This window comes from Phacochoerus africanus, chromosome 3 (assembly GCF_016906955.1).
Source record: "Phacochoerus africanus isolate WHEZ1 chromosome 3, ROS_Pafr_v1, whole genome shotgun sequence".
In the NCBI taxonomy this organism is placed as follows: Eukaryota; Metazoa; Chordata; class Mammalia; order Artiodactyla; family Suidae; genus Phacochoerus; species Phacochoerus africanus.
This window is the reverse complement of record NC_062546.1, coordinates 96065039-96188569: the sequence shown is the minus strand read 5'-3', so window position 1 is coordinate 96188569 and position 123531 is coordinate 96065039. Positions and strand designations below refer to the sequence as shown.

The window sequence follows — 123531 nt, the reverse complement described above, 5'->3', positions numbered from 1 at the left end:
AAAGAATGAAATAATGCCATTTGCAGCAGCATGATGGACCTAGAGATTATCATATTAAGTCAGAAAGAAAAATACCATGTGATATCACTTATACATGGAATCTAAAATATGATATCTACATATTTGAACTTATCTACAAAACACAGATAGACTCACATAGAGAACAAACTTATGGTTGCCAAAGGGGAAAGAGGCAGGTGGGAAGAAAAATTAGGAGATTGGGATTAATATATACATACCATTACACATAAAACAGGTAAACAACAAAGTCCTACAGTATAGCACAGGGAACCACACTCAAGATCTTGTAACCTAAAATGGAAAAGAATCTAAAAAAGGAATATGTATTTGTATTTATAACTCAAACGCTTTGCTGTACACCTGAAACTAACACAAGCTCATGAATCAACTATGTTTCAATAAAAACTTTTTCTAAAGTTACTCTGAGGGTGGGAGATCAAGTATTTGGTTCCAGGATAACTTGTTCTCTAAGGGTTTCATACTGATATTCTTATCACCCCATACTGATATTCTCATCACATAAGGCTAAATCCTTTAAGATATCAGAATAGGTCACCCCAAATAGTCCAATTTGGCTTAAGGATTCTTTTGAGCTAAAGGCAGTTGAGAACTGACAGACACAGGAAAAACTGCTCCCTTCTTCCTAGCTTGCCCGCCTCCCAGAACCCCCAGTCCCCTTTTCCTTTGTTTAGCCTACAATGGTGTATAAACCTCAATTGTCTGATGGCCTCCTGGATTCTCATTTCCTTGTGAAAGTCTATACATATGTAGGTAATGAAAACTGGGTTTTCTCTTGTTAATCTGTCTTTTATCATATTGATTCCCAGGCTTCAGCCACTGAAAGGGGCTGGGGTGGGGGGGTGAGGCGGTGTGAGGGGAAAGGGATGGGGGGATAAGATTTCTCATCCCCCCCACAATACAAACACCCTCCCCCAGCAATTAAATTTTAAAATTTCCCAGGGTTCCTGCGATGTAGGTCGCAGATGTAGCTCTGATCCCTTGTTGCTGCAGCTGTGGTGTAGGCTGGGAGCTGTAGCTCTGATTCAACCTAGCCTGGGAACTTCCCTGTGCCTCATCTGCAACCCTAAAAAGCAGAAATAAATTTAATTTAATTAAAAAATTTCCCTCGTGTCCAAGGGGAAAGAGATCTTTTCTTCCAGCATTTCCTTTTGAAAATTTCTAACACCCCACCACCGCTTTGAGCTGTGTGGAAAGCTTTATAAAAGCTAAATAAGCCGCTTGCCAGTTTCACATCCCAGGAATGTCTTTTTGAAGTTCTTAGAGCCTTCTCTTTGTAATGTGAACATCCAGGAGGATGGTGCCCTGTCTTCCTAATACTATGAGAGTTTAGCCCAGGCGCTTGGCTCCAAGCTGTAATTTTTGGTAAAGAAAATGAGCATATGTGTAATGGATTGTATCTGCCTGGCTATATAAAATTGTCAGATTCCTATTGGCCTTTACCATTTCTTTTGTGGATTGCCGGTGATATGCATCAGAGTCTGATTTAATGCTTACCTGCTTACTTTACAATAAAACTGATTCATTCTTGTCATCATTTGGGGGGTGGGTGGGTGGGGTGTCACCTGGTTGGCTGGAGAATTCTTTGTAACTATTTCTCCAACAAGAAATTAGGTTTTATATATACTGCATGTTTTCAATAGCAACAAACACCTGTTGGAGAACTTACTATTGAGCATCTACTCTGTTCCACATGCTGTGCCAGAATGATAGAGGCCTGGGGAAATTGCCCAAAGGAAGCCCTGGAGATCTGATTGCACCCCTCCCAGGAGGCCCAGAAAGACCACCAAGCCTGGTAGTCAAGCATTTAGGAGTTTGCACAACCACACATTTAACAAACCTATTGGTTGGCTGTAGTAAACAACTACAGAATGTACGGTGAGCATCATAAACTGATAAATTTTATGGGAGCATATACTGAGGGACGAGACTAAGCTTTGTGGGTTAATGTATGAGGCTGAGTCATATTCTTCATCATTCTTATAGGTAAATTACATTTGTATATTGATAATTTTATAAGGTTCAACCTACTAGACATCTGCAGGTTGTGTCTGGCCAGCCTCCATTCCTCCTTCTCCTGGTACAAGGAGCTCCCTTCTCCCTCCCCACTCTCAGACCTCGTGGTTTGGGCAGAGCTTTCATAACTGGCAGCCCAGAGGTGAGTATGTGACCCAGACCTGATCGAGGGGAGGCACCCCCACCAACTGACCACAGTGACTGGTTCAGGGATGAGCAGGTGACTGAACCCGGCCAGAAGGAGTGGCACCAACCAAACTTACGTGTTCATATGAAGCTCAAGCTAGAAGCAAGATGGCTGCCTTTCAATGTTCTGGACCCATCCAAGGGGCAAAAAAGCCATCCTCTGGCTCCTGCACACAGCTGTGACAAAAGATTAGATGGATAGAGGGATCGATAATTAACATTTTTTTTTAACTCTTGAATTCACACCTGTTACTTGTAACAAAAAGATCTTGTGTACACTTAAGGAAGCGTCCCGGGAAAGTGTTCTTTGAGCACCAGGGGCTGGTTTTGGGCAGGGGTAAGGAGTTGGCCATCCCTGCATGTCCAGGTCTAAGCCTTTACCCAATGACTCCACCAATGACGTGAACTTGCCTTCCTTCTTCAGCTGTTCAATAAACCAAACAAAAAGGTCTGTTCTCTTCTGCGTGTGAGCTCTTCTGGGAATCAAGCTAATGTATTATTGATGAGCCATAAATAATGGGGTGAGCATGATTTCCTATTCAGTGCTGAAGTACAAAGGTATAACACTGACATTTTAATGAGGTTTTTATGGTCCAGGTTCACTGTTTACACTGGAAATGAGGGCTGGCTTTTTTCAGGAAAGCAGTTTTTACTTTACTTTTCTTATTTTCCTATTCCATTTATCAGCATCCTTTTAAATATTTGTGTGAAATATTATCATAAAAACAGATCAAATAAGAGAGAGCAAATAAAACCATATCTGAAAGACAATGTTGCTAGTGCTCTCAAGGCATTATCTTCACTGGCTGGAGCAAAGAAAGGGCAGGTCCACCCCAGCCTCCCAGAGGCTCCCCGCATTTCTGCCTACCGAGGCACTTTGGCTTGGCATACAGAAAAAAATATTGGCAACAGACAAACTTGGATTTAAATCATAACTTAGTCATCAGTCAGCCATGTGACCTTGGGCAAGTTACTTAAGCCCTCTAAGCCTCGATTTCCTCATTTGTATAATGAGGAATATAATACCAATCTTTAAGCATTGCTATGAGGTTGAAAATAATACAGTGCAATTAAATTTTCTAGATATACCAATTAAGATGCATTCAGGAGGTCCCCCCTGTGTTGCAATGGGATCTTCAGCGTCTCTGCAGTGTCAGAATGCAAGTTTGACTTCCAGCCCAGTATGGTAGGTTAAAGGATCTGGTGTTGCTGCAGCTGTGCTGTATGTTGAAACTGTGGCTCAGATCTGATTCCTAGCTGAGGAACTCCGTATTATTCTGGGCAGCCAAAAAGAAAAAAAGAGAAAAAAAGATGCATTTGGCTGCAGGTAAACCAGGTCATACTGGCTGAAGCAACAATAAGGCTAAGTATCAGCTCCTGTAACTGAGAGGTCCTGGTAGACTAGTGCCTGGATCAGGCTCTGTATGTCTATGATTCTCTTGGCTTTGCTCTCTTCTGAGCTGTATAACCTCAGGCTGGTTGTAAGATAGCTGCAGCAGTTCTATAGTCTCATGTCTGCAATCAATTCTACGGGAGCAGAAAACATGGTTCTCTTGAGATGTCAGCACTTCTCCATGAAAGGTAGAGCCTATGTTCCCTCTTATACATGATGGACCTTGGTAATGGCCTCAGCTGATAGAGTGAAGAGGAGGTGAGGCTGCACAACTTTCAAGGTTGGGTCATAAGAGGAAATACAGTTTAAACCTTTTCTCTCCACGGACACTTCAGCTTGGAACCCAGTGGCCATCTTATGAGGAAGTCCAGGCCCCTTGTGGGTACTTTGGCCAAGAGCCTCATCTATGGTCCCAGCTTTAACATAAACTTCCAGCTGATGCCTTCCAACCACCACAACTTCCAGCTTTCAGGGATTATGGAGCAGAAACAAGCTATCTCTGCTGTGCCCTGTCTGAGCCTCTATCCCACAGAAATCCTGAAAGATAGTAAATGATTATAGTTGTTTTAGGTCACTAAATTTTAGGGCAATTTTTTATGGAGCAATGCATAATGAATAAAACTTTTTTTTTTTTTAATTCTGCAAGGTGAAAACCATGAACAGAAAAGTCAAGTGACTATTGCCAGAAAAATTTTTGCAATACTTGTCAAGGAACAAAAGACTGATTCTCTAATACATAAAGAGCTCCCACAACTCATTAAGAAAAAGATTAAGAACCCAATGGAAAAACCAGTAAGGGACATGAATTTATAGAAAAGGAAGTACAAATGTCTCTTAAACATGTGAAAATGTGGTCACCTTCATTTATCATAAGGGAAATACAAAATAAAGCTGAAGTGAACTACCATTTTTCACCCGCCAAATTGGCACAAAGATAAATGTTTTATAATATATTCTGTTAGTGAGGCTATAAAAAAAAAACAAGTGCTCTCACACATTATGTTGTGAGCCACATGGGATTTCCTCTCACACATTATAAGTAGGAGTAAAAATTAATGGAAAGCTCAGGGAGGCCACTTGACAGTATTTATCAATATTACATACACATGGACCACTTTGTTTTTTGTTTTGGTTTGGTTTGGTTTGGTTTTTAAACTTTATTTTAATTTTCTTTACAGAATAAAATACATATATTTAAACACAATTACATTCACACAGATTATTATATCATGGATCTTAAGAAACAGATTAAGCGACTCCCTCTGGAGAAGTGGAATGGAAAATATGCTGAGACAAATAGGAAGTTTATTCTATACTTTATCCCATTTTGTGTGGCTTTCATCTTTGCTATTTAGTATTATCTATTACATTTCAATTTTTCTTTAAATATTAGCATTACATTAAAATTGTGTATATTATACAACTAAAATTTATAAAGAAGAAAGCCTTATATACCATTAAATATTTTATATAGCATAATAAAAAGAATAACTTCACTGGTAAGAATAACAAAAATAATACACCCTCTGAAAATAAGTAAAATATAAAATGCATAAATTGGTTAAAAAACAGTGTAACTATATAAATATGTCCTTACATCTTATTGATTCTTCACTATAGGCATTACACCATTCTAGGTGATGTGATAAACAAGACATTATAGACCTTACATTGCACCATGGGGAGAAATGGTTATTAATAATACAATTGTAGAACTGTATTAATTGTACAGTTGCATTATTTAATTATAATTATAAATTCTTTGATGGAGAGGAAATCAGAATCAGATCTAAGGAGACTTCAGCATTCCAAGAATGATGTCAAATGACCCCCTTCATGGCGGATTATGCACTTATTTACTATGAGATATATTTCTTCTCCAGAGATTCCTTATTTGTGTATCACTTGTAGATTTTTGGTTTGCAGTTATTCTGAAGTTTTGATACATGAGTCTATATGTATATGAGATTGTTTTAAGTTGTTGTTCTCTTAATTGCAAGTTCATCTCCAGTGTTCTGCATTTGTACGCACCTCTTCTCATGATTTCTGATTTTGGTGGTATAATTGTGCACGGATGATTTCGTATCTTTACTGTATATATACCTTTACTGGTGAGCCTTGTCATTTGTGGAATTTTTGTTTCCTGTTGCTGTCTTGTCTTTTCTACCTAGAGAAGTTCCTTTAGTATTTGTTGTAAGGCTGGTTTAGTGTTGCTGAATTCTTTCAACTTTTGCTTATCTGTGAAGGTTTTGATTTCTCCTTCAAATCTGAATGAGAGCCTTGCTGGGTAGAGTAATCTTTGTTGGAGGTTTTTTCCTTTCATCATGTTAAGTATATCGTGCCACTCCCTTCTGGCCTGCAGAGGTACTGCTGAAAAATCTGCCCAGAACCTTATTGGGGTTCCTTTGTATGTTATTTGTTTCTTTTCTCTAGCTGCTTTCAAGATTTTCTCTTTGTCTTTAATTTTGGTCAGTTTGATTAATATGTGTCTCAGGGTATTCCTCCTTGGGTTTATTTTATATGGTACTCACTGTGCTTCCTGGATTTGAGTGAGTGGTTCCTTTCCCATGTTAGGGAAGTTTTTGGCTATTATCTCTTTGAGTATTTTTTCTGTCCCCTTCTCTCTCTCTTCTCCTTCTGGAACCCCTATAATACGGATGTTGGTGCGTTTCACATTGTCCCAGAGTTCTCTGAGACTCTCTCCATTTGTTTTCAATCTTTTTTCTCTTTTCTGTTCTGCATCCGTAATTTCCACTAATCTGTCCTCCACCTCACTTACTCGTTCTTCTGCCTCCTGTTTTCTGCTGTTAGCTGCCTCTAGTGAATTTTTTATCTCAGTTACTATATTTTGCATCTCTTCTTGTTGAAGTTTTATATCTTGTATCTCTTTGCTCAGTGTTTCCTGTAAGTTATCCATCTTTGCCTCCAGTTTATTTCCACTGTCTTGCATCATCTTCAGCATCAACAGTCTAAAGTCTTTTTCCTGGAAGCTGAGAATCTCCTCATCGCTTAGCTGATTTTCTGGGGTTTTTCCTTTCTCCCTCATCTGAGTCATAGTTCTCTGTCTTTTCATTTTCATAGATTTTTGGTGTGGTGACCTTTTTACACATAGTAGAGTTGTAGCCTGTCTTACTTCTGGTGTCTGCCCTCCTTGTGGCTGAAGTCAGTATGGGGGGCTTGCTGTAGGCTTTTCTGATGGGAGGGGCTGATGCCTGCCCACTGGTAGGTGGAGCTGATTCTAATCCCTCTGGTGGGTGGGGCTTAGTCTCTGGATGGGATTAGAGGCAGCTGTGTGCCTGAGGGGTCTTTGGGCAGCCTGTTTACTGATGGGTGGGGCTGTGATCCCACCTGGATTGTTATTTGGCCTGGGGCTTCTCAGCACTGATGGGTGGGGCCAGATTTTCCCAAATGCTCCAGAGAAAGGCAGCTGCTGAATATTCCCGAGAGCTTTGCCTTCAATGTCCTTCCCTCACAACAAGCCACATTCACCCCTGTTTTCCCAGGAGGTCCTCCAAGAACTGCAGTCAGGCTTGACCCAGATTCCTATGGAGACTTTGCTTTGCCACGAGACCGAGTGCACGTGAAAATCCATGTGCGACTTTTAAGAATGGGGTCTCCGTTTCCCCCAGTCCTGTGGAGCTCCTGCGCACAAGCCCCACTGGCCTTCAATGCCAGATGCTCCAGCGGCTCTTTCTCCCAGTGCCGGATCCCCGCATGTGAGGGTTTGATGTGGGGCTCAGAAGTCTCATTGCTGTAGGTGAGTCTGTGAACCAGTTAGTTTTCAGTCTGTGGAGCTTCCCACCCGGGAGGTATGGGTTTGTTTATATCATGAAATTGCCCCTCCTACCTCTTGATGTGGCCTCCTCTTTTTTCTTCTGGAGTAGGGTATCTTTTTTAAGGTTTCCAGTCCATTTGGGTGGAGATTGCTCAGCCTTTAGTTGTGAATTTTGTCGTTTTTAGGAGAGAAGTTGAGTTCCAGTCCTTCTACTCCGTCTTAATCCTCTCTCCACATGGACCACTTTGGCCTAGCATTTCTATTTGGGGGATGTTTCCTGCAAATATATGCACATGTATATGAATGAGTATATGCAAAAGCTTGCAGAAATGATATACTCATTTGAATAAATCATTACAACTTTGTTTATAACAGCAAAATATCAGGAAACACCTAAATAGCCAACCATAGGGGACCAGTCACATAAATTATTGAATATTTGCAGCCATAAAATAAGAATGAGGAGGTACTTTATATACATATGTGGAGTGACTGTTACCAAACCAGGGCCATTTGCTGGCCACACAGCAAGCCAAACACTGAGACACTGAGGTTTATAGTTGAGAAAGACTTTATTCAGGAGGCAACTAAATGAGATGGGAGAACCAGTCTCAGGTCCACCTCCCCAAATGCAAGGAACTCAGATACTCATGGGATAAGCAGGGTGGTCCTAGGCATGAGGCAAGTAGTGATTGGAGGTAGAGGAAAGCTGAGGTAATGGGTGTTCTGTGCAGGTAAGACTCAGTCACATGCTTCTGCATATTCAAAGGGGATGTACTGTGCATAATTGAAGGGTAGAATTTTCCAGTCCTCTGAGGTCAATGGGCCATTCATAGGAAAACAAGATAGACCCAGTTTTAGAGTTGGTGGTCCCAACCAGCCCCAGCCAGTTCACAGAGAGTGGGAACTGACACCAAACTCTTGTAAAATAACTGGGTTACATGAGGCTGAGAAGGCATGCGATTAAAGAGAGAGGGAGAGAGGGAGGGAGGCTGGAGTTCCCATCGTGGCTCAGTGGTTAACAAAACTGACTAGCATCGATGAGGATGGCGAGGGTTTGATCCCTGGCCTCGCTCAGTGGGTTAAGGATCCAGCGTTGCAATGAGCTGTGGTATAGGCTCGGATCTGGTGTTGCTGTGGCTGTGGTGCTGGCCAGCAGATGCAGCTCCGATTAGACCCTTAGCCTGGGAACCTCCCTATGCCATGGGTGCGGCCCTAAAAGGACAAAAGACAAAAAAAAAAAAAAGATAGAGAAGAGGGAAAGAGAAGGAAGAAAGCAAGGAAGGGAGGGAGGGAGGAAAGAAGGTAGGGAGAGAGAGAGGAAGGAAGGGAGAGGAGGAAGGGAAAGAAAGCAAGAAACTAAAGTGAACTTAATGAAGGCAGGTTACAAGCAAAGGGGTTTTAACAAGCTGTTCCCTTATCTGTTCCGTAAGACAAGTTCAAGAATTTCTGTTAGTTATCCACTTCTGTGAAAGGCATGGGGCACAGTTTCATGATCACCCAGTTATATTTTTTAGTGGGAAGAAAAAAAAGGAGACAGAAGATGAGCAATTTGAGGTTTTAAATAGGGGAGTGAACTGCTTACAAATACAAGCATACATATAAATGCTTGTGTATGCCCATCATATGCCTGGAAATATAACAAGAATCTGGTAACATGGATTACCTCTAGGAAAGGGAAACTGGCAGTTTAAGGATAGGGGTTGAAGGGAAATTTTTCTACTTTTTTTTTTTTTGATAGGAAAATAAACTGTGATGGAAGTTTATAAGATGTAGCCTGTTCACTTAAGAATCCTTACTCCCTAAACAGCAACATTTTGCATTTTGATATCAGTGCTTTACAAATACAAAGTATTCATTTCTTCATTCGTTTGGCAAGAAATTTTTGACTTTTTGAAGTTTTAAAAGTTTTTTTGAAGGATAGTTGATTCACAGGGTTGTGTTAATTTCTGCCGCATAGAAAGTGATTCAGTTATATATATATATTCTTTTTCATATTATTTTCCATTATGGTTTGTCACAAGATACTGAATATAATTCCCCATGCTGTACAGTAGGACCTTGCTGTTTATCCATCATATATACAATAGTTTGCCTCTGTTAATCTCAAACTCTCCGTCCTTCCCTCCCCCACGCCCCCTCCCCCTTGGCAACCTCAAGTCAGTTGTCTATGTCTGGGAGTCTTTCTGTTTTGTAGATAGCTTCATTTGTACTTTTTGAATTTTGAACCATATGAATATATTACCTCTATTCGAAACATATATATATATAGCGAGAATATAAATATATTCTAAATATATACATAAATTTAGAACTCTCTTGGCATAACTCATTAATGACTTAATTCTACAGATATTTTGGAAGTCCCACCATGTGCTAGGCAGTGTGGAAGGTGATGAGTATACAGCAATGAACAAGTCAAACTTCACTGAACTTATGGTCTAGGAAGACAGTCTAAGAAGTTAGACAGGTAAAGCCATCAGTCTAGAATCACACACTGCAATAAATACATGAAGGGAGGGAACCTGGGGCTGGAAGAGAGGATAATGGAGTGATACCTGATTTAGAAAAGCCAGGAAAAGTCCCTCTAAAAAAGCGGGTCCTTAGGCTAAGTAGAACTTAGCCAAGTTCCTAGGTTTTTTTACCCCCCTTTTTGTCTGCATTGAATCTCTGGGGCCAGGGATCAAATCCAGGCTGCATCTGAGGGATCATTAAGCTATTGTGGCACCATGGGAACTTGCAGTTTTCGGTTCTTTATTGATGCAACTATATCTGTCCCAGAACTTGCAGGCTTGAAACAACAACTATTTTATTATATCTATTGAATTGTGGTATCAGAAACTCAAGCAGGACTGGACTGGGCAGTTAAAGCAGTCTCAGACCCCCTCCCCCAAACAACCCCTCCCATTCAAAGGGAGGGCACAGGGTCTCCAACTGTTCATGGAGGAGTGTCAAAGAATCTTCAGCCAGCTTTAGCTCAGCACTCCAGGCTGTGGAGCTGTGGGAGGAGGGCAGTAGAGTGAGGGGAGGGGAAGGTGAAGAGAGGGACAGGCAGAGCCTTGAAGACTGTGGTAGGGATTTTTTTTTTTTTTGTCTTTTTGCTATTTCTTTGAGCCGCTCCTGCGGCATATGGAGGTTCCCAGGCTAGGGGTTGAATCGGAGCTGTAGCCACCGGCCTACACCAGAGCCACAGCAACGCGGGATCCGAGCCGCGTCTGCGACCTACACCACAGCTCACGGCAACGCCAGATCCTTAACCCACTGAGCAAGGGCAGGGACTGACCCCGCAACCTCGTGGTTCCTAGTCGGATTCGTTAACCACTGCGCCACGACCGGAACTCCTGGTAGGGATTTTGAATTTTATTTTTCTGTACAGTCTGAAGCCACTGAGAAGTTTTGAGCAAGGAAATTCACTGCTTCCACTGAGCTACCAAAGTTTATAGGTTAAATCTTCCGTGCCTGCTGTTACACCCATTTCATTGTGTTAGTTTGGCAGAGACTGGGATACCTTGTACTTGCTTATTGCAAAAGCTAAGTAAAATAAATGTGAAATATGAATTAATTAAATAATCGACCAGCTAGAACAGCTGGAATTGTAGGGCATCGGTTCAATGATTCCTAAACTTTAGCATGTCCATGAATCTCCTGGCGGGGTGGGGGGGGAGTGTCTTTTTTTCCGTATTTGCACCAGGCTAGGAATTGAACCTGCACCACAGCAGTGACAACACTTAATCCTTAACCACTAGGCTACTAGGAAAATCCTGGAGGCGGGGGTGGTCTTCTTAAAATGCAGATTCTGATTCAGGAGGTCTGAGGTGACCTGAAATTCTACATTTCTAACAAACTTCTTCCTTATTTTTTTTATTTTTTTGCTTTTTTAGGGTCTTGCTCTAAAAAAAGATGCTCCAGTGTTACTGTGGCTTATGGAAGTTGCCAGCCTAGGGGTGGAATCAGAACTGCAGCTGCCAGCCTATACCACAGCCACAGTAACACTGGATCCAAGCTGCTTCTGTGACCTACACCACAGCTCACAGCAACACCAGATCCTTAACCCACTGAGTAAGGCCACAGATAGAACCTACATCCTCATGGGTATTAGTTGGGTTCATTACCCTTGAGCCACAGTGGGAACTCCCCTAAGAAGCTTCTTGCTACAGTTTACACTTTTAGTAGTGAGTGTTTAGAAATCTTTGTATGTTCAGGAGTTCCCGTTGTGGCGCGGTGGTTAACGAATCCGACTAGGAACCATGAGATTTCGGGTTTGATCCCTGGCCTCGCTCAGTGGGTTAAGAATCCGGCGTTGCCGTGAGCTGTGGTGTGGGTCACAGACGCGGCTCGGATCTGGCGTTGCTGTGGCTGTGGCATAGGCCGGTGGCTACAGCTCCAATTCGACCCCTAGCCCGGGAACCTCCATATGCCGCGGGTGCAGCGCTAGAAAAGGCAGAAAGATTAAAAAAAAAAAAAAAGAAAAGAAAGAAAGAAAGAAAGAAATCTTTGTATGTGGGAATATTTTCAGCTGAAAGAAAGGGAGAATGGGATTTGGGTGCCAATCAGAGGTGAGATGATGTCATAGGGTGGAGTCTTCTTCCTGTCTTCCTGCTCTTACACCCTCCTTCAACTTCACCTTCACCTTCACACTAGGGGCCTCATGGCCTCTGGTGGCTGCCACAGTTCCAGGGAATCACTTCTGCACAGAACAATGTCCAGAAAGAGAAAGATACTGTATCTATGTATGTTTCTTAGGAGAAGGGAAGCCTTTTTCCCAAGTGCCCCAGAGGCCTTCCCCTAATGTCTCTGTGACCAGAGTTGAGTTACTTACTCAGTCATAAATTAATTATGGACAAGAGGATTGGGTATTCTATGATGGGTATAGACTAATCAGAATCCACTGCTGGAGGAATTCCTGCTATGGCTCAGTGGGTTAAGAACCCAACATAATGGATGCAGTTTCAATCCCTGGGCTCATCAATGAGTTAAAGCTCTATTGTTGCCACAAGCTGTGGCATAGTTTGAGATGCGGCTCAGATCTGGTGTTGCTGTGGCTGTAGCTTAGCCTTCAGCTGCAGCTCCGATTCGATCCCTAGCTGGGGAATTTCTATACGCTGCAAACAAGGCCCTAAAAAAAAAAAAAGAAAAAACAAAACAAAAAAACTTAAGAGTAAATCCAAAAATGTTCTCCAATACCTATTAAAAAGTGTATGGAAACAAGCTGGATGATTTGCGCTTGGGTGGAAAGGCCCAGGAATATGGAAAACATAATACTTGTTCTGAAATCTACAACCTTGTGGGGCAATAAAATAAAGAACTGAACAATCTGCTATATGAGCAAGTGATTTTTTTTTAACCTTTCCCCTCCTCTCACTCCACTGCCCTCCTCCCACAGCCCCACTTGGCCAACTGTTACCGGGAGATTACTATGAACAAAGAACTACGACAAGGGCTGTGGGAGATGTAATGATAAGGCACAATCCTGTCCTTCTAAGAATTCTGCAGCTTAAAACATACAAATAATGATGGATTCAGCATCTAAAAAGTGCCCAGAAAGGTGACAAAACAAACTGCATGGGAGCACAGGGGAAGGAAACAGTCCTCTGGTCTGGAGAGTTATGGGGACGGTTGAAGATACACCATCTCCAGTGATAACCTTGAAAGATGGGGAGATATTTTCATTTTTAAAAATTGTGTTGAAGTATGGTTGACTTACAATGTTGTGTTAATTTCTGCTGTGCAGTAAAGTGATTCAGTTATATGTATACATATATCCTTTAGATGGGGAGATTTTTAATCTGTGATGATGGCAGGTAGAAGGGAGGGATTGGAGAATAGGAAGATGGAAAAATGAACATCCCAATTTGGGGGGCGGTGTGGAGGGACAAAGCACATGCAGCACAAGCGATGTGGGTGTGGAAAAGGCAGGTTGATTGGGTTCCTACTGCAATCTCTTATCAACATAAAGCCATAAATAACATTAAGCAAGTGTCAAGTCATACACGGAAAGAGCAAGAAAGGGACATATCCTAGGAAGAGAGGCCTGAGCCCTTTGCGTAAAAAGTAATATCCATGGGTGAGCAGGGTAGAGTAGACAGGGCAGGAAGTCAGGGGAATTGGCCCAGCTTCATGTTTATAACCCCCAAATATAAGTATTAGGACATATGCAGTTTCTTCAATGAATAAATTGCAACAACAACAAAAAGAGATGGAGGGAGGATTTACTGATTAAAAAAGACCCAGGGGCAGTTCCCATTGTGGCTCAGCAATAGTGAGTCCAACTAGTATCCATGAGGATGAGGGTTCAATCCCTGGCCCTGCTTGTGGGATAAGGTCTGGTATTGCTGTGAGCTGTGGTGTAGGTCACAGATGTAGCTGGGATTCCCAATTGCTGTGGCTGTGATATAGACCAGCAGTTGTAGCCTGGGAACTTCCATGTGCCTAGGGTGTGGCCCTAAAAAAAGCAAAACGAACAAGCCAAAAACCAAAAAGACCTAGGAGTTCCCTTGCAGTGCAGCATTAAGGATCTGGCATTGTCACTGCTGCAGTGCGAGTTTGATCCTTGTCCTGGGAACTTTCACAAGCCTCAGGTGTAGCCAAAAGAGGGGAGATCTAAAGAACATCATAGTATTTTGTTTTTGTTTTGTCTTTTTAGGGCCACACCTGCGGCAATATAGAGGTTCCCAGGCTAGGGATCGAATCAGAGCTGTAGCCGCCGGCCTACACCACAGCCACAGCAACAGCAACCTGGGATCCCAGCCGCTTCTGCGACCTACACCACAGCTCACGGCAACATTGGATCCTTAACCCACTGAGGAAGGCCAGCAATCGAACCCACAACCTCATGGTTCCTAGTCGGATTCGTTAACCACTGAGCCACGACGGGAATTCCAGGAGTCGTAATCTTTTGGAGGTATATTATGAAATATTTATGGTTGCTATGATGTCTGGGATTTCCTTCAAAAAAATACAGTAGGGGAAAGGTGTAGATGAAATAAGACTGGCCATGATTTTATCTTTGTTGCAGGTTCATCATAATAGACTACCTGCCTTTATATATGTTTGAAATTTCTCATAATAGAAATCAGCACAGAAAGTATTACAGCAGAACGCCCAGGACTGAAAGTCAGTCGGGGAAGCCCCACCCACTGAACTTAATAGGCCCCGCCCCTTTCAGTCGAGCTCTCCCGCCAACTGTTCTCAGGGCGTCCAGTTTACATTGTCTCCCGACTTCCTCATTTCCACTCGGGAATCCGTTGGCCTCGCACCGGATAAGTCTTTGTCTCAGTTCTTCCAAGGCTCTAGAGACTACCCCGAGTCCCCAGAAGTGGCCCACAGCCTCCGGACCTCGAACCACGCCGCCCGGGTCTCCCCGTATCTCAGGGGAATTTGGTCGCGTCCTCTGCGACCCCTGGGATGGCGTCCGCGTCGTCATGGCGACGCTCCGGGCTGTAGGAGGCGGCGACACCTCAGAATCCTACCCCGGAACCTGCTCCCGAGTGAGCGGCCTGGGACCTGGGACTGGGTGGTGATGGAGGCGGGTAGACGGCCTGAACCCGGGGCGGGTGTCCAGTCCCCAGTCAGCCCTGGTTGGGTTCGGAGGAGAGGTTGGGCCTAAGAGGTTAAATGAGGATGGGGGTGGCGCATGGCTGTGGGATCAACCCTACTCCCAGCAGGGGATGGAGGATAGGAGGACCTCAAAAGCCCAAAAAAAAAAAAAAAAAAAATTCCAAACTCAGTCTACTGTGAGAGCCTTTATTTTCCCCTTCTTGTGCCCCTACTAACGGCAACAGCTCAAGAAGCATCAGGACATTTGGGGCAAAGCTTTCCAAGAGGATTAAGGACCATGGAAGTGTTTTGACCATGGAATGGGTTTGATGTGTGATGCTAGGTTAATGGGACAGATTGTGTGGGAATGGAGTGGCTGGGAGAGGGGCGGCAGGTGAGGGGGGTGGGGAGGAGCCGGAGCTGCAGGAAACCACACAGTGACAAGAGGTACCTTTGTCAAGGATTGAGAAAAAAAAAAAAAAAAAGTGCCTGGTTTCCCGTGGATGATTATACGCCTACTGTTTTCTTCCCAGGAAATGACCTTTGGCTCTAAAAAGACTCCATTTTTCACGATAAAATGGCAGCAGTGAAAACCCCCAGCAGAGAAGTAAAGAATGCGGAAGAACCATTTCAGAACATGTCACCCCTCCCTTTAAGGAGCCTAGTGGAGGAACCTAAGAAAAGAGGAGCAGTACCTAATCACCTCCTGGAATCCAGTAAGTGGTTAGAAAGCACATTTGCTTTACAACTTTTCCCAGAGGACCCAAAGTCCAGAAAGCATAATGGAATTTTGGGTGCCAATTTATCTAGATTGTTTTACAGGCTCATACTAGGACTTATTTATTTATTTTTTGCTTCTTAGGGATGCATCTTCAGCATATGAAAGTTCCCAGGCTAGGGGTCCAGCTGGAACTGCAGCTGCTGGCCTACACCACAGCCACAGCAACAGTGGATCCAAGCCATATCCAGGACCTATACTGCAGCTCACGGCAATGCTGGATCCTTAACCTACTGAGTGAGGCTAGGGATCGAACCCAAGTTCTTGTAGATACTGGTCAGGTTCTTAACTCGCTGATCCACCATGGGAACTCCAGGCTTATACCAGTTTTTAGTGTTATGAACAAAGGTTCTATTTAGATCCATCAGCTTAATTAATAGACTTTTTGTTTAGATTCATCAAAAAATTTACATTTTATTTCATCCATTGCCCCAGGAAGTTAGACAGAAATTAATGGTAATAATAGAAGATATGTATGATATATATTTAAAATTTTTTAAAGATAGGTATTTAATATATTTAAGGTATGCAGTATGATCATTTGAAAAATGAATTTTTCAGAGTAATCTATGTAATGAATATATGCTGTAGTAAAAGTTTTATAATGAAAAATAGTAAATTCCATCTCATCCTGCCCACTACTAATTCCCACTCTCTCAGGCCAATGACTTTTAACACTTTTAGTTGTTTCTTCATTATTTACCTTCATATTTTTTAATGTGCAAATGTTGCTGTTTTTTAACTTCTCAATTTTAAGTATTCTATCAACTTCCTTTCTCTCTCACCCACCACCATCATCCCACATCCCACATCCCCCATACCTCTACACTCTCAATTAAGTGGGAAGGGCTGGGAGATTGGGGTTAGTAGATGCAAACTATTACATTTAGAATGGATAAGCAATGAGGTCCTACTGTATATACAGGGAACTGTATCCAGTTTCCTGGGATAGAACATGATGGAAGACAATATGAAAGAAAAAGAATGTATGTATACATATGTATACATATACGTGTGTGTGAGACTGGGTCACTATGCTATACAGCAAAAATAGACACAACACAGTAAATCAACTATACTCTAATATAAAAATACATATGTGTATGTTTATATAGTAAGTAAAAATGTTAACTGATAGACTTTTATGGTGTAAATGAGTTGCCCAGTCCTGTTGCTTCCACTTCCTCAAGTATCTTTCCTCTCTGTCCCCACTTGGTCCTCAGCAGCAGTGCCCTCCTCCCTGGCCATACCCTCCTCCCATCTCCCTTTCCACCCCTTGCCCCCCATCTTCCTTCCCAGAATCCAGGCTGGCTCCTGTCCCTATCCTGTTTGAATACTGTCAGCGTATCCTCTTGTGTATAGAATAAAGCAGCCATTCCTCTGCTTGGCATTTGGATTCCTTTGCCACCAGTCGATCTGAACCTTCCCACCTACTTCCCCTGCCGTCTGCAGCTCCGGCCATGCCTGTTACTCCTGCTCCTTCAAGGCCACTTGCGTTTTACGCCTTCTTGCCTTTCCCCAGGCACATCCCTTAGCCTGGAAAGCCTGGTAAATCCTATAGCTATATGTAGACGGCTGATCATTTTGCTTACATTCTTCTCACTAATCCGTCATAACATCAAGACACCTTCTATTTCAGTGGTGCTGTTGGGAAAGCTGAGACTCAGAAAGGTCAAATGAATTCCCCAAGGTAGCCCAGCCAAGTGGGGAGTTGGTGTTCAGCTGTTGCTGCTCAGTGTCCAGCTCTCTGCATTGTCACACTAGCTCGCTTTCCACTTGCCGTTCAAGGCCCATTGCCAGTGCGGCATTTGGAGTGGCTCTGTTGTCACTGTAGAACATACTAGGTGCAAGTTAATATACCTGACTATTTCTGGGCATTAACAGCAAAAGGCTCATTTTACCTCTGCTTTGTAGCCCTAAAACCAAAATCTTCAGCATTGAAAAAATTTACCAAATAATGTTAATTTCAATACTTAAGAATTTACTAAATAACCTACAGAGATCGTAGTCCCCCTGAGATGCCATCCTTATCCTAATCCAACCCTTTGGTTTGGCCCAAAGCTGATGACAGTGACCTGGGAGGAACAGAAACACCAAGAGTCTCACACCCACTTCAGATGTATCCTAATCAGAGGTTAAAGGATGGGAGCATCGTGTCTGTGGCTCACAAGATTTGGATATAGCCAAAGGGGAAAGGTTACCATTTGTAAGAAATTGGACAGTGCATTATTATTGAAGGAGGCAGTGGGATGGTTGCAATCAGGCCTGGGCTTGATTTTTTTTTTTTTTTTGGCTGCACCTGCAGCATGCATAAGTTTCCAGGCCAGTGGTCGAACCCATGCCATAGCAGCAACCTGAGCCATAGCGGCAGGAACACTAGTTCCTTAACCACTAGGCCGCCAGAGAACTCCCTGGGCTTGAGTTTTAATTACCAGCTGTGAGCAGGTTTCTTAGTCTCGCTGAGTCTCAACATCATTATCTACAAAACGGAAAAAAATGTTCTGTCACAGGGTTGGAGTGAGGATGGGCCTGGCAGGAGGCGAGTAAGACAGGGAAACAACCATGACCCCATATCTTCACACATCTCAACTCCTACTAAATGAGGAGGATCTGGACATTTCTGTGGGCTCAGCTGTCTAGCCCTTGTTCTCAAAACTGGGGGAGGAAAAAAGATGTTCACGTGACAAAAGCAGTCTGAGACTTTCCTGTCCAGAGTGATAATCACTCAGAGCTTTAGGAATACTCTCTATCACACTGTAATTCAGTTCACAGGAAATCCCAATAATACCAGTTAAATACACAACAATAAAATTAAATACTTGGTGTTTGGATTCTTTGAAGTGGATATTCATTACATAATAAGCCATTGAAGTATTATTACACAGAGAAAACAAACTGTGCTCTTTATGAGCGTGTGTCTTATTATGAAGACTTATACAAAATGTGTTCAGAGCAAATTATTTTTATAGGGAATAAACAATAAATGTGGATTTGTATCATGCAGATAATATCCCCCAAGTGATGTATGAACATAGAGTGAGAAACCGTTCAGTTCATTTGGAACAGACCATTCACCTTGCTGACAGCTGTAGCCTCTGAAACTTTCATGTGCTTAAAATAGCCTAAATTAAAGGGAGCCCATGGTGTGTGTGTGTGTGTGTGTGTGTGTGTGTTTTAATTTTATTGGAGTATAGTTGACTTACAAAGTTGTGTTAGTTTCAGTTATACAGCCCAGTAAATCAATTATATATATACATATATTCATTCTTTTTCAGAATCTTGTCCCATATATGTTATTACAGAGCACTGAGTACTTTTCCCTGTGCTGTACAATATGTCCTTGTTGGATATCTACTTTATATGTAGTAGTGTGTATACATCAGTCCTAACCTCTTACCTCTTAATTTATCCCTCCCTCAACCTACATTTCCCCTTTGGTAAATATAAGATTGGTTTTGAAACCTTTGACTCGGTTTCAGTTTCATAAGTTCTTTTGTATCATGTTTTATTAGATTCCACATGTTAGTGATCTCATATGACATGTGTCTTTCTCTGTCTGACCTATGTCACTTAGTATGATAATCTCTGGGTCCATCCATGTTGCTAAATGGCATTATTTCACTCTTTTTTTATGGCTGAGTAGTATTCCATCGTATGTGTATACCACATCTTCTTTATCTATTCCTCTGTCGATGGACATTTAGGTTATTTCCTTGTCTTGCTATTATGAATAGTACTGCAGTAAATATTGGGGTGATGTATCTTTTTGAATTATGGTTTTCTCTGGATAGATGTCCAGGAGTGGGATTGCTGGATCATATGGTATTTCTATTTTTAGTTTTTTCTTTTTTTCTTGCTTTTTAGGGCCACACCTGCGGCATATGGAGGTTCCCAGGCTAGGGATGGAATTGGAGTTACAACTGCAGACCTACACCACAGCCACAGCAACGCAGGATCCAAGCTGTGTCTGTGACCTACACCACAGTTCATGGCAACACTAGATCCTTAACCCACTGAGTGAGGCCAGGGATTGAACCCGCAACTTCATGGTTCCTAGTTGGATTCGTTTCCGCTGCATCATGATAGGAACTTCTAGTTTTAGTTTTTTGAGGAACCTCTATACTGTTCTCCATAGTGGTTGCATCAGTTTATATTCCCCCAACGATGTAGGGGGATTAAAGGGAGCACATGTTAATAGGATCTTCTTTCATTTAATATATTTTTTTCATATCTCATCTTATGATTTACTTATCTACATTGTTTCTATAGAGGTTTATGCAAAACTTCTGAAAAATAAAGTTCTACAGGCAAAACCTGGCATCTTGCATTTTGGAGGCTATCAAGTAGAAAAACAACATCAACAGATACTGGTAGGTACTTTTTTTTTTCTTTTCTTTTCTTTTTAGGGCCGCACTGCGGCATATGGAGGTTCCCAGGTTAGGGGGTCGAACAGGAGCTGCAGCTGCCGGCCTACACCATAGCCATAGCAACGCCAGATCCGAGCCATGTCTGTGACCTACACCACAGCTCATGGCAACGCCCAATCCTTAACCCACTGAGCAAGGCCAGGGATTGAACCCACAACCTCTTGGTTCCTAGTTGGATTCATTTCCACTGTGCCATGATAGGAACTCCCTGGTAGGTACTTTTTAAGGGGGATAATTAATCATAATAATGAAGTGACATGAACATTCTACATTTATGCTACTCATTTATTTGTGGCGCAGCAGGTTGAGGATCTGACGTTGTCACTGCCGCAGCTCAGGTTGCTGCTGTGGCGTGAGTTTGATCCCTGGCCCAGGAACTTCTACATGCTGCAGGTGCATTCAAAAAAAAAAAAAAAGATGGCAAAATCAATAGAATCAGTAGAAGTGCGGATGTAAATTGGACCAGAAAGGTAGTTTTAGGATGAGAAATAATTTTTTAATAATTTATCTGATATTTACTTATTTAATTATTGAGGTGTAGTTGATTTACAATATTGTGTTATTTTCAGGTGTATAGCATGGTAATTCAGTTACACACACATATATATGTATATGTATATTCTTTTTCCTTATAGCTTATTACAAGATATAGAGTTCCCTGTTCTATACAGTAAGTCTTTGTTGGTTATCTATTTTATTATTTACTTATTTAATTTTTTTTTTTTTCGCTCTTTAGGGCCGAATCCACAGCATATGAAAGTTCCCAGCCTAGGAGTTGAATTGGAGCTATAGCTGCCAGCCACAGCCACAGCAATGCAGGATCCGAGCCACATCTTCGACCTACACCACAGCTCACGACAACACCAGATCCTTAACCCACTTAACGAGGCCAGGAATCGAACCCGTGTCCTCATGGATACTAGTCGGGTTTGTTACCACTGAGCCACGACAGGAACTCCTTGCTTATCTATTGTAGATACAGCAGGGTGTACCTGTTAATCCCAGCCTAGGATGAGAAATTTTAAAGCTGCGTCAGTGTCCTTGGACAAGTTTCCTCCCATGCCAAAGGCTCCTCTCAACACTCTTTCCAAATTGGTCCTGTGGCTGAATGACTGTAGGGACCAGTAACTGGGCTTTGTGTCTCACGTGACTGGTTTAGTCCCTGCACTAGCTTCATGGAGGTTGTATTATTACCCTTTTGTAGAGAGAGGAAACCACGACTGCAAAAGGTGAACTAGTTGCCTCAAGAATCCAGTGATAGAGACAGACTGACTCTCAGGCCACCTTTCTCCAAACCAGTGCATTCTTGCTCTACGACTACACCACCAGGGAAAGGAGGGTGGGTCCTTAGGAGCCCCAGCAAGGGTTCTGCTTCATCTGTTCTGGTCAGATGTCCATACCTAAATCAGTCATTCTGGCCAGAGAGATTCCAGCTGGATCTGGGATGGCAGGGGTACCACTGAATAGGATCCAGAAGGGACAGAGGAAAGGATGCACAGAGAGTGGCTGAAGCTATGGGGACAGCAGTCCATCCCAGAGCCACAGCAAGATCCTGGCCTTCTGGGTCCCCTTCATTGATCTGGATGTTCAGATTGGTGTGGCCTTGGGGTGACTACAGCTTTCCTGTCTTCCCCAGTAGAAGGGTCCTGAACATTTAGATCAGCTCTACAACCTCAGTGACCCCACCAGAATCCCCTTAAGTCACAATGAGCAGGATATCAGAACTACCGGATTCAGCTTCCATGTGTTCTTACATATCAAAGTGGAGGAAGAGAGAAGGGATCAGGAGAGGGACTGGGCAGAGGCCAAGTGCTTCCTCTCAAGGAAAAGGAGTTCCCTGGTGGCCTAGAGGTTAAGGATCTGGCATGATCACTGCTGTAGCTTGGGTCACTGCTGTGGAGCAGATTGGGTCCCTGGCCAGGATCTTCGGCATGCAAATTAATTAATTAACTAATTAATTTTTTGGGCTTTTTTTTGCCTTTTCTAGGGCCACTCACATGGCATGTGGAGGTTCCCAGGCTAGGGGTCTAATCAGAGCTGTAGCCACTGGCCTACACCAGAGCCACAGCAATGCGGGACCCAAGCCGCATCTGCGACCTACACCACAGCTCATGGCAACGCTGGATCCTTAACTCACTGAGTGAGGCCAGGGATCAAACCTGCAACCTCATGGTTCCTAGTCAGATTTGTTAACCACTGCGCCACGATGGGAACTCCTAATTAATTAAAAATAAAACTGCAGTTAGGAAATGTACCCCTCAGCCTGTAAGGACACAAAGACCGAAGTGAATCATTTGGGGACTTATGTTTCCTGGTAATTATGTTTGCTATCTAGATGATGGTAGGATAGGTCTAAAATAACTATCATTCATAGTTATTCATTGTTTATAATGAATGAACAATTCGTTACCCATCCCCAGCCCCCCTGCTCTCCTCATTCCCTTACCTACCCAGCCCCACCCTAGCCAACCACTGATCCACATTCTGTGGGTGTAGATTGGCCTGTTCTAGACATTTCCTATAAATGGAATCACACAGCATGTGGTCATTCTGCAACTGGCTTCTTTCATTCAGCGTGTTTTCCAGGGTCATTCAGTTGGTAGCATGAATGAGTACGTCATTCCTTTTTATGGCCAAATAGTATTTATTGTGTGGATAGACCACATTTTGTTTATCTATTCATCAACTGATGGACAGTTGGATTTTGTCTTGGGGCTATTAGGAGTAATGCCATCATGAACATCTGTGTCTTGGAGTTCCTGTCATGGCTCAGTGGTTAACAAACCCAACTAGTATCCATGAAGACTCAGGTTTGATCCCTAGCCTTGCTTCGTGGGTTAAGGATCCAGTGTTGCCATGAGCTATGGTGTAGGTCAAAGATGTGACTCAGGTCCCCTGATGCTGTGGCCGTGGTGTAGGCTGGCAGGTACAACTCCGATTAGACCCCTAGCCTGGGAACTTTCACATGCTGCAGGTGCAGCCCTAAAAAGCAAAAAAAAAACAAACAAAAAAAACCATCCGTGCCCATGCTTTTGTGTGTTCACATTTAAAAAAAAAAAATTTATGGCCACACCCTTGGCATGTGGAAGTTCCCAGGGCAGGGATCCAACCTGTGCCTCCACAGTTACCTGAGCTGCCACATCCAGATTCTTAACCCATTTCGTTACAGCAGGATATCCTGTGTGGACATATCTTCAGTTCTCCTGGATATACATCAAGAAGTTGAGGAGTTCCCGTCGTGGCACTGTGGTTAACGAATCCGACTAGGAACCATGAGGTTGCGGGTTCGATCCCTGCCCTTGCTCAGTGGTTTAAAGATCCGGCGTTGCCGTGAGCTGTGGTGTAGGTTGCAGACGCGGCTCAGATCCCGCGTTGCTGTGGCTCCGGCATAGGCCGGTGGCTACAGTTCCGATTAGACCCCTAGCCTGGGAACTCCACGTGCCACGAGAGCGGCCCAATAAATGGCAAAAAAGACAAAAAAAAAAAGAAGTTGAGTTGTTGGGTTGTATGGTATATTAATTTTCTGTGGCTGCCTTAATAAATGACCACAAATTTCAAGGCTTAAAGATCCAGAAACTTATTCTGGAGACCAGAGTCCAATATCCAAGTGTCAGCAGGGCCATGATCCTTCTGGTGGCCCCAGAAGGAATATCTCCTCTCTTCTTCCAGGTTATGGTGGCTCCAGGTGTTCTTTATCTCGAGGCTGCATACTGCTATACTTGGCCTCCATCCTCACAAGTCTTCTTCTCTGACTCTGTTTGTCTTCTCTTCTGTCTCTAAAAGGACACATCACTGGACTTAAGGCCCATCTAGGTAATCCAGGATGATCTTATCTCAGGGTCCTCAACTTACTAGCAACTGCAATCACTCTTTTCCCAAATAAAGTCACACTTAAGTTATTAGGGTGTGGATATATATTTTTGAGTTTACCATTCAACTCACTACTGTTCCAGTTGCCTTTCCTTAGTGAATAATGAAGTTGAGCATCTTTTCCTCAGCTTATTGGTTACATTGTACCAAAGGCTTGCAGGGGAGAAGCCTTTTGGGACAGCACAAAGCAGAGTGAGAAGCAGGGAACAGACATCTAGGGTTCAGCAGGAGACATGGTGAGGGGTTCAGCCGGGTGAGCATGTGGCCTATTTGGGGACCAGGGTACAATCTAGATTACCTGGATCATGGGATTTTTTGGAGGGAGGTAAAAACTTCATTCTGCTGAATAGAAGCCATCTCTGTCTTTTGTATAACACAATGCCTAACCCACAGAAGGCACTCAATAAATACTTGTCAAGATAATGAATTCACTTTATTGGAAGAGAGTGACTTGGCAGAGATTCACTGATTCCAAGTAAACACAGGATAAAGTCTCAATAATCACACTGTTTCTATCAGACATGAAAACAAACAGAAATAGATAAAAGTGCCGAATTAGTTCATCTCAATAACATTCGGGGAGAGCCAGCCTCCCATTTTCTATCAGCAAAAAAGCAGAAGCCTAAGGCGATTACCTTGAGATTCTTGTTAAACAAGGTGGTGGTGTTTGGGGGGGTGGGGGAAAATGGGGGAATCCACCTCTGCTTTTATCTTGGTTTTGTAACAGGAAACTGCAAATTGCCTAAGAATGGAATGATTGAATGTGTGTTTAAAACCGCAAAAAAATTGTTCATTAACCTTTGAGACTGATCTCGATCTGGTTAAAGCCTTTGACTTAGATTCGTATCACAATCAATGTTTTGATTTACTTTAAAAGTCGAAATAATGGTTGCCAGTTTTCTCAAAACAAGGATCTCTTACATTCTTTTTCTGCTCTGCAGAAAGACTTTGTCTGGGAAACTCTATTTATTAAGTAATTAATTTTCCCCTGAGACAATCGGTGTTAACTCTTGCCAGCCCAAAACCATGTTGTTAGCCTAGAGGAACTTAGGTAAAGGAACAGTCCCTTCAGGCTTTCTGAAATAATTGTGTTAGTTTTCCTCTCTGTTGCAGCCTCCAGAGACACCCTTGCCACAGGATCTCGCTTCTCAAAACTGGGGGTGTGAATCCCAAGCAGCTTCTCAGTGTGTGACGGTGGAGAGTTGAAGCCACCCATGTAAACACAGTGCTTTTTCTGGAGCATCAGTTTTACTCTCCCATTTTGGAGAAATGCACTATAGAGCAAAATCTTAGAGTAAAATACATTACCAACATGCATTTAAGATAAAAGTGTTACCGACCAGGGTTCTTGACCTCCTAAGCCAATAGACATTGATAAGAGGCCAGGCAGGAAATGCAGACAAGGCTTTATTGGGACTCAAGTGAAAGTAAGTAAGTTCCCTTGCTCCCTCCTCAGGGGGGTGAGGGGAGCTGGGTCCTTAAATGGAGTGACAGTGGGGACAGGTCCAGGGGTCTGGCTGAAGGGATGGCTTGGGTAGTCTGCCCACCCCCTTGGTGGTGCTGAGTGCAGAGATCATGCCTAATACCCTGCTTTTGCTCCCAATACCTCAGAAGGGGCAGCTGGGTTTTTGGTCTTTTTGAATCTTGTTGTTCATAATTTGCCCCAACTGCACATGGACGCGGTTATTTGTAGTGCCTTATCATTTGGAGGAGATGTTTGTCCAGGTGCAAGCACTGCAGCAAAGAGTCCCAGGCCCCAGGCTCTGCCTGTCTCAAAACACTTTAAAGACATTACACGGCTGCTTGCATTTTGCCCCCAGATCCCTGTTAGGTGTTAACCTGAGAAGCTGTGTCCTCAAGGGGAGGGATTGAAACACCCCTCCCCCCCGCCCCCGCCCCCGACCTGCCAACCTGGAGGCTGAAATAAATGTTCACTGGAGGGCTGGGTTTGCTTTGCCCTGTGGAGGGAGGAGACGGGTATCTCCTGAGGGGGTCGAGAGCTGTGAGCAATGCTTGGGAAACCCATGTGAGTGAAAGCTTTTGAACGCACAGCTGCCTGGTGTCCAGTTCCTTGTTTGCCTTGTAGGTTGGTTTGTTGTGGGTGTTACAAAATCAGGTCTGGCTCCCCGCCCGCCTCTCGAAAATCAGAAGAGGCAAATGTTGGTAGAAAGTCGAGTTGCTTTTAATCAGAATGCCAAGGGAGTTCCCTTCATGGCTCAGCGGTCAACGAACCAAACTAGGATTTATGAGGATGCAGTGGCTGTGGCGTAGGATTTGACCCCTGGCCTGGGAACCTCCATGTGCTGCGAGTGCAACCTTAAAAAGCAAAAAAGAAAGCAAAAAGTATGCCAATAGTCTGGGGAGACGGTGGACTCAGTGCCCCCCCAAAACAGTCTCTGAAGATTCTCCCTGGCTGTGAGATTTTAAAGGGAACGGGAAGTGATCTCAGTGATCTCACTGTGGGCCTGTGATCTTTCTTTAGATCCTGTTTTGTTCACACAGTGTGTTTGTGAGATCACTGAAGGGGAAGCTGGGGAAGAGATCTGGTCACCTTTTAATGACTGATTCTTCATTGCTACTTATTTGGTCTATGGGAAAAACTGACAAGTTAGATAAGTATTATGTGATGAAAAGATTAAAACAGTGTGCTTGGGCCAGAGATGAATGCCTGGCTTCAAGTTAGTAGCGGGGAATTCCCTTTGTGGCTCAGGTGGTTAAGAACCTGACTAGGAACCATGAGGTTTCGGGTTCGATCCCTGGACTTACTCAGTGGGTTAAGGATCTGGCATTGTCGTGAGCTGTGGTGTAGGTCACAGACATGGCTTGGATCTGGCGTTGCTGTGGCTGTGGTATAGGCCACAGCTCCGATTAGAGCCCTAGCTTGGGAAACTCTGTATGCTGTTAGTGCGGCCCTAAAAAGGACAAAAGACAAAAAAAAAAAAAAAAGTTAGTGACTGACATAGGGCCTCCTGCAGAGAGCTCTTTCCTGCCCAAAACTGCTTACCTGTGGGCAGTTCTGAAAAACTGAACTGGGGCCTGATTTTTCACTTAAGAGTCAATGTGGTGCCCAGTGGAGGCAGCATCAGTTGTGAGGATCAGGTCCAGGAGAAGGTCAGCTCCCAGGAAACAGATTGCTCAGAGGGGGTCAGGACATCTATTGCTCCCAGTTTGTGAGACTGTAGAATTTAGGTGATTTTTTTCTTTTCTCATCTCAAGGGCAATTCTGGGTTGCTCACATTTTCAAATAAACTTCAAATATTAATTTAAAATACACTTTCTCAACAATTCATCTCAAGGCCTTGCTTTCCCCTTGAATGATGATCCCCCCTTCCCGCCCCCAGTTTTAGTTGTAATTAAAAAGTCAGGAATACCATTTTAGCCCTGAAAGGACATTATTTTTAACAAACTGACCTGCTGACAAAGTATCAAAAGAAAGACAGGAGGTGCAATTTAGGCACTGATAGGTCCTGAGCAATGAGGCAGTAGAGGGAAGAGCCCTAAACCCCAGCTGGGGACCAGGGTTCTGGACTCAGTGCTGCCCCTTAACCCGGGTGCTGTGTCTTCGCACAGACGTCTATCATCCAAAAGACGCTTTTAGTCCTTCTTAGGCTCAGACAGCACAGATTCAATAGGACAGAGAATAAGGATTATCATAGCATGCAATGAGTATTTGCAACCAAAAATGGAGAATTGCAAAATTAATAGACTATCCAGTATTCCCAATACGTTTTGCCTTTTTTTTTTTTTTTTTTTTTTTTTTTAAGGGCCACACCAGCAGCATATGGAATTTCCCAGGCTAGTGGTTGAATTGGAGCTGCAGCTGCCAGCCTGCGCCACATCCACAGCAACACCGGATACTTAAATCGCTGAGCAAGGCCAGGGATCGAATGCAAATCCTCATGGATACTAGTTGGGTTCATTACTGCTGAGCCACAATGCAAACTCCCCCAATATGTTTTGGAAGTCAATCTCTTGGTGGTTAACTTTACTTTCCAAAATGTAGAGAGTGAGTTGTTCTTTGTGTTGTTTTAAGTTCATCAGAAAAAGTTCATTGGCAAACATGTCCTCTGGAACATGTTTGTCTTAGGCAACATTTAAATGTAACTGTCCTTGTGAAGAGGATTTTTCTCCCCAGCATCACTATGGTCTGTTTGTTGACTGTCCTCTCAGATTTCTGCAGCTGCCTGTGGGACCGTGGGCCCAGCCTCAGTCCTAAAGAGTCCCCATCTCACACCAGATCTCAAGTAAAAGCTAAACATTTTCTTACTCTTTCTACACTCTCTGTACCTAAATATCTATTTTTTTTCATTTTTTTCAAAGTTTTATTGAAGTATAGTTGATTGACAATGTTGTGATCATTTCTGCTGTACAACAGAATGACTCAGTTATACAAGTACCCATATCCATTCTTTTTCAGATTCTTTTCCCACATAGATTATCACAGAATATTAGGTAGAGTTCCCCGTGCTGTACAGCAGGTTCCTGTTGGCTGATCATTCCATATGCCTCCGTGTCCATATGCCAATCCCACACCCCAGTCCATTCCTCGCACCTTTCCCCTTTGTAAATATCTAAATTTTTGCTTGAGTCTTTTTATTATTTCTTATTTAATCTTATTTTTTTCTTTGTTAATCCAAATGTGAATAATTGTAGATCCAGAATCATACAGTGAATATGGGATCTTGCAGCCAAATAATGTATCTTTATTATCATGAATAAGGGCTATATTGTTTTATTCTATAAAAAAATCATTCAGTATTTTCTTCTTGCTATTTATTTATTTATTTATTTTGCCTTTTAGGGCTGCACCCATGACATATGGACGTTCCCAGGCTAGGGGTCTAAAATTTGGAGCAGAGAAAGGTTTATTGTAGGACCATGCAAGGAGGTGGGTGGCTTGTGCCCCCAAAATATCCCAAATTCCCTGAACCAAAATTGCAAAGCAATTTTATTTTAATTTTTATTTTTATTTTTGCTTTTTAGGGGTGCATCCATGGCATATAGAGGTTCCCAGGCTAGGGGTCCAATCAGAGCTACAGCTGCCAGCCTATACCACAGCCACAGCAATGCAGGATCCAAGCTGTGTCTGTGACCTACACCATAGTTCACGTCAACATCAGATCCTTAACACACTGAATAAGGCCAGCAATTTAACCTGAAACCTCATGGTTCCTAGTTGGATTTGTTCCCACTGCGCCATGACATGAACTCCCTGCAAAGCAATTTTAAGGGCTTTTTAGGGCTGTACCCGTAGCATATGGGGGTTCCCAGGCTAGGGGTTGAATCAGAGCTACAGCTGCCTGCCTATGCTGCAGCCATAGCAACAAGGGATCTGAGCCATGACTGCAACCTATACCACAGCTCATGGCAACACTGGATCCTTAACCCACTGAGTGAGGCAAGGGATGGAACCCTCAGCCTCATGGATCCTAGTCAGTTTCGTTAACCGCTGAGCCATGGAGGGAACTCCAGAAATCCTTTGTTCTTGCAGCTGTCCACAGAAGGCAGGTCCCAATGTTCCTGTAAACCTCCAACAAGATACATGTTATTGGAGTTCCCATTGTGGCTCAGTGGCTTAAGAGCCCAACTAGTATCCATGAGGCTGTGAGCTTGATTCCTGGCCTCACTCAGTGGGTTAAGGATCCGGCGTTGCTGTGAGCTGTGGTGTAGATCACAGATGTGGCTCGGATCTGGCATTGCTGTGGCTGTGGTGTAGGCCAGCAGCTACAACTCCGATTTGACCCCTAGCCTGGGAATGTCCACATGCCACAAGTGCGGGCCTAAAGAGACCGGGAAAAAAAAAAAAAAAAAAAGATATGCAAAACAGGGTCGTAGAAATTGTACTTGAAGAATGTTCACAGGTGACAGACAAATGAGAACTTTTTTTCTTTTTGCTTTTTAGGGCCGTCCCTGAGGCATATAGAGGTTCCTAGGCTAGGGGTCGAATCGGAGCTGCAGCTGCCAGCCTACACCACAGCTATAGATAGCAACTTGGGATCCGAGCCCCATCTTCCGCCTACACCATGGCTCGTAGCAATGCCAGATCCTTAACCCACTGAGTGAGGCCAGGAATGGAACCTGCAACCTCATGATTCCTAGTTGGATTCGTTTCCACTGCACCAGGACGGGAACTCCAAATGAGAACTTTTAACCAATGCAAATGTCTGTGTAACCTCATCAGAAGATAATGTTTAATTTAGGGCCTCAGTGAATGCGAGGCCTTGGGCAGTGGGCTGTGTGACAGGCCCAGCCTCTGGCCTTAATTTTGGAAACCAAACCACACACTTTTTCCTGATTTTTTGACTGCCTGAATGTCATTGTGTCCCCAGGACATGTGACATGTCATCAGAGAAACTGGGAGTGGGGACTGGCTGTCTTCTTAGCTCATCTACTTCACAGGACTAAGCTGAGTTCCACAAAAAGGCACCCAGGGTAGCTGACTGGGGCAAGGGTCAGGGAGCGTGAGAGGCCTGGCCTGGGGCCTCCAGGGCTGCAGCTCTAGAAAATTTTTAGGCTGGGCAGAGACAAATGGGCATATTTCTTTCTTCCTTTTTTTTTTTCCTTGTTAGGGCCACACCCATGGTACATGGAAGTTCCTCAGTCTAGGGGTCAAATTGAAGCTGCAGCTGCTGGCCTACACACAGCCACAGCAACACCAGATCTGAGCCTTTAAATGGTGTTTGCTGTGTTTATTTCCTTCTCTCTCTTTTTTTCTTTTTTTTTGGCTGTGCCCACAGTAGTGGATGTTCCCAGGCTAAGGGTCAAATCGGAGCTGTAGCTGCCAGCCTGTATCACAGCCACAGCAACGCCAGATCCGAGCTGCATCTGCAACCTACACCACAGCTCACAGCAATGCCGGATCCTTAACCAACTGAGCAAGGTCCGGGTTTGATAACCCACACCCTCATGGATACTAGTCAGGTTCATTACCGCTGAGCCATGAAGGAAACTCCTTTTTCATTTTTCTTTAAGCTGCATTTGATAGATTCTGAATCTTTTAAAAAGTTTAAAAGTGCACCGTATCTCGTCAAATCCCTTCAGCAAAGGATGAGGTATAAATGAATGAGGAAGTGAGTATGCAGACAGATAAAGCAGTGTGTTAACTGAATGCTCCTTTTCCTCTCCAGCATCTGGTCAACATTTGCAATGAAGACACACATGTTCATATTTTACCCCCACAAACCAAATACTTTCAGATCAAGTATGTAAAAAAGGTAAGTAAGTGTCCTTTGGTGGCCCTTCTCCCTCCCATGGTGTTCACGGTGGGATATGCCTGGGTGGGTGTGTAAAGCATTGTCACCCTGGTCCTGCTCCTGGTGCCCTGGGGCTAGTCCCAACAAGAGCTCCCTTATCTTCTAGGAGAACCGCCTTGTCCCTGGCTTGTCCCTCACAGTCACCGTTATATTTTCCCCAGATGAGTGGCGATACTATTATGATTGTATCCGTGTTCACTGTAAGGTAAGTTTCTTAAAATCAAGCTATTTTTTGGTGGGGTGGAGAGTGATATCAGAACTTATATCCTCAAGGGAAGAAGAAAGAGAGACAGAAGGCCGAGTATGAGGTTGTTCAGCCCAATGTCAAGGGCAGCCAGACTGAATGGCTGGAGAGTCCTTGTCCAGGGATGTCTATTGGTCTCTGTTGGGAAGCCTCCAGTTGCTGAGAGCTGGGGCAGGGCCAGAGACACTGCTTGCTTAGGTTCCCATCTGCCCAAGCCCCCAGACCTCATTCATCTTGTAATACCATGGTGTTGATGTTGCTTTTCATTAATTTCTCTTTCTGATCTTTTGTTGTTAGTGTATAGGAACTCAAAAGATTCCTGTGTATTAATTTTATATCCTGCCACTTTACCAAATCCATTGATGAGCTCTAATAGTATTCTGGTAGTATCTTTAGGCTTTCCTGTGCAAAGAAACATTTTGTCTGCAAACAATGACAGTTTTACTTCTTCTTTTCCAATTTGGATTCCTTGTATTTCTTTTCCTTCTCTGATTGCTGTGGCTAGGACTTCCAAATGTTGAGTAATAGTGGTGAGAGTGGACATCCTTGCCTTGTTCCTGATCTTAGTGGGAAAGCTTTTAGCTTTTCATCAATGAGAATGATGTTAGCTGTGGGTTTGTCATATATGGCCTTTATTATGTTGAGGTAGGGTCCCTCTATGTTCACTTTCTGGAAAGTTCAAAAAGAAAATTACAGACCAATGTCATTAATGTATGTAGACACAAAAATCCTCAACAAAATATTAGCAAACCGAATCCAACAATATATTAAAAGGATCATTATTATGATGAAGTGGGATTTATCCCAGTGATGCAAGAATTCTTTAATATCTGCAGATCTATGAGTGTGACACACCATATTAACAGATTGGAGAATGAAAACCACATGGTCAATAGATGCAGAAGGCTTTTCAAATAACTTAAACATCCTCATTTAAGTGCTGTGTTAAAAAATCACCAGCAACCCTAAGTTGTGTCTATAAACACTGAGGACTGGCAGGACATTCTACTGGAATGTCCTCTGAGGTAACCCCAGGGGTCTACAGGGAGGTGGGAACTTGTGCGGCCTGACCCCATAGGGCTGTGCTATGGGATTCTTGAGAATGCTTTCCAGGTCACCTGATTCATCCTTGGTCTCCAGCCAGAGCCAGCTTTACACTCTATCAATCCCTCTTCCAAAACTGGCAGCACCCCACTACCCCTCGTCTCCCTCTGTGCCCTGTGCCCAACTCTTAAAAGTTGAAAAGCCTTAAGATTAATGAAATATAACTTTTTTTTTCTCTTTTGCTTTTTAGGGCCACACCCATGGCATATGGAGGTTCCCAGGCTAGAGGTCTAATTGGAGCTACAGCTGCTGGCCCACACCACAGCCACAACAATGCCATATCTGAGCCATATCTGCAACCTACACCACAGCTCACGGCAATGCTGGATCCTTAACCCACTGAGCGAGGCCAGGGTTCGAACCTGCATCCTCATGCTTCCTAGTCGGATTCATTTCTGCTGTGCTACGATGGGAACTCCAGATTAATGAAATATAACTTTTCAAAACTAAAGTGGAAGAGTGTGCTTTAGTAACAAGTGAGTTTCAATTTTTAAAAAGAGGGGTGGAGTTCCCTGGTAACCTAGTGGTTAAGGATCTGACATTGCCACTGCTGTGGCTCAGGTTTAGCCACTGGCCCAGCAAACTGCGTGCTGCGGGTGTGGCCAAAGATAAATAAATAAATAAAGTAAAAATAAAATTACTTTTTAAAAAGTAAATAAATAAAAAATACAAGGAGAAAAAAAAATCTAAAAATGAAACCAAAATATTGCTGTTAGTATTCTGTACCAAGAACAGAATCCCTAGAGCAGACGTTGTGTAGAGTGCCAGGGAGTGTGTCCTGCAACTAAATTGCAATGCTAGCTAACACCTTGTAATTATCTCTTGTACTTTAAACTTTTTAAGGCCATTATCTGCTTTATTTATTTTTTTAACCTCAGATTTTTAAAAAATTCTAGTTGATTTATGGTGTTGTGACACTTTCTGCTGCATGGCAAAGTGACTCAGTTATACATATATATACATTCTTTTTTTATATTCTTTTCCATCCTTGTCTATCCCGAGAGAATGGATATAGTTCTCTGTGCAGTGCAGTAGGACCTTATTGCTTATGCATTCTATATATGGTAGTTTGCATCCACTAACCCCAAACTCCCAGTCCATCCCACTCCCTCCCCCCATCATCTGCTTTAATTCTTTTTTTTTTAAGTTTGCATTTTATTCTGTGATTGGAAGTGATCAGAGGTGGTTTTTTTTTTTTTTTTTTTTGCTATTTCTTGGGCCACTCCCGCAGCATATGGAGGTTCCCAGGCTAGGAGTCCAACTGGAGCTACAGCTGCCGGCCTATACCACAACCACAGCAACGCAGGATCTGAGCCACGTCTGTGACCTACGCCACAGCTCACGGCAATGCCAGATCCTTAACCCAATGAGCAAGGCCGAGGATCGAACCTGCAACCTCATGGTTCCTAGTCGGATTCATTAACCACTGCACCACGACGGGAACTCCTGCTTTAATTCTTAAACACCTTTAAAAAAAAGGCAGAATTGTCCCCATTTGAAAGCAAAGGAAGAAAGGCATGTGGAGAGGTCAAAGGTCTTACTCAAGGTCATGCCCCATGCAGATCTAGAAGCAGGGCTCTGGACCTTGGCCAGTTTGTCTGGATCAGCTGATTCTGTGCTGGTTTCTCTTTATCTCAGGCCCCTTAGGATTATGTTTCCCTATAATTTTCTGAAATAGAAACAGATTACTGTCTTCATCTCCTGTGACAGCATTACCTTTGGCTTTCCTGGATAATATTGACTCTCATTTCAATAAAATGTACTTAAAATTTCCTCTAGTTTGTTTATAGCTAAGAAAACTCAATATTTCAAATGTTCTATTTAAGTACTCAGGTTTTTTAAGATTTTTTTCCTTTTTTTCTATTTTTTGGGGGGTATTTTTTCATGGTAGAAAATAAGAAGTGAATTATCTATAAATCTGTCTTCAAAAATTATAGCCGTACATGTGGTAAGCTTGGGTTTTTCCCCGTTAATTTTAGGGAGACGAGACTTTGCTTGTTCCCATCCATGCCTATCCTGTCGCGAACACACTGGACTTCCCCTCATTTATAAATCTATCAAATGTTCTACTTGGTGAAAGGTAAGTGATCAAAATTAATTGCCAAAGTGGCATGTAAAAAGTTAAGAGATACATAGATAAAAACTTGGGTTTCTATTTTTTCCTAATGGGAAGTTTTCCTTATAGCTAAGTTAGACTGGACTTGTAATTGCAAAGGCAAGAGAAAGTAAAAAGAAAGGGTGAGAGGGAAGGAGGGAGGAAGGAAGGAAGGGAGGAGGAAAGAAAGCAAACAAACAAACAAAATCTCCAAATCCAGCTAAGTCAAGATATCATAAAAGGAATTCATTGGTCATTAACCTGACAGATACAGGACGCATCTTCAGGCATGGCTGGATCTAGGGGTTTAATTCAGGTTTCAGGACCCCGACGCCCCCTCATATCTGGGTTTTGCTGCCCTGTGCAGGCTTCTTTCTCAGCAGGCTCTACTTCATAGCTGTAACAACACCATATCCTTTAACCCAGTGTGCCAGGCCAGGGATTGAACCCTTGCCTCCATAGCAACCCAAGCCACTGTAGTTGGATTCTTAACCCACTGCCCCACAGTGGGAACTCCATGCAACTTGCTTTCTTTCATTCAACATTATGTATTTGTTGTCCAGCCATGTTAATCCATAAAGCTCTAGTTCATTGCCATGGGGTCCACTGTATGGACTTACCAAAGTTTTTACATCTGTATTGCAGCTAATTGAGGGTTATTGCCACTCCTTTTTCTGCTGTGACCAGCACTCCTGCTCAGTATGCTTGTACACAGCCTAGGGCGCAGGTTCCAGAGTTTCTCCAGGTTGCACACGTAGCAGGGGAATTGCAGGTCCACACGACTTCAGTGTCACTGACACCAGATTGTTTTCCAAAATGGGTGTACTCATCACACACCCACCTGTGGTGCATGAGAGTTCCTGTTTCTCTTGCATTATTGCTGACATTGGGTGTTATCAGACTTTCACATTTTGGGTGATGGATATTCTTGGCCCCTTACTCTTTTTATCTCTATTTATTTTCCCCAAAACATTCTGCCAGAACTTTTCCCCTCCCCATATCAAGCCTTTCCCTTCACCCAGTCCTTCTCAGCACTAAGTGGTCAGTATAGGGACCGCCAGGACCTAACAGAGGAGAGTCCTTCCTGGCAGGACCCACTCACTCTGTGCATTTTAGGGCCAAATATAACTATTTCCTTTAAGTGGGTAAATGAGCAATTTTTAAGCAAAATTAAAGTGGCAGGAAGCAACTAACTTCCTAGTTCAAGTCTTCCTTCCTTCCTTTTTTTCTCTCTCTTTCTTCCCTCTCCTCCACAAGGCACTCCTTGTTTGGACCGTCAGCGAGGCTGTCAAGGTTGATAGCACTGGTTTGTTCGTAGGCAAGGGGAAATGACAGGCTTTAATATCAGTCTTTGTTCTTAAAACACACATCTAGCCACTTCCCCTGGAGGCTTCTCCCAAGCTCTTTCCTACATCATGCCCTTCATTTGTACTCAGAATGAAAACTGCGGCTAAACACTTTATGAAACTGAGTTACTGTGTGTCATGTTGTGATATTTTCAAAAATCTTTCAAAAGATAGATATGCTACTTTGCTTCTCCAAACATTTGGACAGCAGGCCGTGCCTTCCTAAGACTTGATGCACTTGACTTAATGGCTTTTCCCCAACTTTTAACCGCCCAAACTGTCCTTGCAGTGTTCAGCCCACAAAGGTAGCAGCACAAAGGGTGAGTATTTGAAAGAATTTTCACCTGAAATGTCCCTTCTTAATCCTGGGCTGCTTTGGGGGTTGAAGGTATCGTTTGGGTAGGCACTTTATCTGGCATTCATTCATTCATTCAACAAAACTTTATTGAATGCCTACTATATGCCAAGCACTACTAGTTCCAGAAATGATTAAGCCCTAATCTCACGATTAAATGGACATTTCTTATTTCTAATTCAGTGTGTTCGAGCAAGGTTACCTAATCTAGCTCAGTGTGAATTGAGCCAGGCAGGTGGGACAGGGGAGCTCAGACAAGACTTTCTAGAGGAGAACTAGCTTGCACTGAGCTTTTTTCCTTTTGGCCGTGGCGTGCAGCAACTTGGTGTAACAGCTTAGTTCCCAGACCAGGGATTGAACCTGGGTCACAGAGGCAAAAGCACCTAATCCTAACACTGGACCCCCAGGGAACTCCCCTGCCCTGAGCTTTTGAAGGATGACGAGAAATCAGCCAGCAGCAGAAGGGAGCAGAATAGGAGAGAAGAGGGCTGTTTCAGGCAGTGCAAAGGCTTGGGCAGAGTCAGAGATGTGAAAGGCACAGCAGGTTTGGGCCTGTCTAGAACGTTCATGAGACTGGACCTGGGTTATAAGACTGTGGCAGGGGAAGTAGGGAGAGGGCTGAGTGAGAGGGGCCTCAGAATCTCTGCCGGGAGATGTGGGTTCTGCCCTGAGGCCCCCACCAAAAGATGTAAGTGCAGAGTCATATCTCCCTTGTTGAAACCTCACTCTGGTGGCCTGTGTGGGGAATCGCAGGGGTGGTGGGGTGGGGTGCTGGTCAGGACTGCTGTGGAGAGCCAGACCTGAGATAGGAGAGGGCCTGGAACGCCTCAAAAACATGCAATGATGGCAAATATTTCAACGTGGTAGTAGGGTCTTAGGTTCCTTAGAAGTGTGGCCAAAACTCTGCCTCTTTCCACTGGTGCTGAATAAAGACGCAGAGGCAGAATTTGGGAAGAAGGAGAAAAAGATAGCTTTTATTGCTTTTCCAGGCAAAGGGGGCCACAGCAGTCTAATGGCTTAAAGACTGTGTCCTCCACTGGGAAGAATTGTGGGGAGCTGAATGGTAAAAAGGAGAAAAACAGGTTTTCAGATAAGGATCAGGATTGGGGTAAACATGTGTTCTTTCTTTGGGGGAATCTTAGTCATCAAAGTTGGTGTCAGGAGGTATCCGCACAATCCTGGTGGTGGTCTTCTGGGTTATTGCCTAGAAAAATAGTACTTGTGAAAAGGGCATATTGATCAGAGATTAGAACAAACTAGGAAAGTTCCTGTAAAACATCATGTGCTAATAATTTTAACCCACAGCCAATTATGCTCAGGGTGACTAATCTTTAGTTTATGGGTAATTGTGTTTAGGGTGCAATTAAGCCAGGGAGAAGGACAAGGAAGGACTCTAAACTGTTCAGTTTTAAAGTACTCATTTCTAAAAGGAGCATAAGAAATATAACTTTTCTCTTAGGTGTATAAGATGCCTACATCTTTAATGTGTATCCCTTGAGAAGGAACCAAGATCCTGCCCCAAGGCTGTACTATTGTTTCTTTCTTTTTTTCTTTCTTTTTCTGTCTTTTGCCTTTTTTTAGGGCCATACCCTTGGCATATGGAAGTTCCCAGGCTAGGGGTCGAATTGGAGCTACAGCTGCCACCCTGTGCCACAGCCACAGCAACGCCAGATCCGAGCTTCGTCTGTGACCTACGCCACAGCTCACAGCAACGCCAGATCCTTAATCCACTGAGTGAGGCCAGGGATTGAACCCGCAACCTCATGGTTCCTAGTCGGATTCGTTTCCGCTGAGCCATGACAGGAACTCCTGTACTATTTCTTCTTGACTCTTCCTCCCTTGTCTCTGCATCCCCTTCCTCCCCTGAACAGCAACTGTCTGAACCTGTTCCTAGGAACTCAGGGAAGGTCCTGGAGGTTGAATGAGGCTCATTGCCTAAAAATAAGAAATGAGGGAACACAGAAAGTCTTTTGTGCCCATGAGCCCCACAGGGCAGAAGCAGAAACAAAAACTCATTGCACATGATTTATTAAGGCATAACTCATAAAGGAGCAAAGGGCAGAGAAGGGGGTGCTCAGGCCCTCAGCCAAGGGCATTTGTCTGGAGAAGGTCAAGGGGAGAGTCCTCAGCCACAGCCCTCTCAGAGCCGGCGATGGACACACCAACTGGTGAGGGAGAAGACCAGGAGCATTGCTGCAAAGCCACAGCAAGCAGACAGGCCCTGGATTTACACACCCACTTGTCACCTCTCCATCTGTCTTCCTTTTGCTCTGTGATTATACTTCTCTGGAGCGACGGGATGGCTTCCATGTGCAGTTGAGCTGGTGTGAGCTGCTGTCCGGTACAGGTGAGCACGTGGGTGGTGCCATGACTGGATAGTGTAGGGCTGATGTGTGCCAGGTGTACCATTTCTGGGCTTCCTTCCTTTCCTGGACCACTGGGTGCACGGTGTCTGCTTGCCGTGGCTTTGCAGCACTGGCATTTAAATGTCACCGTGCATCAACAATGCAAAATATTATTAGTGATAAAAAGACTCCTCCCTACAATTTCGGACATGCTCCAGCCACTGCTAGATGCAGAAGAAGCAGCGATTAGAGTCCCCTGATGGTGCAGAGGGTTAGGATCTGGTGTTGTCTGTGCTATGGCTTGGGTCACTGCTGTGGAGCAGGTTCGATCCCTGGCCTGGGAACTTTCACATGCTGCAGACAGGGCCAAAAGAAAGAAAGAAAGAAAGATTCCTATATCAGTGAATAGTTGGCAAAGGGATAGACTTACTAAATTGATATGTTCTAATCCATGTTACAGTCTAAATTATTCATGTGTCTCTGTGGGGAGGATTCCCTTCATCTTTTTTTTTGTCTTTTTTTGTTGTTGTTGTTATTGTTGTTGTTGTTGTTGTTGCTATTTCTTGGGCCGCTCCCTCAGCATATGGAGGTTCCCAGGCTAGGGGTTGAATCGGAGCTGTAGCCACCGGCCTACGCCAGAGCCACAGCAACGCGGGATCCGAGCCGCGTCTGCAACCTACACCACAGCTCACGGCAACGCCGGATCGTTAACCCACTGAGCAAGGGCAGGGACCGAACCTGCAACCTCATGGTTCCTAGTCGGATTCGTTAACCACTGCGCCACGACGGGAACTCCCTCCCTTCATCTTGATGGTGTTTCCCTTGAATTTTGTACCTGCACAATGGTTAATTTATTGTGCCATCTGAATCTAGCACCTTGTAATAAGTTAGCATTTGTCATGCTTATTATCATTTAACTTTCATTCTACAAAAAGGAGTCAAATACTACTTATGGCAAGATGGCACACTCCTTCCACTCCCTAAACACTGAGTTGGTTTTTTTTGTTTGTTTTTTGTTTTTTGCTTTTTAGGGCAGTACCCTTGGCATATGGAAGTTCCCAGGCTTAGGGGTCAAATAGGAGCTGTAGCTGCTGGCCTAGGCCAGAGCCACAGCAATTCTGGATCCAAGCATCATCTGTGACCTACACCACAGCTCACGGCAATACTGGATCCTTAACCCAATGAGCAAGGCCAGGGATTGAACCCACATCCTCATGGATGCTAGTTGGATTCGCTTCCACTGAGCCTTGGATGGGAACCCTGAGATTTTTTTAATTAGGGAGGAAATTTTATCTATAGTAATTTCACAATATCATTCTCTCAAGAAATTCTTGATTACTGCTTAGACAAACACAATGTTAGATACTTGGGTAAATGATTAAAAATAACATCAGAATAAGGTAAAAACAAATGTTACATAATTTACTAGAAATGAATGTGGTCTCTGGTCCTCTATTAACGTTTATTTAGAGATGGGACAAGAAAGAAATTTAAGTTTATATCGGGGTATTTTCTATATTTACTTTCTGTAATGCAAATTTGTATTTTTTTCTTCTAATAGGCACAGAGTTTGTACATGATCATAATATAAGTCTAACATTTAAAAGGTTTGGGTTGGATTTTATTAAAAATAAGAAATAATTTGGAATTTGCTGGTGGGTTAGTAGGTTAAAGATCCAGTATCGTCACTGCTGTGGCTCAGGTCACTGCCGTGTCTCAGGTTCGATCCCAACCTGGGAAATTCACGCTGTGAGCTTGGCCAAAAAAAAAAAAAAAAAAAAAGCAGGGGGGGGATAATTCTTTTAAAGTACTTAATATATTTTTATACATAGCCTCAGTGTATTTGATTAATGCTTAAATAATAAAGCAACAGTGATAAAAGTTGTAATTACCTCCAAAAGTACTAACTTTTATCTGCTTTAATTTTTTTTTTTTTCACTTTTTAGGGTAGCACCCGTGGAATTTGGAGGTTCCCAGGCTAGGGGTCGAACCCGAGCTACGGCTGCCAGCCTGCGCCACAGCCATAACAGCACCAGGTCTGAGCCACATTTGTGACCTACACCACAGCTGATGGCAACACCAGATCTTTAACCCACTGATCGAGGCCAGGGAACAAACCTGCAACCTCATGGTTCCTAGTCAGGTTTGTTTCTGATGTGCCACAAAGGGAGCACCTGCTTTAATAATTGGCTGCTTTCTATAAGTTATATAAGAACTGTAATTCAGGTTCTTGTTTGCATCCAAGGATTAATAAGTATAAGATGTGTATATTTATTCATGCTTATTCATTGCAAATGAGTTCAAACTGTGTTTAGCAATGGGAATTTAGTTGAGAATTTTTAAGTCCCTCCAGAATCTAAGGAGATTCTATTTCTTCACACGTGGAAAAGTTCTAAATAGGCTAAACTTCATATTTGCCAAATTTCTCTTGGCCCAAATTAATTTAGACTGCCCTTGATTTATGATGAAGGAAGCCAACTACACTAATGTGACATCCTTAATATGAACAGCAGCAATGAAAGCAAAGTTCAGTGATCCCACTGAATTTGTATTCCTTGCACTGCTGTGTCTCCTTCTAAATTGAGGCACCTGGAATTCTGTGCCCTTAAGGAATTGTTTGTTTTTCTGACTGATTAATGCATCAGGAACTTGGCTTCATGTAATCATCATTAAACAAATACTCTGACACCTTTTCTATGGGAATTATCAGAGCTTTGAAATTAGTTACAGATTGGACATATACTAAAATCCCTAGCAGGGTTTTTTGGTTTTGTTTTAGTTCAGGGAAATGCAGCGTTCAACTTTTAGCAGAAGAACCCTGAGCAGTAGACTTTGCCTTTCTGGGGCAGCTCTGAGCAGACCCCTGAGGGTACTGGCTGGAGGATCAGATGGCCCATGGGGCTTGTGAGTCAGTGGCCTACTCTTCAGAGAGCAGGTTTGGGCAGTTTAAGGCTTCACATTGACCACTATCCAAGGTTACTTATATCTTGAGGGGTGCTTGTAATTTGTAATGTTAGTTTTATCTACCCAGTGTGGTAAAGAAGCTGATACCCAGTGGGGCCTGAGTATCTGTTAGGCTGAATTGCCTTGAAAATGTAATGACTTTTATGTACCCTGTATTTCAGAATTAGAAGGCATCTCTAAAGAGAGTAAAGCTGGAGTTCCCTGATGGCTCAGAGGATTAAGGATCTGGCATCGTCACTGCTGGGGCTTGGGCTGCAGCTGTGGCATGGGATCGATCCCTGGCCTGGGAACTTCTGTATGCCGTGGGCGTGGCCAAAAAAAAAAAAAAAAGAGGAGTTCCGACTGCAGTGCAATGGGATTGGCAGCGTCTCTAGAGCATTGGGACCCAGGTTCCATCTCCAGTCCAGAACAGTGGGTTAAGGATCCAGCATTGCTGCAGCTGCAGTGTAGTTTGCAACCATGGCACAGATCTGATCCCTGGCCCAAGAACTGCATATGCCTATGGGCTGCCAAAAAATGAAAAAATGAAAAAAAAAATAAATAAAATAAATAAAATAAAATAAAAGAGAGAGAATGAAAGTAAAGATGGATGAACCTATACTTATAGTAGAGACCGATTTGGGATAAGATTTATGAGTTTGGGGAAAAAAACCTATGAAGTATTCATCTCACTTTTGGCTTAAGTGATTACTCTGATAATGACCCTTATCTAGAATTTATATCAAGGAATATCACTGTCAAAGTGAATATCTAGAATTTACAAATTAATAAGAGAACAGAACAACGCAGTAGAAAAATAGGCAAAGAATACACACAGGCAGTTCATAGGCGGGGAAAACCAAATGGACATATCTGAGCAGAAGCTCAACCTCAAAGAAATGAAAAGGAAAATACAACAAGGTGCCAATTTCACCCCATTGGGTTGGAAGAAGTTAACATGTTTGTGAAGTCTGTGTTGGTAACCACCTGGAGCCCCCAGATGCCACTCGTGAAAGGACAAATTGGTACCCATGCTTTGGAGAGCACTTTGGCCATTTCTAGTAAAGTTGGTATTTTTACTTGACCAATAACCAGTCATTCCATTTCTGTTATAACTGGAGCAGTTCTGGTACTGATGCACAGGGAGTCCCGACCACATTGCAGTGGTGAAGAGGCATAAACTACTTGAACGCCTCTCGGCAGGAGGATAGAGAACTAAGGCTGGTATAGACCCACACTGGTTAGGATGAACCAACAGGATGTCATGTGTCATCATGGATCAGTCTCAAGAGCATAGTGTTGAGCAGAATCAGCAAGTTTTAAAATGATATTGTTGAAAGCAAGCAATGGATATCATGTATTTTATGGGTACATACATAAGCGATGATGTAATAAAAATCCATGGGGATGATAGTGAATACAGGTAGGGGTCACCCCTGGGGAGGGAGGAAGAGACAAGCACCAAGGAAAAGTGTACGGGGAGCTTCAACTGTTCCACAATGTTATTTCTTTCAAAGTAAGGAGTTCCCTGGTGGCCTAGTGGTTAATGATCTGGCTTTGTCACTGCTGTGGCTCAGGTCCAGTCCCTGATTCGGAACTTCCACATGCTGCAGGCTACAGCCAAAGCAAACAAACAACAACAAAGAAATAAGACATTGACCTGCCCAAAGCAAAAGAATTAATAGCACCTGGTAGTGGATAAAGGGATCTTTATGTTGTTCTCTATATTCTTCTTTAAATTGGAATATTTCAGACATTTTAAAAAGGTAATGAATTTAAAGCCAAATAAAAATGCTTTGGCTTAAGTTTTAAAGCCACATTTGAGCTGTACTGGACTCCCCCTCAAGTTGTTACTGAAGAAGTGTTACTTTTCTCCAACAAATATTCATTGAGTTAATCTGTGCCAGAGTCTGGGATTTTGCTGAGGTTGTGCTGAGGAAGCAAGTTAGCTCGGCTTTGCCTTCAGAGAACTTGAGCCTCCCAGGTAGACAGGTGCTGGCGGGTCAAGGAGTGGCCTTGAGAGTTGGTTTGGATTCCAGCAGGGGAGTGCCCCTGCTGGTATACCCTTGACTGAAGAATGGTCCTTCTCTATTGGGGATGGTCATCCTCTTTGACCGAAGGAGGGACCTTGATGGAGTGGTGAGGGAGGAGGGGAAACCCACCTAGCTAGCCAGATCAGCCGAATCAACCCTGGCGATCAGTGGGGTGACAGGTGTCACAGCAGAGCACCCTCACATCCCAGAAGGTGGTCTTGATGGGAAAAGCCCATAGGCAGACAGGTTGGGATGAGCACTGCTTGGAAGGGAACACAAAAGCTAACCTGGCAGCTCTGCTCAGACCCATTACCATCTAGTTCTCCCAGGAGTAGGAGCCAGGAGACAAGTTTCCTACTGAGGGAATGAGGGACAAACCTGGATGGCAGGGAAGTCCTCATGGAAAAGGTCACAAGGTAGGAACCAGCCACTAAGCAGGAGGGCATGATGGGCCGGGAAGGAGCAGGAGTTAGGTGGTGGAGAAAGAAGGGAGGAGGCACAGGAGAGGCCGGGCCGGGGGCAGGGCTGAGTCCCCTGCAGCAGGAGCTGCCGAAAGGGGTCCAGATGACCTGTCTGAGCTCCACGTGGGAAGCCAAGTGCTGGCCAGAGAACCCTGCTTCTCCCCACACTCATCCCACAGACTCGGGCTGACCTGTGCTTGTCCTCATAAATGGAGTGGATATGGAGGTGCTCAGGGTTCTCTAAGAAGTGCCATCTCAGAGTTTCTGTTGTGGCTCAGCAGGTTAAGAAGCTGACTAGTATGCATGAGGATGCAGGTTTGATCCCTGGCCCCACTCAGTGGGTTAAGGATCCAGCGTTGCTCTGAGCTGAGGCGAAGTTCACAGATGCAGCTCCAATCCTGAGTTGCTATGGCTGTGGTGTAGGCTGGCAGCTTTAGCTCCAATTAGACCTCTCACCTGGGAACCTCCATATGCCGCAAGTGCAGCCCCAAGGGAAAAAAAAAAAAAAAAACTGCCACAACCGTGGCAGCTCCTGTGGTGTCGTTAGCCTCGCCTCAAGCTCATCACAAAGTTGGCCTTGCCCCTGTGGGAGCAGTTCTGAAAACATGGTCCCTCTCTGGCTCCTCTGCTGGCTGTTGAGCTTCTAACCGAATGAAGCCTCTAGCAAATTTCAGTCAAACATAGCCTGCAGTGTGGTTTCTTCAACATGGGCTAGTGCCATGCTCTGTGAAGGCCACGGCTTCCCAGGCTGTCCGTGAGGCCTGGTAATCCAAGTTCCAGGCTCCCCCAGGGCCTGCTGTGTGGTGGACATGCCCTCTCCCCATGACCATGAGCATCCGTAGGGTAAACCTGCTCAGACTCAAGAGGCAGCAAGCCTGAGGTGTTTGGGGTGGAAACTCAGGACAGTTGACCTGCTGTGAATCCTGGTTCTGCCACTAACTAGCCATGTCAGGGTGGGCAGGACGGTAACCCTCCCTGTGCCTTGGTTTCCTCCTCTGTCAGTGAGGGAATCACATTACTGCTGGGTAGGACTGGCACAGCTCACTCTCTGGGAAATGCATAGGTTGCCGTGACCCAGGAATTATTGCATGAGTATCCGGACGGTTGTCATTCTGTGGCTGCTTATTACATAATGAGTCTCTATTCCTTGATACCAAGAGAGCTGGTTCTAAAGAAAAACAATATTTTCCACATTTCTTTTCTTTCTTTGTTTTTTTTTTTTTTTTTTTGGTAGCAAAAGTTATGTGATTCCTCTGCAATGCAGTTGCCCTGTGGATTTCGAGTTTCATGTGACCTTGATTCAGTCTCATCCAGCCTTTACTGTTGAGCCATCATCAGGTAAGGAGAATTAATTCTCAAGTTTCTCATCCCCCAAGAGTTCTCAGATCAAAGAAGATTTGGAAAGTAGGTGCCAAGTTATGAAAGAGAATAAGGCAGCTTTGACTATGTTATTTTCAAAAGTGTAAGACTAACAAACTTTTATGTATCTGACATAGTGTGTAATTGGAATTGGACACCAACATGGGAATAAAGACAGTTTGGGATAATTTGCATCATGCAGATAAATTATAATAGTGTCCAGGTAAATTTCTCCCAAAATCAAAACTTGAACTTAGAAGTTAATCCATTGTTGTTTTTTTTTTTTTTTTTTTTTTGCTTTTTAGGGCCACACCTGCAGCACATGGAAATTCCCAGGCTAGGGGTCGAGTCAGAACTACAGCTGCTGGCCTACGCCACAGCCACAGCCACAGCCACAGCCACAGCCACATCAGATCTGAGCTTTGTCTGCAACCTACACCTCAGCTCATGGCAACGCCAGATCCTTAACCCATTGAGTGAGGCCAGGATTGAACCTGCAACCTCACGGTTCCTAGTCAGATTTGTTTCTGCTGTGCCATGGTGGGAACTCCCTAGAAGTTAACCCATTCTAATTCTAGTTTTGACTCTTGGTATGTCCTTGGTTTAGTAGTCACTTTTAATTGTTTCAGACACAATGGAAATATTATTTCTTTTTTGTTACATTTTAAAAATATATCCTTTCCCTTTATGGTTTATCACAGGGTATTGAATGTAGTTCCCTGTGCTGTACAGTAGGACCTTGTTGTTTATCCATTCTGGGTGTATAGCTTACATCTGCTAATCCCAACCTCTTCCCCTTTGGCAACCATAAGTCTGTTCTTTATGTCTGGGAATCTGTTTCTGTTTTGTAGGTAGGTTCATTCGTGTCATAGGTTTTTTTTAATTTTTATTTTTTAATTTTTTTTTTTAGAGGTACACTCGCAGCATATGGAGGTTCCCAAGGTAGGGGTCAAATCAGAGCTACAGCTGCCGGCCGACACTACAGCCACAGCAATGCAGGACCTGAGCCTCGTCTGCAACCTACACCACAGCTCACGGCAATGCTGGATCCTTAACCCATTGATCGAGGCCAGGGATTGAACCTGCAACCTCATGGTTACTAGTCGGATTTGTTTCCGTTGTGCTACAAAGGGAACTCCCGTGTCATAGTTTTATTTACTTTTAAAGTTTTATTGAAGTATAGTTGATCCAATTTTGTGATAATTTCTGCTGTACAACAAAGCGATTCAGTCATACATATACACACATCCATTCTTTTTCAGACTCTTTTCCCATATAGACCATCAATGGACTACTGGGTACAATTCCCTATGCTACATAACAGGTCCCCCTTGGCCAATCATTCCATATACCAGAGTGTGTATATACCAATCCCCAACCCCCAGTCCATCCCTCCCCCTATGACCTGTCCCCTTTGGTGACCATAAGTTTGTTTTCAAAGTCTGTGCATCTGTTTCTATTCTGCAGATAAATTCATTTGTATCCTTTTTTAGATTCCACATATAAATGATATCATATGATGTTTGTCTTTCACTGTCTGACTAACTTCACTTAGTATAATCATCTCTAGGTCCATTCATGTTGCTGCAAATGGCATGATTTCTTTTTTCTGGCAGAGAAGTATTCTGCTGTATATATGTACACATTTTCTTTATACAGAGAACATTGTCTCTTTCCAAGCCTTCAGAATCTTAGTGAAGGGTCTAAGGAATTTGCATCAGATATGGTGTAGGCCATCAGCTTTTTCACACCCCAAAGCACAGATCTCAAAGATGCTTAGGACCTTTGAGAGGGAAATCTCTTCCTGAACTGATTTCCTCTTCCCAGTTTCCATCTGTGAATGTGTAAGTTTGGGATTTGGATATCTGCCCACTGTGGTCTGCTGGGAATACTGAAATAGTTTTGTTTTTACTTTGCATTCTTTTAGATTTATGAGGTATAGTTGACTATAAAATTATAAGCTTTTTAAAGGGTACAATGTGATGATTTGACATAGGCATGCATTGTGAAAGGGGACCCTTACTGAATTAATTAAAATATCCATCTGCTCACATAGCATGTAGTTCTCTCTCTCTCTCTTTTTTGGTGAGAACGTTTTTTTTTTAAAGTTCTATTCTCTTAGCAAATTTCAATTCTACAGGACAGTGTTACCAACTATAGTCATCATGTTTTACATTAGATCCTCAGACTTTATTCATTCTAAAATTGAAAGTTTTTACCCTTTTACCAACCTATCCTTTTCCCCAACCCCCCAGCCCCCAGATCCCAGTAAGCACTTTTCTACTCTGTCTCTAGAAATTGGACTTTCTTTTCTTCTAGATCAGCCTATAAGCGACACCATGCGTTTTGTCTTTGTCTGGTTTATTTTACTTAGCATAATGCCCTCTAGGCTCATATGTGTTGTCACAAATGGCAGGATTTCCTTCCTTTTTAAGTCTGAATAATATTGCATCATATATATCTACATATCTGTATCTATCTATCTATCCCACAGCTTCTTTATCCAGTCACCTGTTGATGGACACAGGTTTCCACACCTTGGATACTATGAATAATGCTGCAGCTAATATGGGAGTGCAGCTATTGCTTCAAAATAATGAGGTTCATTTCCTTTTTTTTTTTTTTAAGGCTGCACCCTCAGCATATGGAGGTTCCTAGGCTGGGGGTCAAATCCGAGCTGTAGCTGCTGTCCTACACCACAGCTCTCGGCAACACTGGATCCTTAACCCACTGATGGAGGCCAGGGATCAAACCTGCATCCTCATGGACGCTAGTCAGATTCGTTTCTGCTGAGCCATGACAGGAACTCCTTCATTTCCTTTAGATCTGTATCCAGATTGGGGTTGTTGGATCATAGGATAATTCTATTTTTATGTTTTGAGGAAACTCTGTACTGTTTTCCATAGTGGCTGTACCAGTTTATATTTCCAACAGTTCACAAGGGTTCCCTTTTCTCTACATCCTTGCCAGGAAATGTTATCTCTTATCTTTTTGATAACAGCCATTCTAATAGGTATGAGGTGATATCTCATTGTGTTTTTTATTTGCATTTCCCTGATGATTAATGATGTTGAACATGTACCTGTTGGCCATTTGTATATCTTTTTTGGAAAAATGTCTATTCAGGTCCTTTGCTCATTTAAAAAAATGGGTTATTTGGGGTTTTTTGCCATTGAGTTATATGAGTTGCTTGTGTATTTTGGGTATTAATGCCTTATGGGATGTGTGGCTTGCAAATATTTTCTTCCATTGCTTTCTCATTTTGTTGCTGGTTTGCTTTGCAGAAGCTTTTGAATTTGATGTAGTCCCACTTGTTTATTTTTGCTTTTGTTGCTTTGCTTTTTGTATCAAATCCCAAAAATCATTGCCCACACCAATGCCCAGAAGCTTTTTACAGTGTTTTCTTTTAGGAGCTTTATGGTCAAGTCTTACATTCAAATCTTCAATCCACTTTGAATTCATTTTTGTGTATGGTGTAAGATAGCGGTCCCCATTTCATTTTTTTCCTATTTGTTGAAGAGACTTTTCTTTCCACTTTGTATATTCCAAGGGGCTTTTGTTCTCAATTGACCATGTATGCATGGTTTTATTCCTGGGTTTTCTATTCTTTTTCATTAATCTATCTGTCTATTTTTGTGTCAATAGTATACTCTTTTTGATTACTGTAGCTTTGTGATAGAATTTGAAACCACAAAGAGTGATGCCTCTAGCTCCTTTCTTCTATCCTAAGATTGTCTTAGCAATTCTGAGTCTTTTGTGATTCCATACAAATTTCAGGATCGTTTGCTTTATTCCTATTTTAAAAATACCATTAGAAGTCTAACAGGGATTTCATTTAATTTGTATATCTTTTGGGTAGTATGGACATTTTAATAATATTAATTCTTCCAATCCATGAACATGGGATAACTTTCCATTTCTGTCTTTCTTTTGTCTTTTTGTCTTTTCTAGGGCTGCGCCTGTGCCATATGGAGGTTCCCAGTCTAGGAGTCTAATGGGAGCTGTAGCCTTGGGACTACGCCAGAGCCACAGCAACGTGGGATCCTAGCCGGGTCTGCGACTTACACCACAGCTCACAGCAACGAAGGATCCTTAACCCACTGAGCAAGACCAGGGGTCAAACCTGAAACCTCATGGTTCCTAGTTAGATTTGTTAACCACTGAGCCATGACAGGAACTCCTTTCTTTCTTTTTTTTTTTTTTTCCCATTTATTTCTGTCTTCCTCAATTTCTTTCATCAATGTGTTACAGTTTTCAGTGTTCAGGTGTGTCACTTCCCTGGTTAAATTTATTCCCCATCACAAGAATTTTTCTTTTTCTTTTCTGCCTTTCTTTCTTTTTTCTTTCTTTTTTCTTTTTTTTTTTTTTTTTTAGGGCTGCACTGGGTCTTATGGAAGTTCCCAGGCTAGGGGTCAAATCAGAGCGGTAGCTGCCACCCTACACCAGAGTCACAGCAATGCCAGATCTGAGCCTTGTCTGCAACCTATGCCACAGCTCCTGGCAGCACCAGATCCTTAGCCCACTGAGTGTGGCTGGGGATTGGGCCTGCAACCTATGGATACTAGTCAGTTTCATTACTACTGAGCCTAGCAGGAACACCTTCTTTTCTTTTTATTATATCTATTTGAGATGAACAATGTTAATTAAACCTATCGTGGCAATCATTTCACAAATATGTAAAGAAACCATTATGCTGTTTACCTTAAGCTTATACAGAGATTTGTATATTATTTCTCAGTAAAACTGGAAAAAAATTTATTCCTAGGTATTTTATTCTTTTTGTTGCTATTGTAAATGGGATTTTTTAAAAAAATTTCACTTTCTGGGAATTCCCATAGTGGCTCAGCGGAAACAAATCCAACTAGTAACCTTAAAGTTGCAGGTTTGATCCCTGGCCTCACTCAGTGGGTTAAGGATCCAGTGCTGCTCTGAGCTGTGGTGTAGGTCGCAGACCCGATTTGGATCTTGCATTGCTGTGGCTGTGGCATAGGCCGGCAGCTGTAGCTCCTAGCCTAGGAACTTCATATGCCACAGGTGTGGCCGCCCTAAAAAATAAAATAAAATAAAAACAAATAAATAAAAATAATAAAATTTCACTTTCTGGTAATTTATTGTTGGTGTATAGATACAAAGCTGATTTTTCTATATTGATTTTATATCTTGCAACTTTACTGAATTTTTATTAATTCTAGCAGATTTTTTTGGTGAGTCTTTGGGGTTGGCTGTAGTTTTCTGAAGCACCATGCTCGGGATCTGGGAAGATAAAAAAGCTCTGAGCCTGATGTCTGCCTTAGGGAGTTGCAGTCTAGTTGGGAGACTTGAAACCTTGAAGTGTAACCATCCAGGTGGTAGCAGAACACCCTCGGGGGCCAAGAGTGCGGGGAGAGGAGTCTCCTGTCAGTGGAGCATCAGGAGGCATTTCCTGTAACACGCACACTGATGAAGCCTTTTAAGTTTGGGTTCATTCGGCTTCAACAAGTGTTTATTGAGCTGGGAACACAGTAATGAGCAGGCACCTGCTTTTTTAAGACTTAGCAGGGAAGGCAGACAATAAAGAGGTAATTTCAGAGGGTGGGAGTCAAGAACTAAAAGAACATCTGGAGGGAGTGCCCATTGTGGTTCAGCAGTAATGAACCTGACAGCTACCCTTGAGGATGTGGGTTCGATCCCTGGCCCTGCTCAGTGGGTTAAGAATCTGGCGTTGCCACAAGCTGCATTGTAGATTGCAGATGCAGCTTGGATCTGGCGTTGCTGTGGCTGTGGCATAGGCCAGGAGCTACAGCTCTGATTAGACCCCTAGCCTGGGAACATCCATATGCCACAGGTGCGGCCCTAAAAAGCAAAAAAAAGAAAAGAAAACCTAAAGGAAGGACTTCCCAGGCTGAGTGAACAGCAGGTTCCAAGGCCCTGGGGTGCAGAGGCCCCTCTCCTCCTTGAGGCTGGGCTGCAGTATCTTCTCACCCGGGCCCAGAGTTCCCCACACCTCAGCCCACCGAACTCCGCTTTCCGCTTGCCTGTCTGTGGCCTGCTTTGTATCCATGACAGGACTTGAGAGTTTACATTCACTTGTTCATTCCTTTTTGTTAAATATCCTGACTGGAATGTAAACTTTGTGAGATCTGGAACTTTGTTTTGTTTATGGCTATATCTGTGACAGGCACCCAGTGAGTACTCAGTGCTGGCTTGGGTGGCTGAATGAAAGGGTCATGGGGTTGGCACAGAGAGCAGGAGAGAGGGTGGGCCAGGATTCCGGGGAAGAGGGGGAGGCACAGGTGGAAAGGAGGGGATGCCAGGCAAATGCGTGGGTTGTATAAGGCCTCTGTGAGGACTGTGGAAATACCAGATGCCCCAGGGCCAAGGGAACCAGAGAGCCTTCAGCAGAAGTCAGAAACACTAGCCCTTCTCGCACCTGCTACACTGACACCCCCGCCTTTTATTTTTCTTTCCACGTTTGCCAAGCACTTACTGGGTTCCAAGCCCTTTAGCACCAGAGATACAAAGGAGAAATAAGCCTTGTTTGATATTGACTTTGGAGAACAGTCATCCATCCTGAAGTTTTGAAAGGAGAGAATTCAAATTACATAACATAGGGAACTGAATTCTTTGGACACAAACTTTTGCATGTGTTCCTGAGCTTCTCCTTGCTGCTTACAGCATTGACATTGACATCTGGGAATTAGCTTAAAGGTTATGGTTCTGGGAATTCAATTCTGACTCCCTAATGCTGACTGGTAGGTATATATTTATATAACTGACACGCTCTCATTCTTATTACAGAGCATTAATGTAGTCATTGGTAAATAAGATCAGGGTAAACATGCAGAAGTTGATTCATGTGTATTTAATAAAAAGACTACATAGAGATAATAGAAATACTTGTGCTTATCATGGGAAGAATGTGCGTGTGTGTGTGTGTGTGTGTGTGTGTGTGTGTGTGTGTGTGTGAGGCTCTTTGCCCGAACTTGGCTAGAAGAGCAAGTATCACGTTTTCTCATTGTTTTCTTCTCAGGAATAATTCCGGCGAATGGGAAGATGAATGCCACTGTCCGGTTTACCCCCTTTCAATATGGGACCGCACAGATCAAATTGCAGCTATGGATCTCACAGTTCAACTCTCAGCCCTATGAATGTGTCTTCACAGGAACGTGCTACCCCAACATGGCTTTAAAGTACGGTCACCTGGGCATGTCTTTGTTTATTCTTTAACTTTTTTTTTTTTTTTTGCTTTTTAGGGCTGCACTCTTGGCATGTGGAAGTTCCCAGGCTAGGGGTTGAATCGGAGCTACAGCTGCCGGCCCAAGTCACAGCTACAAACAACTCCAGATCCAAGCCACATCTGTAGCCTATACCACAGCTCACAGCAATGCTGGATCCTTAGCCCACTGAGCAAGGCCAGGGATTGAACCCACATCCTCATGGATACTAATTGGGTTTTTTACCACTAAGCCACAATGGGAACTCCCTGTTTTTGTTTATTCTCAAAATTTTTTCAAAGTCTTCCTTTCTTCCATTTTGTGCTTCTTTTATGTAACAGAATGTCATCAAGAACTTACTTAAGGAGTTTCTGCTGTGATGCAGGGGGTTATGAATCCAATCGAAGTGGCTCAGGTCACTACAGAGGCACAGGTTCAAACCATGGCCTGTGCAGTGGGTTAAAGGATCTGGCATTGCCGAAGCTGTGGTGTAGGTGGCAGCTACGGCTCAGATTCAATTCTTGGCCCGGGAACTTCCATATGTCATGGGTGCGGCCATTGAAAACAAACAAACAAACAAAAACTTACTAATATTCCTGAAACTAATATACTGTCTGTGTCAGATCTCAATTTTTAAAATGTATTTAAATGATTAACCTTCATAAAATGCACTTTAAAATATAACAGTGATGCATAAAATATTTCTGTGCTTGTGGCAGTAATTGCTTCCACTAAGAGGAGAAGAGATGACTGAGAAAAGGGGTTTTCTGGGAACTCTCTCTCTCACTGATGAATACTGATGTGCTGTTTGAGTTGTTGGCCATATGTGTGAATTATTGTCTATTTGAAAATTTAAATCGTAAGACCATATCAACATAGCTATGTTCAAAGTTTAAACATAACATAATGGGCTGAGTGCTTGTCATGGGCAGTGTCCACTGAAAATCTCAATGGGAAATGGTCCACACTCTGAAGATATGACAGAAAAGCCCAAATAAGTCATGTGTAACAAGTGACTTTGACATAAGGCAGAAAGGAAAACGCTTTTCTTAAAGCAATATCAGCCTTCAAGACAGAGTAAAGATGTAAAATGCGTTTCAATTTTCCTTTGTAACAAATTATCCCCAACTTCCATTTCCTTTGTAACAAATTATCCCCCAGTTCCATTTCCAGTTTGAATTATTATATCCAAGTGTATCTAGTTATATAAAAGTTAAGGGGAAACATTTTTACAGCATAAATATTAATCTTGGAAACTCCTTACAAATATTTTGGAAATGAAGAAGTATGATTTTCCTCCTGTCCCCTTCACCCATAGTCAACATCACATATTAACATCATCAGGCATATTTAAGTGAAGGAACAGAAGTTCCCACTGTGGCTCAGTGGGTTAAGGACCCAGTGTTGTCTCTGTGAGGATACAGGTTCGATCCCTGGCCTCGCTCAGCGGGTTAAGGATCTAGTGTTTCTGTGGTGTAGGCTGGCAGCTGCAGCTCTTATTTGACTCCTAGCCTGGGAACTTAAATATGCTGCAGTTGCAGCCCAAAAAGAAAAGAAAGAAAGAAACTCCCTGATTTATTTTGTATGTATATTATGATTGTCTCTCTAAAAATTCCAGAGCAGCTCAAATCAACTATAGAATATTGATGTGCCTGCTGAACCCAAATCCCGTACATTAGCTCAGTAGAACTCAGCCAACTAACAAGTAACATTGGATAAGAATGAAAGACAGAGCTGATTTTTCCTGTGTCAGGTTAACTGGCTAAGCAGGATGCTGTTTGCCAGCTCCTATCTGCATTGCAACACATAACCGACCTTCTCAGAGGCAATACTGGAGTGGGATTTTTACATGTTTATCCTTCCACAGACATGCTTTGATGGATGCTGAAGCATCGCACAGCAGAAATACCCTGCAGGTGAAGATGCACACTTTTCCTAAACTGTGATGTTTCAGTTTCCTACCTAGAGTTTAATATCTTGTTTATTTATTTATTTTCTTTTTCAGCTGCACCTGTAGCATATGAACGTTCCCAAGCCAGGGACTGAATCCAAGTTGGAGCTGCAACCTACTCCACAACTGTGGCAATGCTGGATCCTTAACCCATTGTGATGGGCTGGGGATCAAACCCTCACTGCCATAGAGACAAGCTGGGTCATTAACCCACTACAGTGGGAATTCCTTTTAGAACACTCTTTAAAAAAAACATTTATTGGAGTTCCCGTCGTGGCTCAGTGGTTAACGAATCCAACTAGAAACCATGAGGTTGCGGGTTCGATCCCTGGCCTTGCTCAGTGGGTGTGGCCGTGAGCTGTGGTGTATGTCGCAGACGCAGCTCAGATCCCAAGTTTCTGTGGCTCTGGCATAGGCTGGCTACAGCTCCAATTCGACCCCTAGCCTGGGAACTTCCATATGCCGCGGGAGCGGCCCTAGAAAAGGCAAAAAGACCAAAAAAAAATTATTGAAGTCTAATTATTCACAATGTTGTGAGTATTTTTTGTTTGTTTAGACTTTTCTACTTTATTTCAAGGACAGTAAATAAGAATCACCAAATTTCTGTACAAAACATCTAATTGGCTTCTTATGTTTTTTAAAAGTAACAATTCTAAAGAAACATGTAATGGGAAATAGATGTTTAATTTCCAAAGAGCATTAAAATATAATTGAAATATAATGGATGCATATATATGACAATGTTGTATTAATTTCTGCTGCACTGCAAAGTGACTTAGCCATACAGATGTATGTTCTTTTTCATGTTCTCTTCCATGACAGTTTATCCCAGGATATTGAATATCCTTCCCCGTGCTTTACGGTAGGGCCTTGTTTATCCATCCTATATAAACTAGTTCACATCTGTGTTTAAAACACTCTTGGCGTTTTCTTCTCGCTCGCTCTCTCTCTCCCTTTCTTTTTTATTTAGGGCCCCACCTGTGGCATATGGAAGTTGCCAGGCTAGGAGTTTAATCGGAGCTGCAGCTGCCGGCCACAGCCACAGCCACACCAGATCCGAGCTGAGTCTGCAACCTATACCACAGCTCATGGCAATGCTGGATCCTTAAGCCACTGAGCCAAGCCAGGGATCGAACCCACATCCTCATGGAGACTGTGTTGGGTCCTTAACCCAATGAGCCACAATGGGAACTCCCTGAGTCACCTTTTTTAAAGATCCTGAAACAAACAGTGGGCATAATTACTCTTTGACTAGGAACATAAATCATTGTAAATTCTTTTTTAAGTAGTAAATACATTTAGCTGAGGCAAACAAACAGCCTAGAAATGAAATTATGCTAAACTGTGAGCATTTTTCAGCATGTTCTGTTTTCACCTGTGATTTCTTTGGAATACAAGGAAAGCAGCCATCAGCAGGCTGTTTTTAAATGTTTATGCTCTGAAATTCTGACGCATTTATTTCAGTAAGCCCCTGTTTTAGCACCAGATTCATTTTCAGTTTCAATATCATATTTAATGGACTATAAGTCATGGTATTATCAGAAGGGACTAAAATTAGGCACCTTGAGTTGTTGGGTTATATAATAATTTAATATATGTTTTAAATTCTAGATTAGAAGAATTTGAAAGATTAAATACTCTTGCTAGGAAAGTAGCTGTTCCTCCAGAAAAGGCAATGATACCTGTCCGTTTTCACCAATTGACAACAAATCTTAAGCCTCCAAAGCTTAAGGTAAAGTGGGAGTTAGGCTAAGCACGGTGGAGGGAACTACAGAGAAGTAAAATAATGACTTTTCCCTCCTGATTTGGTCTCAGGAAATTGAATATCAGAACTTGAGGTTTCCGGTAGATTTATCAAATCCATTTGCCGTGGCAACTGTGCTAAACCAAGAGCCAGGAAAATTGAAGATTAAAGAATTAAGAGAAGGTAAGCAGTTTACCCACCATAAATTAGCCCCTGGGCAGGATCTGAAAGAAGGGTTGTGTGTCACATTTACCCCCCATCCCCCAACTCCTGCTTTTTGTCTTTTTAGAGCTGCACCTGAGGTATATGGAGGTTCCCAGGCTAGGGGTCTAATCGGGGCCATAGCCACCAGCCTACGCCACAGCCACAGCAACACCAGATCTGAGCTGCATCTGGGACCTACACCCCAGCTCAGGGCAACGCCCAGATCTTTCACCCACTGAGCAAGGCCAGGAATCGAACCTGCGTCCTCATGGATGCTAGTCAGATTCGTTTCTGTTGAGCCATGACGGGAACTCACCATGTTTACCCTTTCTGAGCAACAGCAATGAAACTCAGATCGATGTTATGTTTTGCCATTAGAAATGTGTTTTTTGGACTTCCTTTTGTGGCTCAGCTGTAACAAACCCGACTAGTATCCATGAGGACGCAGGTTCGATGCCTGGCCTCGCTCAGTGGGTTAAGTATCCAGCGTTGCCAAGAGCTGTGGTGTAGGTTGAAGACGCTGTTCAGACTGGCATTGCTGTGGCTGTGGTGTAGGCTGGCGGCTATAGCTCCAAATCAACCCCTGGCTGGGAACTTCCGTATGCCATGGGTGCAGCCCTAAAAAGACAAAAAAAAAGAAAAGAAAGGAAGGAAGGAAGGAAGGAAGGAAGGAAGGAAGGAAGAAAGAAAGAAAGAAAGAAAGAAAGAAAGAAAGAAAGAAAGAAAGAAAGAAAGAAAGAAAGAAAGAAAGAAAGAAAGAAAGAAAAAGAAATTAAAAAGAAAAAGAAATGTGTTTTTCTCTCAGCAAATGACTCTGATTTGATTACTGGTATCATCGTTGTTCACCCCCGCCCACAGTTTTGGACCAAGGCACTGAGATTTCAAAAACAAGGCAGATGAAGGAAGCGCTCTTTGAACAGAAGGTCAGACAGGACACTTATGAAGAGCTTGAAAATCACCTTAAGTGGTAAATATTGAGTGATTATTTGTATCAAGTAACAGTGTTTTTAGTAACGGTTTTTTATACGAGACTAAAATGTAATAACTTTTTTAGACCCTTTGAAGTATTTGATTATTTTTCTCCCCTTTAATAGATCCTCTGTTTCAGAATGAGTTTTCTATTAGGATTAAGTCACTGTGAGGGAAGCATACTTTTTCCTAAGTGTCACCAGTGGCAAAACTGGAGGGAATTGGGGTGTGGGGGGGAACTATGGGAGAGAAGCTGGGACATTGCTCCTTGCTGCCCCAGCTGCAGGAACCCCTCACTCTAGGACAGATCTGGGGGACTCAGTCACCCCAAGTGTTGTGCCGTCACCCTCACTTCACTCCGAGTCCCCTGTACCCTGGGTTGTATGTCCCCAGGGACCCTCTTGGGGGCCTGGCATTGCAGGCTTGGTGGGGGGTGGAGGCTCCCAGTGGAATTTGTAAAACTCAGATACTGGGCTTCTGCTTTGTGCTCCTGCAAACAAAATGGAACTCTTTTTACAGGTCTCTTTGTTTGTTTGTTTGGCAGCACCAGAAGCATGTATAAGTCCCTGGGCCAGGGATCCAACCCATGCCACAGCAGTGACAACACCAGATCCTTAACCCTCTGAGCCACCAGGGAACTCCCTCTTTACATGTCTTAAGGAGATCATCCCAGATATATCCATGTGTACACATTTAGCTGAAGTAACTTTAGAACTCTTGAACTGAGTTTAAAAGAGACTCCTGGAAAGGGTCATTGAGAGGCTACCTCGTCCACACCCTCACCTCCTTGCCTCTCAGACAGAGAACAGGCCCCAAGACCCAGGGCAGGCTCAGGCTTCACCACCTGCTACCCCCTCATGAGAAACAAGCCCTTCTGTGACACAGAATTCTGTGTGAGCCTGTGTTCAATGTCTGGCCTCAGTTGAACAGGAGGTGTGCCAAGTAACACATGACCATTTAAAAAATACTCTTTCCAGGAGTTCCTGTTGTGGCCCAGGGGGTTATGAACCCAACTAGTATCCTTGAGGATGCAGGGTCCATCCCTGGCCTGGTTCAGTGGGTTAAGGATCCTTTCCTTGTTATAAAAAAATGGACACACTCTCACTGTGTGTAGAATGACACACAATGGACACACTGACATTGTGTGTAGTTTTTCAAGAAAACTTGAAAAAAAAATTTAAGTCTAGAAAAGAAAAAAAAAATCTCTCTAATGCAGTGACCACTGTTAGCACTGGTGTATTTCCTTCCTTCTCTGCTTCTTTGTAACATACCTGAAATCACATCCTAAATTCAGTTTTTTTAAATAATGATTTTTATTTTTTCCATTATAGCTGGTTTACAGTGTTCTGCCAATTTTCTACTGTACAGCAAAGTGACCCAGTCACACATACATGTATACATTCTTTTTTCTCACATTATCATGCTTCATCATAAGTGACTAGATATTGTTCCCAGTGCTATACAGCAGAATCTCATTGCTTATCCATTCCAAAGGCAATAGTTTGCATCTATTAACCCCAAACTCCCAGTCCATCCCACTCCCTCCCCCTTGGCAACCACAAGTCTGTTCTCTATGTCCATGATTTTCTTTCCTGTGGAAAGGTTCACCTATGCCATATATTAGATTCAGATTTAAGTGATATCATATGGTATTTGTCTTTCTCTTTCTGACTTACTTCACTCAGTATGAGAGTCTCTAGTTCCATCCATGTTGCTGCAAATGGCATTATTTCATTCTTTTCAATGGCTGAGTAGTATTCCATTGTGTATATATGGCACATCTTCTTAATCCAATCATCTGTCAGTGAACATTTAGGTTGTTTCTATGTCTTGGCTATTGTGAATAGTGCTGCAATGACCATGTGGGTGCATCTGTATTTTTCATGGAAAGTTTTGTCTGGATATATGCCCAAGAGAGGGGTTCCAGTGTCATATGGTAGTTGTCTATACACAGTTTTCTAAGGTACCTCCATACTGTTCTCCATAGTGGTTGTACCGATTTACATTCCCACCAATGGTGTAGAAGGGTTCCTTTTTCTTCACACCCTCTCTAGCCTTTGTTATTTGTGGACTTATTAATGATGGCCATTCTGACTGGTGTGAGGTGGTACCTCATAGTAGTTTTGATTTGCATTTCTCTAATAATCAGTGATGTTGAGTTTTTTTGTTTTTGTTTTTGTTTTTTTTTTGTCTTTTTGCCATTTCTTGGGCCGCTTCTGCGGCATATGGAGATTCCCAGGCTAGGGGTCGAATCGGAGCTGTAGCCACCGGCCTACGCCAGAGCCACAGCAACGTGGGATCCGAGCCGCATCTGCAACCTACACCACAGCTCATGGCAACGCCAGATCCTTAACCCACTGAGCAAGGGCAGGGATCAAACCCGAAACCTCACGATTCCTAGTGGGATTCGTTAACCACTGAGCCACGATGGGAACTCCGATGTTGAGCATTTTCTCATGTGCTTGTTGGCCATCTGTATATCTTCTTTGGAGAAATGTCTATGCAGGTCTTTTGCCTGTTTTTCAATTGGGTTGTTGGCTTTTTTGCTGTTGAGTTATATAAGTTGTTTGTATATTTTAAAGATTAAGCCCTTGTCAGTTGCATCATTTGAAACTATTTTCTCCCATTCTGTAAGTTGTCTTTTTGGTTTTTTTTATGGTTTCCTTTGCTGTGCAAAAATTTGTCAGTTTGATTAGGTCTCATTGGTTTCTTTTTGCTTTTATTTCTGTTGTCTTGGGGGACTGACCTGAGAAAACATTTGTAAGATTGATGTCAGAGAATGTTTTGCCTCTTTTCTCTGCTAGGAGTTTGATGGTGTCTTGTCTTACATTTAAGTCTTTAAGCCATTTTGAGTTTATTTTTGTGCATGGTGTGAGGGTGTGTTCTAGTTTCATTCATTTGCATGCAGCTGTCCAGTTTTCCCAGCACCACTTGATGCAAAGACTTTTTCCCATTTTATATTCTTGTCTCCTTTGTCAAAGATTAATTGACCGTAGATGTCTGGGTTTATTCCTGGGTATTCTATTCTGTTCCATTGGTCTGTATGTCTTTTTTGGTACCAATACCACACTGTCTTGATGACTGTGGCTTTGTAATATTGCCTGAAGTCTGGAAGAGTTATGCCTCCTGCTTGGTTTTTGTTCCTCAGAATTTCTTTGGCAATTCAGGGTCTTTGGTGGTTCCACATAGATTTTTGGATTGTTTGTTCTAGTTCTATGAAAAATGTCATAGGTACTTTGATAGGGATTACATTGAATCTGTAGATTGCTTTGGGTAATATGGCCATTTTTACCATATTAATTTTTCCCATCCAGGAGCATGGAATATCTTTCCATTATTTGAATCCTCTTTAATTTCCTTGATTAGTGTTTTATAGTTCTCAGCATATAATTCTTTCACCTCCTTGGTCAGGTTTATTCCTAGGTATTTGATTTTTTGGGTGCAATTTTAAAAGTTATTGTATTTTTGTATTCCTTTTCTAATATTTCATTGTTAGTATACAGAAACACAACTGATTTCTGAATGTTAACCTTATACCCTGCTACTTTGCTGAATTTGTTGATCAGTTCTAGTAGTTTTTGGGTTGAGTCCTTAGGGTTTTCTATATATAGTATCATGTCATCTGCATACAGTGACAGTTTTACCTCTTCTCTTCCAATTTGTATACCTTTTATTTCTTTCGTTTGTCTGATTGCTGTGGCTAGGACTTCCAATACTATGTTGAATAAAAGTGGTGAGAGTGGGCATCCTTGTCTTGTTCCAGATTTTATTGGAAAGGCTTTCAGCTTGTCTCTATTGAGTATTATATTTGCTGTGGGTTTGTCTTAAATGGTTTTTATTATGTTAGGGTATGTACCCTCTGTACTCATGTTGGTAAGAGTTTTTACCATGAATGGATGTTGGACTTTGTCAAATGCCTTTTCTGCGTCTATTGAGATGATCATGTGGTTTTTGACTTTTCTTTTGTTAATGTGGTGTATGACGTTGATTGATTTGTGTGTATGTTCAGCCATCCTTGTGAACCTGGGATGAATCCCACTTGGTTGTGGTGTATGATCCTTTTTATATGGATAAAATTTTGTTGAGAATTTTTGTGTCTATATTCATCAAAGATATTGGCCTATAGTTTCCTTTTTTGGTAGTATCTTTGTCTGGCTTTGGTATTAGGGCAATGGTAGTGTCATAGAATGTCTTTGGGAGTGTTCCCTCTTCCTCAATCTTTTGGAAAAGTTGAAGGAGGATGGGGATAAGTTCCTCTTTGTATGTTTGGTAGAACTCGCCTGTGAAGCCAACTGATCCTGGACTTTTATTTGCAGGGAGTGTTTTTATGACATATTCAATTTCATCTCTAGTGATTGGTCTGTTCAGCTGATCTATTTCTTCTTACTAAATTCAGTTCTGATCCTGTGTTGTTCATTTAATATTTTCTCTCAGTTTTTCTGTTGTAAGATTTTTAAACCTGCCAGTAACCCCCATGTACATTTGATATAGTTCCATCAGTTAACACCAGGCCATGTGTACTTCCTCCACTCTTTACAAACCAACACACACCTGTACATGCACAAGTACAATTATACCCATGCACACACACTTTTTACCCCCTGAGCCATTCAAAAGTAAGTTGCCGGTGTCATGAAGCCTTGAAGACTTTAGCATGTAGCTCTTAAAATAAGGACCTTCTCCAGCATCACCATAATCATTTCTAAGAAGTTCAATTTTTTTTTTCTTTTTGGGCCATCTTGAGGCATATAGAGTTCCCTGGCCAGGGATCAGATCCAAGGAACGCTGGATCCTTAATCCACTGTGCCAGGCCAGGGATGGAACCTGTGTCCCAGTGCTCCAGAGATGACACCAATCCCATTGCACCATAGCGGGAACTCCCAAGAAGTTTGATATTGACACAATATTAAATAATCAGCCTATGTGGAAATTTACCCAATCGTCCCAACACTGTCTCTTATACATGGGATTTTTTGTTTTTGGAAAGGGGCATCCGAGGTTCAATCAAAGAGCATACAATTTGTATTTAGTTTTTGTGTTAGTCTCCTTTAATCTAAAACAGTTCTCTAGACATACCCCCCCCCCCCCCACTCTACTTTTAAAATCATAGCTACTTTATTCTTTGAATATGTGTCAGATTCCATGATGGGTCCATTACATACCAGAATTTTTTTTAAGTGTGATAAATTCACACAATATAAAATTAACCATTTTAACCATTTAAAAATGTACAACCCAGAAGTTCAAAGTATGTTCACAATGATGTGCAACCATCACTACTTATTTCCAGAATATTTGCATCTCTCCAAAAAGAAACCCCAGAACCATAAAATAGTCACGACCATCCTCTGGCAACCGCTAATCTGTTTTCTGTCTATGTCGTATTGCCTATTCTGTGCATTTCATATGAGTGGAATCATATAATATATGGCCTTTTGTAACTGGCATCTGAACATGTTTTCTTTTTTCTCTTTATGTCACACCTGTGGCATATGGAGGTTCCCAGGCTAGGGGTAGAGTCAGAGCTACAGCTGCTGGCCTACGCCACAGCCATAGCAACTCGGGATCCAAGCCACATCTGTGACCTACACCACAGCTCACAACAACGCCTGATCCTTAACCCACTGAGCGAGGCCAGGCATCAAACCTGCATCCTCATGGACACTAGTCTAGCTCGTTACCACTGAGTCACAATGGGAACTCCTGGGCACCCAGACTTTTTAATGCAGAAGTATTTTAGTCTGTGTCACTGGAAGATAAGCTTCACTTCATCAAACACATTACTCACCTTAGTTATGTTGCCAGCATCTCTACAACTTCTCTCCCCCATGGGGTCTCCTCCAGTGTCTCAGCATGTCTCTTCAGCTGTGGAGCATAGCTAATACAATCCTGAAATGGATTGTGGTATTCTGATGGCTTCCGGAGGCTGTTTTTTTGTTTGTTTGTTTTTTCCCCCTCCCCAGGCAGGTGCACCTCGGGAAAGACCCCATGTCCTTTAAATTGAAAAAAGACCTTATGGAGGAGCGGCAAAGAATAAACCAGAAGTACAAGGTCAGAAGTACTGCCAATTTGATATCATTTACTTCACTAAATATTTTGAATTCCTGCCATATGCAAGACGCCATACCAGAAGGAAAAACAATACCACAGTTGGGAGGGGAGGCTATTAGCAAGTCCATCATTAACTGCAAATCAAGGCTGGATGTGAATGTCACATGAGACCCTCCTAAATATTGTGGGGATTCAGAGGCCAGCGAGGAGGGAGGATTCATCTAACTGGAAAGCTTCCTAGAAGACACAGTAAAATTTTGAAAAGTAATAAAAAGGAAAAAGGCGTCCAACTTAGAGGCAGGGACTGGCTCGAATTTGGGCTGGAATGTGGGGTGTGAGGTGTGCTGGTCCCGTGATCTGCAGAGCATGGTGTGAGAGACCCAAAGACCAGGAGCCAAACTGGAGGCAGATGGAACTAAAGCTGAAGGCTGAGGCATTTGGCAGGAAGCCAGAGACTGCGGGAGGGGTTGGGCATTAGAGCCTCTGGGGTGATCACTTTTCGCTCAAGGGAGCTGGTCAATAATACCAAATTCTGGGCATTTCCCAGTGGCTCAGCGGGTTAAGGATCTGACATTATCCCTGCTGTGGCTCAGGTTCGACCTCTAAGCCCAGAACGTCTGCATGCAAAGAGTGTGACCAAAATAATAACAAAAATGTTATTATTATTAAATTCTGAAGTGTTTATCATAACCAAGTAGAGTCCTAATAAAGATATGTCTCCCTTCTCTTTCTTGTAGCTAACGATGCATTTGCCAGTCTCTTCTTTAAAGTGCCTAAATTTTATTCGACTTTTAGTGGTGCCAGAGTACTGAGTTTCTCTATCCACGAAATCTGTATTTTGAGCCCAACGTCCCATCTCAAGCTTAGGCTCCCCCTGCATGCAGATAAGAGCTGGGCAGCTCCCTGCCCTGGTGACCATCACAGGGCATCTCATATTTCTGAACAGGGTGTAGGTGTGGTGATCCGAATAGATTTCTTCCAGTTAAATCTTTAAAAATGATGAACAGTGTACTTGAGACCCAAGCTAGTTTAAAAAGTTACCTAACAAACAACAAAACCCACAGACAGGCATATGACACATGTTTTTGTGGTGTGCACCGTCCCCTTGGCCATGGAGGCAGGCTGTGTAGATGCTGATCCAAGCCCAGCCTGCATTCCTGGTGATGACCTGGTTTCCCAGTGGCTCCCGGAGGGCCAGGAACAATTGTTCAGGGGCATCACGGAAGCAGGCAGTGGGGGAGGGGAGCATCTGGGGGACATTTAAACCTAGGAAGGGACAGACTCCCAACCTCCAGCTCCTGGAAAGGGGAGGGATCACATGCCTTTGCTAAACCCGGATAATCAGCTCCGAGGAGCTTAAATCTTGACAGACCCCTTACATTTCTTTTATTTATTTATCTATTCATTTATTTTGGGGGCTGCACCCAGTGACATATGGAAGTTCCAGGCTAGGGGTCGAATCAGAGCTGCAGCTGCTGGCCTACACTATGGCCACGTGGGATTCAAGCCAAGTCTTCAACCTACACCATAGCTCACAGCAATGCCTCATCCTTAACGCACTGATGGAGGCCAGGGATCGAACCCTCATCCTCGTGGATACAAGTTGGGTTCATTGCTGCTAAGCCATGATTCTCCCATGGTTACAGTCTCCTAAAATCCTTTCCATGAATTTTATTTTATTTTTTACTTTTCTGTGAATTTTAAATACTTCAGAACTAATTTCCAGAGACTATTCTCTAATGATAGGAAGGAGATATTGGGTTTGGGCTTCCGTAAAAACTTCCCTTGTTTAAACAGTAAGTGTAATTACAACATTCATTTTAACCATCGCTCCCAAGGGTAACTTGACCAATTGCTTAATGGGTTTCTACCAGTTTTAAAGAGAAATGCAGTTGTGTGCACTGACCTTCAATTTTAATATTTTTAATAATTGAAAACCCCAGCTAGATAGAGGAGATCCCATTTTGGAAGAGGAATTTCAGAGACTCAAGACAGAAGTTAACCCCAAACGGGTTATACGGGATCTGGAAGAAGTGAGTAACTTTTCTTTATTTGGAATCTAATTATCAGCAGCTCTTTATAAGGCTTATTTTTTATTTTTTTATTTTTAAAAATTTTACTGGAGTATAGATGACTTGCGGTGTTGTGTTAGCTTCAGGTGTGCAGCAAACTGAATTAGGTATACATACACATATATCCATTCTTTTTCAGATTCTTTTCCCATATAGGCCATCACAGCGTATTGAGTAGATTTCTCTGTGGTATAATGCTTATTTTTTGTTTGCTTTTTGCTTTTTAGGGCCTCACCTGTAGCATAGGGAAGTTCCCAGGCTAGGAGTTGAATCGGAGCTGCAGATGCCAGCCCATTCCACAGCCGCAGCAACATGGGATCCAAGCCAAGTCTGTGACCTACACCACAGCTCACGGCAACACCAGATCCTTAACCCACTGAATGAGGCCAGGGATTGAACCTGCATCCTCATGGATACTAGTTGGGTTTGTAACCTGCTGAGCCACAATGGGGACTCTGATGCTTATTTTTTAAATGATAAACAATGTTATAGAAATCCTTTTGTCAAGGGATTTTTAAATTTTTTTTGGCTAAACCCAAATCATATGGAAGTTCCTGGGCCTTTTCTGGGGCCGCTTCCGCGGCATATGGAGATTCCCAGGCTAGGGGTTGAATCGGAGCCGTAGCCACCAGCCTACACCAGAGCCACAGCAACATGGGATCCGAGCCACGTCTGCAACCTACACCACAGCTCAAGGCAACACAGGATCCTCAACTCACTGAGCAAGGCCAGGGGTCGAACCCGCAACCTCATGGTTCCTAGTCAGATTCGTTAACCACTATGCCACGACAGGAACTCCTACAGTCGGATTCTTAACCCATTGTGCCACAGCATGAACTCGCCAAGGGATATTTAATAATATTTAATTTGCTTACCTTTCTGGAGTTTTTCCTTTTTTTTTTTAATACATATGCATGAGTCCAGTATCCACAATTAATGTTCCCCTTGGAATTAACAGCATTGCACACTGCCTCCTCCTTTCCACAACTCTCCTTTCTCCTCTTGGTCTCCTTCTTTATTTCCTTTTGCTCTCCACACCCCTGTCCCCAGGTCCTTCGGTGGGCCACTGTGCCTTGCCCCCTTCCCTTGGTGGGAAGGATTCAAGGCAGGAAGTCAGAAGCCAGAGTTGAGGTTCCAGCTCCACAGCGGGTTTGGGACTCAGGAAAAGCCCTCATAGGCTTGGTGCCTCAGTGTCCTCGAGTATAAAATGGGGACAGTAGCCTGTCCACCTGTGTGTCCTCTGTCATGTGATAATTTCTGGTTAAAATCAAAATTTTAATTTTAAAAATTGAAAAAAAGGAGTTCCCGTTGTCGCTCAGTGGTTAACAAATCCGACTAGGAACCATGAGGTTTCGGGTTCGATCCCTGGCCTTGCTCAGTGGGTTAAGGATCCGGCGTTGCCATGAGCTGTGGTCTATTCACAGACGAGGCTCAGATCCTGTGTTGCTGTGGCATGGTGTAGGCTGGTGGCTACAGCTCCGATTCCACCCCTAGCCTGGGAATCTCCATATGCCACGGGAGTGGCCCAAGAAATGGCAAAAAAGACCAAAAATAAATAAATAAATAAAAGTCTTCCTAATCTTCCCACCTCCATCATTCTCACTTTTCTGGGTTTGCCATCTCTGAATTATTTTTACCTCTTTTCTCCTCCCGCACATTTAATCTGGCCACAAAGTCTTGCTGAAGCTCTTCCACAAGGCCGGGTCCAAGTCTAGCCATCATGTCCACCCTCACCTAATCCAACCATCGATTGACAGTGGGTCTGCCCTCCCCTCCACCGCCCACTGCAGGTGCCAGTGCGAGACTAATTCATTTCTGACGACTTTCTCTTTGTGTTGCTTTCCTGGGTTTGAGACCCTGTAGTGCCTGAGGCTCTGGCTGGCCTTACAACACACCCAGGCCCCCTTTCCTTCGCATTCATTGACTGATTCACAAGCATTCTCACCCACATGTGCAGCCTTTCCACCTGGAATCATGCAGTCTTTGCCTCCCAGTTCTGTGTGCAGGGCCAGTACCCATATGGGGGACGGACTTCTGCGTGACTTCATTCTTATAACTGAGGGCCACATGTGTCTGCTTGAGCTTTGCTGTCCAGATTGTACATTTCTTTTTTCTTTTTTCTTTTTTTTTTTTCTTTTTGTCTTTTTAGGGCCAAACCTTGGCATATGGAAATTCCCAGGCTAGGGGTCAAAATGGAGCTGTAGCTTATGGCCTACACCACAGCCACAGCAATGCAGGATCCCAGCTGCATCTGCGAACTACACCACAGCTCACGGCAACACCAGATCCCCACTGCGTGAGGCCAGGGATCAAACCCATGTCCTCATGGATGCTAGTCCGGTTTGTTACCACTGAGCCGCAGCAATGGGAACTCCCAGGTTGTACACTTCTTAAAACCCAAATCTTGTCTTCCTCTTTTGGCCCCTCACCCAAGAAGTATTTCCTAGAATACTGTATACAGCAGAAGTGCTTAATAAATGCTCATTCAGTGGAAGAACAAATAATATCTTGGTTTGAGATCCAACTCAAACACATTTTTATTAAATGCTCATGGCAGGAGTTAACATATAAATCTAAGATGTGCCTGTATTTTCTGTTCACAGAACATCAGGGAGTTTCATCCTAATTTTGATCCCGTCATTAATAACACTTGGGTCAACAGGTTCAGGGCGCAAAGACGGTTTCAACAAGCAGCACGCAAGGTAAGTCTCAGCACCAGATTGAAGTTGTAAACTGTTTAGTCATCAGCACAAGGAAATTGAACAATGACCTTTTTTCTTTTCATGTTTAAAGTTTCATTGAAGTATAGTTGATTTACAATGCTGTGATAATTTCTGCCATACAACAAAGTGACTCAGTTATACATGTACACACACCCATTCTTCTTCAGATTCTTTTCCCACCTAGATTATTGCAGAATATTGGGTAGAATTCTCTGTACTCTGCAGCAGGTTACTGTTGGCCAGTCATTCTATATACCTCAGTGTGTATATGCCCATCCCCAACCCCCAGCCCAACCCTCCCCCTACCTGTTCCCCTTGGTAACCACATGTTTCTTTTCAAAGTCTGTGAATCTGTTTCTGTTCTGCAAATAAGCTCATTTGTATCCTTATTTTAGATTCCACATACAAGTGATAGCACAAGATAATTGTCTTTCACTGTCTGCCTAACTTCACTTAGTATGCTCATCTCTAGGTCCATCCATGTTGCTGCAAATGGCATTATTTCCTTCTTTTTATGGCTGAGTAATAGTCCATTGCATATATGTACCACATCTTTTTTATCCATTCCTCTGTCATTGGAAATTTAGGTTGCTTCTATGTCTTGGCTATTGTGAATAGTGCTGTAATGAACACTGGGGTGCATGGATCTTTTTGAATTATGGTTTTGTCTGGATAGATGCCCAGGATTGGGATTGCTGGATCACATGGTAGTTCTATTTTTAGTTTTTGAGGAACTTCCACACTGTCTTCCATAGTGACCATAACCAATTTACATTCCCACCAACAGTATAAGAGGGTTCCCTTTTGAACAATGAGCTTTTTTTTAAAATAACAGCTTTATTGAGAAACAATTTACATCCATAAAATTCGCTTTTATTAAGTGTGCAATTCAGTATTTTTTCGGACATTGCCAGAGTTGAACAGCCATCACCACTGTCTAACTTCAGGGCATTTTTTTTTTTGTCTTTTTGCCATTTCTTGGGCCACTGCCGTGGCATATGGAGGTTCCCAGGCTGGGGGTCTAATGCGAGCCGTAGCCATCGGCCTACACCAGAGCCACAGCAACTCGGAATCCTTAACCCACTGAGCAAGGCCAGGGACCGAACCGGACATCTTACGGTTCCTAGTCGGATTTGTTAACCACTAAGCCACGATGGGAACTCCCTTTAGGGCATTTTTATCACTGCATAAAGAAACCTGGCTCCCATTAGCAGTCACTCCCACCCCCAGTCCCTGTCTGTTTTCTGTCTCTGGGGATTTGCCTATTCTGGACATTTCATATACTGGCTTCTTTCTCTTAACATGTTTTCAAGGTTTATCTGTGATATAGCAGGTTTCCAGAGCTCGTCGCTTTTTCAGGATTAACACTGTTCCACTGTATGGAAGTACCACACTCTGTTTATCTAGTCATCGACTGAGACATTTGGGCTGTCCTCACCTTTGGGCTCTCACTGGGGGACTAATGAGGCTACAAACATTTATGTTTGTGGATATATTTTCAATTCTCTTGGGTGTATGTACCTAAGAGCAGGATTGTTGGGCCATGTAATGACTCTGGAATAGGAGGCTGCTGATCAGTTGTAATGGGGTGTTCCTGTGGGGTCTTGTCTCTAGCATCCTGGCTTCCTCACCGTCACTCTGGTCTTCCATCCCCATTTCCTGGGATCAGGATCCCGTGAAGACCTCTTAGCCTCTAAGGTCAATAAAGTGTGAAAGGAGGCCCAGGTCCGGCTGCCCCACAGCTCTATGTTGTCCCGGTTTCCATCTTCTTTCCCAAACACCAGCTTATTTCCCGCCCCTCACCCTTCACCTGAAATGCGGTTCCATCTGGCCTGCCTCTGTCCACACCTATCCTTCTGCCAGCTCAGTCTGCCCCTCCTCCAGGAAACAGTCCCGTAAGCTTCCGCTCTGCGTCATCTCCAGGGTTCCTCTTGCATCTTATGCTGTGTCTGGATCTCTTGTCTCTGCCGCTGGCACGTGGCTGCCTGGCGAGGGCAGGCAGAAGCACCTTCAGGCAGGGAGATAGTTGAAGACTTGCGCTCCTGGGGCCAGGCTGCTTGCCCCTAACTCGTGGTGCTACTTCTCAGGAGCTCTCTGCTCTTGGACAAGTTCCATGACCTCTGGGCCTTAGCTTCCTCATCTGTCACCGAGGATAACAGTAAGGCGTGTCTCAAAGGGTTGTTGTGAAAGTTGAAGGAGTCACACATAGAAGAAACTCCAAAAGTTTATGTGCCAGGTGGCTTTGAAACAGTGCTTCCAGCCTGGTGACAGTCTGGGAGTGGGGAGTGGCTCGCTGCCTCAGTGACCTGCTCACCAACCTCGAAGGCCCTGGAAACCAGTGTTCCTGCTGAGGCTTTGCCTAGGTGGACTCTGTACCCGTGCAGAACAGAGGTGGCCACAAGATGCTCCATGTGGGGGAGGAAGTGGTGGAAAGAGGCAGCACAAAGGTGGAGCACAGCAGGAGTTCCCGTCCTGGTGCAGTGGAAACGAATCCGACTAGGAACCATGAGGTTGCGTGTTCTATCCCTGGCCTCGTTCAGCAGGTTAAGGATCCGGCGTGGCCGTGAGCTCTGGTGTAGGCTGGTGGCTACAGCTCTGATTAGACCCCCCTAGCCTGGGAGCCTCCATGTGCCGTGAGTGCGGCCCTAAAAAAGACAAAAAAGGCAAAAAAAAAAAAAGGGTGGAGCACAGCAAGACACTGGCCCAGCCTGCTTCCTCTGAGTGGGATGACCTTGGCTGCTCTGGAGCCAGCTCCCCTGTGTCGTCAGGCTTGTGTTTGCCTCTGAAGCATGACTCCGGCTCTTCCTCACACTCCCCACCAAGTACTGTCAGTTAGATGTGCAAATGTGTCGCTAGCCTGGTGACTCCTGCTGTCTCCCCAGCCCGGTCACAGCCCTATCCTCTCTCGCCCAGACCCATGCACCCAGCCTTCCTCTTCCTGTGCCTGCATAGCAGCCAGAGATGGAGTCCCAAAGCCGAGAGATGATCAGGCCTCTCCCCCTAAAACCCTCCAAAGGCCTCGTGTTGCATTTGGAATGAGATGTACAGTTTGTATCCAGGCAACAAGGCCATAATGGATTTCCCTCTGTCCTTTCTTTAAAAATGTTCTTGGAACATAGTTGATTTACAACATTGTGTTAATTTCAGGTGTACAGCAAAATCAATCAGTTATACGCAGACATGTATCCATTCTTTTTCAGATTCTTGCCCCATATAAGTTATTACAGAATATTGAGTGTAGTTCCCTGTGCTATCTAGCAGGTCCTTGTTGATTATCTATTACATATATAGGAGTGTATATATGTTAATCCCTAACTTCTAATTTATCCCTTCTCCCCAGATTTCCCCTTTGGTAACCATAAATTTGATTTGGAGATCTGTCAGTCTGTATCTCTTTTGTAAATAAGTTCTTTTGCATCATTTTAAATTTCTCTGTCTTTTAAACCTGCCTCTTTTGTTCCTGAATCAGGATCTTTGCACCTGCTGCTTCCTCTGCTCAAAACTCTTTCCAAGCTCATTGTCTCCTCATCATTCCAGTCTCTGGTCAAAACTCATTCCTCCGAGAGGCCTTGAATCCTCGCAGAATCGGCTAGACTACCCCTCTTCCAGCCCCCCCCCCCACCCAGTCACGTCTTTGTGTGTTACTCTTTTTTCTTTTCTTCATGGGCTTTATCTTGTTTGTCTGTTCATATGTTTGTTTGTTTTCTTTTTAGGGCCGCACTCACAGCATATGGAAGTTCCCAGGCTAGGAGTCAAACTGGAGCTGTAGCTGCCAGTCTATACCACAACCACAGCAATGTGGGATCCGAGCCACATCTGCAACCTACACAATAGCTCACAGCAATGCTGGATCCTTAATCCACTGAGCAAAGCCAGGGATCAAACCCACATCCTCACAGACACTATGTTGGAGTTGTTACCACTGAGCCACAAGGGGAAGTCCCATTCACGTGATTGTTATTATTCCACTCCGCGTGCGCGCACACACACACACACACACACACAAACACTTGCTCTATGCAGGCAGGACACTTGTTTGTCCCCCACTGTGTCTGCAGTACCTGGAAAGAATGGTCCACAGAGCAGCCACCTCACAGTATTTGTTAAATGAATTTGTCTCAGGATGGAGAAAGGCAGGAACCGTGGGATGAAAGTACCCTTCGAGCAGCTTTGTGTGCAGGTTGTACATCCCCAGCAGCATCTGTTCTGAATGCCAAACTCAGGAGCCTGCGTCAGCATGGCCCCCACCCACAGCCCCAAAACCAATTGCTCCTTAGTTTGTCCCTTGTAAATAACGCGGCGGGAGCATTACTACTCAGATACACCGAAAAGAAGGAACATAGAACCAGTCACTCTTTCCATTCTGGAAATATGAGAAAACTGGGGCTCATAAATTGGGTGGGACAGGGCCATTTGATAACCTGGTCTTTTTCTGTGCCCAGGCAGGCCTGCACCACACAGACCTTGATGTCCTGAGGCCTTGTCTAGGGTAGCATGCCATCCTCCCTGGGAATCACCATGTAGAGAAGTGACCTCAGCCCTTGGTTGTGGTTTGGAAAAGTGAGCTAAACAGAATGCCACCATGAGCATGTGCCAACTAATGGTGTGCAGCTATTGCTCTTTCTAACTCCAGGTCATTGTGCATCACCGATTACTTACCATGCTGGATGCTGTCCGTAACATGCGTGGAGAAGCCGTCATAAGAAAGTTCACTGAGGGAAGACAGTCCACAGCACAAGGTAGTGCTCAGAACAGCTGTGCTTCCACAGGAATGTCCTCTGAGAGGAGGTCTTTATAATGAAGTTAGCTGTGTTTTTATAAGTTGCGTGTACTATTTGTTTGGTTTTATATTGATAGAACAAACCACCACAAACTTAACACCACGCAATTTGGAGTTCCCATCGTGGCTCAGTGGTTAACGAATCCGACTAGGAACCATGAGGTTGCAGGTTTGATCCCTGCCCTTGCTCAGTGGGTTAAGGATCCGGCGTTGCTGTGAGCTGTGGTGTAGGTTGCAGACGTGACTTGGATCCGATGTTGCTGTGGCTCTGGCCGAGGCTGGTGGCTACAGCTCCTATTTGACCCCTAGCCTGGGAACCTCCATATGCCCCAGGAGCAGCCCAAGAAAATGGCAAAAAGATAAAAACAAAAAAAACAAAACAAAAAAAAACATGCAATTTATCATCCTATGGTTCTGGAGGTCAGAGGGGTTAATCCCAGGTGTGGGCAAGGCTTGTTCCTTCTGGAGGCTCCAGGGAAGAACCAGTGCCTGCCTCCTCCTGCACTCCTCGGCTTGTGGCCCCTTCCTCACATGGCTCTGACTGCTTGTCTGGCCATCACACCTTCTCCAACCCTCCTGCCTCCCTCTCACATGCATCGTGTGAGGATGCTGGGCCCACCCAGACTACCTGGGACCATCACCCCATCCCAAGATCCTAAATAGTCACGTCTGCAGAGTCCCCTTTATGATGCAGGTCCGGGGAATAGAATTGGGTAGGGGGAAGGGCTTGGGGAGGCACCACTCACCCTGCCTGATGTGAATCAGACCTCCACAGCATCTGTGGCTGGAACCCTGCCCAACTGATAGTGAGCAAGGCTGACCACTCGACCAGGTTTAACGTCTGTGACATTCGGTTGTGACCTCTTGTTTTGTGCTGTTATCTCCCATCACCAGAGAGACTAGAACAGTTGGCATTTATACCTGTTGAGTGTCTCTACATCTGGTGATGTCTTTAGCATTTGTACATGAAAGTTTTTTTCCTCTTTTCTAAATTAAAGTATGGTTAATTTACAGTGTGTAGCAAGGACCCACTAACTGGTGTGTGGCACATACACAACTAAAGATGGTGGTCCGGAGTCCCCATTGTGGCTCAGTGGGTTAAGAATCTGACACAGTGTCTGTGAGGATGCAGGTTCGATCCCTGGCCTCTCTCAGTGGGTTAAGGGTCCGCCATTGCTGTGGCTGTGGCTAAGCCGGCAGCTGCACCTGTTTCTACCCCCAGCCTGGGAACTTCCATATGCCGCAGGTGCAGCTGTAAAAAGATAAAAGGTGGTGGTCCCTCCAAAATACCTCAAGGACCACCTCCCCCAACAGAGTGCTGTTTTGTCTTTTGTCCACAGACCAGAATTCCTCCAAATACCTGCTGTCCCAGGTCAGCCAAGATGATTATCCCATCCAGTTCCCTGTGTCACCTGAGACCGTGCTGCCCTTTGCCTTCCCGTCCTACAGCCCTCCGCAGGGCTCCAACGAGCTGGTGGGTGCGCTTAGGCTATAGGGAGGGGCTTGTCAGGCAGGTGCCCCACTGCTCGCTGTTCCTCCACCCCCTCCTCCTGAGAGGCGCCCAGGGGAGACCTGGGATCACCTGCTGCCCCCACCCCCCTGCCTGGTAACCCTTGCAGAGCTGCTGAGTGCCTGGCCCAGGTCCTGCCCAGCCTGGACCCCAGCAAGACCACAGAGCCCCACCGGATGGCCAGGGAATGGGATCTGAGAGCAGAAGGGTGGACAGAGAAACCAGGGGAGCCTGGCCTGGCCCAGGAAGGCACCCACTCAGCCAAGCTCCCCTGCTGCTGCTGGGGACTGCAGAAGCCAAGTTGGGGGTGGGGTGGGGGTGTCCCACATCTAACAGTCCAACCCACCAGACTCAAAAGTCCACCTCTCTCTCTCTCCTTCCCTCCCTCTTGATGGCTTCAGTTCTGTCAATTCATTTAATTTTTCAACGAGTCTTTTACAGCTGAGAGGGAAACAGGGACACAGAGTCACCCTATCAGTAATAAAATGTCACTTGAGTCCCCCAGGTTCACATAACTAGCCATAAAAAGCGTGTTTAAATCGCTATGGAAAGAGTGCATGCAGGAGTTCCCTAGTGGCTCAGCAGTTAAGGATCTGGTGTTATCACTGCTGTGGTGTGGGTTTGATGCCTGACCCGGGCACTTACGCATGCCTTGGGCAAGGCAAAAAGAAAAAGAAAAAAGAAAGAGCATATGCAAAACAGTTCTATAGTTTCAAAGAATAAACTTCACATCCTATAATGTGTTAGGCTTTGCAGGTTAATCTATTCAAGAATTACAGGACTGGCTTTAAAAATTCCATGTGTTTTCTGCATTAGATAATTAAATGATTTAAAATATCAGAATCTTTAGTTTCTAGGAAATAAGAAATCTGTGATTTTCAAGCAATAAGAATTATCTGAGACTTAGATAATTAATGGCTGGGAAGGATGATAGAGATAAAAAGAGATCACTAAATATTTGCTGTGGAACCTAGATATATATTTTTATTTTTTATTTTATACTGATTTTTATTTTTTCAATTATAGCTGGTTTACAGTGTTCTGTCAATTTTCTACTGTACATGTATACATTCTTTTTTCTCACATTATCATGCTTCATCATAAGTGACTAGACATAAGTGACTTCCCAGTGCTACACAGCAGGATCTCATTGCTTATCCACTCCAAAGGCAATATTTTGCATCTATTAACCCCAAATTCCCAATCCATCCCACTCCCTTCCCCTCCTCCTTGGCAACCACAAGGCTGTTCTCCATGTCCATGATTTTCTTTTCTGTGGAAAGGTTCATTTGTACTGTATATTAGATTCCAGATATAAGTGATATCATATGGTATTTGTCTTTCTCTTTCTGACTTACTTCACTCAGTTTGAGAGTCTCTAGTTCCATCCATGTTGCTGCAAATGGCATCATTTTGTTGTTTTTATGGCTGTGTAGTATTCCATTGTGTGTATATACCACATGTTCTTAATCCATTCATCTGTCAGTGGACATTTGGGTTGTTTCCATGCCTTGGCTGTTGTGAATAGTGCTGCTATGAACATAAGGGTGCATGCATCTTTTTAATTATAGTTTTGTCCAGATACATACCCAGGAGTGGGATGAAGCATAGCCGCTTTTGCTCAGTGTTGATCATGTGTCACTTATAAAAATTTTTTAATTGAAATATAGTTGTTTTACATTGTTCATGTGTCACTTTTGAATTTTCGCATTTTAGGCACCTGGTGGCCTTGGACCAGTCCCAATTAAATCATCAGAAATTCAAATCAAGCAGCCCTATTCCTTCTTCAATTTGCAGGTCAGACTTACTAAATGGTTTCATTAATTGGGTAACTTATAAAGTGAACAAAATATTTTTGATTTTTTTTTCTGTCTTTTTGCCATTTCTTGGGCTGCTCCCGCGGCATATGGAGATTCCCAGGCCAAGGGTCGAATCGGAGCAGTAGCCGCCTGCCCAGGCCAGAGCCACAGCAATGCAGAATCGGAGCCGAGTCTGCAATCCACACCACAGTTCACGGCAGCGCCAGATCCCCTACCCACTGAGCAAGGCCAGGGATCGAACCCGCAACCTCATGGTTCTTAGTCGGATTCGTTAACCACTGAGCCACGACGGGAACTCCAAAATATTTTTGAATTTGAATTGCACTGTTTTACTAGTTTTATTCCATTATGGATTATATTGTAGTATGCTGTATTTTTCTGTTTTTATTTTATGTGGCACATGAGGTGTAACCTTTTCTTTTCCTAATGTGGCTCATGGAAACCAGAATCTATTCTGTGGATATACCAGATATTCTGCATAGCTGAAGCTATGTGAACTAACGTATGTTAGAAACTTGAGGAAAAGACACAGGATAAGTGAACAAAAGTGAGTCAGCCTTTCTTGTGCTATAGGATATATGCATATTTTGGAGTTGCCGTTGCGGCTCAGTGGGTTAAGAAACCAACTAGTATCCATGAGGATGTGGGTTCGATCCCTAGCCTCGCTCAGTGGGTTAAGGATCTGATGTTGCCATGAGTTATGGTGTAGGTCACAGATGTGGCTTGGATCTGGCATTGCTGTGGCTGTGGCATAGGCCGGCAGCTATAGCTCCGTTTCAACCCATAGTCTGGGAACTTCCATATGCTGCAGTTGTGGCCCTAAAAAGAAAAAAAAAATGCAAATTTTATTTCTTTATTTTATGACCACATCTGTAACATATGGAAGTTCCCAGGCCAGCGACTGAATCCGAGCCACAGCTGCTGTTTTATTCAGCAATACCAGATTCTTAAAACCCACTGTGCCAGTCTGGGGATTATATCTGCACTTCCTAGGCTGCCCGAGTCACTGAAGTCAGATTCTTAACCACAGCGGGAAGTCCAAAATATGCATGTTTTAAACTGACAAACCAGTGTTCAGTGTATTTCTAGAGTTAAGCTGTGGGATAGGGTGAGTAACTGTGAACAGTCCTGAGTGCTGGAACAGGGCTCGGGACTGAAACCCATTCAGGGCTGGTCCAAACCAACTGTGCCCACAATCTGATGGTTAGACGTGGTGCTTGTTCTCCTTTGGCCCTCAGGTGTCTGGGAAATGCCTCTCAAGGGCTTCTCTCACCCCAGGTTCCTCAACAGTACAAGATCAAGGGGTACCAGCCCATCTCTGTCCAGAAGGCTTCAAACAGCTACAGACCTCAGAAGCTCGCCCGGGCCCTGAAGCAAGGAGCTGAGGTAACGTCCCCCCACTTTCGAGAAAACTGCCTCCCCTTCCTGCTTCCCCAGTATCGGGACTAACACACTGCCCTTGGTCCTGGTGCAGGACGAAGCCACCACTGTCATAGCCCTGCCCAAGGAGGATGCAGTGTGCACGCCCCAGCTCCCAGGAGAGACCTCCATCCTGAGCATCAAACTCCCGGAGGCCATGGCCAGGGCCCCCGATTATGACCCACTCTACATTTTTGTAAGTGATAGGGGCAGAAGTCATTGTTTGCTGTCCTTTTATTTCAGCAGTTACTTCATAAGAAGACAGAAGCCAATAGAAAACAAACTTATGGTTCCGTAAGGGGAAAGGAAGCACCCTGGTCACGTGCACCTTCGCTCCGATCCTTGTCCCTATGAGGCAGCCAGCCTCTCACCCGTCAATGACACTGCTTCCTGATCACACTGTGACCAAGTCCAGCTGGGGTCTCTGTCTCTTCCTAGGTGCTGTCCTGATTGGCCTTTGTAACCACAGGGGTGACTCTTGGCAATGGGTGTCAGCAGTTTTCAGGCTCTTATACCCCAGTTTCTCCCCTTACCATGAAGTGAGCTTCTTCAGCCCTGTGTGTCTCCCTGGCTCCTTGGCTGGGGCTAAGGTCCTCGATCCTTTTCTGGACGTCTCTGGATATAATTAGGTGCAGAGGACCTGGTCAGCCCAGGCTGGGGCACTTGCTCTGTCTTCTGACCTTTGCTCCTCCTTCCGTCCTGTCCTTGCAGTCTGTTATTTAAGGGGACCTGTGCGGAAGCAGGAAACAAAACCCCCACCTCCCCACCCAACACCCGCCTTTGTCTGTATTCTCAGCCTCCCCGCTTTGTCTCATCTGGCCCCCACCTTTCTCCTTGTTCCCTTCCAACTCCCCAGCCCCTACCTGGGGAAGTGTGGGGGGACCCAGTCTTTGCCTTTTCCTCCATCTCTGCCCTATCTCCCTGCAGCACGTCAAGGAGCCAGAAAAGATGGTGCCATTGTAGACATATAGGTGATTCCTCACTCTTCCCTTTGCTGCAGAGCTCACTGTGGGCACGGCTGACTCCCCCAGTGGGAATCACTGCCTCCATGCCCTCCTCCTTTTATACCCAGGCATTTGGGCAAGAGCCCCCTGGTGTCTTCCTCCTCAGCCCCGGCTGCAGGTCAGCCTCTCTGCACTAGCAAAGGACAGTCTTTCCCAGCGTTCTTAGAACACATTTATCACATACCCAGCATCTAGGCTCTCCCCATATGGCCTCTGGGTACTTAACTCCTCCCTGGCCCCCAGCCCTTCAGTTGTGGGAGATGTTTATTTCTTGGCAAACCTGGGTTTCTGTAAGTCATGTGGAGATTGGTTGTTTTTTGTTTTTTTGTTTGTTTGTTTTTGTTTGGGCTTTTTAGGGCTGCACCTGTGGCACATGGAATTTCCAAGCCTAGGAGTTGGAGCTGCAGCTCATGGCAACACTGGATCCTTAACCCATTGAGCAAGGCCAGGGATGGAACCCAAATCCTCACGGTACCAGACAGGTTCGTTACTGCTGAGCCACAATGGGAACTCCATCTTTAACTGTTTTTAAACATTAGTCAAACAAATAAAAAGAACAAAATCTCAACTTAGTGATTCCCAAACAGCTGAAATTAAACAACCGTGAGGATCAAAAAACTATGTTGTTTGGGCCAAAGAGTAGGGTTTTTGTTGGACAAGCCCAGGAAGAAACATTAAAAGGTTCTATATTTTTGTCTGTTTTGATGTGCTTGCTCTCTGCCTCCATTAGTACTGTTGGAAAATTAGTATAAAAACAGGATCTCCCTTAAAGCCAGATACTACATCCCGACGGAGCCTTCCTGAATTAAAAACATTGCCAAAACAATGTTAAATGTTGACATTTCCTGATATATCCAATGCCACCCTCTTTGTCTTCTTTTTAAAGTAGTTTTTAAGAAGCTATTTTTGTCTTCCAAACCAGAGACTTATTTGCTTTTTAAAACCAGTTTTCTTATTTAATAAATCCTCCTAATTGGTCAAATTTAGAAACAAATACTTTAAGCTGTTTAAGCTGTGATTTCATTTGTACTTATTTCCAAGGGAGCTTAGTAAATCCACGTGGCACGGAATGAAGCCCTTCCACCAGAAAAGTGATGTTTGTGAATGACGGAGACCACTGTCCACCTGAAGCCACCTCTGCTCTCCTGCTTCTCTTTCCCAGACGGGCTGACATGGGGTCAGAGCGCTCACACCAGTGGGATGTGGGGAACATCAGCTGACGTCTGTCCTATGCCCAACCAGGAGACTGGTAAACAAAGGAGATTCCTTTTTCCTCTCTCTCCTGCAGAATCCCAGCCCAGGACTATTTGCTGTGATGCACCCTCTGACCTATGCAGAAACCTTGATCGATTACCACCTGTGCTCTCACCCCAAGTACAGGTTCACCAAAGAGTCCCACTCTGGATCCAGCATTCCCCTCACCCAGAAGCAGTTTCTCCACCACACGGTAAGGCCATCACCATGCTCATTGGCAGAGCTGGCCCTGGGCTGCAGGGGCAGGCAGGGGACAAGGAGGAAGGGTCACAGCTGGAACTGAGAAAAAGAAGGTTTGCAGCCACAGCCTCAGGACAAGGATGGGAACCACGGCTGTGGACCTTCTCACACCATCAGCCCTAAAGAGGTGCAGGTGGGGACTCAACACCACTCCCATCCCGCCTGTGCTTACCTCCCAGTGGTACTTTTTTCAACATTATTATTGTTATTATTTTTTGCTTTTTAGGGCCACAAGTGTGGCATATGGAGTTTCCCAGGCTAAGGGTCTAATTGGAGCTGCAGCTGCCAGCCTATGTCACAGCCACAGCAACAAGGGATCCAAGTCTTCTGTGACCTACACCACAGCTCATGGCAATGCTGGATCCTTAACCTACTGATTGAGGCCAGGGATTGAACCCATATCCTCAAAGATACTAGTCAGGCTTATTACCACTGAGCCACAATAGGAACTTCCTTTTCAACATTCTTATTCTCTTTTTCCCTCAAAGGCCATGCCTAATACTCGTTTTATTCCCATTTCAACAAGCACATAGTGCCCATAACCTCATGGTCTAATTTCCTCTTTCTTTGGTCCCCAACACTTTGGAAATGTCAGAATGGACAAGGTGGCACAGTAAAGAAGAGGCTCCCAAGAATTCCTTCTTCCTCTAGATAATCAGCCTGACCTCAATATCCAGCAATATCTCTCAGGGGTTGCCCTCATGCCCTTCAAACTCAATGAAACCCTCCCTTGGGTCATGAACTCACCCCCACTTCTGCCAGCCCCACCTTACACCTCTTTCCCCATTACCTTTGCCTCTTGCTTCTGTGACTTTGTGCAATGACCTTTGTGGTCCTTGCTCCCTTCCTCTTTCTCATCCTCCAGATCCAGCCATCCTGGAGTTTTTACCAGTGGCCTCAAACAGCCTGTGACCCTCCCTCTCATCCATCCCATGGCCCTCCACTGCACCAGCATCAGCCCTCCCTAGAAATCTCCCTCCCACACAAATCTAATCGTTTTCCAGCTTGAAAACCGCTGTGGTCCCTGCTGGACAAGGGAACAACTCCAGCCTCATTAGTTTGACCCACAAGCCCCTTCATGACCAGCCTGCATCTCCAGCCATATTGCATGTCAGTCCCCATTGCACTCCCTGCACTCAGCTGGCAGTCTCCTGACAACACCCTCCTCAAATTTTCCATGCAGTTGCACATGTGCCCCTGCCTGGACAACCATTTGATGAACTGGCCCATCCCCTTTGAATGTTGCATTAGCATCACATTCACAGTAATCAAAATGCTTTGAGAGGCAAGATCAGCCTTCAATCATCAGGACCATTGCTCCTGCGCCTAAAAAAATCAGGGGTGGGAACCTCTCCTCCCTCCACTTTAATTCGAGTTGCCCTGTTGAACGTCCTTTGATAAAGTAGTTGTCTTTTTTAGCTTCAAAGAAACTCTACCAAACTTAATGAAATGATACATTTGGGAACTAAACTTAAGACTGAAAAATAGTCAGTTGAATGAAATGGAAGTTCTTCCTAGGATTTATGTTTGGTACTCTGGTGCTGGCTGCAATTATAGGACATCATTCCCGGAGTGATGACCTGGAAGAAGTTCCAGTCCCTGGCCCTCTCATCCCTGCCCGAAACCAATAAGATAGAGATGTCACAGAGGTAAGCCCAGTGCACTGTCATCTCACTGAGGTATGTGTGCTCCATGGACTTAGGAGGCTGTGACCCCCCCAGAGTTACATGCCAATAATATGTCAAATTATGCTTTCAGCCCATGAGGGAAATTTGCTAGCCAGAGAAATACAATGTGGTGATTCGTATTTTGACTTTATATTAATTCATTTATATTAATTTTGACTTTATATTATATACTTTTAAAAAATCAGGGAGGTGGGAGAGAGTGGGATGGATGGGGAGATTGGGGTTAGTAGATGCAAACGATTCCATCTAGAATGGATAAGCAATGAGGTCCTGCTCTACAGCACAGGGAACTATATCCAGTCTCCTGAGATAGACCACATGACTGAGTCACTTTGCTATACTGCAGAAATTGGCACAGCATTGTAAATCAACTACACTTTAATAAAAAATTTTAAAAAAGAAAAAATCAATGTCACAGGTGGCTTATAGTCCTTACTTTTAGAGTAGAAACCAATCCATATTCCATATAACTCTGCTGAAATATTTATGGTCCTTTTTCTTTTCCTTTTACAGCCATACTTGCAGCATATGGAAGTTCCTGGGCTAGGGGTCGAATCAGAGCTGCATCTGCAACCTACGCCCCAGCGTGTGGCAATGTTATTGTCGGATCCTTTACCTACTGAGTGAGGCCAGGGATGGAGCCTGAATCCTCATGGCTCCGGTTCTTAACCCGCTGAGCCACAACAAGAGCTCCCATGGTCCATTTTTTAACATCACATATTCTTTTTTTTTTTTTTGGCCACACCCACAACATGCAGAAGTTCCTTGGCCAGGGATCAAACCAGAGCCACAGCAGTGACAATGCCGGATCAGAAACCCACTGAACCACCAAGGAACTCCTTTTTTTTTCCTTTCTTTCTTTCTTTTTTTTTTCTTTTTCTTTTTTTTTTTTTTTTTAGTGCTGTACCTGTGGCATGTAGAAATTCCTAGGCTAGGGGTCAAATCAGAGCAGCAGTTGCCGATGAACATCATGGCCACAGCAACACTGGATCCTTAACCCACTGAGCAAGGTCAGGGATCGAACCTGCATCCTCATGGATACTAGTCTGGTTTGATACCGCTAAGCCACCACAGGAACTCCAGTGGAATTCGTTTTTGTATTCTTTTTTCCTTTTTTTTTTTTTTTTTTTTTTTATTCTGGCCAAACCCATGGCATGTAGGAAGTTCCTGGACCAGGGATTGAACTTAGGTGGCAGCAGCAACCTGACATCAGATCCCTAACCCCCTGAGCCATAAGAGAAACCCCTTTTTTTCATTGTTAACATTTTCGAGTTGCCATGATTAGTCTTCTATACCCTCCATGTCCAATTCCAAAGGCTCCACTTGTGTCTGTGCCCCAGCCTGGCCATTCACAGGAAGGCCCCACAGCCGTCATCACACATTGACAGAACCCTGCTCCAGAGACGGAACAGGTGGATGAGACCACTGTAGACCAGGAAGGAAGAAGTTTAGAATAACCGCATTCTTGCTAATTTTCTCATATAACACCTCTTTGAAGCCTAAGATATCAAACAAGTAGCTTGATGCCTTTTCTTTAGGATCCTGCGCAGTTAGTAACCTCCTCCCCAGCCCTTGAATTTGCTTCTTTAGTCCATTGTCTTTATTAACATAGTTAAATGAGGCTGGTGAGCAAGCAAAGGTGACCAATATCCCAACAGGATGAGCATCAGTGGTGACCCTTTGTTCAAATCCTTTGGCCCAGAGTGAGGCCCCCTGCCACCACCCCACCCCCCTGAGGGGGCAGAGCCCTGCCATGGCCCCGGGAGTCTGCAACTCTGCCTGAGCTCTGTACCCTACTTGGTTTGGCCTGTGACTCACACCCTCGGCTCCTTCCAACGTGTCCTGGATCCTCCCTGTCACCAGAATGCCCCATGGCCTCTAGGAGCTGTAGGACCTCAGCCACGCTCTCTAGGACCAGGTGTCTCGTCCAAAAGACAAGCCAGTGGGACTTGCTGTGAAAACCTTGCTCGGCCTTGATATTTGCATTTCAGGAGAAACAGGAACGCTCACCCCAGTGGGCACCAACCCCATATATGCAGCCCGTCACCTCCTCTCCAGGGATTAGAGGAGATAGTTGAAATGCAGCTTGTGACTCCAGAACACTTAACTTCTTCCTCCAGCACCAGCAGAAAAGCTCTTCCTGAATTACATAAAATCCAGCCTTATTTCCAGAGGCTTTTCCACATGCTGTCCCTTTGGGGTTATTCCCTTAGGGCTTTTTTCCACGACCCTCCTTTGCCTGGAGATTAACATGAGACCAAGCGTAGGATTTGGGACATGGCAAGGGCTCAGAAATCTTAGTTCCTTTTCTCTGAGTTCGCGTTGCTGAACCAAACTTGGGCCCACTTGCCTGCGTGCAGAAACACCAGTCTACTGACCCTGGCTTGTGCTAGAGGAAAGTGCAGTCCCCATCCATCCCCCTCCCTTCCGGTCACCCTTGGTAACCACAAGTTTGTTCTCCATGTCTGTGAGTCTGTTTCTGTCCTGTAGATAGGTTCAATTTGTCATATTTTAGATTCCACATATAAGGCTATCATATGGTATAGGGGCCAGATAAGGAGCACAGCTAGTGCTCAGAAAGCCCCAACTCCTGATGGGTTTCAGGGAGGCTTTTCTTTTGGGGGGGGGGGGCTTAATTTCTTCTTCTTTTTTTTTAAAGTTTTGTTGAAGTAGAGTTGATTTACAATGTTGTGATCATTTCTGCTATACAGCAAAATGGTTCAGTTATTCATATATATACATTCTTTTTCAGATTCTTGTCCTATATAGGTTATCAGAGTATTGAGTAGTTTCAGGGAGGCATTTTATTTTATTTTATTTTATTTTATTTTATTGCCACCCAAGGCATATGGATATTCCCAGATCCCTTAACCCACTGCACCAGGCTAGGGATAGAATCCACATCTCCATAGCGACCCAATCTGTTGCAGTTGGATTCTTAACCCACTGTGCCACAGCAGGAACTCCAAGGAGGCATTTTTATTTATTTTGTCTTAAGGTATAGTTTATTTACATTGTTGTGTCCATTTCTGGTATACAGCATAGTGACCCAGTCATATACATATATATTCTTTTTTTCATGCTATCTTCCATCATGTACTATCGCAAGAGATTGGATATAGTTCCCTGTGCTGTACAGTAGGACCTCACTGCTTACCCATTCTAAATGGAATAGTTTGCATCTACTAACCTCAAACTCCCAGTCCATCCCACTCCCTCCTCCTGTCACCCTTGGCAACCATAAGTCTGTTCTCTATGTCAGTGAGTCTGTTTCTGTTTTGTAGATGGGTTCATTTTGCCATATTTTAGATTCCACATATGTTATATCATATGGTATTTATCTTTCTCTTTCTAACTTACTTCGCTTAGTTCGAGATTTCTAGTTGCATCCATGTTGCTGCAAATGGCATTATTTCCATTCTTTTTTATGGCTTGGTAGTATTCCATTGTATACATGTGTATATGCACCACATCTTCTCAATCCATTCATCTGTTGATGGACATTTACGTTGCTCCCATGTCTTGGCTATTGTGAGTAGTACTGCAATGAACATAGGGGTGCATGTATCTTTTTGAATTGTAGTTTTGTCTGGTTATATGCCCAGGAGTGGATCATATGGCAGTTCTATATTTCGTTTTCTGAGGAAGCTCCATACTGTTTTCCATAGTAGTTGTACCAATTTATATCACGGAAGTATTTTTCAAGGCCAGGTTGGGGAGAGGGGGTTGCAGGGTGTGTGAACAGCTCATGTACAGTTCTCTGATTGGCTGGTGGTTAGAAATGGGATTGGGTCACAGGGGTTGACATGATCAATCCTCAGTCTTCAGTAGGTCTAGGGGCTACTGCTCATGGTCATCAAGTAGTTAACATCTTCCATGTACTAGGGCTTTCACATATGATATACTCAGGAGTGTGTATCAGCTACTGTTATCTAGGTGCCTCAGAGAGGACCTAGGGAGGCGTCTGCCCCGGGAAGGCCCCATGGGGTCCTTCTTGGCTCCACTCATCCATGCTTCACGCATCCCTCTGCCAATTCAAAATACACTCAGCACCCCTGGTCTCCATCCTGGCATATTCCTAAAATCGGGACTCTCCCATATCAAGGGCCAGGAAGAACCATGACATTGTATAGAGAAGGAAAGCTTTGGCATCTGAGAGATGTTACTTGTTGGCCCTGTCACCCATGCTGTGTCCCTGGGCAAGTCACCTATTGCTGAAGCCCTGTGAGCAATAACCTCTTCATCTGTGAAACAAGGGACCATGTTGGCATCCTCACTGTGTTGGGTGCTTGTGAGGACTCAAGTGGAGCATCTATAGGAGGGGCAAACAGGGTCCTTTTGTAGAGCACAGAGAATTAGATTCAATATCCTGTGATAAACCATCAAGGAAATGAATATGAAAAATTATATATATATATAATTTTATATATATATATAAATCACTTTGCTGTACAGCGGAAATTAACACCACATTGTAAATCAACTCTTCTTCAATAAAATAAAAAAAATAAAGTGGAACATCTAGCACCATCTTTAATTACTCTCCTCCCTCATCTGCACTACCCCATCCCCCATCCACCAAAACTTGAAATCACTTTGCTGCCACCAGATGGCAATGGCCTGCCACCACTTTGACACAGGGCCTCATTTTGCTGTGGGGTGAGGTCACTGCAAAACTGACCTCTTGGAGTTCCCATTGTGGCTCAGCAGGTTAGGGACCCGATGTTGTCTCTGTAAGGATGGGAGTTTGATCCCTGGCCTCGCTCAGTGGGTTAAGGATCTAGTGTTGCTGTGGCCGTGGTGTAGGCTGGCAACTGCAGCTCGATTCAATCCCTAGCCTGGGAACTTCCCTGTGCCTCAGGTGTACCTTAAAAAGAAAAATACAAAAAACAAAACCCTGACCCCTGTCATCTGTAAACCAAACATCGCTGGGTGTGGGGTACCCGTCTGGGGACTGAATAAGCAAAATGAGAAATGGTGGGTTGTGGACACTGCCAGTGTGTACCAGCTGTCAGCAAGGACAGGTCTCAAGAATTAAGAGAAAAACATCCTTTTTTTTTTTTTTTTCTCCCCAGAGCAATGTCCTTGGAAAAACCTCCTAAGGCTGTTCTTTCAAAAACCACTCAGAATGCAGTTACCTAGGGCTTGAATTAACCATGAATAAACATGAATTCTACATGAATTAAAGAAAGCCCTCCACTTGGGAGTTATTCCAGCTTCTGTGCCTGAGTGCTCTGTTGAGCCAATTTGTGTCAAAATAAACTGTAATTGTATAACAGACTAGAAAATCAAGCGAGGATTCTATTTTTCTTTATCATGCATTTCCATGATGTAAGATTCTAGATCATGTTTTCATTTCTAAAAGAGTTATAATAACAGCAGTCCTTTTTTAACTTCCTACAAATCTGCTAGTGATACTTCAACTTTACAGTCATTTTATTTGAATAGATGACCTATTTCTTAGCTGGCATTTCCCTTATATTTTTGTCCCTGAGAGTTATCTGTTAATTGTTTTTTGTTTGTTTGTTGGTTTGTTTGTTTGCAGGGGTTTTTTTAAGATTTTTATTTTTTCTATTATAGTTGATTTACAATGTTCTGTTCCTTTCTGCTGTACAGAAAAGTGACTCAGTCATATTACATATATACACACACATACATATACATTCTTTTTCTCACATTATCCTCCATCATGTTCCATCACAAGTGACTAGATAGAGTTCCTTGTGCTACAGAGAAGGATCTCATTGCCTATCCATTCCAAATGCAATAGTTTGCATCTACTAACCCCAAATTCCCAGGTATCTGCTTATTGTTAAACCACACAACATCACAATATCGTTATTTAATGTTTATTGATTACAAGGTCATTTTTGTATTTGTAATGATCAAAACAGCTCATTGATAAATTCAGAAAGAATTTGTTGAGTCTCTGTGAGTTCCATAAGATCTGAGAGTCAGCAGTAACCAAAGAAGTGTTAGTGCCCAGACTTTGGGATTTTAGAGATGAATGAAATGTCCAGAAGAATCTTCTGGAACTGACTGAGCCACAGTGGGAACTCTGAAAATTATGTAAGTTTAGACACTACGTGTTTGAAAAGTTCTTTTTCTAAACCCTGGGAAATGTCATATTTGGTGACATTCTCTTGTATTTGACTGATACATATCATCCCCCCTGCCTTTACCCCTAGGGAAACACACAAGTGGGTTTCCAAGAGTGAAGGAGACTTTAAAATACCAGTGGTAAAACAGAAGTGTTTTAGAAAACTGAGAAAGATCCCGAGATCACTAACATGGTCATTTATCCTTGGCTGCTCCTGTGATTTTTTCCACAGCTGTGATTCCTTCAATTTGGTCATGCTTCCTGTAAATGTCCCTGCCATTCTTGACGCCTTACCAGAAGAAGACAGGATGGAGACATTTGAACGGTACTTTTTTTTTTTTAATCTTTGGCCTCTAGTGTAGTCTGTTTTCTAAAAATATGCCAGGTGCTATGAGAGGGTTCCAAAGAGCGTGTACAGCGCCTGAGCTTGCAACCCAACCAGACAAGGCTAACACTCAGCTGTACCCCGAAGAAGGTAGGAGGCTGAGTTCATGGTCGAGAACAGTCTAAGGTCTCAGATTGGTTGATCTTGAGGTGCTCAAGTGAGGGGTGAGCAGAGGTGGTACTCGTGGGCTGAGAAGGGTTCAGTGGTCACATGAACTTGAGTTAGTACTTGGAGGACCAGTAAGATTTGGAGAGGTATGAAGAAATACAGAGTGCCGGGAGTTCCCAGGTGGCTCAGCAGGTTAAGGATCTGGTATTGTCACTGCTGTGAGTTCTGGTTACCAGTGTGGCACCAGTTCAATTCCTGGCCGGGGAACTTTCGAATACACATCCTAAATAAATAAATACTTAAAAAAAAAAAAAACTATAGGCCCCCACCCCCCAAAAAAAGGTAGAAAAAAGAAAAAGGAAAGAAAAAAAAATTTTAAGAAAAAAAAGCAGCTGTGGCATTGTAGTTGCAGCTACAACTTGGATTCAATTCCTGGCCTGGGAACTTCCACATACTGCGAGTGTGACCAAAAAAAAGAAAGAAAGAAAAAAAAATGGGGGAAAGAGTCGGGGGGAGAAATGTAGGCTTCCACACCGAGGTGCTTACTTTAATGTTACTAATGAGCCAGTGAGAATAGGTCAAAGACCTATTCTTGTCAGACATTTTTCCGTGTAAATAATCAAGAAGTGAAATCACGTCAGTATCTGATGTGCTTATCTAGTTCCTCTAAGATCTGCCCCCAGGCAGTGATACTTAGCAACTTTTCAGCGTCTAAATCTTGGAATCCAGGTTTGAACCTGGAGGTTAAGCGTTGGCCACTCAATTCAGTGCAGAGGCAATTTGCTGAGGCCGCCGCAGCCGCAGCCGGCGGAGTGATACACGTTTTCTTGAAGAAAGAGTCCTGTTGGACGGCACCTTGGGGAGGTGGTCTGCTGCCCCTCTTCCATTCACAGTGGTGTGCAGACTATGGTGACTCAGTTTCCTCATCTTGAAATGGGAATAATAGCACTACTTTACAGGGGACTGTCAGCTGAAGAAGAGGAGGAGGGTGGTCATTATAATAACTAACATTTACTGAGCATTAAATCTGCATCAGGCGCCATGCTTTGCGATCAGTCACATTCACCTGGCAACCTGAAATCACCCGCACTTGAACAGTGAGGTAACTGCCGACAGGAAGACCAAGTTTGCGAAGTCCCAGCATCCGGTTTCGGTTAGGGCAGCTGCTTAGCGAAGGTTAGGGGATTGGAACGTCTTGCAGTTTTCAAGGCTATTTTCCCAAAGTTGCTCCGCCCAGCTCTGGTTAGGTGTGGCTGCCAAGTGTTCCTGTTTGTAATTATAAATTTCAAAGCATTTATTGATCTTGGGGGCATAGCTCTGTAACTGAGTGTGGCAGAGACTGCAGCTATCCGCAAAGTTAAATCGCAAATTTCTGTTTTGGCTCAGCGGGTTGGGAACCTGATGTAATGTCCCTGAGGATGCAGGTTTCATCCCTGGCCTCGTTCAGTGGGTTGAGGACCCAGAGTTGTGGCAGGCTGCAGTGTAGGTTGTAGGTGCGGCTGGTTTTGCCACAGGGATCTGTAGGGATCTAGTTTTGCCATGGCTGTGGTGTAGGCCAGCAACTGCAGCTCCAATTCGACCCCCAGCCTGGGAACTTCCACATGCCACAGATGAAACCCTTAACAAGAAAAAAAAAATTCTCTTTTTTTTAATGTTTTAAAGTTTTATTGAGGTATAGTTGATTTACATTGTTGTAATAATTTCTGCTGTATAACAAAGTAACTATTCTACATATACACAAATTCATTGTTTTTCTGATTCTTTTCCTGTATAGATTATCACAGAATATTGAGTACAGTTCCCTGTGCTAGACAGCACGACCCCGTTGGCCAGTCATTCCTTATACCAGTGTGCATATGCCAATCCCAAACCGCTAGTCCATTCCTCCCCTCTTCTAAAGGAATAGAGTTGTAGAAACCCAGAAGCTAAATTTCCCAGCCTCCCTTGCAGTTAAGTCATGCATTGGACCAAGCCTTTGCCAAAGGAATACAAGCAGACGGGAGATGTTCTCCTTCCAGGGCAGGATCCCTGATGGAGTGAGTTTGCATCCTCCACCCTCTCCCTACTTTGCTGCAGCTGGAGTCCCCACCTGCAGTGACCCAACTCCGACTATAAAACATCAGCGCTGCAGGCCAGGGGTCAGCAAATAGCCGAATCTGACCTGCCACCTGTTCTTGTAAATAGTTTTATTGAAACGCAGCCACACTCATCCGTGTATGTATTTTCCAGGATTCCTTTCATGCTGCAGCAGCAGAGCTGAGCAGTGGTGAAAGACACCATGTGACCCACAGAGGCCTTTATGGGAAAAGTTTGCTGAGCCCTGCTCAAGGGGAGAGCGGACCACAAGATAAAAATAACCTCGGTCCCTGTAATTTCTTCTATCACACATACACTGTTTAGAAATACACGGTTTAATTTTTTAAGGCAGTTGCGGATTTTTATAAGTTATCTTCCCTGCTATTGATATCTATTCAAATTCTGTTGCGGCCATAGAACATACTCTGAATTTGAAATCATTCAAGCTTTCTTTGTGGTCCAAGATATGGTCAATATTAGTAGATGTTTCATGTACATATGGAAAGAATATGGATTTTTTTTTTTTTAAGGCCACACCTGTGGCATATGGAAGTTCCCAAGCTAGGAGCTGAATTGGAGCTGCAGCTGCCTGCTTACACCACAGCCACAACAACGCCAGATCCAAGCCTTGTCTGCCACCTGTGCTGCAGCTTGTGGCAATGCCGGATGCTTAACCTACTGTGTGAGGCCAGGGATCAAACCCAAATCCTCACAGAGACTATGTCAGGTTTTTAAACTGCTGAGCCGCGGAGGGAACTCCTGTAACCCATTTTTAAACTGCTTTTTATACTCTGCTTAAAAATAACCATTCCTATTGTTTGCTGGTAGAAAGCTATTTATCAGCCTAAAGAGTAGGTGGAAGTAACATTGAAGGCCACAAGAGCTGCATAATTCTTTTGTTTGTTTGTTTGTTTGTTTGTTGTTTTTAGGGCCGCACCCTTGGCATATGGAGGTTCCCAGGCTAGGGGTCCAGTCGGAGCTGCAGCTGCCAGCCTATGCCACAGCCACAGCAATGCAGGATCAGAGCTGTGTCTGCAACCTACACCACAGCTCACGGCAATGCCAGATCCTTAACCCACTGAGAGAGGCCAGGGATCGAACCCAAAACCTCATGGTTCCTGGTTAGATTCATTTCCACTGCACCACGGTGGGAACTATAGAACTGCCTAATTCTTACATGATCACAAGATTTTTTCCGTTTTATTTTTGGAATGAAAAACCATTCCAACTAAATATCTTATTCGTTTTCAGTGAGCTCTGTGAACAGAGTGTAGAAATTATGCTAACTCCAGAAATGATCGAAGTGGAGTTCCCTATGTTGGACTACAAGGACACCAAGAAGAAGTAAGTGGATGCTTTTATGCCTTTACTGGTAAGAGGTAGCCTGGGGCAGAATTTGTCCTCCGTGACTTATAGAACTGTCATGTTGTTTGAATCTAAAAACGTGTCAAAATAGACACGTTTACAATGCTTTAGATGTTTAGGATTCCATTACTATATTTTATTAAATCATATGTTCAGTCATCCCTCAGTATCCATGGGGGATTGGTTACAGGACAATCCTCCACAATGGACACCAAACTTGATGGTTGCCCAAGTCCCTCATATAAAATGGTGTAGAATTTTCACATAACCTATGCACATCTTACCGTATATTTTATTTTTTTGCATTTTTATTTTTAAATTTTTTTCGAAAGGATATCTTATTTTTGTGTATGATTTTTATTTTTTCCATGATAGTTGATTTACAATGTTCTGTCGATTTCTACTGTACAGCAAACTGACCCAATAATACACATATATATATATATTCTTTTCTCACATTATCCTCCATCATGTTCCATCACAAGTGACTAGATAGAGTTCCCTGTGCACAGCAGGACCTCATTGCTTATCCACTCCAAATGCAATAGTTTGCATCTATTAACCCTAAACTCCCAGTCCATCCCACACTTATATCTGGAATCTAATATACGGCACAAATGAACCTTTCCACAGAAAATAGACTCATGGACTTGGAGAGTAGACTTGTTCCCGTATATTTTAAATCATCTCTAGATGACTTATCATACTTAATATGACACAAATGATTTGTAAATAGTTACCAGCACGTGGCAAATTCAAGTTTTGGTTTTTGAAACACTCTGAAATTTTTTCCCATCCAGGGTTGGTTGAACCTGTAGATGCAGAACCCACGGATACAGAGGGCCAACAGTACATGTTTATATACATACATGTTTGTAGGATTTCAATCATATTAATCATATTTTTATTATCTTCCAGACTCTTATTTAGCAGTATATCGTAAACATGTATTTATAAATACAGACCTACATCTTTATATCTCACTTGTAGATGTACCATAATTTGTCTAACCCATCCTCTACTGATGACCTCAGCAACTCTTTTCAGGGTGTTGCTCTCACCAGCAGGGCTGCAATAAACATCCTTGTGCCATGATTCCTTGCAGACTTATCAGACTGTTTCCTTAGCATAAATTCCTAGAACCGTATATGCTAGATCAATGTTCACTTTGTTTTTTTTTTTCTTTATAGAACTGCATCCACAGCATATGGAAGTTTCCAGGCTAGGGACTGAATTGGAGCTGCAGCTGCCAGCCTACACCACAGCTCACAGCAATGCCAGATCCTTAAGCCACTCGGCGAGGCCAGGGATCCAACCCACGTCCTCATGGTTACTGGTTGGGTTCATTACCACTGAGCCACAACAGGAACTCCCATTTTAAGGTTTTAATGTATAGTGCTTCATTGCCATCTGGAAAGGCTATCAACATGCCTCCTACCAGCAGAGGGCAGGCTGCCCACATTCAAATGCCCTGAACAAAGTGGACTACGGTCATGCTTTTTTATTCTTATTTTTTTAATTAAAAATTTTCTTTTCTTTTTAGGTCCACACCTGTGGCATATGGAAGTTCCCAGGCTAGGGGTCAAATTGGAGCTGTAACTTCCAACCTATGCTATAGCCACAACAATGCTGGATCCTTAACCCACTGAGCCAGGCCAGGGATTGAACCCACTCCTCAAGGATACTAGTTGGATTCTTAACCTATTGAGCTACAACAAACTCCCATGCTTTTTTTTAAAAAAGTTTACTTTATTGAAATAGAGTTGATTTACAATGTTGCCTTCACTTCCGCTATACAGCAAAGTGATTCAGTTATACATACATATATATACACGCATATATACATTCTTTTCATCCTGCTTTCTTTCTTCTTTACCTATATGTTAGATTTTTAAATGACCATGTCATTGTTTTAATTCTAACTTCTTTGTTTACAAGTTAATAGTAAAAAATTTTCCTATAGTCAGCAACTATTTTTCTTTTATGAGAGGCTTGTTTGCCTATATTACAGAAAGTATTTCTCTTTTTCTTACCTATTTGGAAGAGTACCTTGTATATAAAGGATAATTACCCTTCCTGTATTTGTTGTAAATTTCTCAGTTTGTCTTTTTTTTTCTTTTTCTTTTTTTCCTTTCTTTTCTTTTTTGGCCACCCCGAGGCTTATGGAGTTCCCGGTCCAGGGATTAGATCCAAGCTGCAGTTGTGATGTACACCACAGCTGCAGCAACTGCCAGATCCTTTAACACACTGTGCAGGATCAGGGATCAAACCTTGGTCCTGGCACTGCAGAGGTGACGTCGACCCCATTTCGACACCGTGGGAACTCCGTCCTCTTTTTAGGGAGTGTCTTGGGGAGGCCCTGCCTTTTCTGAAAGGAATGCCTATGTATCTGAGAGAAGCAGAGGGATCCTTTGGTTTGTTTGTGATAGTGATTTTATTAGAATTTCAGTGAGCATCTGTTTTGATCAGCTAATTAACAATGAAATATCATGTTAGACTGCATAGCACATAAAACAGCAAATAGATGCACTTTCCATTTTGCTTCAGTTTTCAAACAGTTGAATAAGAGATTTAAATAAAAACTTTTTTTTTTCAGTTTCAAAAATTATTCCTGGACATAAAATGGTTTGCCCGGTGAGCACAGTAACATCCAGTAGCTCTTTGCTCATTTGCTGTTTAACCTGGTTTTTCTCCATTTTCACTACAGAGCTAATATTGAGTTCTACTGGTTACTCAGATGATTATTAAATGGAATAGAAATTATTACTTTATATATTCATCCAAAATAGAAGATCTTTTTTCTTTTATTATGTATTTCAGCTCCGCTACTTTACTAAAACAAACAAGCAAACAAAAAAAACCAACAATGGGAGTTCCCGGTGTGGCTCAGCAGAAACAATCTGACTAGTACAAAGGTTCAATCCCTGGCCTTGCTCAGTGGGTTAAGGATCCAGCATTGCCGTGAGCTCTGGTGTTGTTCGCAGACATGGCTCAGATCTGGCGTTGCTGTGGCTATGATGTAGGCCAGCAGCCGTAGCTCCGACTGGACCCCTAGCCTGGGAACCTCCATATGCCATGGGTACAACCCTAAAAATACAAAAAGACAACAACAAAACAAAACAACCCAACAATGAACTCTAAACATTTTCCACATGCCATCTTAGCTTTCAGTTTTTTTCAAACTATACATACATTTCACACATTTTCAACACATGGATCCACGACATTTTGAATTCACCTATTTGGTAGTTTAAATTACTTTTTGACAATGTGTCAAAATTGTCAGTATAATTATCCATTTGTTGGCTGCATAGTATTCCAACAAATTGATAACCCACAGGTGATTTTTTTCTTTTATTTAAACTGTTATTGAAATATAGCTGATTTACAATGTTGTGCTGGTTTCAGGTATACAGCAAAGTGATTCAGTTATATATATCTATTCTTCAGATTCTTTTCCCTTTTTTTTAAATATTTTTTTTGTTTTGTTTTGTTTGGCCATCTTGCCGCATATGGAGTTCCCAGGCCAGGGATCAGGTCCAAACCACAGTTTCGACCTCCGCCACAGCTGCAGCAACACCAGATCCTTAAGCCACTGTGCCTGGCTGGGGATCGAACCTACGTCCTGGCACTGCAGAGATGCCACCAATCCCTTTGAGCCACAGTGGGAACTCCCAGATTCTTTTTCACTATGAGTTATTACAAGATATTGAGTAAATTTCCCTGTGCTCTACAGTAGGTCCCATGGACAATTTTTGAAAGTTATTCGGTTCTGAAACTCTCTTCAGCTCATTTGAAGCATAACCTGATGCTCAGTCTTGTCTTCTCTGCCCATACTTTGCGCCTTTTCCTTGTTTCCTTCAGCCTCAGCCAGAAGTGGACAGAGTCTTCACTATCAGACACACACATAACCAGAGCTTGGACAGGCCAGGATGGACATAACACATCAGTGGTACTTAATGTCCCCATGTAGAATGCTGTCTATTTGGTTTCTGGCAAATATTTATTTTCATGGATGCAAAGCATCACCTGCTCTCCCTCGATGACTTTCATTAACCTGAGAGATTCTTTGCTGCCTTGATAGTGTTCCTCCCCCCTGAAGACCCACTAAGGAGAATTATATTGCAAAATGTCCAAGAAACTGTGCGAGTGGCTTTGGTTGCCGACACATGGACACATCATTCAGCCCTCCTTAGATTATCATATCATTCAGTCATTAATATATTGAAGGGCTGACATAATCTGTATATTTTTAGACTGATCTCATAAGTGGTGCCAATTAGTTTTTTTTAATTATATGCATTAGGGAACATTTTAATTTTTCATTTTCAGATAGTTCTGCTTTTTCAAATCTTTCAGGCTTTTGCCAAAACTTTTCATTTCACTCTCTTTAGGAAATGTTTCAGAAGTCCTTTCTTTTTTAAAATTTATTTTATTGAGATATAATCTATTTACAATGTTATGTTCATTTCTGTGGTATAGCAAAGTATAGCAAATATGTATTTCATAAATGTATACATTCTCTTTCATATTCTTTTCCATTATGTTTTACTGTTAAATATAGTTCCCTGTGCTGTATAGTAAGACCTTGTTGTTTATTCATTCTATATATAATATTTTGCATCTGCTAATCCCAAGCTCCCAGTCCTCCCTCTTGGCAACCACAAGTCTGTTTTCTATGTCTGTGAGTCTGTTTCTGTTTCATAATTAAGTTCATTTGTTCCATATTTTAAATTCCACATGCAAGTGATGTCATATGTATTTGTCTTTGTCTGACTTACTTCACTTAATACGACAATCTCTAGATCCATCCATGTTGCTGCAAATGGCATAACTTCATTCTTTTTTATGGCTGAGTAGTATTCCATTGTCTATATGTTCCACATCATCTTTATCCATTCATTTGTCAACAGACATTCAAATTGTTTCCATGTCTTTGCTATTGTAAATAGTGCTGCTCTGACATGGGGGAAGCACTTAATTTTTGTATTGAAGTCTTCTATCTAGACAGATATATAGCTGAGCTCACAATCTCAAGACATCTATGCTTTCCACCAAATACACTCATCACGTCCTCCCAGATATTTGGAAAGTTTTACCACTTGCCACTCCAGGAACATTTCTAGGCTTCGCATCAGCCACTACGTGACCCAGATGCATAACCCTTCCTCTTGATTTTCACTCTTCAGGAGCCATTGTCAGAGTCAGAGACATTGTGTGTCAATTTTATTCCCATACGCGGAGAATCAACTCATTCTGACCCAACATTTAGAAGCCATCATGATAAGATGTCCATGAGTAAATTCTCTTCTCACCTTCCCAGCAATCCTGGGAGATGGGAATTACCACTGGGTGTGTCCCTGGAAATGGAAACTGAGAGTTTAGGTAGCTTGGCTGTGCTAAGACACCAGTGCAGCTGAGATTGGAAACCAGTGTGAATGAAAAATGTTGCCTGCTGTATCAGTAAACAAAGGATGTTGCAGCTATCAAGTCATCACATTACAAATGTATGGTGAGGAGTTCCCGTCGTGGCGCATCGGAAATGAATCCGACTAGGAACCATGAGGTTGCGGGTTCGGTCCCTGGCCTTGCTCCGTGGGTTAAGGATCCGGCGTTGCCGTGAGCTGTGGTGTAGGTCACAGACGCGGCTCGGATCCCACACTGCTGTGGCTCTGACGTAGCTCAGCAGCAACAGCTCCAATTCGACCCCTAGCCTGGGAACCTCCATATGCCACGGGTGTGGCCCTAAGACAAAAAAGACCAAAAAAAAGGGTGAGCCCTGAAGGAACTCAGGGTAGAAATAGGATGCTGGCCATCAAATCATTTGCCACTGTGGCCTCCTCCCCCACCCCCCCCTCCCACCCCAATGGTGAGCCCTGAAGGGACTCAGATGAGAAAGCACAGGACACTGGCCCCAGATACCTGAGGTGCCTGTCAAAGGCATGATGTCAGTGAGCCCAGGCTTTTGCATCTTCCCATACACAGAAAAGAGCTAAATTCCTTAACTTGAGACACCGGTTTTCTTTAATTATTAGTAAACTTTTGATGGCCCCACTACCTGGTCTTTGTTGCAAAAACTCCTAGATATCCTGGCTCTCTTCTTACCTCTTCGGAAGAGTCCCTCAGAGCTGAGAGGCTGTGGCCAGGGATTACGTTCTCAGTTCTGTCCGCCAAATAAAATACAACTCTTGACTTCAAGGTTGCACATTTTTCTCTGTCGATGCCTGGTTTGAGTCACTTATCAGCCAGGTGTTTTCACTGGTAACTAAATGATCACTGAATATAGTTTAAACTGTCCATGTACATAAACAGCGCCTCCAGCCTCAGCAAGGCATCACTGGCAATGCTGATGGTGAGTTGACCGGAGTGTTTGATGAGGTGCCCTAATGTGTCCTTGTGGGGTTTGTGTTTTTCAAGTATATCTAGAGAGATGAAAGACCAAGCACAGCCGGTGGAGAAGGCAGCGGAAAAGGTGCTTGAGGAGATGAAGAATCTTCGGGGCAAAGCTCTCAACTCATACCTGATTCTAGAATAAAGATTCCCCAAGAGGTCTGTTCCTCCCACTTGCTTTCTGCAGGTCACTGTGGCCCTTCGTGTCTATTTGTGTCCCAGGAATTAAAGTTTCTTCTTAACATTTCTTCAGAAAAAAAAAATGAAATGTAAATATGATGTATATATTTTAAAATTATTTTTCTTGGAGTTCCCATCATGGCTCAGTGGTTAACGAATCCGACTAGGAATGTTGAGTTTGCGTGTTCGATCCCTGGCCTTGCCCAGTGGGTTAAGGATCCAGCGTTGCCATGAGCTGTGGTGTGGGTCACAGAGGGGCTCAGATTCTGAGTTGCTGTGGCTGTGGCGTAGGCTGGCAGCTGCAGCTCCAGTTAGACCCCTAGCCTAGGAACCTCCATATGCCGAGGGCGCAGCCCTAAAAAAGACCAAAAAAAAAATTTTTTTTTCTTTTTAGAAATCAAGTGTCATTAATATAATGGCCATTGTTGGAGCTTCCTGGTGCAAGATTTAGTGTGGTGCCAAGACTTCCAGAGCAAGGTGTGAGCCTCAGGCCAGAGGCAGGAAGGGTTGGGGAGGGGCTGCTCCCCACCCCCACCCCACCCGCCAGCTCTGGCCCCACCCTTTGGCCCTGCAGCAGCCTTGACCCTGGCTTCAGTAGCCACTCCTGGAAAGAGCAGTGTTGGTGAGGATGAGGCAGGAGATAGAAGGGCTCCAGGAAAGACATTTACAACTGGCCTCTTGTTTACACTTCCCGAGGCAGGAGATAGATGGGCTCCTGGATAAACATTTGCAACCAGCCACCTGTCTACCCTTCAAGATAGAAATATCAACAGGCACAAGGCAAATAACTGGTACTTGTCTTCTGTGAACTTGTTAAACAATGGTAATGACAGCATCAGAAGAGAGGCTGAGCCCGGCTTGGACAAAAGACCAAGAGCTTGTGTACTCCCCATCCTCAGGGTCGGGAGACCTCAACTACACATGTCCAGAGAGATCCCCCCAACCCCGTCAGAATGGGAGAGGGTGCCAGACCATAATAAATCTAGGTAACCTTCCTGCCATGCTTTGCTTTGGAATCCATCTTGGCCAAAAGATGCGCATGCAGATCAGGGAGGGCCCTGGGTCTGGTCAGGAGTAAAAGGTAAAACAAGATAATTGGCCAAAGGGAAACAAAGACCCAGAAGAACTGCCCCATATAAGTGGTTTAAGTCACCTCTCTGGTGCTCCTCACTCTGGGGACGCCCACACCCTTGCTCCTTTGGGTGTGTGTTGCTGCTCTGCTTCTGCCTTCGATAAAACAGACTGCTTCTCCGTGTGCTCCCCCACATGTTCTACTGTGATGCTAACAATAAACTTTATACCTCTTTTCACAGCATTTGCCTCCTTGAAACATTCTTGCTTTCAACAGGGGACAAGAATCAAGGCAGTTCTGCTCTTTTTTTTTTTTGTCTTTTTGCCATTTCTTGGGCCACTCCCTCGGCATATGGAGGTTTCCAGGCTAGAGGTCTAATCGGAGCTGTAGCCGCCAGCCTACGCCAGAGCCACAGCAACGCGGGATCCGAGCCGCGTTGGCGACCTACACCACAACTCACAGCAAGACTGGATCGTTAACCCACTGAGCAAGGCCAGGGATCGAAGCCGAAACCTCATGGTTCCTAGTCGGATTTGTTAACCACTGCGCCATGACGGGAACTCCAAGGCAGTTCTGCTCTTAGTCTCTAGCTGGTCTAGTGGTTAGGACTCCTGGTTTTCACCCAGGCTGCCCAGGTTCAATTCCTTCAAGCCATCACCCACTGCTGTCTCTCCGAGATCAAGGCCACTGGGTCCCCCAAGTTCCCTGTGCAACAGCAGACACAGGCCAGGTGCAGGGGCACTGGAAATGGAGGGGATGTTGAGGGGTGACAAAGCTTGCAGACTGGCTTGAGAGAAGAGGGTCACACCCAGAAACACCTGGGGCAGGAGGTCTTTGCCTGGGGCCAGGAGTCCCTGTGAATAATCCATGAAAACCAGGCCTTTTGACTGTGTGTTCAATTACTTCATTCTCCTGCACAAGCTGGTAAGGCGGGTGACAGTGCTTTATAACAGCCCATAATTATCCAAATATATTTGCATGTGTTTTTCCCCCCATTCTTTCTTCTATGCACACATTTAAATAGCTGATACCAGGCCGTATGTACCATTTGGAAAGGCCTCTTCATTAACTTGTTGACTCTGACATTTTTCTGGGATTTGTTATTTTCATCATGAAACCAAAACTCTTTAGGGACAGACAGGCCCCTGCTACAATGTGTTCCAGGCAGTTCTTCACACACTTTAATTAAATGTTAACAACCATTGTCCTGTTGTCATTCAATGTAGGATGTAAACAAGTGAACTTAGGTCTGTTTTTTTTGGGGGGGGGCGGGGCTGCACCCATGGCATACAGAAGTTCCAGGGATAGAACTGGAGCCACAGCAGCAACACTAGATCCTTAACTGCTAGGCCACCAGGGAACTCCAGAAATTGATTTCTTAAAGGCAAACCGAGCCCGTATGTAAAATGGAAGTTTCCATCACTCTCTTTTGCACCAAGTCCATGTGGGAGGTGCCCTGGGGAGGAGAAGGCCAGGGCCCACTCCTCAAAACTAAGGTTACCAGACACAGTAGTGCCCAGTGAAACCTGAATTTTAGATTCACCATCAATAATGCTTTAGTGCAAGTATGTTCCAATGGTATATGTACTATTTGGGACATATTACAATAAAAAATAATTCATTATATATTGAAATTCATATTTATCTGGGCATCCTATATATTTTTTTGGCCATGCCTGAGGCCTGGCATAACAACACTGGATCCTTAAACTGCTGAGCCACCATGGAACTCCATGGGCATCCTACATTTTTCTTTTCTTTTTTTGTCTTTTTAGGGCCACACCCACAGCATATGGAGGTTCCCAGGGTAGGGGTCGAATTGGAGTTACAGCTGCTGGCCTACACTACAGTGAGAGCAATTCAGGATCCAAGCTGCATCTGTGACCTACACTGCAGCTTACAGCAATGCCAGATCCTTCACCCACTGAGCAAGGCCAGGGATCGAACCTGAGTTCTCATGGATATTAGTCAGGTTCGTTACCACTGAGCTGCAATGGGAACTCCAATTTTTATTTTCTGAATAACACTACTTGACACCCAGCAGTCTTTGGATATACAGTACAATAAAGAGTGACTGAATGGCTACAGGGGCCTGGACAGAATCGAGAGGGTTCTTGGGAACCCAGAACTCACAGCTGGTCAGCTGTGCTGGGTGAGAGGGGCAGTTGGAGACAAGACACTTCCTGAGTTGCCCAAGGTCACCAGTCTTCATTCAAGAGCCACCCACAACTGATGCTGTTTTCTGTCTTGACTTAATCCTATCTCATCAGCTTAAGGAAGAGAATGAGGTCACAGTACTTTTCCTCCTCCAAGTTCACAATTGATATCTCCCATCCCACCTGTAATAGCAATGGCACAGGGGTTCCACAAGCTCCTTTTCCTTCCCAGGATGGCTCCAAGCACCCTAGGAAGTCTTCCTTAGCATGAGGCTGGTCCTGATGGACCACCTTTGGCTGCCCTGGCACGAGCTGTCTGCAGGCTGACATCTGATGGGTGCCCATCAGCTGTGGGAACAAAGTAACCGTTGCCAGCCACCCAGTGGTTCTCCAGGTGCCGAAAGAGGAGTGGTCTTCTTGCACCGATGTACACCGATGCCAAATAGAAACGCAGAGACAGAGTTGGAGGAAAAGGAAAAAAATAGCTGTAAGAGCCAGGCAAAGAGGGGACACTGCAGGCTAGTACCTCAAGGACTGCGCCCCCCTTGAAGGGGTTAGTGAGGAGTCTTATCATATTCAAGGAGCAGGGCATGGTCGGCTCATGGACATACTTCTGATTGGTTGCTATTGAGGTCATTGGGAGTCAGCATCTTCAACCTCCTGCTTCTGACCCGACGGGGGTCTACGTGCTTGCGGGCAGCATACAGTTGACTTCTTCCGCCCAGTGGAAGCTTCAGCACCAGCAAAACAGCTCCAGGGACATGACTCAGGATATTATCTCTAGTCCTTGAGGAAGAACTAAAGGTCTTTGTTGAAAGGCTAAACTATTATTATTCTGTCTTATTGACTGTTTTCCTTTTTCTCTGTATTTTCTCACTTTTCTGATTAAATTGATTTTTTTTTCTTTTTTTTTTTGCTTTTTAGGGCCACACGCGTGGCATATGGAGGTTCCCAGGCTAGGGGTCAAATCAGAGCTATAGCTGCTGGCCACAGCCACAGCCACAGCAATGCCAGATCCGAGCTGCAGTCTGTGACCTACTCCACAGCTCACGGTAACGCCGGGTCCTCAACCCACGGAGCAAGGCCAGGGATCAAACCCGAAACCTCATGGTTCCTAGTTTGGATTCGTTAACTACTGCGCCACAACAGGAACTCCTAAAATGATTCTTTGACTAAAGTTTTTTTATAAACAAAAGGCAGGCGGAGGACGTGGGTGGAGGTCCACTCTGGGAAAGCCTCACAGGGTCCTGCTCAGTTACAGCCTGGGATGGCCCATGTGCACTGTATGTGCACACACACTGCCCACACACGTATGCACACACCTCACATGCATGCGAACACATGCACAGAATTCAGAAGGGTGGCTGAGCGCCATCAGGAGACAGGTCACATGGGGTCTTGTGGCCAGGGGACAGTTTTGGATTGGGTACATCATTGTAAGTGAGATGGGAAGGAACCCTTGGAGAGTTCTGAGCAGGAAAGTAGCATGAGATATTTTATGTTTTAAACAAACTTTATGGGCCTGTATGGAGAACTCACCATAGGGAGCAAGCTTGCAAAAAGGAAGACCAGCCAGGAGACCGAGAGAGAACCCAGTGCCAGAATGTTCCAGTCAGAATTCCTCTGTCCGGCACCAAGGCCTTTCTTTGGGGTGGGCTGGTCAGGTTCATCTCAGGGTCAGGGTCAGACTCATCTTGTGCTCTGGTCCAAAGCCTGGGGTGTGGAGTGGAGAGGCTCCCCTGCCCACCACCATCCAGGCCATACAGGCCGTTATCGAGCACTCAAACAAGGGGTGGCCAGTGCCCGGGCTTTCTTCTGGGAAATGATTTAACTGCTCTTCCCTGATAGAGAGCCCTCGACCTGACTGCATGTCGGAATCACTTGGAGAGCTGCGTCAAAAAACAGCTGAGGGGGAGTTCCCGTCGTGGCGCAGTGGTTAACAAATCTGACTAGGAACCATGAGGTTGCGGCTTCGATCCCTGGCCTTGCTCAGTGGGTTAACGATACGGCGTTGCCGTGAGCTGTGGTGTAGGTTGCAGACGCGGCTCGGATCCCGAGTTGCTGTGGCTCTGGCGTAGGCCGGTGGCTACAGCTCCGATTTGACCCCTAGCCTGGGAACCTCCATATGCCAAGGGAGCGGCCCAAAGAAATAGCAAAAAAAGAAAAAAAAACAAAAACAAAAAAAACAAAACAGCTGAGGAATTCCCATTGTTTGTGGTGCAGCAGTAATGAGCCCAACTAGAATCCATGAGGATGCGAGTTCAATCCCTAGCCTCACTCAGTGGGTTAAGGATCCAGCGTTGCTGTGAGCTGTGGTGTAGGTCGCAGATGTGGCTCAGATCCTGTGCTGCTGTGGCTGGCTGTGGCTGTGGCCAGCAGCTACAGCTCCAATTCAGCCCTGAGCCTGGGAATTTCCAAATGCCGCAGGTGTGGCCCTAAAAACAAACAAAAACAAGCTGAGTCAGGAGTTTTCTGGTGGCTCAGCCAGTTAAGGATCCAGCAGTGTCACTGCTGCAACTCTAGTGGCTGCTGTGGTGCAGGTTTGGTCCCTGGCCCCAGAACTTCTGCATGCTGAAAGCATGGCCAAAAAAACCAAAAAACAAAAACAAAAAGCACCAACCCATCAGAATCAGACTTTCTGGGGTAGCACCCAGGCAATAATCATCTTTAAAGCTCTCCCGGTGGATCTGACTTGCAGCCAGGATTGAGAACCACTGGTCTCCAGGCTAAAGTCCAAATTCCTCACCAGGGTCTCCAAGCCTCGCTTCTGTGTGTTTCATCTCTGTTTTTCTTCTGCACCAGCTCGGCCTGTAGGAAGGTGGGGAGGTCAGGCTTGTGTGCCTGTCTGCAAGCGTCCCTGGCCCTTCTCTTATCAACCACGTGACTTCTTAATCTCTCCAAACTTCCCTTTCCGCACTGCTCACTTCACCCGGGGCTGTGAGGATTAAATTAGGAAATGCGGAGAGTATACCTGGCATTAAACAATCAGTCAAAAATAGGAGTTCTTAACTCACAGGCCAGAGCTGAAGCATCAGTAATTAAATTTTTTTTTTTCATTTTGAAGTTATTTTATTTTATTTTTGGCCATTTCTGTGCCATGTGGAATTTCCAGGGCCGGGGGTTAAACCTTTGCCACAGCAGTGACCCGAGCTGCTACAGTGACAACTCGGGATCCTTAACGCACTGCACCACAAGGAAACTCCTTGAAATAATTTTGGACTTAAGGAAAACTTGCAAAACGAGCACTGAGCACTCGAATATAGAGTAACCAGCTTCCCCTAATGATAATATCTACTATGACACAATGATCAGAAACAGGAAATTAAAATTGGCACAATGCTGTTGACCATCGTGCTGTCACTGCTCAGGTGTCATGTGGTGTTTCATCATCGAATCTCTTTAGTTTCTGCTCATCTGTGACAGTCCCTCAGTCTCTGAGCTGTGCCATCCCCAGCCAGCCCCAGTGCCAGGGCCCCACCTCACAATAACCCCTCTTTTTCTTGAAGAAGTTTAAGGGAGTCTGTTTCTTACTACCGAAGAGCCTAGTCCAAACTCAGGATTTAGCCAAGGCAGGGACCCAGGGGGCTGGTGGCACAGTCTCCAATAGTGGTGTCTTCAAAAGAAGTTTCTTTTATTTTTCTTTCTTCTTTTTTTCTTTCCTAGGTTTTGTTTTTGTTTTTTTGCTTTTTAGGCCACACCTGCGGCATATGGAAGTTCCCAGGTGAGGGGTCTATCGGGGCTACAGCTGCCGGCCTACACCACAGCCACAGCAACGCCAGATCCAAGCCCTATCTACAACCTATACCACAGCTCTAGGCAACACCGGATCCTTAACCCACTGAGCAAGGCCAGAGATTCAAACCTGCATCCTTATGGATGCTAGTCAGATTCATTAACCACTGAGCCACGACAGGAACTCCTTTTTTTTTAGGACAGCACCTGTGTCATGTGGAGGTTCCCAGGCTAAGGGCTGAATCGGAGCTGTAGCTGCTGGCCTATACCATAGCAATGCCAGATCTGAGCCAAGTCTGTGACCTACACCAAAGCTCAGGGAAATGTCAGATCCTTAGCCCACTGAGCAAGGCCAGGGATTGAACCTGTGTCCTCATGGATACTAGTTGGGTTCGTTACTGCTGAGCCACAATGGGAACTCCTCAAAAGATGTTTCTTTTCAGATACTCTGTTTGTAGGAAGTTTATTAAAGCCTTTGGGAAAAGACTTAAGAGGAAGCAGTGCAGAAGAAAGAGCTTGAAGTATTTTATAGAAGATCAACAGACAATATTTACTCCCCCACTAATCAACAGTGCAAGTGCTTACACACACACACACACACACACACATAAGAACACACACATATGCACATAAGCATGCACGTCCTTCCCAGGTCCAACTCAATAGCTCACCAGCCAGAAGCCCACAAAAGATGGGACACTTCTTGGAGTTCCCTGGTGGCCTAGTGACTAAGGATCCAGTGTGGTCAGTGCTGTGGTGCTGGTTCGACCCCTGGCCCAAGAACATCTGCATGCCATGGAGGCAGACCAAAAAAATAAAAAAGAAAAAAAGAAAGATGGGACCTTCTTTATGTGCTTACTCTCTTTGATGGTAGAGTTGTTGACCTTGCTCGAAGCTGAACCCAGGGATGGGCTAGTCTGAAGGTTCCCATCACCTCGAGCTCCAAACTGGCCACCCTTGGGGCACCAATGGCTCTGTTGCTCATCCTCCCATCCCAGCCTTCCAGAATCTTTCTCTTCTGCTTCAGGCTGCTGCTTCTGAACTGCAAGCCTGAAGAGGATGTCCAGGGCCTATCCTATAACTTCCAGCTAATGACTCTGGACCTTGAACTAAATTAGTTTCCTACCTTTCCCTGGATTCTAAGTCAAGAGTACCTATTGAGACTAACCTCCTCTTTTTATTTTATTTTATTTATTTTTTTATTACTCAAGTGAATTTATCACATCTGTAGTTGTATAATGATCATAACAATCTAAATTCACAGGATTTCCATCCCACAGCCCAAGCACATCCCCCCACCCCCCAAATTGTCTCCTCTGGAGACCATAAGTTTTTCAGTGTCTGTGAGTCAGCATCTGTTCTGCAAAGAAGTTCAGTCTGTCCTTTTTTCAGATTCCACATGTCAGTGAAAGCATTTGATGTTGGTGTCTCATTGTATGGCTGACTTCACTTAGCATGAATTTCTGGGTCCATCCATGTTGCTAAAAATGCCAGTATTTTGTTCTTTTTAATGGCTGACTAATATTCCATTGTGTACATGTACCACATCTAAGAGACTAGATGAGACTAATCTCTTAAAGTTCACGTTGTGGCTCAATGGTAACGAACCCAACTAGCATCCAAAAAGATTCGGGTTTGATCCCTGGCTGCGCTCAGTGGGTTAAGGATCCAGCGTTGCCATGAAATGTGGTTTAGGCTGCAGACTCTAGTCAGATCCCGTGTTGCTGCAGCTGTGGCGTAGCTAGCCTGGGAACCCCATAGCCACAGGTGTGGCCCTAAAAAGAAAAAAAAAAAAAAAAAGGAATAGACTCATCTCCTCTTGCCTTGCCTATTTGCCTCCACTACCACCAGAAATCAGGCTGGATTAGCAGAGAGACTGATCAAAGGAGACAGGACGTGGTTACTGCCAGCCTCAGCTGTTCACATCATGACCAACAGGAAGGAGGGCCAGCTATGAGCAGTCATGGATCGAAACATCTTTTATCCTCTTTCTGTCCTTCTTACCAGATGAAAAATCCCTAGGAAAATAGACAAGAGTGTAGCCCCCACCCCAAGTCATGGAAGCCGAACATCTAGTCTACATTGAAGGTTGACATGGTAGAGGCAGTTTTGGAGGAAAGACGAGGTTGAAGCTTCAAAACAACGATGAGACTGAGTCTTAACCAAAATGATACTGTGTCAGGAATTGATATGAACTGACAAATTACAGATCTGGACTGTGCACCCCTAAGGCACCCTGTAGTACACAGGAACCTGGAGGGTTTGAAGAGCACAGTAGGAAGCAATTATTGGAAAAATAAAGTCATTTCAGTTATACCTCAATGAGCTGATATTGCTCAATCAAACTGTTCACGCCACGTTCATCACCAGAAGTCCCAGCCTCTGAGGTCAAAAGGGACCAAGGAGTGATGGTGGAAAAATAGGATTTTGGAAGCAAGAGGGGACTGTGCAGGGCAGCCTAGGCAAGGAATCTGGGATCTACTTTGGTCTATGTGGGTCAGTATTATAACAGGCATGCACAGTAAAGTCAGTAAAAGAATGTGGCAATAAAGGAAGTTGGTATTTCAGAAAAGACAAAAAAAGAAAATATCTTACATTAGAACAAGATTTTTTTCATTTATAATGCTTTTTATTTTTTCTGTTATAGTTAGTTTACAGTGTTCTGTCAATTTTCTACTGTATAGCATGGTGACCCAGTTACACATACATGTATACATTCTTTTTTCTCACATTATCATGTTCCATCACAAGTAGCCAGGCATAGTTCCCAGTGCTATATAGCAGGATTGCATTGCTTATCCATTCCAAAGGCAGTAGTTTGCATCTATCAACCCCAAATTCCCAGTCCATCCCACTCCCTCCCCCTTCCCCTTGACAACCACAAGTCTCTTCTCAAAGTCCATGCATTTCTTTTCTGTAGAAAGTAGAACAATATTTGTTAAATTAGTTAAATTGGAGTTGAATTTAAAATGTTGTGATTCTGCATTTCCCTGGTGGCTGAGGAGGTTAAGGGTCCAGTGTTGTCACTGCTATGGCTTGGGTAGCTGCTCTGGCACAGGTTTGATCCCTGACTCCGGAATTTCTGCATGCTTTGAGTGCAGTCAAAAATAAGTAAATAAAAATAAAAACAAAATTATGTGACCACAGGATATTTTTTTCCACTCTTACTGCTGCAGTTGCAACATATGGAAGTTCCTGGGCTAGGGGCTGAATCAGAGCTGCAGCTGCCGGCGTACACCACAGCCACAGCAATGCAGGATCCAAGCTGCATCTGCAACTTATGCTGCAGCTTGCTGCAACATCAGATCCTTAATCCACTGAGTGAGGCCAGGGATAAAACCCACATCCTCACGGATACTAGTTGGGTTCTTAACCTTCTGAGACATAATGGGAACTCCTTCGTGACATTTTAAAAATGTATCTTTTCTGGGGTTGCCTCTACACTGGCTGCTGTGCTATTGCCCACTTTCAGGGTCAAGTAGGGTGATCTAATGTGTACCCTACATTCCTAGATTTTGGTCTCAAATAAAATTCCCCAAAAGGAAGCAGGTAGCCTTGGTAAGTATCTGATTCTATATCTTACAGCAAAGATAATTAAGGTGGGCCTGGAACACCAATGTGTTGCCGGAAAGTATGCTTTCAAAATGATCCAGGGCAATTTTAGAAGATAAAGGAGCCAGTTGAAAGAGGTGCCCACTGGGCAAATTGTGATGATTTTGGCCTTGGAAAGAAAGCAAAAGTTCTCTGCAGAGCCATATGAGGCATGCTATAAAAAAAAAGGGGGGGGGAGGTATGTACAAGTTTTTAATGATGTTTACAGTATGTGGAAGAAGCCAGACTGTGTATATTATATTTAATTTTGGTCAACATCAAAATTTCATCATTACAAATCAAACAGCAAAAATATCCACTGTAGGAGTTCCCATTGTGGCTCAGAGGTAACAAACCTGACTAGTATATATGAGGACTCGGGTTCAGTCTCTGGCATCACTCAGTGGGTTAAGGATCCAGCATTGCTGCTGCTATGGTGTAGGCCAGCAGCTGCAGTTCCGATTCGACCCCAAGCCTGGGAACCTCCCTATGTTACAGGTGCAGCTCTAAAAAGAAATAAAATAAAATAAAATAAAAATATCCACTGCAATCCTGGGGGGGATGCTGCATCTTATCAGCTGTACTCAAGCGATGAAAAGTCATGGGAGATTTTACTATTACCGAAAAAAAGAAAAAAAAAGACACAGGCTTAAGAAGTCCAATTATCTCCATAGTGACTCAGCCTAGTAAAGACCAACTTAGGATGAATCATCCTGGAAATCGTTCTGGACTGTCCTGGGCAAGCATATCCCACCAAGAGTTCAGCCCACAGCAGCTCAGTGTGAAGTGGCCTGAGAGAATGGTTCTGTGCCCCTGGGTTAAGAGGGTACATTTGTGGTGTCAGGATTGAAAGCACATACAAGCTCCTGGGCTCTGTTTGGAAGTAAAAGATTTTTCCTGGAGTTCCCGTCATGGCGCAGTGGTTGACGAATCTGACTAGGAACCATGAGGTTGTGGGTTTGATCCCTGGCCTTGCTCAGTGGGTAGGGGATCCGGCATTGCCGTGAGCTGTGGTATAGGTTGCAGACCCGACTCGGATCCCGAGTTGCTGTGGCTCTGGCGTAGACCGGAGGCTACAGCTCTGATTCAACCCCTAGCCTGGGAACCTCCATGTGCCGAGGGAGTGGCCCAAGAAATAGCAAAAAGCCAAAAAAAAAAAAATTTTTCCTTTAACCTCCCAGGCCTCCCCTCAAGTCTCAAAAGGGTGACTCAAGAGTTAATGATGAGGAGGTACTGGTACAGCTAAAAAACTAGGTAAAGCCATTCCCCTTATGCTGCACTCTCACTAACTCACACTAACCTGCTTCTCATAAATGGTTACTTGCTTGATTACCTTTTACAGATTTCTTCTTTTGTGTTTACAATCCCATCATGCACATGGTAGTTTTTCTCCCCTGAAACACTTCCTAACGCCCCCTTCCCTTTGTGAGCATCTTTACTGAAGACAGAAGGTCAAGGGGAATAACCCCAGCAACTGTCACTGGACCAGAAATTGATGCCCGCCTTGATGCCTCTGAAATCATCTACGCAGGAGGAAAAATGGCAGCACCCCAGTCCTTATCAACAGCCCTGTTTTTTGAGCTAAACATATAAGACCCCTTGCCCTCCTCTCTCAAGGGAGGACACAGTTTTGAGGACATTAGCCTGCTGTGGCCTCCTTTGCCGGCAAAGCAATGAAGCTGTTCTTTTTGCTTCACCCCAAACTCTGTCTCTGAGACTTAATTGGTGTTGATGTGCAAAGGCTGGATTTTGGCTACAGGATGTAAAGAAGAATCTACCTGAGTTGATACTTTGGTGCTAGGTAGATTATCTGTAATAATGAGTTATATTCCATTGTTTCATATGTACTTCACTTCAGATGTTTAAAACAGGTAAGAAAATCTGTTACATTTCTGGGTCTGTTTTATTAGATTCATAAGAGTCGCTAAGGAGTTCCCTGTGGCGCAGCATGTTAAGTATTTGGCATCGTCACCGCAGCGGCATGGCTCACTGCTGTGGTTCAGATTTGCTCGCTGGCTCAGGAACTTCCACATGCTGAAGGCATGGCCAAAAAAAAAAAAAAGGAGTTGCCTAATGGTTTAGGATGAGATTTGACTTGGGAATAAGACTACTTGGCAGTGGGTGGGTATTGGTGTATTTAAGAGAATCAGCTAAATTAAATTTGAAAGTATAGTTTGAGATGTCCAAGGGATTTGATCAATTAAGTACAGAAGTGGTATGAAAAAATTAAGAGGAAGATTTAATCTGTAAAGCCCACGGTTAATTGAAAGTTAACCAAAGAACAAGTAGAAACAAAACCTCTTTTCTTTCTTTCTTTCTTTTTTTTTTTAATGGCTGCACCCATAGCATGTGGAAGTTCTTGGACCAAGAATTGAATCTAAGCTGCAGCTGTGACCAATGCTACAGTTGTGGCAATGCAAGATCTTTTAATCCACTGCCTGGACCAAGATCAAACCACACCTCCAAAGCAACCCAAGCCGCTGCAATCAAATTCTTTTTTTTTTTTGTCTTTTTGCTATTTCTTGGGCCGCTCCCGCAGCATATGGAGGTTCCCAGGCTAGGGGTCAAATCGGAGCTGTAGCCACCAGCCTACGCCAGAGCCACAGCAACACAGGATCCGAGCCACGTCTGCAACCTACACCACAGCTCACGGCAACGCCGGATCATTAACCCACTGAGCAAGGGCAGGGACCGAACCCGCAACCTCATGGTTCCTAGTCGGATTCGTTAACCACTGCGCCATGACGGGAACTCCTGCAATCAAATTCTTAACCACTGTGCCCCAGCAGGAACTCTGCAAGACCTTATTGTTATACAAAAACTACTGTATGTATTAATAGATAACAATATTTTAAGTTGAGACTTTAGGCTTAAGAGATATGAGATATTTAATCTTGATACTTTAATCAATTGAATAGTAATTAGAACATAAATAACTCTTGGTGTGTTACTTATGGCCAAAATCCCCTTCGGGAAGAATTTTGTGAAGAAATAGAAAATCTGAAAAACCCTATAACAAGTAAGGAGATTGAATCAATAATCAATAATCTCCCAACAAAGCAAAGCTGACGGCTTCACTGATAAAGTCTACCAAATATTTAGAGAACTATTATCTATCCCTCTAAAACTTATCCAAACAGTTGAAGGGAAAGGAATGCTTCCTCATTCCATAGACCAGCACCACCCTGATACCAAAGTCAGATAAAGACATTACAAAAGAAGGAATGTTGGGCCAATATCCCTTATAAACACTGATGCAAACATTCTCAACAAAATCCTAGCAAACAAATTCAGCGGCATATTAAAGAGATTATACATCATGACCAAGTGAAATTTATTCCTGCAATGCAAGGATGGTTCAACAAAAATCAATGTAATATACCACATTAACAGAATGAAGGACAAAAACCACATGATCAATTTATGCAGCAAAAGCATTTGAAAAGTTCAACACCTTTTCACAAATAAGCACTCAGTAAACTTGGAGTAGAAGGAAATTTCTCAACATAATAGAAGCCATATATGAAAAAGTCACAGCAAACATACTTAATGGTGAAAAGCTGAAAGCTTTTTCTCTAAGGTCAGAAATAAGACAAGGATGCCTACTTTCACCAATTGTATTCAACATAGTACTAGAAGTTGTAGCCAGAACAATTAGGCAAGGAAAAGAAATAAAAGGCTTCCAAATTGGAAAGGAAGAAGTAAAATTATTTCTGTTCATAGATGACATATAATTATGTTTAAAAACCCAAAGATTGCACAAAAACTTGTTGGAGCTAATAATAAATGAATTCAACAAACCACATGATACAAAGACAACAGATAAAAATCATTTGCTATACACTAACAGTAAACAGTCTGAAAAGGAAATTATGAAAACAATTCCCCTTACAATAGAAACAAAAATGATAAAATACTTAGGAATGACCTTAACCAAACTGTTGAAAGACCTGTACACTAAAAACTACAAAACACTGCTGAAGGAAATTAAAGACATAAATAAATTGAAATACTTCCCATGATCATGAATTGTAAGACAATATTATTAAGATGGCAAAACTACCCAAAGTGATCAATGCAATCTCTATCCAGAGTCCCAATGACTGTTTTTTTTTTTTCTTCCAGAAATAGAAAAAGCCATCCTAGAATTCACTTGAAATTTCAAGGAACCCTGAACAGCCAAAAAGACCTTGAAAAAGAACAAAGCTGAAGGACTCATACTTCCTGGTTTCAAAACTTACTACAAAAGTACAGTAATCAGGAGTTCCCAGAGTGGTGCAGCAGAAATGAATCTGACTAGGAACCATGAGGTTGCCATTTTGATCTCTGCCCTCACTTAGTGGGTTAAGGATCTAGCATTGCCATGAGCTGTGGTGTAGGTCACAGGCACGGCTCGGATGCCACTGTGGCTATGGTGTAGGCTAGCAGTTGCAGCTCTGATTCAACCCCTAGCCTGGGAATCTCCATATGCTGCAAGTACGGCCCTAAAAAGACCAAAAGACAAAAAATAATAATAAAAAACTACAGTAATCAAAACAGTGTGAATACCAGCTTTATGCTTTAGGTAATAGACTACTACTTAGACTACTATATATATTTAGACCATATATATAAAGTCTATAACCAATGGAGCGGAATAAAGAGCCCAGAAATAAACCCTTACATATATAAGATCAAATGATATTTGACAGAGGTGCCAACACCATTCAATCAGGAAAGAACAGTCTTTTTAGCAAGTATTCCTGGGAAAACTGTATATCCACATGCAAAAGAATTAATTTGGACCCTACCTAACACCACATTCAAAAATTAACTCAAAATGGATCAAATACCTAAATGTAAAATCTAAAATTACATAACTCTTAGAAGAAAACATAGGGCAAAAGCTTCACAACATTGGATTTGGCAATAATTTTGTGGATATGACACCAAAGGCATGGGAAACAAAAGAAAAATGGACAATTTGGACTTTATGAAAATTCAAAATTTTGTGCATCAAAAGACAATGTCCTCAGAGTAAAAAGGCAACTCACAGGATGCGTGAAAACATTTGCATCATATATCTGATACAGGATTAATATCTAGAGTGTATTGAGAACTCCTAAAACTCAATTACACACACACACACACACAAAACCAACCCAATGCAAAAATGCGCAAAGGTTTTTAATAGACCGTTCACCAAATAATAGGTACAAATGTCCAATAAACACACGAAAGAGTGCTCCAAGCTGCTAATCATTAGAGAAATGCAAATCAAAACTACAAGATACCACCTCACACACACTGCTATGACTACTATTGTTGCTGAAACTTGGCCTCTGTCCACTAGTGACAAATAGAAACTCGGAGACAGGGTTTTGGGTAAAGGAGGAAAAAATAGCTTTTATTGCTTTGCCAGGCAAAGGAGGCCACAATAGGCCAATGCCTTAAAGACTGCTCCCTCCCTTGGGGAAGAATTGCAGAGTCTAAATTATAGTCTAAAAGGAGAAAAACAAAAAAATAAATAAATAAAAGGAGAAAAACAGGGTTTTAGATAAGGATCAGGATTGGGACAAATATGCATTTTTCTTTTTTTGGAGGAATCTTAGTCATCAGAGCTGGCAACAGGAGATCTCAGCATGATCCTGGTGGTGGTTTTCTGGGTTATTGCCTAGAATAACTGTACTTGCTAAAAGGGCATATTGAAGAGAGATTAGAACAAACTAGGAAAGTTCCTGGAAAACATCAGTGCTAATAATCTTCAACCCGCAGGCAATTGTGCTCAGGGTACTAATCTTTAGCTTATGGGTGATAGTGTTTAGGGTGCAATCCAACACAGAGAAGCACAAGGAAAACCTCCAAGCTGTTCAATTTTTTTTTTTTTTTTTGGTCTTTTTTGTTGTTGTTGTTGTTGCTATTTCTTGGGCCGCTCCCGCGGCATATGGAGGTTCCCAGGCTAGGGGTCAAATCGGAGCTGTAGCCACCGGCCTACGCCAGAGCCACAGCAACGCGGGATCCGAGCCACGTCTGCAACCTACACCACAGCTCACGGCAACGCCAGATCGTTAACCCACTGAGCAAGGGCAGGGACCGAACCCGCAACCTCATGGTTCCTAGTCGGATTGGTTAACCACTGCGCCACGACGGGAACTCCATAAGCTGTTCAATTTTAAAGTGTTCATTTCTAAAAGAAGCATAAGAAAGATAACTTTCCTCTGAGGTGTATAAGATACCTCATCATTATGTGTATCCCTTGAGAAGGAATCAGGATCCTGCCCCAAGTCTGTCCTATTATTTTTTGACTGTTCCCCTCTTATTTTGCCTCCCCTTCCTTCCCTGATCAGCAACTGTCTGAACCTGCCCCCTTGGAACTTGGGGAAGGCCATGGAGGCTGAATGAGGCCCATTTCCTAAAAACAAGAAATGGGGGACACAGAAAACCTTTTGTGCCCAGGAGCCCTACAGGGCTCTGCTCAGTTACACTATTAAAAAAAAAAAAAATGCTGGCAAAGTTGTGAAGAAATTGGAAATCTTGGAATTCTTGGAATTCTTGGGCACCATTAGTGGGAATGTAAAATGGTTCACATTCTGTGGAAAACAGGATGCCAGATCCTCAAATATATCAAAATGAAGAAAATTGAAAGCAGGGTCTTGAGGAGATAACTTGTAGTACACTCATGTTCATAGCAGTGTGATCATTACAACAAAAATGTGGAAGCAACCCAAATGCCTATCAGCAGGTGTTTCTGCTCTAGTCATACAACAGAATATTATTCAGCCTTAAAAAGGAGGGAAATCCTGACACAAACTAGTGATAGCGCTGCCGGTTGCACAACCTTGTGAACTTATTTAATACCACTGAACCATACGCTTTAAAAGTCAAGATGGTAAATATTATGTGTACTTTACCACAATGGAAAAAAAATCAACCCTCAAATGTCCTGTAATCCATCATTCTCTGCTTATTTTTATCCCTCCGCTTATGCCCTAATCTAGTCTCACTCCTTGCAGGCCTCCTAAACTTCACTGTGACCTTTAGAATGCTTGGTCCATCATCAGCAAATTCCCACACCTCCAGTCCTACTTCAGGGGTCTACAGACCTTTTTCTAAGGGGTCGGACAGTAAATGTTTTAGGCTCTCTGGGCCAAACTGCCTCTGTGCCCCCTACTCAACTATGCCCTTCTAGCGGAAAGCAGCCAGAAACATCTTGTAGAGGAATGGGCATGGCTGTGCTCCAATAAAACCTTAGTTTCAACAGGTGGCAAGCTGGGGGCAGTGCACAGGCAAGCTGACCCCTGACTCCCTCACACAGCTGCTGGGTTAGTGAGGCTACTCCATAAACTGCACAGTGCGGATCACTTGGGAGGAGGAGGGGGGCAATTAAAACACAGTTCAGAGCGTCCTCCTTCCCCACCGCCAACAGAGACGTTCCAGACAGGAAGGAAACGGGGGGAGGTAACAAGCGGCGTGGGCTCCAATGTGGGCTCTACCCTGGCTACCTCCTGAGCCACGCGGAGCCGCTGATTCCACCAGGGCTAAACAGGAAGGTGCAGGCCGCTTTTGAGTGGAAAGGAAGCGGTAGCCTGCGGCTAGGAGGTCGCAGGTCTTAGACCCGCCCTAAGGTGCTCCCTCTGGGAGGAGCCCCGGCGAGAGCCTCAGCAGCCGGTGGGCTCCTCCCGGGGCTCCCCCCTGGTCACCGCGCGTCCTACCCCTGTGCCTCGGTCCCCAGAGTGTGCTTTGCGCCGCAGCCCCACCCTGTAGCCCCGCCCCGGGCCCCGCCCCCAGAGCCGGCCGGCGTGCTTTGCGCCTGGCCCCGCCCCGCGCACGTGTTCAGCGACCCAGGCGGCTGCGGCGGAGAAGGTGAGCCAGCGGGGAGGGGCGGGCAGATTTGCGGACCCCGGGGCGGGGCCCCTCCGTAGGCGTCCTCAGCAGGGGGTTCTAGTTTCGGGCTTTAACCTGGGGGCCGGGCGTGGAAGCATGAATCCTGCAGTCCCTCGCCCAGCCACCTGCGGGATGCGCCGCACAGCCTCCTAGGACGGCCCTGGAGCGCGCGGCCTTGGCGCTGGTGGTCCTGGGGGCAATGAGACTTTTGACAGGACATTTCTTTTCCTGGTCTGGGTTTCTTCAGTAGCAAAAAAGCCAAGCGGTTCAGGAGTATGCTGCCTTCTTGTTTGCAGCAGTTTATTTGCTAAGTGAACACTTTTCAGAGACAGGCAGACGGTAAGCTTCATCCGAAGTTAAATCATTGTGAATTTTTACGGAAATACTTTCAGATGAAGTAATAAGATGCCCTGAATGTGTTTCAAAATAAACCAGGTGGAGGGGAGTATGGATGGGAGTAGAGATGAACCAAGACTGGCCGTGAGTTGATAATGATTGAAGTTGGTTTATGATGAAAGGTTTTCTGGGTTTTTTTTTTTTTTTTTTTTTGTCATTTTGGGCCACCCACAGCATATGGAGATCCCAGGCCAGGGATGAGATCAGAGCCACAGTTGCTATGTAATCTGCAACTGCAGCAAGGCTGGATCCCCAACCCACTGTGCCAGCCAGGGATTGAACCTGTGTCCCAGCAACTCCCAAGACACTGCCAATTCCCTTTGTGCCACAGCGGGAGTTCTTGCATGTCTTTAATTTAGCATCAAAAACGTTCAGTAATGAAAAACTTGCTCAGGACACCTGTGTTCAAATCCTGGGCCTGTGGTAGTCTGCTCAACCTGCAGTGACAAGAACTGGGTGGCAGAAATGCGTTTTTTCACAGTTCTGGTGGCTTGAGGTCCAAGATCAAGGTCTCAGCAGGGCTAGATTTTTCTGAGGCCTCTCCCCTCAGCTTATAAAATGGTCTCTTTCCTACTCGTGTCCTCATGGTCAGTCCTCTGTGTCTGTGTCCTAATCTCCCATTCTCATAAGGACACCAGTTATCCTGGGTTGGGGCCTATCCTAAGGGTGTTGTTTTAACTGAATTACCTATCTCTAAGTCCAGTCACATTCTGAGGTCCTGGGAGCTGAGACTTCAACATCAGAATTTGGAGGGACACAGTTCTGACCATAGCACTTATGGGGTTTTGACCAGTTTGCTTAGCTTCTCTGTGTTTCAGTTTTCACTGCTTTAAAATAGGGACAATAGTGAGTTCCCATTGTGCTTCAGCCATTAAGAACCTGACTAGTATCCATGAGGATGAGGGTTTCATCCCTAGCCTCACTCAGTGGGTTAAAGGATCCGGCCTTGCCATGAACTGTGGTGTAAGTCGTAGGCTTATCTTGGATCTGGCATGGCCAGCAGCTGCAGCTCCAATTCAACCCTAGCCTGGGAACATCTCTATGCCACAGGTGCGGCCCTAAAAAGCAAAAAAAAAGTGGGAAGGGGATGATAGTAATAATGAGGTCACAGAGTTATAAGGATTCAGTTGTTAAATATTATAGGTAAAGCTCTCAGAACTATGTCTAGCATATAGTGAGTACTGACTAAGTGGAACATGAATATTTCATGTATAAATTAGTGATCATATTCAGTATGGAATGAATAGTGGAGTGAGGGAGTGCTTAGTGCACAGTACTTAGTGCTGTTCTTAAAGAGTGCACAGTACTTGGTGCTGTGCCCAGGAATAAAAGGAATCATTGGGAGTTCCCACAGTAGTGTAGTGGGTTAAGGATCCAGAGTTGCTGCAGTTGTGGGGTAAGTCACAACTGCGGCTCACATTCTGTCCTTGGCCTGGAAACTTCCATATGTCACAGGTGCAGCCAAAAAAAATTAAAAATAAAAGGAATCATCACACCCATTTCCACAAGGGGTGTCTGCTTCTTGTCAGATCATTTTATGTGTGTTCATTGACTCTGCACAGACACCCATGTGGTTGGCCTCTGTCACCTGCCCCTTTGGCAGGTGGGGAAAATGATTTGGAGGCAGAGCTTGAGCCTCCTGTGCTGTGTTGCCTCAGTGAAAGCGGGTATGGCCCTGGGCAATGCTGAGAGCTGACTTCTCTTTCTCTTGGCCCAGGTTTACCGTGGTGGCAGCCCTCATGGCGGGTCCCCTGTGGCGGGCCACCGCATTTGTGCAGAGACACCGGACAGGCCTGTTGGTGGGTTCCTGTGCGGGTCTGTTTGGGGCGCAGATCTCGTACCACCTCTTCCCAGATCCTGTGGTCCAGTGGCTGTACCAATACTGGCCTCAGGGCCGGCCGGCCCCCCTCTCCCCAGAGCTGCAGGGCCTCTTCCAGGAGGTGCTGCAGGACATTGGTGTTCCCTCAGGCCACTACTTCGAGGCCTTTACCACCTTCACCTTCCAGCCCGTGAGCGCCGGCTTCCCGAGACTCCACGCCGGGGCTGTGGTAGGCATCCCCGCCAGCTTCCTAGGTGGCCCGGTAACCAAGGCCGATGAGCCTGTGGTGGTCCATGGGCAGCGAGTGGACTGGCAGAGCCCAGCGGGTGCCAGGCTCAGAAATGCCCTGACCTTGTCCCGTGATGCCCAGAAGTTCGCCTTGGCCAGGGAGGTGGTGTACCTGGAGAGCAGTGCGGCTGCCCTGCAGGCCCTGCCCGCCCCCGCCTGCCTGGCGGGCACCTGGGCACTGAGCGTGGTTGCCAAGCACGCCCTGGGGCTCTACGGAGGCCCCTTGAACTTACGGGCTGCCTTCAACTTGCTGGCGGCGGTGGCCGGCTTTGTGGCCTATGCCTTCTGCACGGACTCTCTTACCCATGCCCTGGAAGCCTGGCTGGACCGGCGGGCAGCCTCCCTATCTGCGGCCTACGCCTGGGGCGGAGTGGAGTTCTACGAGAAGGTTCTATCCTGCAACCTGGCCCTGCGCAGCCTCCTGGGCCGGCCTGGGGAGCAGCTGTATACACCCAGCGGGAACGTCGTGCCCAGACACTGGTTCCGCATCAAACACTTGCCCTACACAACCCGCCGGGACTTGGTACTGCAGCTGTGGAGGGCAGCGCACAGCTCCAGCAGCTCCTGAGGGCCTCCTCCCCAGGACTGGTCCAGCTCCAGCCAGTGCCTTCCCACCATGGACTCTGGGGGGGTGCTCTTGGGGCCTCTGCGCCCAGAGCCCGGGATCAGAAAATTCACAGACTTTGGAGTAAAGCAGTCCAGACTCTACCCCAGTCCACCACCTATGATCTCCATGACCTTGGGCCCATCCCTTTATGAATCTGAGCCTTGGTTTCCTCTACTGTGAAATGGGAGTGATGCGAACTCCTGATGGGGTTGTGGGGTTGCATGAGATCATGAACGCAAGGTCCTGGGAGGGGGTGCCATGGGAGATCCTTCTTTCTGGCTCTTGGAATCCAGAGGGCTGCGGAGGTCAGGCCACATCCTCCTGCGAGAGGTGAAGCCAGCTCTTTCTTACAGCGAGGAATCACCCCATCATTTGCCTGGTGGTCTGATGGCAATCTCCTCGTACTGTGGTAGAGATTAAAACCTCTGAGAGGCCAAGGTGAGAAGCTGGTGTGGGCCTGAGAGCTGAGGGGTGACACAGGGAGAGGGCCAGGGGACCAGCCAGGCTTGATGGGATCCCAGGAGAACCCCTGGGTGAGAGGATGTTGCCGGAACCTAGTGAGGCCTGCAAAAGTGTGGCTGATGATGCTTGGAGAGCAGGGCGGGCAGTGGGGGGAGATGGAGATGGGGTGAGCTTGGCTCACAGCAGCAGGGAGAACAGTGGGGTGGAGGTAGGCATTGGGCCAGACCTGGTGTCCACTTGGGCAGGACCCAGGGGAGGCTGCAGCCTTACCCAACCTGGAGCCCTGCGGTGTATAGAGCAGACCCCACTTATGATCCTTGGCTAGGGGGCACTGGCTGGGAAGGTGAGGAGCCTTGTGATGAGCAAACCAGGCTTGCTTGGCCATCCCTGCATTCTTTTTTTTTTTTTCTTTATTTTATTGAAGTACAGTTGATTTACAATGTTGTGTTAATTTCTGCTGTACGGCAGAGTGATTTGGTTATACATGTATACATTTTTTCCATATTCTTTTCTATTATGGTTTATCACAGGATATTAAATATAGTTTCCTGTGCTATACAGTAGGATCTTGTTCTTTATCCATTCCATTATATTATGGGTTGTATCTGCCAATCTCCAATTCCCAATCCTTCCCTCCCCTATGCTCCTTCCCCTTTGGCAACCACGAACCTGTTCTCCATGTCTGTGAGTTTTTCTGTTTGGTAGATAGGTTCATTTGTACCATACTTTACATTTTTTTTTTTTTAGGGCTGCATATGCAACATATGGAAGTTCCAAGGCTAGGGGTCAAATCGGAGCTTCAGCCTCTGGTCTATTCCTCAGCCACAGCAATGCCCAATCCGAGCCATGTCTATAACCTACACAACAGCTTGTGGCAATGCCAGATCCTGAACCCACTGAGTGAGGCCAGGGATCAAACCCACATCTTCATGGATGCTTGTTGAGTTCTTAACCCGCTGAGCCATAATGGGAACTCCTGGACCATGTTTTAGATTCCACATATAAGTGAAATCATGTGATACTTGTCTTTCTCTTTCTGACTTACTTTGCTTAGTATGATATTCTCTAGGTCCCTCCAAGTTGCTGCAAATAGCATTATATCATTCTTTTTATGACCAAGTAGTATTGCATTGTGTACATGTATCACATCTTATTGATCCACTCCTCTGTTGATGCACATTTAGGTTGTTTCCATGTCTTGGCTACTGTGAATAGTGCTGCTATGAATATAGGGGTGCATATATCTTTTTAAATGAAAGTTTTGTCTGGGTATATGCCTAGAAGTGGGATTGCTGGATCATATGACAACTGCATTTTTAGTTTTTTGAGGAACCTCCATACTGTTCTCCATAGTGGCTGCCCCAGTTTACATTCCAACCAACAGTATAGGAGGCTTCCTTTTTCTCCACTCTCCAGCATTTCTTATTTGTAGACATTTTGATGATGGCCATTTTGACCCACGTGAGGTGGCATCTCTTTGTAGTTTTGGGTTTTTTTTTTTTTTTCTCCTTTTTATGCCATACCTACAGCATATGGAAATTCCTGGGTCAGGGGTTGAATTGGAGCTGCAGCTGCAACCCCCACCAGAGTCACAGCAGCACCAGATCTGAGCCATATCTGCAACCTACCCTGGATCCTTAACACACTGAGCAAGGCCAGGGATCGAACGTATATCCTCATAGAGACAGTGCCAGGTCCTTAACCCACTGGGCCACAATGGGAACTCCTCATAGTTTTGATTTGTGTTTCTCTAATAGCCATGCTGAGCATCTTTTCAGGCCATTCTTGTATTCTTCTTTGCTGGTGATTATGTTTTCTCTGGAAGAGTTGAAGGATTCAGACCTAGTGCCAGTGTAACTGGGGACAGAGGGTTTAGGCCACACCCAGGGAAGGCACAGAGCTGTCCTGGGAGGCCCACTCATCTGTGGCCCACTGTCCCTGCAGAAGATCATGAATGGAGAGAGCTGGCAGGGGTGGCCTGCCTTCCTGCTGGGTTGTCGACAGTGGGCTGATGCTGCCCATAGTCTTTCAGCTCCATCTACACCCACCCCCTTGGCCCCAGGCTGTTCCTCACTTGGGCTTCCTGGGCATTCTCCCCACCTCTCTTAGGGAAACTATTGGAAGTGCAGGTCTGGTTCAATTCTCTCCTGCTTAAAACCCTTTGCAGGCATCCCTTTGCTTTTGGCCAAAACTGCATCTTCAAGCCTGGGTCTGCTGGCTCTGTGACCACCCTGTGACCCATGCTTTGTGGAATCTGACCTCCTTGGCTGCCTCTCTGCCTCCCCACCTGCCCACACAGGCCTGCATCTTGGTCTTGGAGAGGCAGCAGTGAGTGATGGTTTAAATCAAAATCTTAATTCTCTGCTCAGGAATTGAACCTGGGCAGGTTGGGTGAAAACCAGGAATCCTAGCTGCTAGACCAGCTAGAGGCTAGAAGCAGAATTTCCCTGATTCTTGCTCCCTGTTGAGAGCAAGAAGGAGGAGTTCCTTTCGTGGTGCAGTGAAAAGGAATCTGACTAGGAACCATGAGGTTGCGGGTTCGATCCCTGGCCTCCCTCAGTGGGTTAAGGATCCGGCATTGTTGTGAGCTGTGGTGTAGGTCGTAGACACGGCTCGGATCTGGCATTGCTGTGGCCTGTGGCCGGCAGCTACAGCTCCAATTAGACCCCTAGCCTGGGAGCCTCCATATGCTGCAGGTGTGGCCCTAAAAAGAAAAAAAAAATGTTTCAAGGAGGCAAAGATTGAAAACAGGTATAAAGTT

General features: G+C 44.2%; 2 protein-coding genes across 5 annotated transcripts in view; both read left to right on the top strand.

The window, feature by feature from the left end:
• Positions 1 to 14600: 14600 nt before the first annotated feature.
• Positions 14601 to 100141, top strand: CFAP221 (cilia and flagella associated protein 221). 2 transcript variants are annotated; one of them, XM_047772189.1, is made up of 25 exons: positions 14601 to 14896; positions 15479 to 15661; positions 19993 to 20093; positions 31148 to 31234; positions 31380 to 31478; positions 34601 to 34701; positions 45434 to 45537; positions 52568 to 52727; positions 56314 to 56434; positions 56518 to 56629; positions 57509 to 57617; positions 63583 to 63670; positions 65614 to 65703; positions 68346 to 68444; positions 73099 to 73204; positions 74586 to 74719; positions 76472 to 76552; positions 77854 to 77961; positions 78050 to 78190; positions 80287 to 80445; positions 82050 to 82141; positions 88513 to 88605; positions 92101 to 92193; positions 98632 to 98763; positions 99485 to 100141. In XM_047772189.1, exons 2-24 carry the CDS (start codon positions 15523 to 15525, stop codon positions 98747 to 98749), a joined length of 2535 nt encoding a protein of 844 aa, XP_047628145.1. In that variant the 5' UTR covers positions 14601 to 14896; positions 15479 to 15522; the 3' UTR covers positions 98750 to 98763; positions 99485 to 100141. The 2 variants fall into 2 exon arrangements, with proteins under 2 accessions (XP_047628145.1, XP_047628143.1); XM_047772187.1 differs by lacking the exon at positions 99485 to 100141 and having other exon boundaries at positions 98632 to 98875.
• Positions 100142 to 117121: 16980 nt separating this feature from the next.
• The window catches only part of TMEM177 (transmembrane protein 177), a 12001-nt gene continuing 5591 nt past the window's right edge, over positions 117122 to 123531 (top strand). For 2 of the 3 annotated variants that reach the window (XR_007133963.1, XR_007133962.1), the window contains exons 1-2: positions 117122 to 117177; positions 119312 to 120746. Coding sequence is in view for 1 of the 3 variants with exons in the window: in XM_047772186.1 (XP_047628142.1) it covers positions 119334 to 120269 (936 nt within the window). In the remaining 2 variants the exon portion in view is untranslated. Of the gene's footprint in view, positions 117178 to 119311; positions 121185 to 123531 lie in introns of those variants that run through there. The other variant, XM_047772186.1, reaches the window with a different exon arrangement.

Coding starts and splice junctions, on each gene's coding strand:
- CFAP221 (XM_047772189.1), top strand. CDS start 15,523: ATGGCAGCAGTGAAAACCCCCAGCAGAGAAGTAAAGAATGCGGAAGAA. Junction 31,235..31,379: donor AGATCAAGTATGTAAAAAAG/GTAAGTAAGTGT, acceptor CTTATCTTCTAG/GAGAACCGCCTTGTCCCTGG. Junction 78,191..80,286: donor ATGACCCACTCTACATTTTT/GTAAGTGATAGG, acceptor TCTCTCCTGCAG/AATCCCAGCCCAGGACTATT.